This window comes from Salvelinus namaycush, chromosome 42 (genome assembly GCF_016432855.1).
Source record: "Salvelinus namaycush isolate Seneca chromosome 42, SaNama_1.0, whole genome shotgun sequence".
Taxonomy (NCBI): domain Eukaryota; kingdom Metazoa; phylum Chordata; class Actinopteri; order Salmoniformes; family Salmonidae; genus Salvelinus; species Salvelinus namaycush.
The window spans coordinates 686,233-830,411 of record NC_052348.1 but is presented as its reverse complement, the minus strand read 5'-3'; the positions used below and the strand labels follow the sequence as shown (position 1 = coordinate 830,411).

General features: G+C 42.4%; 3 protein-coding genes across 3 annotated transcripts; 1 reads left to right on the top strand and 2 right to left on the bottom strand.

Moving 5' to 3' along the window:
• Positions 1 to 16,022: 16,022 nt before the first annotated feature.
• On the top strand, positions 16,023 to 17,744 carry LOC120035118 (fatty acid-binding protein, intestinal-like). Its single transcript, XM_038981912.1, has 4 exons — positions 16,023 to 16,140; positions 16,524 to 16,696; positions 17,234 to 17,341; positions 17,656 to 17,744. Exons 1-4 carry the CDS (start codon positions 16,074 to 16,076, stop codon positions 17,704 to 17,706), a joined length of 399 nt encoding a protein of 132 aa, XP_038837840.1. The 5' UTR covers positions 16,023 to 16,073; the 3' UTR covers positions 17,707 to 17,744.
• A 7,644-nt stretch (positions 17,745 to 25,388) lies between these two features.
• Positions 25,389 to 86,968, bottom strand: LOC120034706 (inactive ubiquitin carboxyl-terminal hydrolase 53-like). Its single transcript, XM_038981312.1, has 15 exons — positions 86,902 to 86,968; positions 84,726 to 85,013; positions 71,887 to 72,062; positions 71,529 to 71,621; positions 70,955 to 71,089; positions 69,058 to 69,171; positions 68,349 to 68,431; positions 55,739 to 55,844; positions 53,329 to 53,475; positions 51,830 to 51,979; positions 50,642 to 50,810; positions 47,128 to 47,238; positions 43,492 to 44,299; positions 26,561 to 27,438; positions 25,389 to 25,393 (listed from the first exon to the last, which is right to left on the bottom strand). The coding sequence occupies exons 1-15, from the start codon at positions 86,966 to 86,968 to the stop codon at positions 25,389 to 25,391; spliced, it is 3,330 nt and encodes a 1,109-aa protein (XP_038837240.1).
• Positions 86,969 to 88,179: 1,211 nt separating this feature from the next.
• On the bottom strand, positions 88,180 to 104,540 carry LOC120034658 (myozenin-2-like). The gene is made up of 6 exons (XM_038981251.1): positions 104,459 to 104,540; positions 102,977 to 103,131; positions 95,665 to 95,682; positions 90,752 to 90,845; positions 88,783 to 88,966; positions 88,180 to 88,411 (listed from the first exon to the last, which is right to left on the bottom strand). Exons 1-6 carry the CDS (start codon positions 104,538 to 104,540, stop codon positions 88,180 to 88,182), a joined length of 765 nt encoding a protein of 254 aa, XP_038837179.1.
• Positions 104,541 to 144,179: the final 39,639 nt, after the last annotated feature.

Sequence of the window (144,179 nt, the reverse complement as noted above, 5' to 3'; positions counted from 1 at the left end):
GCCACTTAGTCCGGTGCTGCCCCTTAATCCAGTGGGGTTAAGTTGGCGGGTGGTCATTTGGAGGAGGCTACGAAAGCGGGTAGTGACTATGGTGGGGTGGGGACCACGACCAGTGCCAGAGCCGCCACCGTGGACAGACGCCCACCCAGACCCTCCCCTAGACTTTATGCTGGTGCGCCCGGAGTTCGCACCTTAAGGGGGGGGTTATGTCACACCCTGGCCTTAGTTATCTTTGTTTTCATTATTATTTTAGTTAGGTCAGGGTGTGACATGGGGAAGTATGTGTTTTGGTTTGTCTAGGGGTTTGTAGGTTTAATGGGGCAATGTCTTGTCTAGGTGTTTGTATGTCGATGGCTGCCTGGATTGGTTCTCAATTAGAGACAGCTGTGGTTTATTGTCTCTAATTGGGAGCCATATTTAAGGCAGCCATGGGCATCATGTGTTTGTGGGTAATTGTCTATGTTGAACGTTTTGTGGCTTGTCTGTACACTTACGTTATTTAGCTTCACGGTCGTTTGTTGTTTTTGTTAGTTTGTGTATAGTGTTCGTTTTCGTGGTTTTCTCTCTTCCACAATAAAGAGATGTATTTTGCACACGCTGCGCCTTGGTCCAATCTCTCTCAAGAAGACGATCGTGACAATCTTTTCATACCCCTAATTCTTGAGGTCGTTTACCTCCATTCTGTAAAACATATTACAGCCACTTTAGATTCCAGTTCTCATCTGTAATATACAGTACAATGGCATACTTCCTGCTATTTTGCCTACAATACTTCAGAGTAATAGAATTAAGCTAAAATGGAAAGTGAGACCAGGCTAGTCCATACCATTGGTGGGGGTGTTCTTCTTCCTCCCTGATAGTAAAGAAAATACAGTCTTGTTTTTTACAAAATTCAATTATGCAGTACTCCAGCCATCAAAATACAAAAAAAATTAAAATAAAATTGTATGAATTCCTTACCTTTGGCAGCAGGAAAATGTTCTCACCCTACAAGGGAAAACATATTTGCCACATGAACAGATATAGAAGACATAGACAAAGATACTGTGACTTAACACATTGATATCATGATAACAATGCAATAGCCTGATTTCATCTTAGATCATTCAGGTAAATTCATTATTTACCTCTTTCAGGGGCAGACCGCTAGCATTCTGGGAAAGAAAAAAAGCAGTTTGTTTCAATATGAGTTTCAGCAATATTGGCTTTCATGTAAATACATTTCGTTTTCGATAGTAAAAACATCATCTTACCTGTAAAGTCACATTGTCAGCCTGTAAAAGAATCATAACATGAAAACTAATATTATTTCTAATTTCTCAATAATTTCTGAATTAATCAACAAGGAATAACGAATTAACATAATATGTAATTATCCATGTCTGTATTCTCAAAGCGATGTTCTTCATGACATACATTAATTACCAATGACCAAAGAACTGTACCTGAAAGAAGGGGATGAATTCTCTGTTGCCCTAAAACATGAAAAAATGGACATAAGTACATTTTGTCTACATTAAACTTTATGCCGGGTTATGACATAACCAGGATCTTTTAACGACCTACCACCATCTCAGGTTGCAATGGTCTTCCTCCAAAGAAGGTGTCATCAAATGGGGGCCGTCCACCTGCTCCAGATGGAACAGCTGAGGGGCGAAGGGGGTTCCTGTCAGGCTGGGGTGATAAAGAGACACAACACCCTTCATTATCAAAGCTAATTAGTTCTGTAGTCTCCTAGCCCGTGTCCCATAACTCTTAACGAAGAAAGACAGACAGGGATAAGTTGGCTAAAACACTAACAAACTGAACCGCCAGGCCAGTACTTTCCAATATGGTCTGACATAAAAGTAAATATTTTCTTACCCTTGCATCAAGGTTTCTCATGTTGGGTCTCCATCCTCCTGGGGGCCCTGCAGGTCTACCCCATCGGCCCTCTGGCCCGCGAGGGGGGCCCTGGCCAGGGTGCGGTCCAGGTCCACTGGGAGGATACCCAAAGTCAGAACCCTGTAGAGAGAGAGAGAAACATCAAAGTCTAGTTCTACAATCAGGTAAGCATCTAAAGTGGGATCGGTGATTGTATTCATAGCAGGTTGAATGGAGGTTGCCATTACACCGGCAGGGGATGATGATCCTCTGTCTCCTCTCATGGTTCCCTGGTTCCACCATGGACCTTCATCCTCTCCCTTGACCAGCAGCGAGCATCATATTTTAGATTTTCAATTGACGGAGGATCCCTGACAGCTTTTATATTTGTATCCTTTATTTATTCAGGAGATCACATTGAGATTATACATTTATTTTCCGAAATGAGACATGAGTATATCATGGCAATAAAAATATCACAAAAACAACATATGAGAAGTAAAAACATCCTAAAAAGCAATACATTACAACAATAAGAAAAAAAATATTCTATTCGAAAATAGAATTGAAAATAACCAGACAGTACATGCCCTTTTATAACCCCGATCAAGGTGGTCGGGGGGTCCTCCAGACTCGGGTGTCCCCCCGTTCGATCCTCCAAATTGGGGGGTTTCCCCGTTAGGCCCACCCATTAGTTGCCGAGTGTCCCCACTTCCTGGGCCTCCAGAGGGTCTGTTTGGGTACCAAGGGGGCATTTGATCCTGGTTGGGCTGCACAAAATAAATGTTGTCATGTAAAAAGTACTTTAACATGACTATTAGTGGATACAATGAATTCGTAGTTTGGGAATATCACATTTGTTAATCAAATTTAGCCATCATACCCATCCTGGGCTGCCAGTTTGACGCATATTCCATCCTTGCCACATAGGTCCTCCACCGATTGTTCTAGAGTTCTCTCCTCCTCCACCTATTGGCTGGTCCCCAAATGGAGGGCGGGAACCATCCTGCATCCAGGGATCTCTACCTTTGAGCTTGACAAAGTAAAGGAAAATAATAATATGAGCTTCAGATATTACCATTAAGTAAGAAATCAAATATATCAAATCTAGAATGGTCTGTTTTTCTCTATATCTTGATTGACTTTGATTAGGTCTCTTGGATCTCTTGGAAGTCTCTTTGATCTTTTTCTCTTACTCTCGTAGGGTGTCTGTCTGGACTTTGTTGGGGTCCGCCAAAGGTGGGAAATCGAGTGTCTCCCTGTTGCCATTGTCTCCATGGGTCAGCCCGGGGAAAGTAAATCACAATTTAATAATGTACATGATCTGCCGTGCTGAAAATGAATAAACTGAATGCATTGCACCCATATATATTTTGACAGATCATTCTCCATTCTCTATTGACTATTTACTCACATGTGCAGACACAGCGGAGAGAAGTAAAACGACAGCACAGAGGTACTCCATTGCTTCCCATGAGCCTCTAAGACAATAATTCATATTTAAACACTGAAAACACAAAGTTGTTTAACACTGATATTGTTAACACTGAAACAACGTTGTGTAACAGTGACGTTATTTCACAACGAAAGCACAAAGTTGTCCAACGCTGATGTTGCTTACAACTGTAAACACAAAGTTGTTTTACACTGAAAACACTTTACTGAAAACACCAAGTCGTTTTTGCCACCAGATTGCTTGAAAACAACCTGTCTATTCTAAACCCTTCACCTCGCCAGTCTCTTTGTGCTCTAACCTTCTACGGACACTTATATTAGACATGCAGTGTTGCGCAATCTCTATACAGTTTGAGAAAACACGGCTTCTGACTAACGCTTTGATGTGTGCAATAGGGCAATTATCACGCAGGCTTTGCTAATGGTTATTTCATTGACATTGAGTCCCACAATGGCAGTTTGCCAACAGAAAGAGCAGTCTGACAGTAGCTCATATAAGTGTACTTAAATTGTATTATGTACACTGAACCAAAAATATGAACGCAACATGCAACAAGCTGAAAGCAGCCTTTGCCAGGCATGGCATTGTAGAGACTTTAATATCTGACAATGGGCCCTGTTACAAATCAAATTAGTTTGAATCCTTCACAAAAGCATGGGAGCTCACACATGTCACCACAAGCCCACATTACCCTCAAAGTAATGGCCTTGCTGAAAAATCTGTGCAGATTGCTAAATCACTCATGGATAAAGCAAAAGCAGACAAGAGAGACCCCTACCTCAGTCTCCTTGAATACCGCAACACTCCAGTTGACAACTTCAAATCACCAGCCCAGCTGTTGATGAGCCGCAGACTTCGCTCAATCCTTCCCAGCACCAACCAGCAGCTACAACCTGAGGTCGTCAGCTACAAGGAAATGCATGGAAAACGTGCACAGAGACAACAACAACAAAAGCGATACTACGACAGGTCAGCTAGACCACTGCCACCATTGATTGACGGAGAGTCAGTTAGAATCCAAGAGCATGGCCTCTGGAAGCCAGCAGTCGTCATCCAGCCAGCTGACACTGAACGTTCATATCACGTCTGCACCGCAGAAGGAGCGGTGTACCGCCGCAATCGTCGTCACCTACTGAACACAAAAGAACAACACACTGATGAGATGAACTGTTCCCCTGAAAGAGAACGTGATGGACTAAACACACACACAGCACAACATACAGCATACTTACCTGCAACACCACAAGAACTGTTGACTGACACAGAAGCATGCTCAGCATCATATCGCACAAGGTCAGGAAGAGAGGTCAAGCCCAGAGCTGTCCTAGACCTGTGAAATGTCAAAGGGTGTAGGCGGATCGCTGCCCTAAAAGAGTTCCAGACTGTACACTTGTTATTGAAAGTTCACTTGAAATGCTTTGGTATTGTATTTGTTTGAAATGTTAAGATGTATTTCTACTGTGAAAGCTGAGTTGCTGAGAACCCCTTGTTCGAAAAGTAACAGTATGTTGGATCATTGTTTCAGAGTCTATGTTGATTCAGTTGGTGTAGTATGCAATATAAATGGTTACTTACCTTGAGTTCAAACTGCAGAGCATGTTTTCAAAAGAAATGCTTAGAATATGTAAACATTTTTCTTTTGTTTTAAAAGAAGGGGGATGTAATATTCATATGTGTAAACCGACTGAATTATAATTGGATGCATTTTACCGCCATATCATACTGTGCTATGATTGGTTAAGACCACCCAAATGGTCAGGTGATGGTCAGTTTGATCCTGGTTGGCGATACGTGAACATGCCAGTTATAGCTAGCTAATAAAGAGCTACGTTAAGAAATATCCTGTAGTCCTGCATTTTATTATTTTGTACAAAGTGTGCAAAACAAGACAGGGGGGAGGCAATGTACCGCTTGCTGTGCTGTAGCAGAGAGAACAGTCTATGACTAGGGTGGCTGGTCTTTAGGGCCTTCCTCTGACACCGCCTGAAAGCGGCAGCTCTACCCTTTAGCTCAGTGTGGTTGTTGCCTGTAATCCAATGGTTTCTGGTTGGGGTACTGTATGTACGTACGGTCAATGTGGGGACTACGTCATCGATACACTTATTGATGAAGCCAGTGACTGATGTGGTGTACTCCTCAATGCCATCAGAAGAATCCCGGAACATATTCCAGTCTGTCCTAGCAAAACAGTCCTGTAGTTTAGCATCTGCATCATCTGACCACTTCTTTATTGACCGAGTCACTGGTGCTTCCTGCTTTAGTTTTTGCTTGTAAGCAGGAATCGGGACGATAGAATTATGGTCAGATTTGCCCAATGGAGGGCGAGGGAGAGTAAAGGTGGTCTAGAGTTTTTTTTCCTCTGGTTGCACATTTAACGTGCTGGTAGAAATGAGGTAAAACGGATTTAAATTTCGCTGCATTAAAGTCCCCGGGCCACTAGGTGCGCCGCCTCTGGATGATCATTTTCTTGTTTGCTTATGGCCTTATACAGCTCAAATTCAATGGTCAAACATTAAAATCATTCAATGGTTGAAATCAATGAAAGCTTTGACATAATATAGTATAATGTTACTCCACTGCTTATTTTACTGGGTTGCTTATGACGAGCAAGTAAAGTAAGTCACTGGGTTATAATTACTGTACCTGGATACAGTACAATATATATTCATAATAGGACAAGGAAAATATTGCAACAAGGCAAGATTAAAAACATATTTCTGTTTCAGTCTGTACATGGACACTGAAGTGTGGCAAGTGGCCCATGTGAGTATTGCTGTAATCGCTCAATTAAGACACAGATTCACAGTCGGTGTCTTCATCAAGTTAACACTCGTTCTGCACTTGTTCTTGAAGGAGGTGCTTGGTTATACTGAGAGTATGATTGTTCTACTTTCAGGAGATTTACTCTCAAAGTTACCAGCACGTTGACAAAGAAACATAGAGACAAATAAAAGATAGATTTAAAGAAAAATCTAATCAAAGGGTCCAACATGTCTGTTCCACCACAGGTAAGTGGCAGTCTAACTATGCAGCCGATACTATACTTGAGCACTAAATCAATACATTACTGTGTGATGAATAGGAATTGAAGGAATTTCAATTCCAAGGCATGAGGGACACAATGTGGTTAAAGGTATTACCTCACCTGTTGTGTGTGTGTGTGTGTGTGTGTGTTTTTACAGTGTGTGTGTGTGTGTGTGTGTGTGAGTGCGTACATACTTGTGTGTGAAGACTTTTTGACAGAGAATGACCCTGTGTCATCTATTCGTTATTTATTCATTCAGAGCCCATTACAATGGATTAAGCATATTATGCCAGAGTAATAATATTGAGACAGTGATATTGGGAACCCATTTGTGTGACAATCCAGACACAGTATTAACCCTCAACAAAAGGCCAATATTGATTAATGAGTCTGATATGTAGATAATCATTGTTTTCATTGCTAATCGACGTATTTATGTAGAGGTTGCCATGCGACAAACGACATCCGAAATGAGGCAAGAGTGGAACACAACGATTAATAATGAAGACATGCCTGTTCTATTGCTAATGGAATTCCCCTTAAGTACCTGTTTCGAGGAGTCAAGGTAAAGTCAACCGGTCTAGGGCACTGCATCTCAGTGCATGAGGCATCACAGACATGCTGGTTCGAATCCAGGCTGTTTTACAACCAGCTGTGATTGGGAGTCCCATAGGGCAGTGCACAACTGGCCCATGTCGTCCGGGTTTGGCCGGTGTAGGCTGTCATTGTAAATACAGTTAGTGAATTCACCTTATGATAGCTATGTGGGACAACCAGTATGTCATAGTATGTACATTTTTCCTCAGTAAAGTAGCTATGAGCAAAGTCAGAGTTAGCAAGGGGGAAAAAAAGTTAAGTGCCAGTGTTAGTTCACGAAATCCTTTTTTTTAAATGTCAAACTGAAATGATTTATGAAAATATAAAGAATACAGAATATAAAAACTTACATCAAAAGTATATGGTTATATGTTAACAAGACACTATGAAATAAAGACGATGAATTTATGAATATGTTTAAAAAATATATATATTTATAGGTCTGGAAGTCTGCTTTCATGATGAAATTTGCTGTACTTGCCATAATGCTGTGCCTGAAACTATAAGTGCAAAATTAACTCATCAAAATATCCAGTATATTTTTGTAATTTCAAAGTACATAAACATTTTGTTCAGAACCATTTCAGTGGTATGATAAATTTAAGCAATTTCAAATGTGAGTTTCAACCTGAATGATTAATTGATACATTGATATCAATGTTGATGAGTTTGATGCAAGTTGTTAAGGTGTTACCAACCAATCAAATCCTTTTTACAGCACTCTGGCCATCACTATCATGGAAGCTTCTCTGACAGTGATGAGGTAAGGATTTACATTTCTTCAACAAAAATATTTGGAGTATACCCTGTCTGTTGTGGGGGGTTTTGTGAGCAAATGTGTATTCTTTTGTATATGGTTATATAGTAACTCTGTTTTGTGTTTTTGTTAGAGGTTCTATCTTGCCCCGATCCCAACATTTCACTTGTATCGACCGAGGCAAGTGCCACACCGACTCCAGTTCCCTCTCTGGCCCTTCTTCCCTGGGTTACTGCCCCAGCTGATCCCTGCTCCTCTCCCAGCACCAAGTCCCAGCCAGACTACCACTGCCCCTGCCATCACAAGTAACAGAGGAGATAACGGATAAACAGGACGCATCTCACAACAGGACCAATATCAATCCTATGGATCTTCTTTTGGACTATATGTTTTATACTAAACTCACAAGAGTACCTTCAATAACAACATATTATACTTGATTCATGAACAATTCTGGGTAAAATTGCGTAGCTTTTTGTCTCAAGTTTTTGATAATGTTCATGTTTGTTTATTGAATTTAATTCAGTTGTATTAATCTTACTTTATTATTTGTGCATTTCTATATATTTGCTATTTTGTTAACTGTTCTACATTTTCATTGGAATATAATTCTCTGGTTCATCTTATTGTGTTTGTGTGGATTCATGTTGAAGATCTGCTTTTCTTAAAAGGTAGATATTAATATGTACTGATATACTGATAAGTATCTTTTCATACACTTGTCATGACTCTCCTGTGAGGAACCCGAGGAACCCGAACCCGAATTTTTGCCTCATTTCTAAATCAGAATGAGCGGTTATTAGGGAGCTAAATATCCATATTCACAATGAACGTACTATTCAACTGTACGTACAATTGTGTAACCAGACGTCATATCGGGTTAGTCCATTAGGGACTTTTCATTGCATAATGTTAATATTCAATACTATACTGTGTGTGTGTGTTTATGTATTTCTGTGTGATTGTCTCATTAGTTAGTAAATAAATATTTAAGCCAATTTGTGTAAGCTGATTCATCATGGAGACTAGCATTCGTGCAGATTTATAGGATATTTCGACGTTCAGAATGAGACTGAAATAGGAGCAAATGATTGATGGATGACGGGAAATAACCTGTACATACAGCTCGTTAAATAACCTTTTCCAGTGGTGCCCCAGATTACTACTTAATTAATTGTTATATGATTAATTTAATTGCGTAATAATTGAACATGGTATGTCATTATTCGATGAATAGTCGTCATCACATTAATGGTAGCAATGTCACGACACACTGTCTTCATTTTATATTTTCCTATGATAATTTCAATTTGACATTAAGAAAATGATTTTGTGGCAGCCATAAAGAGTGGACTATATGAGTCAAGGTAATCATAAACTTAAAGGCTACTGGGTGGGTCTGGTGTTTTGGCTGATTTCACACAGGATTATACACCTGTGTGTTGGCAACACCCCTGGATTAGACCTACAGGTTAGACACACACCAATATCATTGGATTAACAGAGACTAGGTCTGAGCTCACTGTTGATGCTATAACTTCTTGTCATAACTCAGACATCTCTTTCTGCAATGGCTGATGGCAGAAGCAAGATAGCCTGCACCTTAGTCAGCATTAAACGCTAAGCATCCTTCTTACAGTAAACTCCAGCACACTGGTATTCTAGAATATCAACAACAACAATCTTAAAGGCCCAGTGCAGACAAAACTGAATTTTCCTGTGTTTTATATTTCCACACTATGATGTTGGAATAATACTGTGAAATTGTGAAAATAATGATGATGCCCTGTTAGTGAAAGAGCTGTTCGAAAAGACCACCTGAAATATCTGCCTGTTTTGGTGGGGTAGAGGTTTGGCCTGCCTGGTGACATCAAATACTTAAATTACTTAATAGACCAATAAGAAAGAGAGTTCCAAACCTCTCTGCCAGTAACAGCCAGTTTTCATGTTCCCCTCTCCACTCAGACCACTGCAAGACAGTCCTAGCTAAAGTCTTTCTGGAGAAATTGCTCTTTGATAAGAAGCTATTTTGTTTCTTATTGACAATTTTAATTGAAAACAATCACAGTAAGGTACTTAATTGTTACCCATAAATGATTTGATATTGAGATCATTTAGGCTAAAGGATCTTAAATAGACTTAAAACACTGCTTAACCCTGATGAACATCTTGACAGAAACATTGGTGCTAAGATCTAATGAATTGTTTTTAGAGCACAACTGTATATACTGTATGTTTTTCCTCCATGCACCTGGAACTACATAAAGTGTTGCAGACTACCCTCTTTCTTGCTTATGACTTTCAGTGATTTCTGTAAGTTAAATCAAAGTATGATCAAGTGTGATCAATTTTGTGTGGTTATCCTTAGACATACTCTCCAGACTCCAGCCCAGAGGGAATTGTTGAATATGCTGTCAATTCTGTATAGATAACATTTTATTTGGAAAACCTTGACAAAAATGTCTTTAGTATTGTTGCGTCAAAAAACCGAACACTCAAAACATGAGCACAATGGCAGCTCTTCCTTTAAAGAACTCCAGGCCTCAAGAGGGCAGATAACCCAAAAACACGGGTGGAACTAAAAAATTGAGCCAGGATTTCTGGAGGGACTACTTTTACATGAGCACCTGGCAGATAAGCATGGGTATAAAATGTTTGGGCTTAGCTTTGCTTGGGTCCTCAACATACAAACAGCTCATTGTTCAACCCTAAAGACGCAACTGGTATGTAATGTTTGGAATTATTTATTATGTTGCATCCAGTGCTTAGCACAATTTACATGTTTAACTCTGGTAGGAGTGGTGACTTCTTTTGTTGTGGATATTTTCTGACTGCAGAAGTAATTGCTTGAAGTGCTAGATTAAATTGTTTAAACGTTTACTTTATTCAAAGCCATGCTTTGTTGCTGTGTCATGCATTGTTTATTGTGTAAAATAATGCATGTTTATTCTCTGTTTAAGGTTATCATCCTATTCCTATTCCTATTCCCTATTCCTTATTCCTCTGTCATTCAACTACTCTATTCAACTGTTTCAACATATTCAACAAATGGCATCAAAACCATAATAAAACACTGGAAAGGAATTGAGTTGTCCCTTTGCATCCTTCACGTGTTGAGCAAGCCGTTTTAAAGTTTGGGCAGAGCTGAAATAATTATAACACCTAGACAACTTGACAAGTATTTTACAGAAAGATTTTTTTTAAAGTCAGATCCTGGACTGTCTTAACAAAATGAAACAAAAATATTTAAGCTGACTTCATTCCAGTGTCCAGAAATGTTTATTTGCGTGGTATGCAAATACGGGCATATTTATTGAGATATCGCCTGATTTGCTTCTTATATTTGCGCCTCTTCGATGGTCCAACATCCCTGTCTGTTCGGTGCTTTCCCGGGTAAGGGGGCAGTAGCTCTTCGGCTGCATCAGATTCACAACTGTCAGTGTCCATGCTAGCTGGGCTAACAACAAATGTAAAATTACTGATGCTAGCATTGGATGTGCTTGTGGAAGCAGAACAACTTGTGTCATCGACAGGTGCAGATGTAGTACTGGTGTGTTTCTATGGACGCGGGCCTTACTTTTTTTTAACCATTTATCCATTTTCGAGCAAACGGAATGAGCAGCAGCTATGTATGGCAACATACGGATCGTTAGTGGAATTCCCCCGAGAGAGTAACGGTTAATGTGATTGGATGTTAATTATTTGACTAGGCTACCTGTATTTGACATTGTGTTATTTCGCTGAACACTAGACACTGATTTATTCCAGAAGTATCGAAATGAATGAATTAATTCATGGTACATTTCTTTAGTGGGAAAGAACCTGACATACTGTAGGTAGCATACACGTTTGAAATGGTGCTAGACAGGGAATCATTTTTCTATCTATTAACCTATATTTTCATTTTAAAGAAAGCTACACCAATTTGTAGAAATGAACAGCAGAAACGCAGCAACCCAGTGCCACACAAACATCGATCCATTCATTACAGCCAATGTTCTCCTACACGTCAGATTATTTCCCCATTGGCTCTTTTTGTGGCAGACCACCTAAACTGAGGGCATCGTATTAACAGAAAAGAGCATCTGCTATTCTCCTATAGGACAGTAAAGACATCACAATACGTTATCTGTTAGGGCTTACACTATCCCTGTGCAATATTAACTGACAGCTACAAAGGTCATCATTTTTAGGTCAAGTAGTGGGACGATTATTAAGGTTAAAGTCTTAATAGAACCAAACTTTATCAGAGATGCAGATGATTAAGATAGGCAATGGAGAGGCAACGGTTAAGATCCAAGGCCACCGATGTGAACCAGTCCTACCACATAACTGTCCTTATCATGACATCTTTACTGTCCTATAGGAGAAGAGCAGACGCGCTTCTTATGGTGCACTCAGTTTAGGTGGTCTGCCACAAAGAACTGGTGGGGAAATAATCTGACGTCCATAGACAAAATAGGCAGCGCTATCTATGCAGAGCCAAAGGCGAGAATGACGTCAAGTTCATGGTGAAAGTTTACGTTGATCTTTATTGTTCCATATAAGACATGGGCCAGAGGGCAACTTTTCACATATTGGTCCACCCTGGGGTGGCATAGTCTAATGGTGAGTTTCATTAAGGTCCATGTCTGTGGGTTATGTTTTGGCTACACACGAGCAAAAGACAAGAGCAATGACAAGAGCAAAGTTCATGAAGGTTACGTTTATCTTTATTGTTTCATAGTCATTGGGCCGGGGGGGGGGTGGTTAAAAAAGATTTTCATTGAGGTCAATGTCTGTGGGTTATTTTCAGTATGATAACCACTTATCGGATGTAGCTAAGTTGTGGTTATCTGTACATTAATGTTATGACCCCAATGAGGTAAGTGCTCTATTGTGACACAGTCCCTTGATGATAACTCACACCAAATTTCACATACAACATGGAGACCCATTGAGAAAGTATTTTAGTTATATAGAGTCATCATATATTTAGTCCATGAACTAATAGGGACATTTGATCTGCAGGCAGGATGACACAGCAAACTACATACAATACAAACCAAAAAGACAGTAATATAAACTATACATAATGTAAAATAAATAAATAATATATATACAGCACATTGTGCTATTGAATAAATATACATGATTAGGAAGAAATAGTAAAAATATGAAATTAAATAATTTCATATTGGTTTCTACTTGGTACTCATCCCGGATCCGGGAGCACCCTCATCAGTAAAAAAGCTGACTAGCATAGCCTAGCATAGCGCCACAAGTAAATACTAGCATCTAAATATCATGAAATCACAAGTCCAAGACACCAGATGAAAGATACACATCTTGTGAATCCAGCCATCATTTCTGATTTTTAAAATGTTTTACAGGGAAGACACAATATGTATTTCTATTAGCTAACCACGATAGCAAAAGACACTTTTTTTTCCCACCATTTTTTTACTGCATAGGTAGCTATCACAAATTCGACCAAATAAAGATATAAATAGTCACTAACCAAGAAACAACTTCATCAGATGACAGTCTTATAACAGATTTATTGTATAGCATATGTTTTGTTAGAAAAATGTGCATATTTCAGGTATAAATCATAGTTTTACATTGCAGCCACCATCACAACTCTCACCAAAGCAACTAGAATAACTACAGAGAGCAACGTGAATTACCTAAATACTCATCAAAACATTTATGAAAAATACACAGTGTACAGCAAATGAAAGACAAACATCTTGTGAATCCAGCCAATATTTCAGATTTTTTAAGTGTTTTACAGCGAAAACACAATATAGCATTATATTAGCTTACTACAATAGCCTACCACACAGCCCCATTCATTCAACATAACGTTGGCGATAGCGAATAATCCAGCAAAAGATATTAATTTTTTCACTAACCTTCTCAAACTTCATCAGATGACAGTCCTATAACATCATATTACACAATACATATATGGTTTGTTCGAAAATGTGCATATTTAGCGGTACAATTCGTGGTTGAACAACGTGAATACTAGCCAAACTGCTCCCGACATTTTGTTTGTAATCTTGGGAGAGGCACCTAATCTAATCAATAACTAATCATAAACTTGACAAAAAAATACAGGTTGGACAGCAAATTAAAGATACATTAGTTCTTAATGCAACCGCTGTGTTAGATTTTAAAAATTAACGTTACTACGACATACAGCGTACGTTAAAGCGAGACCGCGCCGAAATTAATGGCGGAATAATAGTTTAACATTTTCGACAGAAATACGAATTAACATCATAAATAGTTCTTACTATTTGATGAGCTTCCATCAGAATCTTGTACAAGTTGTCCTTTGTCCAGAATAATCGTTGCTCGGTTGTAGAATGTCGTCTTCAACTGTGGAATTAGCAGCAAACGTTAGCCATGTGGCACAGACGTGTCCAAATCCCCAGAACGCAGCACAAAGAAATATCCGAAAATCGCAATATACTGATATAAACTGATATAACTCGGTTTAAAATAACTGCATTATGATATTTTTAACACATATATCAAATTAAATCAGAGCCGGAGATATCTAACTTATAAAACGAAAGCTTTTCAGAGCGCAATGCAAGACGTCCATCTTGCGTCAGGCCAGACGATGAAAAGACCAGTCCTTCCGTTCCAAGAAGTCTTGTTCGACCTCAGATCTAGCTAGATACCCCATTCCAACTCTCACTGCTTACTGACATCTAGGGGAAGGCGTATGCAGTGCATGTAGACCCATAGATTCCATGCAAATTAATGAACTGACCCTGGAACAGAGCCCCCGATTTCAGATTTCCTAGCTTCTGACAGGAAGTTTGCTGCAAAATGAGTTCTGTTTTACTCACAGATATAATTCAAACGGTTTTAGAAACTAGAGAGTGTTTTCTATCCAATAGTAATAATAATATGCATATTGTACGAGCAAGAATTGAGTACGAGGCAGTTTAATGTGGAAAGAATTTTTACAAAGTGAAAACAGCGCCCCCCTATTGAGAAAAGGTTTTAAGGTTTATTTGATTGAAAAAACACATTTATAAATGTGTTTAAATGTAGTTAATGAACTGTTATTTATTAGTTTATGGATGAAATACTTATACATTCGATTTTTAAGTGTAACCAAAATATGGCCATGTAACCACAAAATCTGGTCACAATCACCATAATCTGATCAAAATTTTCCATGTCTACACTTGGCATTAAAATGTGTCTTTTATCAGTCCACTGTGACTGTGGCTTAAGCTATGCACAACGGACACAATTGCATTTTATCGATTGCAATTTGAACGCACAGAAATACTGTGATAAGATCCAGAGGCCCAATGTGAGGCCCCTTTTTTTTTAAGGTATCTGTGACCAACAGATGCATATCTGTATTCCCAGTCATGTGAAATCCATAGATTAGGGCCTAATGAGTGTATTTAAATTGACTGATTCCCTCATATGAACTGTCATTCAGTAAAATCTTTGAAATTGTTTCAAGTTGCCTTTATATTTTTGTTCAGTATATAATGACATACATATAACCAAAGATAAAATGATATGACTCGTTTCTGAAAGTTAGTCCCACACATTTTCAATTGCTCACCTCTCACGTTAGACCCCTTTCAGCACGAGAGAGAGAGAGAGAGAGAGAGAGAGAGAGAGAGAGAGAGAGAGAGAGAGAGAGAGAGAGAGAGAGAGAGAGAGAGAGAGAGAGAGAGAGAGAGAGAGAGAGAGAGAGAGAGAGAGAGAGAGAGAGAGAGAGAGAGAGAGAGAGAGAGAGAGAGAGAGAGAGAGAGAGAGAGAGAGAGAGAGAGAGAGAGAGAGAGAGAGAGAATATAGGAGACACACATAATGTTAACTCATATTTGATGTTTGTTTTTCAGCGGCTGTGATCAGACGATTCCACGGTACCACCAAGGGGCAGCTTGGGAAAGTAATAAATTGCTGAGCTCCGCTACTACTTTACTACTTGTAGTAGGAGTCGGACCAGCAGCAGTACTGCTCTACTAAATAAAACAGTGACCCATTGTTTATAACAAAGGAACTATCCTGTACATCCAAAGCACAGCACTTGTAAACAGATTATCTGCGACCACAAATAATTATGTGATAGTAAAGGGCAAAGAATGTCAGAACAATGCCCTTGCATTGTATGATCATTAAAGGGACAACTCCCATTATACCCAGTCACAGCTATTGGCACTACACAGTGGGAGATCATGACTTGTGTAGCCTTGAGGAAATATGAGCTTTACACAGCCATATCAGCATATGAGATAGGGGAGAGCGATAAGAGAGTGAGCTAACACGGGACATGGTTTAAAAGGCCAGGTGGTAGGCTAAGGCAGGTCACTCCTTAGAGTAGAGCCAGTCCAACCCTTCCAGCAACCATGACCTACAATGGCACTTGGAAAGTAGACCGCAGCGAGAACTATGAGAAATTCATGGAGCAGATGGGTAAGAGATTGATCGTTTTTGGAAAATGTGTTTTGGGGAAAGTCTTTTGGGTATAAATGGTGCAAATGGATTTGAAAGCAAAGACAAGTAGGCCTACAAAATGTATACATAAACATGCATACAAAGTGCATTTAAGAAATAATGATGTCAATTAACTTTTTTACCACAGGCAAATTCAGTGTTTGTAATAAAAGCTATTTTTAATGCATTAAATGCCTTTAGATTAGAGGACTATGTATGCACCTTGCACCTAAGGCGCTGTAAAACGAATGCATCATCTCTAGCCAGGCTCTGTACATGCAGATGAAATATCTTGTATAGTTGTTTGCTCATGGTTCAATGAGATTTGGGGTTGGACACATGGATTGTGTGTCTGTTCACAGGTGTCAACATGGTCAAGAGGAAGCTGGCCGCTCACGATAACCTCAAGATCACCCTTGAACAAACTGGAGACAAGTTTGTCGTGAAGGAGGCCAGTACTTTCCGCACGCTGGATATGGAATTCACCCTGGGAGTCACCTTTGAGTATGCCCTTGCAGATGGGACAATGCTATCAGTAAGCAATGCATTTATACAGTATTATATAGTATTATATTATTGCAGCCATACATACAATGGCTGTGGAAGAGCCTATGCATAGTTGTTATGTTGATGCATAGTGTATTCCCAGGATAATAAATTTGTAACAATATAATTGAATGGGTGCATACCACAATTCCAAATATTTTAGTCCTATCTGTTATTGCTAATAACAAAAATGTATTGCATTATTTTTCTGTGCTCAAAACTATTGAGAAGCTATTCAGGACTTGATAATGAGTTGCAAAGTACAAGGCAATTATTCTTACTCAATGAAACAGTACAGTCCCATTGGCTATGTTCCAATGTGTCCACACTGGGATACCGGTTAGAACACATTCACAATCCATTTGTGAGAACCACAGGCCTGATGAAGTATAAAACCTTTCAGCAACTAGATGAATATGATATCATCTTTTGAGATGTGCAGCACGACTGCAATGATTACCTGGAATGTTGCCACTTGATTCTTGGACCAGTATCATGATGAATTATTTGACCTTTCACCCCTCAGGGTTCATGGGGCATGGAAGGAGACATGATGAAAGGTACATTCACCAGAAAGGACAATGGAAAGGTGCTGACAACTACCAGAGCCATTGTTGGAGAGGAACTTGTACAGGTTAGTTACCCTCTCTGGAAAATGTTTTACACACCATTAATGAAAACCTCCATAAAACATATTTACACTTCTGAAGAAGAAAACAGGCAGCAGACCTTGGCCAAAGTACAAATCAAATGCTTGAAAGTACCCGTCTTATTTTACCTTGGAGTTTGCAATGTTGGGACTATTCCATTGGTTCAATTGTACATGGCAAACCAAATCAAGTGCAGCATTTGACAGAAGTATTTGTCATGGATATGGATTTGAACCAGGTCTGGTTGTAAGATATTGTTGTCATAATAATATATATATATATACTCCTCCTCCAACAGAGCTATAGCTATGATGGAGTCGAAGCCAAGAGAATTTTCAAGAGGGGTTAGAGGAAACCGATCAACCAATCCAACCACTAAGACCAAGAGGCGTTACCTTCGAATCCAGAATGATACCATTGTGACACTGAACATTTTACAACCATCCCTAAGCCATTGGACCACTTCAGGTCTTTGTGACGCCAACATAATTATTAGCTGTACAAAATGTACTATTTGTGATAGAAATGTATAAAGCAGGTTTGATTTGCACTTCAAGTTTTGATATTCTAAGAAGTAAACACGTTTTTGAATTATTTATGGACTGATTTTCTCAATTTCTCAATGTGCACATAATGTATACAGATATTTCTGAATATTCACGATTAGATGAGTACAAGCACACTAGTGCAATACGCTATTGCCAATGACTGACTCACTGTTGGCAATCATCAATGGAAATCAAGTGACTTCAAAAACCAGAGGCATACAAAACACATTTAGTGATTGCATAATTTGAAGTTTATTAAACAATGAATAAAAATAAATGCATAGGCATCTCCAAAAATATAAAGTGCGCACAGTCAGCTATACTGTACATGTTTCTTCTTAAATGGAACCTGTTCAACTTTCTCATGGAAAAAATGCAAAGGCACTCCAGATACAACAGCAGAGCAATATATACAAAGTCCATACTCCCAAAAATAGCCAGTGAGAAGCAAGACTTACATAAATGAATAATAAACTGTATATTACATGAATCATTTAATGTAAAGCATTGAAATAACCAACTTAAAAACACTACCAGTGAGAACTGGGAACACATTTTCATGTTGAGCTACAGTAAAAAAAATATGAAAGGGGATTCATACAGTATTTCAACAGCCCAGGAACATTAGTGAACAAATACTATGACATTTTTATTGGAAGGTCCCAGTTTGTTGAGTCTTACCCCAAATTCTTTGAAAGCCAAAATGTCAATACTTATTTTACCATTACAAAAAATGTATTTTACCAGAAGTAATGGCAAAACCGTGAATTTCAAAGCAGCATGCATTTTAATAAATGCCCCAAAATCAAATGACAGAACACAATTGGATTATGAGTAAAATAAATAGCATAATCCATAAAGAAAAATACATTGTTTTGCTAACTGAAAAATGACAGCCAAGATGCTAAGTATTCAATAGCTTTTTTCACGTAAAGATTTTTGCCCATAGACGCTGCACTACATTTTATGCCGATGAGTCAACATGTAGGACCTGAAACATGAAAAATTCTAATATCAGGGATATTGACTTGCATTGAATTTGTGACATACATGCTAAAAAGTTTGGAGACAGTGGCCAATTAAACAAAACCAAATCATGGATTGCTGTCTTACCTTGTCCATAGACTGCATAGACCAACATGTCATTTTGTAATTTGGGTGAACTATCCCTGTAAATTATTTTTCTGAAAGTACCAGGGTCCTCTGGGACATGGGGCAAGATTCAGACTCAAGTTTTGTTTTTGCTTCTGCCCAACCATGCAATTGCTGTATCTGTTCTTTGCACATATTGCAAATGGATCAAGGAACATTGCAATTAAAATAAATCATTATGTTAATGAATCTACATACAGTGGCTTGCGAAAGTATTCACCCCCCTTGGCATTTTTCCTATTTTGTTGCCTTACAACCTGGAATTAAAATATATTTTTTTGGGGGGGGTTTGTATCATTTGATTTACACAACATGCCTACCACTTTGAAAATGCAAAATATTTGTTATTGTGAAACAAACAAGAAATGAGACAAAAAAAACGGAAAACTTGAGTGTGCATAACTTTTCACCGGGATGAAAAAAGAAGAAGCTGAACCTCTGTCCCAGTCTCAAATCTCTGGAGGACTGAGACAGGTTTCCCTCAAGAATTTCCCTGTATTTAGCGCCATCCATCATTCCTTCAATTCTGACCGGTTTCCCAGTCCCTGCCGATGAAAAACATCCCCACAGCATGATGCTGCCACCACCATGCTTCACTGTGGGGATGTTGTTCTTGGGGTGATGAGAGGTGTTGGGTTTGACCCAGACATAGCGTTTTCCTTGATGGCCAAAAAGCTACATTTTAGTCTCATCTGACCAGAGTACCTTCTTCCATATGTTTGGGGAGTCTCCCACATGCCTTTTGGCGAACACCAAACGTGTTTGCTTATTTTTTTCTTTAAGCAATGGCTTTTTTTCTGGCCACTCTTCCGTAAAGCCCAGCTCTGTGGAGTGTACGGCTTAAAGTGGTCCTATGGACAGATACTACAATCTCCCCTGTGGAGCTTTGCAGCTCCCTCTGGGTTATCTGTGGTCTCTTTGTTGCCTCTCTGATAAATGTTCTCCTTGCCTGGTCCGTGAGTTTTTGTGGGCGGCCCTCTTGGCAGTTTTGTTGTGGTGCCATATTCTTTCCAATTTTTAATAATGAATTTAATGGTGCTCCGTGGGATGTTCAACGTTTCGTATATTTTTTTTATAACTCAACCCTGATCTGTACTTCTCCACAATGTTGTCCCTGACCTGTTTGGAGAGCTCCTTGGTCTTTATGGTGCTGCTTGCTTGGTGGTGCCCCTTGCTTAGTGGTGTTGCGAACTCTGGGGCCTTTCAGAACAGGCGTAGAAATATATATATACACACTGAAATCATGTGACAGATCATGTGACACTTAAATAAAGTCCACCTGTAGACAGTCTAACTAATTATGTGACTTCTGAAGGTAATTGGTTGCACCAGATCTTATTTAGGGGCTTCATAGCAAAGGGGGTGAATACATATGCACGCACCACTTTTCCGTTTTTAAATTTTTTGAAACAAGTAATTTATTTCATTTCACTTCACCAACTTGACCTATTTTGTGTATGTCCCATTACATGAAATACAAAAATAAAAATCAATTTAAATTTTAGGTTGTTATGCAACAAAATAGGAAAAACGCCAAGGGGGATGCATGCTTTTGCAAGGCACTGTACGTATCCCCAGTTAGCCGCAATGTGGTTTTGTCCATTGATGACTTAAATACCATAAAACCAAGATGTAGCTCTGTTGCAATTTTTTTATAACAGGCAATGGAGTTGAGATATCTGGAATGTGACATTTTCCTCTCACAAAGAAGCACTTTGCATGAGCAAGCTACCTATAACATTTTCAATATGTAATGGCATGTGATCCAAGGCAATGTCCAAATGCTGCAAAATTGCAACATAAATCATGAGCTGCAGTGTTCAGAAATCACCGTGGATAAAGTACCATCCCACCTATATAAAATAAGCAAAGTGTTACTCTGTGGGAAGAAAATGTCACCCATAAAGTGTTAAACTATGAAGTGTTAAAGGTTCAATGCAGCCACTCAATATCAAATCGTTTCTGTGATTGTTTTCAATTAAAATGGTCAAAAAGAAACAAAAATAGCTTATTAGAAAATAGCAATTTCTCAAGCAAGAATTTTGCTAGGACTGTCTGGAAGTGTTTGTGGGAAGGGGAAAACTACAAAAAACTACAAAATTGTGTTTTTGCTGTTAATGGCAGAGAGGTTTGGAACTCTCTTTCTTATTGGTCTAAAAAATAATTTACCGCATGGTGATATCACCATGGAAGGCCAAAACTCCCTCTCACCAAAACAGGCTGAAATTTGAGTAATTTCAAACAGCTCAACACAGCTCTTACACTACAATTATCACAATTTCACAGTATTATTCTAACCTCACAGTTTGGAAATATATATAGAACACGGGAAAATCTAGACTTTGACTACAGTGGGCCTTTAAAGTTTTATACACTAGCATTGCACAAAATTATCTGAATGGTTCTTTTATCACCAAAACTGAAGCCATTTCCCATTGGGTTATTAACCTAATACGTAGGCGGGTAGCCTAGTGGTTAGAGCGTTGGGCCAGTAACCAAAAGGTTGCTGGATTGAGTCCCCGAGCTGACAAGGTACAAATCTGTCATTCTGCCCCTGAACAAGGCAGTTAACCCACTGTTCTCCAGTAGGCTGTCATTGTAAATAAGAACTTGTTCTTAACTGACTTAAGACTACTTAAATTAAAAAAATGTTTTCCTATTTTGCATTCACAATGTTAAATGTCAAAATGATGTATGTAAAAAAAACATGAAAATAAGTAGAAGTTATGGTTCCTGGTTTTTGACAGGAAAGGACCCGACTTATACAATGAAAACGGTATAAAATGAATTATAATGTGAATGATATTTGTTTGGCTTCATTCATAAACATCTAGAGGACAACTTGCTATCATCTTCATCAAAATTGTAATAAATTGCACCTTAATAAATTGCGATACTATGGGTGTCATTGACAAAAACATATTGACACAATCATGCTCGCATAGTGTCCCACACCTTGGCCCGGTATCAATCTGATCGCGGGTTATAGGCATTGACGAAAACATATTGACACTATCATGCTTGAATACATTAGTATTCCACACCTTGGAACACTATGCTATTTTTCCGATTGAGACAACACTAACAGCACTTACCGTGAATAAGATCTCCGTGAATGTGGGAACATTTCCTTTAAAAGCTACAATAGCTATAACCCGTGATCATATTGAATCCCTACCGTTATCTTCACGAAATAAATAAAAATAATAATGACAACTTAATTAAAGGATATTTTCACTGTTTTCAGACTTACCTCTATTTTTTCCACTTACTCTGAAAGTAGTCTACGGAGCCAGAGAAGCTGTCATCCACAGCTTTGATTTGTTTAAATAGCCACTACTAACAATGGGATTGATAGGGGCTTTGCTCACCATGTTCAACATTGCACGACAAAATCAACTCAAATACCTTCAAATCAGTGGTGCGAAGGTGAACGGCAAGGCACTGGAGTGACAAACCACCCTTGCTGTCTTTTTCTGGCTGGTTCCCTCTCTCCACTGGTATTCTCTCTGACCCTATTACTGGGGCTAAGTCACTGACTTCCCATGCCGTCCCTAGGAGGGGTCTAGCTTTTTTCACTATACTCGACGTCATCTTCCTGTCCGGTTTTGCACCCCTTGGGCTCGTCCGGTGCGGGAGATATTTTTGGGCAATACTCCGCCTTGTCTCAGGGCAGTAAGTCGGTGGTCTGTTTATATCCCTCTGGTGGTGTGGGGGCTTTGGCAAAGTGGGTGGGGTTATATCCTGCCTTGTTGGCCCTGTCCGGGGGTATCGTAGGTATCGTGTCCCCCCATCTCAGTCTCCAGTATCTATGCTGCAATAGTCTTTGTGCCGGGGGGCTAGGGTCAGTCTGTCCTATCTAGTGTAATTCTCCTGTCTTATCTGGTGTCCTGTGTGATCTTAAGTATGCTCCCTCTAATTCTCCAATCTTTCTTTGCTTTCTCCCCTCCCGGAGAACCTGAGCCCTAGGACCATGCCTCACAACTAACTGTCCTGGCGACTCCTGGCTGTCCCCGTCCCCAGTCCACCTGGTTGTGCTGCTGATCCAGTTTCTGCTGTTCTGCCTGGAACCCTGACCTGTTTAGCGAACCGGTTACCTGATGCCGGACCTGCTCTTTCAACCCTCTCGACCTGTCTCGACCTGTGAATGCTCGAGCATGAAAAGCCAACTGACATTTACTCCTGAGGTGCTGACCTGTTGCATCCTCTATAACCACTGTGATTAATATTTAACCCTGCTGGTAATCTATGAACGTTTTAACATCTTGAAGAACGATCTGGCCTTAATGGCCATGTATTCTTATAATCTCCACCCGGCACAGTCAGAAGAGCACTGGCCACCCCTCAAAGCCTGGTTCCTCTCTATGTTTCTTCCTAGGTTCATGCTTTTACATCAGCATTGCTTGCTTTTGGGGTTTTAGGCTGGGTTTCTGTATATACATCTGCTAATGTAAAAAGGGCTTTATAAATATATTTGATTGATTGAAGTTACTGTTGAAGTTAGAGGTGATTTTGCAACAAATTCTGAACATAGTGAGCTTTCCCCTATCATTCCTTTTACTTTTTGGTTAGCAGTGGCTGAAGTTGATCAAGTTAGCAGTGGTTGAAATAAATCTGATGTCTCTCCTGGCCTATAAAGTACTTGCACGGTACTGTACGTGGAAAAATTGAGGCAGGTCCCAAAAAAAGTGAAGATATAATTTAAGTAGACCCAATAACATAAACCAATTGGAATTTGGATGTCGGTTGGATACAAATGTAAAGTATGCCATGCGCATGCCCATACTGTACACATCACTATTGTTACCTCTTTATAAGTCCTCATGCAGGTTGGCTAACATTGTAACAGTTGTCTATTCAGCAGGATAACAAGTATGCAAACACAATGTTAGTGTTTGTATTCTGAGATTGCTGAATTTGGTGCTCATATTCGGAAATAAAATTTGTGTTGGCCACACAATCAGGGATGCACATTACCTTAAACCAAAAGGTACACCTCTTGATCCCAGAGGTCAATGTCACACTGTAGCAAGTGTATATTCAACAGGTTATCATTATATTGGACTGTATTATGCCTTGGGCTGCCCTTTCCAGCTTCCAACTCATCTATCAACATACATAAACATTTTTCTCTCTGACAGTGGACTATCAAACTGTATCTTACTTCAAAATACATATAAGTACTTATGTAACCCACAGTGCATCAGTGATTTGGCATTTGACACTGATTTCAATTGAAGTTCTAGGAGCAACACTTTTCCAGTCAGCAGACTCTTTGGCATCCAGTTCAATAGATTATTTTCCATGGACATCAGACCTATGAGTAAGAAGAGGACAGTAGATTATTATGATATGGATCATACTGTATGTGTACGCCATGAGTACATTTCCAAGAAAGAAATGCCATTTAGCAGACACTTTTATCCAAAGCATACATAAATTGTTTATGGGTTATAATTGCCTTGCTCAGGAGTAGAACGACAGATTTTTAGCTTGGCAGCTCAGTGATTTATCCAGCAACCATTTGTTACTGGCCCAACGCTCTAACCACTAGGCCCACTGTCCTGGTGTTCAAAGCACAATGCTCTACCAACTAAGCTACAGAGGCCCACATTACCAATGTGCTATAGAGCTTGTTACTAAAAATCTTTCTTGTCCTTACACACTTCTTGTACTGCAGACCTGGGTAAAATATATAATGTCAAATATTTTCAAATACATGGGAGTTTCATTTCATTTGGTTGAGTACAATGAAACCAACGCAACAGTAAAAGAAGTACACCACGCAAACTAAATATTTCTGATTAACATATATTTTAAAGTATTCGACCTATGTATTTGACACAAGTCTGGTTTATTGGTTGTGCATTTTTCAGCTCTTGTTTTTGCTTGTTTAAGTTGACATTTTAGTCATTTAGCAGACACTTTTATCCAGAGCAGCTTAGTTAGTGCATTTCTTAAAGGCCCAATGCAGCTGTTAATTTATCAATATCAAATAGTTTCTGGGTAGCAATTAAGTACCTTACTGTAATAGATTTCCATTAAAATGGGAAAAAATTGCTTTTTAGTAAAAAAAAGCTTCTCAACCAAAGATTTGCTAGGTCTGGGAGTGGTCTGAGTGGGGAGGGGAAAACTGAAAACTAGCTGTCACTGGCACAGAGGTTTGGGACTTTCTTTGTTATTGGTCAATTCATCAATTTACCGCATGGTGATGTCACCATGGAAAGCCGAAACTCCCGCCCATGCAAACCTGCTGATAATACGGTAATGTGTAGATTGTATTTTCAACCAGCAACTTTCAGATACAGTGCGGGTAGTCTGTGCGGGTAGGCTAGTCTACATGAGGAGATTATTATGTGTAAGAGCGAGAATATGTGTATTTGTCAAATGGCAGTCAAGCATCGATCATCATGTCACCAGAATAAGACATTCGATATACATTGTAAAGGAGCATCAAGATCAATGTGCACTTTTACCACCATGTGAAGTTCATCATCACTTATTATCTGTAGCCTAATAAACTGCATGGTTTACCGAGTCGTAGTGGGAGGACCACCCACTATATCATCGCGTGACTCCAAGTTTACTTCGATATGATGGTTATTATATCGATACATGTGCATAAAGGTGTTTCCATCACCATTTCTCGCATGATACATTTTACAGACAAAATAATTCCCAGGTCGAACAAACAAACGATCTGTCGGCATTTATAAAATTGTATCGAAACTGTTTCCATCACAGCTGTCGTGTTTTTTAAAATACGGTATGACTTTAGTCGCATAAAAAACGGTGGATGGAAACATGGTTACTGTAAGCAAATATTTCCTCAATAAGTAGCAGAGTCAGTGCTTGTCCTGAGTAGTGGTATTGAACAGCTTAAGGTCTGGTATACAGATGAATATATATTTTTTACTGCATTAAATTAAAATGAGAAATGTCATGCATTATCATCATCTACAGGGAAATGAAATGATTTTGTGTCTGCCAATCTCTCACTGATTTTGTCTCAGGCGAGTGCAGCATGCCGTGCAGTAATGCTTGTACAAAATAAACTGCATCTGTATTCATAGAAGGATCTGGTTGTGGAGCCATCAAAAAAGTGCTGATGAGAGGAACTATCACTTACCAGGTAATACCATCACAAATAGCCACGCTCGTCCAGTCCTTTGGCTGTCACTGGGTTCCATTTTGCAGTGGGCTTATTGCTGTTATGGCCTGTTTTCGAGGAAACAAATAAAACGATATAGATGAACTCAATGCAAAAACACACATGGAATTAAAAAAAAAAAAAATGTACAGAGCAAATTTTGGGCAGATGCCAGAATTTAAAATATTTGGATGCTTTAATATTTATGCTTTATTAGAGTTGTAATTTTACTGTTGAGACCACTTGTACAGTACGAGGAGAACATTTTTGGAACAGTGTATGTTTTGGAACAGTGTACTGTACATGAATGTCCGTAGGTGTTTTTACAAGCCGCTGTGACTGTCCAAGCTTACCTGCATCAGGCCGGGTTTTGGGTGGGTCTAGCATGGAGTGTGTGTTTGCGGGGTGCAGGTGGTGGCTGGGGTGTTCTCGGGGCTCCGTCGATGCTCGGGGCACAATAGCCGAGAGTAGGAGGGGTCGCTGGTGATGGTACTTAAGTCTGTACGTGTCCGTCATGCAATTGTCCACACTGAAGTACGTGGTGAGGGAAACCCCTTGGGTTGCCGCTGACTCGGCTCCAGGTGGCCTGCAGATGGGAAGCCTCTCCTCACTTTCGCCCGACGACGGGTTACTCCTCTCTGGGTCCGAGCCCGACTTGGAGCTGGCACCCGTCGAGGGCCTCTGCAGAGGGCCATTGGATTCCGACCTCCGGTTGGGGCTGGGGGTATGTGAGGCCGGGGTGGGCCAGACGCTGGGCCGGGGGCTGGTCTGGGAGGGCTCCTGGAGTAGCCTGGGATGGAAGCAGTTGCGGCCAACATCCCCCTGGGGAGGGGAAGCTTGCTGGGCGGCTTTGGGGTGAGGCAGTGGTGGTGTGGCGGGCTGATGTTGAGATGAGGGCTCTTCCAGTTCGATATGGGGGGGTTGGTGGAAGGCCAGGTGGTGGGGGGGACATGGTGACTCGGACAGAAGGGGCTTGCTGTTGCTCGAGCGGTAGGCACTGTCCTCTGGTTCCGAGAGATTCCCAGACAGGTTGTCGGGGCTGTTCCACTCCGAGCTGCTGGGTTTACCCAAGCGCCGCAGGGCGGGGCTATCGCCATGGTGACCACCTCTGTTGTTGTTACTCATCTCTGGTGATTCCATCATGTGACTGCTCCTGTTGTCTGAGGAGCTAGCATCCCTCTCTGGACCAGCTCCTTTCTTAGAACTACCGGGGCTGTATCTACATTTTCGTCTGTAGAATAGAACACAATATACTTTTTAAGTGCACAAAATATGGATGTACACATTGACAATTAACAACATTAAACATATCAACATAACATTACCTTGAACTTGGACTACTTTTCAGGAGATGTGGAACTTGATGGTCACAGTTCTTTCCCTGAGATGTCAGTTGATGTTTGCCTAGAAGAAAAATAGACAAAGCTGAAATTAACACACTCACTGCTTAGGACAAAATGAAAATGAAACCCCAAAATTATGCAATCACCAACATTTTATGGAGTTATTTATTTACATTATTTATAAAGTCTGGATAGTTTTCCCCCCACGATAAATCTTGATATTTTGTCCAGAAGGGAAAAGTAATACAACTTGGGGGTGATTCCATTGAATAAATTAAATCAACAGTTAATCAGGTCTGTTTATTCATGATTTATAAATTAGGAATAAGTATTTGACATTTTCATTTAAACCACCATTTTCTAGAGAGACATAGAAACTAACACCTAATCGCAGAGGAGAGAAAAAAACGAACAGAGCAACACACAGGAGAGACATTAGAGCAAGAGAGAGAAAGAAAGAAAGAGAAAGAGGGATGGACAGGCAGGTAGACAGACAGACACAGACAGAGAGAAAGAGAGAAAAAGAGTAAGAGAAATAGGGACGGGCCTATTTGTCTCACAGTGCCAGTGAGTTGGGAGAGTAAAAGCAGTTCTGTTTTTCTGATGCACGATGGCAGCACAGGGTTGATCTCCACCGCCATTGACCCTGCTGCTGGATCGACCAATCGGCAGACGGTCAGCACAGCAGGAGGCAGTATGCATGCTAAATTCATCCACTTTAAAAATAGAAGCGTCATTTTTTTCCCTTCCTGCCACTGACCTAGAGGTCCATGCAAGGATAAAACCTGTGGGAGTCGGTTTGGCTCTAGATTCACACAGGTTGACTGCAGAAGGAAGCATTGCTGTAAGCTAACATATTCAGGTGAAGGGATGAAACATGTTCAACTCTATGCTCTTGCATAAAACTATGAAAGAGTGCTTGCAGCCAACACTCGATCACATGAAAATGTTAAAAAAAGGGGCCAGCACTTGATTCAGTTGCAATCAAAGCTTTGAATAGCTTAGCTTTTATATATTTTTACGGGGAACATATCCTACTGGAGCACATCCTACTGGAGCACACAGCGCTCTACACACAAGCTAACATATTAACAACAATGACTAAGGCGGAAACAAGTCCAGCTGTGGCATCTGAACAAGCATTTGGGGATTACTGTCAGATTAATGAATGTGAAGGGGCTTAATGGGTGAACAGGTTAAATCAACTTTTTGGCATTCTAGAGACCAACAGTCAACCAGCGAACAATCCAAATTGACATTCTGTGTACGTTTATTCACCCATATAGTGTTTACATTTTTCTTTTTTTTTTGACTAAAATGTCTTCTTTAGCCTCTGAACACACATAGGATAAAACTTGACTAAAATGCCATACTCTGGCCCCTCAAATACACATAAGATACAATGGCATAGAATATCATATTTATCATCAAATACACATAGGATAAAATGTGAATAGAAGGTAATCTTTACCCTCAAACTCACATAGGACTTGTGCATCCTGTCAAAAGATATAGCGAGCACAGAATCTACAAATCTAGAATCTAGCTATCAAGGCAGACCGCAACAAACTCCCTCTAGGAAACAAAGTCAAGAGGGTCGAGCTTAGGCAAGGTTTAATAAGATCTACCTCTCAACATGGCAACAACAAATCATTGAGTCAGGATGTTACTGTATTTTTATATTTTGCCTACCCTCATTATCAGTGTGGAAAATAGTCAGAGACCTACAGTACTACACACGTCTGATAGATTTTGACGTGTCACTTACAGTACTGCTATTTACAGTAGCAACGGTAGGCCATTTGTTAGCTCGGCTCAAAATCTATTTCCACACTAGGTTTATTTAGCGATTTCTTCTCGGATATCGTCATGTTTTTTAAATAGCTAGTGCAGATTAGAACGTAAGAGATTTGAAGGGCTTGATTTTGCATGACTCACCAGGGCTCTGCAGTCATGACAAAGGTCCTTTGCGTTTAGGGCCTATTGCCCCCATATTCAGTTGGCCATAATCTAGCACCATTAAGTCAGGGGATCAAAATGAACAGTCCCTTAATCTGTTTTTCTTCTTTTTTAAAGCCTATGTTTCCCTGAAACGTTGGTATGGGGGAGGGGAAGATAATACTGGTATCTCTCTTTTCAAAACACTGAGGATTTTGTCTTTGCTCGGATGTATATACAAAGTCATCTTATAATACAGTTTGACATTTTATCAAGGGTTGAACTATGATAGTGTGATGGAAATTAAGTATAACATTTCCATCACAATAGACAGAAGATACATTATGTATTGTATTGATTTAGAACTATTACTATGATTTTGCAGGTATAACGCTAAACCTTTGTAAGAATAACACAATTTTTCAAGTGTTCTGAGAGATTTGGTGTTATGAACTCTTTAGGGACAGTTTGAAATATGAAGAAAAAAAAATGACACACCCTCCCCCTCAAATCAAAAATAATGATTACCACCACAAATAACAACAACTGTAGCAACCCTGTGTTAATAAACGTGGATATCGACTTCATAAAGTTGAGGGTTTGCCGACCACAAGCTCACTCTCCCTGCCTGTATCATTACACTATGACCAGAGCTGGCTGCAGACAACGATCAGCTAGGGGGAAATCGTATTTTCCACATGTTGATGCTATATTTATAATTATATAAAATATATGTAATTAATTTTCCATCAACAGGTTTCTTGTGCCAATGCACCACACACAACCAATAAGCAACATATAACTGCATACTGATTACCGACTTCGAGCGATTATCATCATGGTTTGAGTCTTCAACACCACAACCAAGAAGAGTATGTCAGTCTCGACAAAACAGAAAATACATCCCTACCTACTCAGTATTGAAGGCTTGGTTTGACAATCTCCAAATGTCATGAAACCTTTGTGTGTTTTGTAACAGATGTCTCTTTATATTAATCGAATGGCTGTTAATCAAGGAACCTACCAGGTACAACCCTAAATCCGTAAACTTGGGCACTCTCATAGATATCATCCTGACCAACCTGCCCTCTAATTACACCTCTGCTGTCTTCAACCAGGATCTCACCGATCACTGCCTCATTGCCTGCGTCCGTAAGGGGCCCGTGGTCAAACGGCCACCCCTCATCACTGTCAAACGCTCCCTAAAACACTTCTACGAGCAGTCCTTTCTAATCGACCTGGCCCGGGTATCTTGGAAGGATATTGACCTCATGGCGTTAGTAGAGGATGCCTGGTTGTTCTTTAAAAGTGTCTTCCTCTCCATTTTAAATAAGCATGCCTCGTTCAAAAAATGTAGAACTAAGAACAGATATAGCCCTTGGTTCACTCCAAACTTGACTGTCCTTGACCAGCACAAAAACATCCTGTGGCGTACTGCATTAGCATTGAATAGCCCCGGCGATATGCAACTTTTCAAGGAAGTCAGGAACCAATATACACAGTCAGTTAGGAAAGTTAAGGCTAGCTTTTTCAAACAGAAATTTGCATCCTGTAGCACTAATTACAAAAAGTTTTGGGACACGGTAGACTCCATGCAGAATAAGAGCACCTCCTCCCAGCTGCCCACTGCACTGAGGCTAGGAAATACTGTGACCACTGATTAATCTACCCCTACCAACAGCAACTTTCCCAAGCCCCCCCCCCCCCCCCCGCTGCCGCCGCTTCTCCTTCACCACAATCCAGATAGCTGATGTTCTGAAAGAGCTGCAAAAGCTGGATCCCTACAAATCAGCTGGGCTAGACAATCTGGACCCTCTCTTAAAATTATCCGCCGAAATTGTTGCAAGCCCTAGCCTGTTCAACCTCTTTCGTATCGTCTGAGATCCCTAAAGATTGGAAAGCTGACGCGGTCATCCCCCTCTTCAAAGGGGGAGACACACCAAAACTGTTACAGACCTATATCCATCCTGCCCTGCCTTTCTAAAGTCTTCGAAAGCCAAGTTAACAAACAGATCACCGACCATTTCGAATCCCACAATACCTTCTCCACTATGCAATCTGGTTTCCGAGCTGGTCATGGGTGCACCTCAGCCACGCTCAAGGTCCTAAATGATATCATTACCGCCATAGATAAGAGGGTTTTCATCAACCTGGCCAAGGCTTTCGACTCTGTCAATCACCGCATTCTTATCAGCAGACTCAATAGCCTTGGTTTCTCAAATGACTGGCTCGCCTGGTTCACCAACTACTTCTCAGATAGCGTTCAGTGTGGCGTATCGGAGAGCCTGTTATCCGGACCTCTGGCAGTCTCTATGGGGGTGCCACAGGGTTCAATTATCGGGCCTACTCTTTTCTCTGTATATATATATCAATGATATCGCTCTTGCTGCTTGTGATTCTCTGATCCACCTCTACACAGACGACACCATTCTGTATACATCTGGCCCTTCCTTGGACACTGTGTTAACAAACTTCCAAACGAGCTTCAATGCCATACAACACTCCTTCCGTGGCCTCCAACTGCTCTTAAATGCTAGTAAAACTAAATGCATGCTCTTCAACCGATTGCTGCCCGCACCTGCCTGTCCACCTAGCATCACTACTCTGGACGGTTCTGACTTAGAATATGTGGACAATTACAAATACCTAGGTGTCTGCTTAGACTGTAAACTCTCCATCCAGACTCACATTAAGCATCTCCAATCCAAAATTAAATTTAGAAACGGCTTCCTATTTTGCAACAAAGCCTCCTTCACTCATGCTGCCAAACATACCCTCGTAAAACTGACTATCCTACCGATCCTTGACTTCGGCGATGGATGTAGTCTATCACAGTGCCATCCGTTTTGTCACCAAAGCCCCATATACTACCCACCACTGCGACCTGTATGCTCTCGTTGGCTGGCCCTCACTACATATTCGTCACCGTAGCATGCGCTCCAGCAGGTATATTTCACTGGTCATCCCCAAAGCCAACACCTCTTTGGCCGACCTTTCCTTTCAGTTCTCTGCTGCCAATGACTGGAACGAATTGCAAAAATCACTAAAGCTGGAGACATATCTCCCTCACTAACTTTAAGCATCAGCTGTCAGAGCAGCTTACCGATCACTGTACCTGTACACAGCCCATCTGTAAATAGCCCACCCAACTACCTCGTTCCCATATAGTTTTTGTTGTTGTTGTTTTTTTGCTCGTTTGCACCCCAGTATCTCTACTTGCACATCATCTGCACATCCATCCCTCCAGTGTTAATGCTAAATTGTAATTATTTTGCCACTATGGCCTATTTATTGTCTTTACCTCCCTAACCTTACTACATTTCCGCACACTGTACATAGATTTTTCTATTGTGTTTTAAACTGTACATTTGTTTATCCCATGTGTAACTCTGTGTTGTTGCTTTTGTCGCACTGCTTTGCTTTATCTTGGCCAGGTTGCAGTTGTAAATGAGAACTTGTTCTCAACTGGCCTACCTGGTTAAATAAAGGTGAAATAAATGTTTTAAATAAAAAAAATAAAAAGCTGTTTGGATGATGGAATTCTATTAGAGTGGGGTGGATGAACGTGAGAAGGTAGCCAACAGGAGAATTTGGAAGTACTGTAGCTTAACTTCTACTTGGTCACAATCCCGGATCCGGGAGCACCCTCATCAGTAAAAAAGCTGACTAACATAGCCTAGCATAGCGCCACAAGTAAATACTAGCATCTAAATATCATGAAATCACAAGTCCAAGACACCAGATGAAAGATACACATCTTGTGAATCCAGCCATCATTTCTGATTTTTAAAATGTTTTACAGGGAAGACACAATATGTATTTCTATTAGCTAACCACCATAGCAAAAGACACAACTTTTTTTTCTCCACCATTTTTTTACTGCATAGGTAGCTATCACAAACTCGACCAAATAAAGATATAAATAGTCACTAACCAAGAAACAACTTCATCAGATGACAGTCTGATAACATATTTATTGTATAGCATATGTTTTGTTCGAAAAATGTGCATACTTCAGGTATAAATCATAGTTTTACATTGCAGCCACCATCACAACTCTCACCAAAGCAACTAGAATAACTACAGAGAGCAACGTGAATTACCTAAATACTCATCAAAACATTTATGAAAAATACACAGTGTACAGCAAATGAAAGACAAAGATCTTGTGAATCCAGCCAATATTTCAGATTTTTTAAGTGTTTTACAGCGAAAACACAATATAGCATTATATTAGCTTACTACAATAGCCAACCACACAACAGCATTGATTCAAGCCAACAATAGCGATAACGAATAAACCAGCAAAAGATATTAATTTTTTCACTAACCTTCTCAAACTTCTTCAGATGACAGTCCTATAACATCATATTACACAATACATATAGAGTTTGTTCGAAAATGTGCATATTTAGCGGCACAAATCATGGTTATACAATGAGAATAGTAGCCAAGCTGCAAACAAAATGTCGGGAGAAATCTTGGGAGAGGCACCTAATCTAATCAATAACTAATCATAAACTTGACTAAAAAATACAGGTTGGACAGCAAATGAAAGATACATTAGTTCTTAATGCAACCGCTGTGTTAGACTTTTAAAATTAACGTTACTACGACATACAACGTGCGTTAAAGCGAGACCGCACCGAAATTAATGGCGGAATAGTAGGTCAACATTTTTCAACAGAACAACGAATTAACATCATAAATAGTTCTTACTTTTTGATGAGCTTCCATCAGAATCTTGGACAAGTTGTCCTTTGTCCAGAATCATCGTTGCTCGGTTGTAGATTGCCGTCTTCAACTTAGGAATTAGCAGCAAACATTAGCTATGTGGCCCAGACGTGCCCAACTCACTATAACGCAGCACAAAGAAATATCCGAAAATCGCAATATACTGATATAAACTGATATAACTCGGTTTAAAATAACTACATTATGATGTCTTTAACACCTATATCGAATAAAATCAGAGCCGGATATATCTAAGGCCTATAACGAGAGATTTCCAGAATGCCATCCTGAGGTCTGTCTCGCGTCATGGCGAACGTTGAAAAGAGTGCACCCCACGTTCCAAGACCATTTATATGGCCTCAGATCTGCCTAGCAACTCCATTCCAATTCTCAATGCTTGCTGACATCTAGGGGAAGGCGTATGCAGTGCATGTCGACCAATAGAATACATGCAAATTATTAAACTGACCCTGGAACAGATTGCCTGATTTCAGATTTCTCACTTCCTGACAGGAAGTTTGCTCCAACTTGAGTTCTGTTTTACTCACAGATATAATTCAAACGGTTTTAGAAACTAGAGAGTGTTTTCTATCCAATAGTAATAATAATATGCATATTGTACGAGCAAGAATTGAGTACGAGGCAGTTTAATTTGGGAACAAATTTTTACAAAGTGAAAACAGCACCCCCTATTGAGAAAAGGTTAATCAGATTAAAACACGGACTAGTTGTGTTTATGCTAGGGTGACCAGACGTTTCCATTTTCCGGGGACAGTCTCCATTTTTGGTGGGCTGTTTCCCGGCTGTAGCTGTCCCCGGAAATGTCCCCGTTTTTAACTGTGTGCTAAAAACAGACCGCAAAGTGAAATTATATTTTACGATGCAAGAAAGACCGGGCAACAGAGCCTACTGGTTGATGTCTCAATCGTGTTGTGCTTGTTTTGTCCAGCAGAGGGGGCTGCTCGCTATAGCAGCTTCATTCACTCTTCTTCTTCTACTAACTACTTGCTCGCGATAGTTTTAGAGAAAACTGCTGTGGAAAACTCAGCCAGAAGCTAGCAAGTGTCAAGTGAATTCACAATATCACCACAAACTTATTTTCAAGGCAGGTGAGTTACAATCGTTTGAAATACTAGCTAGTGATGTTATAATGTCACAATTTATTATATAGATAGTGTCACGCCTGCTCCCCCCCAGGCGCTCGAGGGCGCCAGGCTCCCCAGCATTGGACTCAATCACCTGTTTACTACCTCCCCTATATTTGTCAGTTCCCCATCTCTGTTCCCCGCTGCTGCATTGATTGTCGTTTGTCATTGTGTATCCGTGTGCTGACGCTGTTTCGGTCTTGCTCTTTGTCTGTTCCTAATTAAATGTCAACTTCCCGTACCTGCTTCTCATCTCCGGCATTGGTCGTTACAGATAGATGATCTGCTCTATAAGGTTTTAAACATTGCTAAGTAGCTAAGTTAGCTAGCTAGGTTAACTAGCTACTGTCATGGCAGCTAGGTTAAAAAACGTTCACATGTAAACATGCAGTGGACAGGCTATTTTGAAAATATGATTATATTAAATGAATGCACAATTCATTATGAGGATATTTATTTGTAGATTACAATTTTAATGGTTTGGCATTATAATAAGTAGTGTGAAAATATACTTTGACATTTTCATGGATAACATTAGCATAATGTTTTCTGTTAGAGAGTGGAGAGGAAGGAGAGGAGGAAGACTGGATAGGAGGAAGAGTGAAAGAGAGAGAGGAGGAAAGGTAAAGATATGATTACAGAGCCTGCCAATGTATTATTCCAAACAATGTTTTTCAGATAAAATACAAAAATGAGGCACGCAATGGGAATCTGTTAACCAAAGTAGTTTATCTAATAGTGTACTATTTATTATTAAAGATTGCCACACATAAAAGTTAACACATGTTAAAAGTGAAATGACTCATATTTAGGCATTATTGAAGCTTTAGATTCTAGGTCAAGGAATAGCCGCTCGGATCAGAAAGGAGGCAGAACACTTGTTATACTTTCCTGAACAACAGGGCCTGCTGGGAGCATAGGCCTATGTGGACACACTATATAGGACGACTTCGGAGAATGATGATCGGCAACAGACAGCGCATTAGTATCAGAAGTGAAAATACAGCCCGACTGTCCTGCTACTATGCCTTTCTATAATCTGTCCTGAGTAGACCCACAAGTGATCCTAATGGAATGAAACATTCAAATAACAGGTCTTTTGCGCAATTACTGATATGAACATTTCACTCACGTTTACACCATTGAGTAGAATTTTACTCAACTGTACACTTGAAAACAATAATGCATTTATTAATTGGATTGTGTTGTAAACTAGTCTAGGTTGGATAATTTTATTGTCCCTAAACAAGAGCAATCGGGGATCTTTTTGAGCTGTGTTTCGTTACTGTTCTTTCATGCAGCTAGCCTCTCAGCTGCCTATCAGCTATTCCTCTATCTTGTGGATTTATATTGAACATTTGTGAAGATTTGAATACTTTTTTGTGTGGTGTGATTGATAGTCAACCTACTGCAGATCTTGACAAACGATTCACCTACCACGATTGTCACTATGGATAGACAGTTGACTGGTAGACTACCCAGCTAGCACATAACGTTCTGAGAACCATATGTTTCTTAGAGCTTGGTGAGTGTGAGGTTGTCCTATGGTTATTCTGCATACAACCGTCCCACAACATTCTGGGAATGGTGCAAGATACCCAGCTAGCACATACACTATGTATAGAAAAGTATGTGGACACCCCTTCAAATTAGTGGATTTGGCTATTTCAGCCACACCCGTTGTTGACAGGTGTATAAAATTGAGCACAAAGCCATGCAATCTCTATAGACAAACATTGGCAGTAGAATGGCCTTGCTGAAGAGCTCAGTGACTTTCAACGTGGCATCGTCATAAGATACCACCTTTCCAACAAGTCCGTTCATAAAATATCTTTCCTGCTAGAGCTTCCCCAGTCAACTGTAAGTGCTATTATTGTGAAGTGGAAACGTCTAGGAGCAACAACGGCTCAGCTGCGAAGTGGTAGGTCATACAAGCTCACAGAATGGGACCGCTGAGTGCTGAAGCATGTAGCGCGTAAAAATAGTCTGTCCTCGGTTGTAACACTCAATACCGAGTTCCAAACTGCCTCTGGAAGCAATGTCAGCACAAGAACTGTTCGTCAGAAGCTTCATGAAATGGATTTCCATAGCCGAGCAGCCGCACACAAGCCTAAGATCACCATGTGCAATGCCAAGCGTCGGCTGGAGTGGTGTAAAGCTTGCCGCTATTGGACTATTGGAATCTGTCCCAATGCATAGTGCCAACTGTAAACTTTGGTGGAGGAGAAATAATGGTCTGGTTCAGGCTAGGCCCCTTGGTTCCAGTGAAGGGAAATCTTAACACTACAGTATACAGCATAGAATGTCAATCTAGACGTAGCAACAGTTTAGGGAAGGCCCTTTCCAATTTTGCATTGCCAATGCCCCCGTGCACAAAGCAAGGTCCATACAGAAATGGTTTGTTGAGATCGGTGTGAATGGACTTCACTGGCCTGCACAGAGCCCTGACCTCAACCCCATCAAACACCTTTGGGATTAATTGGAACACCGACTGCAAGCGGTGCTCGACCTCACTAATTCTCTTATGGCTGAATGGAAGCAAGTCCCGTAGCAATGTTCCAACATCTATTGGAAAGCCTTCCCAGAAGAGTGTAGGCTGTTCCAGCAGCAAAAGGGGGACCAACTCCATATTAATGCCTATGATTTTGGAATGAGATGTTCGATGAGCAGGTGATCATGTAGTGTAGTGTAACATTCTGAGAACCATGTTTCTTAGGAGGGAATTTCAGTACTTCAGCATAACGTTTCCTACAGGTTTCCTCATGGTTCTATTTAAAGTAATGTTATCAAATTGTTCCGAGACCGTTAAGAAACTGTCACGTTCCTGACCTGTTTTCTGTTAGTTTTTGTATGTGTTAGTTGGTCAGGACGTGAGTTTGGGTGGGCAGTCTATGTTTTCTGTTTCTATGTTGGTTTAAGGGTGACCTGATATGGCTCTCAATTAGAGGCAGGTGGTTTTCATTTCCTCTGATTGAGAGTCATATTAAGGTAGGTGTTTTCACACTGTTTGTTGTGGGTGGTTGTCTCCTGTGTCTGTGTAAGTGTATGTTACGCCACACGGGACTGTTTTCGGTTTTGTTTGTTCGTTCGTTTTATGTAGTCAGTTTTCCTGTTATTGCGTTCTTCACGTTATATGTAAGTTCGTGTCCAGGTCTGTTGACTGCGTTTGTTATTTTGTAAATTCTCAAGTGTTTCGTGTTCGTCGTGTTTTCTGTTTTGTTTAATAAATATTATGTCGAACTACAACGCTGCAGTTTGGTCAAATCACAAAAATTGCACCTAAATCAACCATTTATCGGATCATCAAGAACTTCAAGTAGAGCGGTTCAATTGTTGTGAAGAAGGCTTCAAGGCGCCCAAGAAAGTCCAGCAAGTGCCAGGACCGTCTCTTAAAGTTGATTCAGCTGCGGGATTGGGGCCTCACCTGTACAGAGCTTGCTCAGGAATGGCAGCAGGCAGTTGTGAGTGCATCTGCACGCACAGTGAGGCGAAGACTTTTGGATGATGGCCTGGTGTCAAGAAGGGCAGCAAAGAAGCCACTTCTCTCCAGGAAAAACATCAGGGACAGACTGATATTCTGCAAAAGGTACAGGGATTGGACTGCTGAGGACTGGGGTAAAGTCATTTTCTCTGATGAATCCCCTTTCCGATTGTTTGGGGCATCCGTAAAAAAGCTTGTCCGGAGAAGACAAGGTGAGCGCTACCATCAGTCCTGTGTCATGCCAACAGTAAAGCATCCTGAGACCATTCATGTGTCGGGTTGCTTCTCAGCCAAGGGAGTGGGCTCACTCACAATTTTGCCTAAGAACCCAGCCATGAATAAAGAATGGTACCAACACATCCTCCGAGAGCAACTTCTCCCAACCATCCAGGAACAGTTTGGTGACGAACAATGCCTTTTCCAGCATGATGGAGCACCTTGCCATAAGGCAAAAGTCATAACTAAGTGGCACGGGGAACAAAACATTGAGATTTTGGGTCCATGGCCAGGAAACTCCACAGACCTTAATCCCATTGAGAACTTGTGGTCAACCCTCAAGAGGCGGGTGGACAAACAAAAACCCACAAATTCTGACAAACTCCAAGCATTGATTATGCAAGAATGGGCTGCCATCAGTGAGGATGTGGCCCATAAGTTAATTGACAGCATGCCAAGGCGGATTGCAGAGGTCTTGAAAAAGAAGGGTCAACACTGCAAATATTGACTCTTTGCATCAACTTCATGTAATTGTCAATAAAAGCCTTTGACACTTATGAAATGCTTGTAATTATACAGTATTCCATAGTAACATCTGACAAAAATATCTAAAGACAGTGAAGTAGCAAACTTTGTGGAAATTAATATTTGTGTCATTCTCAAAATGTATGCATATAGTAGATTTGGATAGAAAACACTCTGACGTTTCTAAAACTGTTTGAATCATGTCTGTGAGTATAACAGAATTTATTTAGCAGGCGAAACCCCGAGGACAAACCATTCAGATTTTTTCTTTTGAGGTCACTCTCTTTTCAATGGATTTTCATTGGGAATACAGATTTCTAAGGGACATTCTTGCAGTTCCTACCACTTCCACTGGATGTCAACAGTGTTTAGAAATTAGTTGAGGGTTTTTCCTTTGTGTAATGAAGAAGTACGGCCATTTTGAATCAGGGTCACTTGTTGTGTACTGTTAGATAGAGGCGCGTGACCAGAAAGCATGCTACAATAATCCTGTATTGAACACAGATCATCCCGTCTTCAATTTGATCGATTATTTACGTTAAAAAATACCTAAAGTTGTATTACAAAAGTAGTTTGAAATGTTTTGGCAAAGTTTACAGGTAACCTTTGAGATATTTTGTAGTCATGTTTCACGAGTTGGAACCGGTGTTTTTCTGGATCAAACGCGCCAAATAAATGGACATTTTGGATATATATCGACGGAATTAATCGAACAAAAGGACCATTTGTGACATATTGGAGTGCCAACAACAGAAGCTCGTCAAAGGTAAGGCATGAATTATATTTTTATTTCTGCGTTTTGTGTCGCGCCTGCAGGGTTGAAATATGCTTATCTCTCTTTGTTTACAAATGGTGCTAACTCAGATAATAGCATCGTTTGCTTTCGCCGAAAAGCCTATTGAATTCTGACATGTTGGCTGGATTCACAACCAGTGTAGCTTTAATTTGGTATGTTTCATGTGTGATTTAATGAAAGTTAGATTTTTATAGTAATTTATTTGAATATGGCATTTTCTCTGGCTTTTGGCCAAGTGAGACAGTAGCGTCCCGCCTAAACTCAGATTTTTGGATATAAATATGAACTTTACCGGACACAACATACATGTATTGTGTAACATGAAGTCCTATGAGTGTCATCTGATGAAGATCATCAAAGGTTAGTGATTAATTTTATCTCTATTTCTGCTTTTTGTTACTCCTCTCTTTGGCTGGAAAAATGGCTGTGTTTTTCTGTGGCTATGTACTGACCTAACATAATCGTTTGGTGTGCTTTCGCCGTAAATCCTTTTTGAAATCAGACATGTTGGCTGGATTCACAACAAGTGTAGCTTTAATTTGGTGTCTTTCATGTGTGATTTCATGAAAGTTGGATTTTTATAGTAATTTATTTGAATTTGGCGCTCTGCATTTTTACTGGCTTTTGGCCAAGTGGGACGTTAGCGTCCCACATATCCCAGAGAAGTTAATGGCTGTGATCAGAGAAAACTGAGGATGGAACAACATTGTAGTTACTCCACAACAATAACCTACATGACAAAGTGAAAAGGAGGAAGCCTATATCAAATAAAATATTCAAAAATATGCATCCTGTTGCAATAATGCACTAAAGTAAAACTGCAAAAAAATGTGTCAAAGAAATGTTCTTCCTGTCCTGAATACAAAGCGTTTTGTATTGGGGAAACTCCAACAGAACACATCACTGAGTACCACTCTTCATATTTTCAAGCATGGTGGTGGCTGAATCATGTTATGGGTATGCTTGTCATGGGAATGGACTAGGGAGATTTTTAGGATAAAAAAAAACGGAATAGAGCTAAGCATAGGCAAATTCCTAGAAGAAAACCTGGTTCAGTCTGCTTTCCAACAGACAGTGGGAGACAAATTCACCTTTCAGTAGTACAACAATTTAAGGCCAAATATACACTGGAGTTGGTTACCAAGACGACATTGAATGTTCCTGAGGGGCCTAGTTACAGTTTTGACTTAAATGTTCCTGAAAAACTATGGCAAGACTTGAAAATTGCTGTGGAAAAAGTGGAATGTGGATGTGGAAAAAGTCAAGAGGTGTGATTTTTTTTTCTGAAGGCACATTCTCAACATCAAGAAAACATTCTATATCCACCATCTTGTTTAAAAAATATATATTTAACCAGGCAAGTCAGTTAATTAAGAACAAATTCTTATTTACAATGATGGCCTAGGAACAGTGGGTTAACTGCCTTGTTCAGGGGCAGAACGACAGATTTGTACCATGTCAGCTCAGGGATTCGCTCTAGCAACCTTTCTGTTACTGGCCCAACGCTCTAACCACTAGGCTACCTGCTGCCCCGTATGTCTTAATTAGGGCTTGTTTCCTTTGAAATGGGGTCTGTTTGAATTTACTAAAATGAACAGCTTGGTATGAGTAAAAAAATAACAATGCATGCTAGCTCCATCCTGGTGGCAAAGTGGACTACTTCCACGGATAGACAACAGAAGGAAATTAATATAATGTGTACCATCTGTGCTTGGAGTTCAAAACAGTTAACCTAATGTAGCAGTGTTATTAAAAGTCTTATTGAAACATTCTCAGAACCTGCCTGCAAGCTAAAAATGTAAGTTCCCAGAACAGGCTAAATATTAACTTCCGTTTTCTGAACATTAATAAAACTTTCAGATTTACCAGTCAGGAAACTTATGTATTCGTTCCAAGAACCAATGGGAAACCAAAAACGTATGTTCCCCCAACCTCCAAGGAACCAAATGTGCTAGCTATAGGTATATTAACGTGTGGTGTAGTACCCGTGTGGAAAAGCGTAGTGGATAAGTGAAGTGCCAAAACACCTAGATAGGGAGGGCACATGCAAACAGATGAGGAAATTGGCAATATGGAAGACATGAAAAGCTGCAAAATGGTGAATGTAAATCAGGGAAAAAATGTACTACCCTCCCCTTTGCCCAATAAAAAAAACACACAACCCTCCCCAAAGCAAAACAAAAGTTAGACAACCCTCCCGTTTTGGAGCAGCCCTCCCAACCTACTACATTTTCAAACTGTCCTTTAGAGAGAACATGACTCAGTTTCAGTTTAAACTACAAACAATGAACCTTCACTACATACTGTACTACAGCTGTAGGATATTAATTGACTAGTATTGTTGCAGCAAAAATAATGTTGCTTGATCGGTGGTTAGGCTATATTAGTGGTTAGGCTATTAGCCGGCCAAAATTAGGCTACATGAAAAGTGAAATACTGTTAATATAACCATGTGTTATTGCATGTTTTCAGTGAATGTATGTAAATCATGAAGCCCATCTGCATTTCCCACTGTGCAGAAAAATTCTCAGCAACAAAAGAGTGATCAAATTAAGATCATACATCTGTACAACTTATATATTAAACACACACGCTCGAAAGCGCAGAACATCCACGTACCTTGATGCAAAGGGGAGTGTACCGCATCAGGTTTTGAATCGCACCTGTTTGGGTGAAGCTGACCCCTGCTGAAAAAAATAAGAAGATTTAAACTCTGAAACAACTCTGCCAAAATGGACTTCAGAGAGTAAGATCGTTGTGTTTCACCCAAGAGACTAAGTTTATGATGGACATTGTGGTACAACTATCCTTGTGTGATATTTAAAGTGTTAAATTCATTGTATTATTATCTGGAAACACATGGGTCCCCTGAAAAGACAAAAAATATATATAAACAAATATAAGGCAAGTTTATTAGGTGTCAACACATGAACTCGATTAAACTTAACAAACAGTGCATTACAGTCACTTAATACAATATTTGAATGTAAACAAAGTCCACCTTTGTGACTGCACACCTGGCATTAATCTATGCTCCTAGACTTTAGCTCAGCAGGCTAAAGCCCGGTCTCTAGATCTGGGTTTAAATCCCAGTCTGCCATCATACCTCTGAGACTGCACCTCTGGTGTCAACCGTTGCTCCTTCCCGGCAAAATTGTCCACCCCGGGTGAGTCAGGGTTGGTGGAGCCGCTGCTCAGCCGGTCGCTGCTCTCGTATCCCGACTCAGTCCTCTGGATGGTCCAGGTGTCGCTGCGCAACAGGGCTTTGGGCCCGCCCTTGGCCCTATTCCCACTGCTTCCACCCCCTCCACCGCCCCGGTCGCCGTGCCCACTTGCCCTGCCCTCCGATTCTAGGGAGCTGTGGCTCCCTGTCTCTTGCCGCTGCTCGTCCTCGTAAATCGTCATCAAGCCCTTCTGCTGCTTGCACTCTTCCCTCATCCTGAGACGGTCCCGTTCCCGCTCTTTATCCCTGTCCCGCTCTTTTTGCCAGTCCCGGTTGTCCTGTTTGCTGGCGTGCGGGATCTCCTGACAGAAGGGTTTAGCGAGCCGGGGGCTACCACCGCCGCCATAGTGCCACTGTTGTTGTCGCTGTTCAAGGTCGTTCAAGACGCTGTCCACATTCAGAACTTCCCGGATGGGCCTCCAGGAGGGCTTGGCTTTGTTACTGCCCGCTCCCGACCTGCTGCCCTTATCCCACGCGTCCTGGCTGCCGTCCTGTTCTTGGCGACCAGGGGAGGTTTCCTGTCTCCAACTGTGTCCGCCAAGGGCACCGGATTGAGAGTGTGGGTCCTGGGAAGCTCTGCTCTGGTGGGAGGATGACAACTTGTCAGCCCGGGCTCCACTGCCGCCTCGCAACCTCTGGTCAGCGTGCTGCCTCAGCCCGTCCTCAGAAGGGGATCTTGCATAGACCATATCTAAACAGGAAGTGACATACAGATGTAGGATCTTAATGTGTGCCAGTTTGCTACAGCAGAACAATAATCCTACAGCAACATGAAATGTGAATTATTATATGGATTATAATTAATGGACATTTTTGTAGGGGTTGATACATTAGCTTTAACTTTAGAAATGATACATTAACTTTAGAAATTCTAAACCTCAAATACACTACACATTTACATTTTCCTAGATTGCTCGAAAGTTCTCCTGCAACAGGGTGATCAAATTAAGATTCTACATATGTAAGAAACAGCATTTTTGTTTTAGTGTGCCAAGCATGCATATTGTACATGTGTAGCATCGTAAAATGTATTTAGGCCTACAATCTACGTATAAACTTAATCTAGGTGGTTTTTAAATATATTTCTCAGGATTGGATAAATGTTGCATGAACAATGAATGGCTCGATTAGGATTAGAACTACACAAAAAAACTGAAAGTGGTGAAGCACTCTGGAACCAATTATTTCCATCTTGCATGGTTCTATTTGCCCTGAGACAACTTTATCTGTGTCGGACAGATGGTATGCTATTTTATTGGAGATTGGCCAGTCCTGTAAAACATTTCCTGACTTCATATTGCTGCCCTTAGTTTGCCCTTTGGTTTGGGGCCACATCTAAAAAACAATGCACCAAAACATTATCCAAGTGACCCTTCAGGCAATCTATTGGAAGTGCACCGCATCACATCAAGGGCTGATTTCAAGGTTTTACTGCTAACCTACAAAGCATTACATGGGCTTGCTCCTACCTATCTTTCCGATTTGGTCCTGCCGTACATACCTACACGTACGCTACGGTCATCTCTTCAGTATGTCCTATGAATGAGTGTAGTCTGGCCCAGGAGTGTGAAGGTGAACAGAAAGGCACTGGAGCAACGAACCGCCCTTGCTGTCTCTGCCTAGCCGGTTCCCCTCTCTCCACTAGGATTCTCTGCCTCTAACCCTATTACAGGGGCCGAGTCACTGGCTTACTGGTGCTCTTCCATGCTGTCCCTAGGAGGGGTGCGTCACTTGAGTGGGTTGAGTCACTGACGTGGTCTTCCTGTCTGGGTTGGCGCCCCCCCTTGGGTTGTGCCGTGGCGGAGATCTTTGTGGGCTATACTCGGCCTTGTCTCAGGATGGTAAGTTGGTGGTTGAAGATATCCCTCTATTGGTGTGGGGGCTGTGCTTTGGCAAAGTGGGTGGGGTTATATCCTGCCTGTTTGGCCCTGTCCGGGGGTATCATCGGATGGGGTCACAGTGTCTCCTGACCCCTCCTGTCTCAGCCTCCAGTATTTATGCTGCAGTAGTTTATGTGTCGGGGGGCTAGGGTCAGTCTGTTATATCTGGAGTATTTCTCCAGTGTCCTGTGTGAATTTAAGTATGCTCTCTCCAATTCTCTCTTTCTCTCTCTCGGGGCACCTGAGCGCTAGGACCATGCCTCAGGATTACCTGGCATGATGACTCCTTGCTGTCCCCAGTCCACTTGGCCGTGCTGCTGCTCCAGTTTCAACTGTTCTGCCTGCGGCTATGGAACCCTGACCTGTTCACCGGACGTGCTACCTGTCCCAGACCTGCTGTTTTCAACTCTCTAGAGACAGCAGGAGCGGTAGAGATACTCTCAATGATCGGCTATGAAAAGCCAACTGACATTTACTCCTGAGGTGCTGACCTGTTGCACCCTCTACAACTACTGTGATTATTATTATTTGACCATGCTGGTCATTTATGAACATTTGAACATCTTGGCCATGTTCTGTTATAATCTCCACCCGGCGCAGCCAGAAGAGGACCGGCCACCCCTCATAGCTTGGTTCCTCTCTAGGTTTCTTCCTAGGTTTTGGCCTTTCTAGGGAGTTTTTCCTAGCCACCGGGCTTCTACACCTGCATTGCTGGCTGTTTGGGGTTTTAGGCTGGGTTTCTGTACAGCACTTTGAGATATCAGCTGATGTAAGAAGGGCTATATAAATACATTTGATTTGATATCACATTATAGTCAATACTATTTGTGTCTATAAACAGTGTGAAAAATCATCCAACCAATCTTGAGGACAAAACCCTTGTATCTTAATAATCTACAATCAGGTTAACACAGTTAAGTATACATTGATTTTGGTTGTAGCACTGGTTGGTTGAATAGTTCACTCATCACACACAAGATTACGTTTGTGGTAGTCAGTGACAAGTAACTGCCTCTGATTGAATGAATAGTCATTTAAATTTTTGTGCAAGTTATTTCTATCTGCCACTGTAAGCTAAAACTGTTTTGACAAAAAGAGTATGGACACAATATACTGGTTCTTACGCATGTCATCAGCGCTCAAAGTACAGTAAAATGTTACCTTATGAGTATAGCAATCACTGTAGTGCACGTTACCTTTGTGTGGATCTGCTTTTCGACGGCCTCTTTCGGCCTCCTTCTTTATCCCCTCTACAACCCTCTGGGAAGTCTCCTTGGAAGGAACCCGGAATTTGTTGGTACTACAAGGTGGGCCTTTCACTATGGATATCAGGATTGGGATAACACATGCTTATTTGATTTGATTTATTTTACAATTTAAAAACACAATTCAACCACACGATGTGGATACAATGCATTTAAAATCATTGAATATAACACAAAAAAGGTTTAACACCACTTATGTTTTGAGGTATTTTTGACATCTTAGTTGTCTTCCTCTGCCAAAATCCAAGTCTGGGTCATGTTCTGCAGAGCACCCCGAAGTACAACGTTTTGAAATGGAAAATGAAAATGAGGTTCATTATGCTTCAAAACATTTTCTACTGTTCTGTGCCTACTGGCCTCAACCCAGATCTTACCTCTTTTGTAGCCTGAGGTGGAGGGTGGAAGTAGCATCTGTTTATAGGGCCCCTGGTTGGAGCGGAATGGGCCTGCATTCTCCCGGACGGCATCCAACTTCATCATCCCTGCTGCAGAAGCAGAACATCAGACAGGCATTCAGTGAGATGAGGTGGGAGCTAATGGTCACGTTCCAGGCTGACTACATTTCAGATGTATGCCAGATCTCAGAACGCTTGGATGGGTGTTTAACATGCTTTTTTTTCACTAGCTTTAAGCACCAGCTGCCAGAGCAGCTCACAGATTACTGCACATAGCCTATCTATAATTTAGCCCAAACAACTACCTCTTCCCCTACTGTATTTTATTTATTTTGCTCCTTTGCACCCCATTATTTCTACTTTGCACATTTTTCCACTGCAAATCTACCATTCCAGTGTTTTACTTGCTATATTGAATTTACCTCACCACCATGGCCTTTTTTTTGCCTTTACCTCCCTTATCTCACCTCATTTGCTCACATTCTATATAGAATTATTTTTCTACTGTATTATTGACTGTATGTTTTGTTTATTCCATGTGTAACTCTGTTGTTGTGTGTCGAATTGCTATGCTTTATCTTGGCCAGGTCGCAGTTGCAAATGAGAACTTGTTCTCAACTAGCCTACCTGGTTAAATAAAGGTGAAATAACATTTAAAAAAATAAAAATGTCAGCTATCCACATCATATGATATAGCAATCTGATGCTTAACTGCACGGTCAATGACGTGGCACACAACCATTTTGTCATGGCCGTTAAAAGAAGAGGACTAAGGAGCAGCGTGGTGAGCGTACATTTTCTCTTTATTTGAAAAAGACGCCGAACAAAACAATAAACAATACAAAACAAACCGTGAAGCTACAGGCTATGTGCCCTAAACAAAGTCAACTTCCCACAATGACAGGTGGAAAAAAGGGCTACCTAAGTATGGTTCTCAATCAGAAACAACGATAGACAGCTGCCTCTGATTGAGAACCACACCCGGCCAAACACAAAGAAATACAAATCATAGAACCTAGAATACCCACCCCAACTCACACCCTGACCAAACCAAAATAGAGACATAAAAAGGATCTCTAAGGTCAGGGCGTGACAGTTGGGGTGGGTATTCTAGGTTCTATGATTTGTATTTCTTTGTGTTTGGCCGGGTGTGGTTCTGTGTTTGGCCGGGTGTGGTTCCCACCAAACCAAAAGGCAAAATGGCAACCTAAATAGGATCCCCAATCAGAGACAACGATAAACAGCTTCCTCTGATTGGGAACCAATTCAGGTCACCATAGACCTACAATTACCTAGACTTACAAAAAACCCTAGATCTACAAAAACCCTAGACAAGACACACAAGCATACCCACCCTCGTCACACCCTGACCTGACCAAAATAATACAGAAAACATAGATAACTAAGGTCAGGGGGTGTGACACATTTGTTGTTGTAATGCAACATCTGCAATGCAGTTGGTCTGGAACGCAACCTATGTGTATGAAGGCCTTTGTTCCAGCCCTACACTAACCCAGCTGATTTACTTTCTCAACAGTTAGCAGAATAAAGTATGTTAAAGTAAGACTAGAATAAAATCCTGCAGTGGTGGCCAACTGCACAGGAGGAGAGCTGGCCACAGCTGCTGTAAGCTAAAACGCAACATTGGACAATGCATTTAAAAAAACATTATAATAAAGTTGCACTTTTTCCACAAGTGTTGTCTGCTCCTTTGGTGTTTTTTCTACGACACATGACCCAGCTCAGTAGTTGGCCTGTCACAAACCTGTGTCTATTCTTGCCAAGGTGTTCTGCCTCACTAAAACAGCAACTGGCATTAGTTTACTCCATTTTTGGTAGCATCTAGCCAGCCCATGTTGCGTACCAATTCTCTAACCTGCTGCTTTGTGTGTACACATTTTCACTTGCCTTCACGGATTTAAAAGGAAAAGACTGGTGCAAAGAATACGGTGGATGGCTCTCTCCCATGGCTCTGGAGCCACATCAGGCCCTCAAAATGCTTTCTTGTAAGGTCCAGACTAATATCTGATTCCTATTGGAATTAGGCCCTCAAAATACTTTTCTTGCTTTTGGAATCAACCCACATGCACAATTAGGTAAATTATTTTTGCTTTACTTGGTCACAGGTGCAGCAATATGACTGAAAATGGCACTCTTTTTTTACTTTACAAAACCTGCCAAATATGGCATGGTAACAGTGTATTTATATTCGATTGGATTTCAACATGAAACAAGTATTTATGTGATCTGTGGCAAGCCCACAATGTACGTTTTTCTGACCAGACATTCTCCAAATTGGGAAAAGGTCATTCTCAGACAAGAGCACTGCTAAGGCAGGTTAACGACGCCTAAAAAAAAACTATCAACAGCATCGATAATACGGCCAATACTGCCCGAAAGCATCCTCACAAATATCCGTCTTTATATAAACCAATAATCTACATCAAACAATAACGAACACAACACTTGAATTACTTACGCTTATCCACGTAAAAATGCAAATCAAATCAAATCCCATTCCAAAAGAGGTGACCGGATACGACGCCCAGGCTAAACGGTCCGTTTCAAGGAGCAGGGCACCATTTCCGAAAGCAAGCGCATGTTAGAATGGGAACAAACGCGGGATGGGAGATCACGGGAGGGAGTGAAAGCTACCAAGCGCACTTGAGCAGGGATAGCAGGGAGAGCAGGGATTAGGCAGGGAGGCGGGCGTAAATCTGCATGCCACAGAGGCGTCGTCCTCGTATCAAGTTCAACTCTGCACACGACAAGGGCGGACAATCCCCATCGCTCCGCCTGGGGAGTGCTTTTAAAAACAATGCCAGGCGCATCACATTGAAAGGATGTTTTTTCTCTCAAAGCGATGACAGTGTTAGTTACTGTAGGCCTCTGTATTACGCATGAAGTGGAAGCAGACTAGTACATATTCTCTTTCCACAGCTACAATATTTGAGGGAAAATGTATTGTGGCTGACGGTGTGGTTGTTGGATGTGTGATCTAGATAGAACCTTGTGTATGGGCAAGGCCATTGAGGAAAGACACTGAGCTAGCCACAGGAAAGTCTTACAATGCCTTATGATCTCATCATAATGCATTCTACCTAAATGCCTTAAGTAAAGTGTTACCAACATTTTTGCACCAGGTGGTAGTGACCAAAAAGTTAAGTGAATGTTTAACGACCCTTCACCTACCACGCCCCACACCTCCCATAAAGGTCTGCTACACTGGAAACTTACATTTTGGCTGAACGTGAGACACTCTCATTAATTTCAATATAACCTAGAACCTACAAAACGTTGCATCAAATTATGCTCTAGTTCTATTTTCAAGAATTTGAAGTGCGGCACACGGCCAAAAACTCTTTATAAAGTGGCTCACTCTCTGCTCACCATGGCAAAAGTATCGAGTCCAGTGTAGCAGCTAAAAACCAACTGTTTTTGTGGCGACTCATTGTGACACACATGTAAACCAACCGTTAAGGTTTCGTCTTACCTGGCACTTCCCCGTTGACGTGAGCTTTGAAGCGGGGACACATAATCGTTTGTCTGGGCGCGTCATCGCTGGAGACTGGGGTCCCCTCTAGGTTAGTGTAGAACAGGAGCAGTGGCTGGAAATGTCCCCGGATGCATTTAGAGGCCACGTCTTTCCACTTGGATCCGATCTAAGAAGAACATAAAAAGAACGTAAAAGTGAAAAGAATGTTTTAATGTGTGACTGACATGTTTGCGACTGAACGCTAAAGAGTAGCAACTAGCATGTTGACGTTTTTATTTTCTTCATATAATGTGAAGTACAGAGTATTTGCTGTGTCTTTCTCCGTGTGTGGTGATTCCAGATGAAACATGGTCCAGTGTCGTGTTTTTGATGGTGAGACATAGACCTTGCTTAACTGTCAGCTTAACAATGGAATTTCTTTGGAGAGTCTTTAGTTGATTGCTGAGCTTTTAAAATGTTTTGTTTTTATTTAACAAGGCATGTCAGTTAAGAACAAATTCTTATTTACAATGCCACCCAGCCAAACCCTCCCTAACCTAGACGACGTTGGGCCAATTGTGCACCGCCCTATGGGACTCCCGATCACGGCCGGTCGTAATACAGCCCGGGATTGAACCCGGGTCTATAGTGACGCCTCTAGCACTGCGATGCAGTGCGCCACTCAGGATCCCAAGGATAGATCAAAGGATAGCCCAGCTGTTAAAAGGAAAGCATTGCTTTTACGGCTACTGTCAAAAGAGTAATAATAACCTACTTTCTTTTATTCATTAAACACAGATTATGTTTACCGGTCGGCAATGTTAAAGGAACATTACACTCCAAAATCAACATTTACCAGATGTTTTTGAACCTAATATGTAGTCTAACATCAAGGTGAATCCCACGCCTTGGATTATGGCAATCTATCTGTATGCCAACACCAAATGAATGGAAAAGATAAGCACCGAATAAGATCTGGAAATGATTTGGTCCTTAATTTGGTCCTTAACGATTCATTTGATGTGGCTGGATCTACTGAATTGATGGCCTGGGACTTATCTCCACATGAGAACACTTTTGAGGTGGTTTTCAAAGTTTTGACATGACTCTTGCAACATCTGCACAAATAGATCATCTATGAGATATTAGGGGCATTTTTCTCAATTCATTTGAAACAGACACCAACACATTAATTTGAACACTCACCTCTTTCACGGTGGCGTCATCAAAGAAGACCCATTTTGAGGACTTGGTGTGATAAGCGAACGCAGAGTAATGTTTGCTGGAGAAACAAATCATTCCCACGAGATGTAACTCACTCCTTTTGGCGTTCTCATCAGTGACCCGGTTGAACAGCTGAAATATGACATACATGAAATAAGACATATGAAAGATGGCATACCGATGATCAATTAGGACAGGAATCTTCAACCAACATTGACACTTGGTTAATACTCAAGCAACCCTAATACAGCTATCCAGTCTGGCTACTTTACAGACGCCTGCCAGATCTCACACGACCTGGATAGGATTTATTCAGACTGGAATGTGAACATAATCATTGGACAATCATGTTGTCTCTTTGTGTGTGAGCCATTTCACATTTGAAATGTGCGTTCAGAATTGTGTTCTTTGATCATACTTCACAATATGTGCCCCTAATAACTATGCATTTAAATGGTAGTTACAAAGGCAGGTACAGTGTAATTACAATTACATATTGCTACATACTACTAACAATTGTTATACCTGATTGTGGCATGAATAAATTCAAGGATTTACGAATAATATCAAGGTCACGTTTTACAATAAGCGTCCTTAATACCTACAGTATGTATTTACATGGTACTTACATAGGCAGGTGCAGTCAGTGTAATTATCGTGTATATGTTATAGCATTGTAACATATAACTTACATCTGTTAAACCTGTTTCAACACTACGCCTAAAGTTCCACTATTCATGTAATTACACAGTAATAACTGTACTAACAACATTGTAGTGCTGTCAGCTTTTCCTGATTTGTTTATCTCTTGTTATCATATTTTGTAATATCTCACATACACGCAAACATTTGATTTAGTGTTTTTTGTTTTCTTTCATGATACGATCTTCATTTTTAAGTTGTTTTCCTCAAAATGGAGGCGTAGCTACTTTATGTTAGCGGTTAAAATGAGAAACAGCAAATCTTACAGATGAAACTGTATATACTGTATCATGTATACTGAAGATTTGCCTCTGGGGGTGCGTTTAAAACCAAAAGGGTCCACTAAATGGGATACAATTCTGTGCAGAAATTACATAATTGGACACCCATGTAAGAGTAAAAAATATTCTAAAATGAAGGACTGTGTGGTTGAATGGGATTGGGCTGCTGTGTGGGTCAGTTGGTAGATCATGGCGCTTGCAATGCCTAGGGTTTGTGGGTTCGATTGGCAATGGGGCCACCCATACAAAAATGTGTGTCGCATGACCAAGTTGCTTTGGATAAAAGTCTGCTAAATGGTATATATATATATATATATATATATATATATATATATATATATAGTTATTATTATTATTATCTTACTCTGTAGTATTATTATTAAAATAAATGGATTAATATTACATAATCATGTATATGAACCATACAGTCAACCCTCAAGCCAAATTTGAGGTAAACAATTAGCGACTAAACTTCCACGGTGCATCTTTAACTCTTACCCCCGAGAGGTTGAGATGTGGACCCAGTGACCTCACCACGTCCTCTGTAAGGTCAGACTGCTCTGCGTCCCACACAAAGCCAATGGTGACGATCTCTGGGCGGTTCAGGAGAACCCGACGGATCTTGATGCTCTGGCCACAGTTGCTCTGCAAAGACGATGAGAAACTATCATCCAGGAGAGATAATTAAAAGCAGAGATCTATATATAAATCTATGTATTTTATTCCAGAAACCGTGTCAACTTTGCCATGAAACATGTTGCATCATATAGGAATCATAAACTATAATATATACAGGACTATGGTAGCACTTTATAATAACTCCACGTAATAAAGCATTTATAATGGATTAGTAAATAGTTTATTCATTTATTAATGATTACTCCCACATTTGTAAATGTTAGTAACCTAGTGATTCATACATTTATGGACAACTTCTAAAGTATTTAATAATGATGTATAAGATGTTTAATATAAGTCCTTATAAACCATTTACTAATCGTTAGTATTTTTGTGCGGCCTCATCTAAAGTGTGGGCTATATATATTTTATAAATGTTTTGAGTGACCAGTGTAATTTATCACAGGATATGCCATTGGTAGATATTCCAGCAGTACCTCTTAAAGGTCTCAAAATAGCCCATAGAATATATCAATGGTTAAACAATAAGCACACAACACAGAGGATCCTTAAGAAAATATATTGAACATTTTATTCGAAAACAGTCAAACTGTTGTAATAGTGTGATGTGTACCTTCATACAAACTCTATGCTGAGAAAAATAATGAAAATGCTAATATATGCACATACAGTGCCTTCGGAAAGTATTCACCGCCCTTGACTTTTCCCACAATTTGTTACGTTACAGCCTCATTCTAAAATTGATTAAATAAATAAAAATCCTCAGCAATTTACACACAATACCTCATAATGACAAAGCGAAAACAAGTTTAGAAATGTTTGTATATTTATAAAAAATAAAAAACAGAAATACCTTATTTACATAAGTATTCAGACCCTTCGCTACGAGATTCAAATTGAGCTCAGGTGCATCCTGTTTCCATTGATCACCCTTGAGATGTTTCTACAACTTGATTTGAGTCTACCTGTGGTAAATTCAATTGATTGGACATGATTTTGAAAGGCATACACCTGTCTGTATAAGGTCCCACAGTTGACAGTGCATGTCCGAACAAGACAACGTGAAGTGCCTGGAAACAGCCCTTAGCCGTGGTACATTGGCCATACATCACCAACCCCCGAGGTGCCTTATTGCAATTATAAACTGGTTACCAACGTAATTAGAGCTGTAATAATAAATGTTTTGTCATACCCGTGGTATACCGTCTGATATACCATGGCTGTCAGCACTCAGGGCTCGAACCACCCAGTTTATAATGATTAATAAACTATTTACTAATCCTTTATAATTATTATTTACACGTTGTTAGTTATTCTTAATGTTGTTAATATGAAAAATGTAATACAACTTTTATTACATAAAATACAAAAATATCGTTAATATCTATCTTTAATAATCCTGCGTGATAAGATTTTTTCATCCAGGAACAGTAGAAAGGGTTAATGGAACAAAGCACTTGCACCAGGGCTGACGCACATTGAAGTGGTAGACCGGTGCTAGCCAATCGAGATGAGAGAGCAACAGTGGATAAGCCTTAACTGCTATTTATATCCCTAACACTAGTCTGGCTGCCTCTCCTTCAGGCCTGTTCCATCATCATGTCACACAGTAGAATACAGAGAGTAGAAATCAGCTCGATGCGGGTTTGAATGAAATACTGTCTGGATCTGCATTCACTTGCGTTGGGATACTGCAGGTACAGTAGCTATAATATATTGTTCTGATGGTCATACGTTAAGGTTCAGTTCAATAAAACAGTATTGTAGTATTTACAGAGTAACATTTATGTGAAGATGTGTCCTATAGTTAATCAATCACAGAATTTTTTGATACTGTTAGAATAGCTGGTGGAATCCATTCATCGCTAGATCCTTTCTGTATTCAGAAGATGACAGTGATTTATAAACAAATAACATCATGAACATTGCTACAGTAACGGACTTCCACAGTTCAGAAAGCACAATCCCCGTCCACTACATGACCTGACCAACAGTAATTGACTAACAGAGTGATTTGATTGGACGAGGCGTTCTGGATAAAATAAATAAATAAATGGGTTTGGACTATTTTGGTCATAGATTACATAAAAAATCCATTGGAGTCATGTACTGCTAGAAGCTGGGATGACGGCACGTTGCAGTCACATTGTTCAGCACCAACTTTCTGGCTGCATAGATAACAGCATGGCCACATGTCTATCAAAACCAAATACATCACATTGGATATTAGACATCAAACTGTGGTTCATAATGAAAATGAGCATCATACCGGACAGTTCCGTAGGTCACCGATGGTGCTTGCCGCCTGCAGCAATTCCCCGAACATGTCCGACCGAAGCCTGTCGTTCTGCCCCAAGACGCGGTCCACCTGTTGGCTAAGACACAGAGGGGGCGGGATATGAGGGGTGTCCTTCTGCACTCTAAATCACATAAGCCTAATCCAAACCTAACAGAACGTGTAAGAGGAACAACGTACGTTGTGATCGCTTAGCAGGCCAGCACGGTCACACTTTACAGTACAGTAAAGTTATTACGCTGTACTGACACACTCTACTTACACACAAGTTATACAGTTATAATAGCATTGTAGCATAAAGTCTTACCTACCACTAGGACATTATGCAGTTGGAGTACTTTGGAAAAAAAAGTTGTGGGACGACCTACTAGAGCAGTAGGTCTATTCTACAACTAGCTGTGCGTACACACCTGGTATAAGGCATTCACATAGGTTATTGCCTTATAGTTACCATAGAATGATGCCTACGCACTGTAATATAAAATGTTGCTAAGGCAAATCAAATCAAATGTTATTTGTCGCATGCCTCGTATAACAACAGGTGTAGACTAAACAGTGAAATGCTTACGTACAGGTTTTTCTCAACAATGCAGAGAGAAAAATATAGAAACATAATAACACAAGGAATACATACACAATGAGTAAAGATAACTTGCTAGACACTGAGTGTACAAGACATTAGGAACACCTGCTCTTTCCATGACAGACTGACCAGGTGAAAGCTATCATCCCTTATTGATGTCACCTGTTAAATCCACTTCAATCAGTGTAGATGAAGGGGAGGAGACAGGTTAAATAGTGATTTTTAAGCCATGAGACAATTGAGACATGGATTGTGTATGTGTGCCATTCAAAGGGTGAATGGGCATTACAAAATATTTAAGTGCCTTTGAACGAGGTATGGTAGTAGTTGCCAGGCACATCTGTTTGAGTGTGTCAAGAACTGCAACGCTGCTGGGTTTTCCACACTCAACAGTTTCCCGTCTGTATCAAGAATGGTCCACCACCCAAAGGATATCCAGGCAACTTGACACAACTGTGGGATGCATTGGAGTCAACATGGGCCAGCATCCCTGTGGACCGCTTTCGACACCTTGTTGTCTATGCCCTGACAAATTGAGGCTGTCGATGTGCAGGGGTATGAGGTAATTGAAGTAGATGCACTATATATACAAAAGTATGTGAACACCCCTTCAAATGACTGCCATGCAATCTCCATAGACAAACATTGGCAGTAGAATGGCCTTACTGAAGAGCATAGTGACTTTCAACATGGTACCGTCATAGGATGTCACCTTTCCAACAAGTCACTTAGTCAAATTTCTGCCCTGCTACATCTGCCCCGGTCAACTGTAGGTGCTGTTATTGTGAAGTGGAAACGTCTAGGAGCAACAGCGGCTCAGCCGCAGTGTTAGGTCATACAAGCTCACAGAACGGGACCGCCGATTGCTGAAGCATGTAGCTACCGAGTTCCAAACATCCTCTGGAAGCAACGTCCACACAAGAACTGTTCGTCGGGAGCTTCATGAAATGGGTTCCCATGGCCGAGCAGCCGCACACAAGCCTAAGTTCACTATGCGCAATGTCAAGCGTCGGCTGGAATGGTGTAAAGCTCGCCGCCATTGGACGCTGGACCATTGGAAACGCGTTATCTGGAGTGATGAATCATGCTTCACCATCTGGCAGTCCAAAGGACAAATCTGGGTTTGGCGGATGCCAGGAGAACGCTACCTGCCCCAATGCATGGTGTCAATTGTAAAGTTTGGTGGAGAAGGAATAATGGTTGTGGCTGTTTTTCATGGTTCGGGCTAGGCCCCTTAGTTCATACAATGACATTCTAGACCAGGCCTGTGCAATTATTTTCCATGGAGGGCCACATTAGAATATATCATTGCGGACCAGAATCATATTACAGAATTACACAGGTATATGACTGTGTTGACAGATATATCTACTGTAAATCACGTCCAGATATGCTACCTATTTAACTTTAACATAATAAACCATAAATAAACCACATCCACGCTCTCCTTTTGGTAGGTATTTACATTATTAAACGTGCAATGAACTACATGGAGGGAAAAGTACACTGTGCATTCAGCACCACGGATTGAACTCTTTTTAACGGACTGCACAATAACACGAGAGAGAGAGAGCTCAACATTAAATTTAAATGACTCAATCAGTGTGAGGAGTCTCTGATGGGCATTGACTAGAGCAGTGAAGTCAGCTATTGTTTCTGACGTCGCAATGCGCAGGATTGCTGAGAGGTGAGAGTCAGTAAGAGATTATCTGTCCCTTGACTTCAAATTAAATCGGTATTAGTTACATGCGCCGAATACAACAAGTGTAGACCTTACAGTGAAATGCTTACTTACAAGCCCCTAACCAACAAAGCAGTTAAAAAAAATACGGATAAGAATAAGAAATAAAAGTAACAAATAATTAAAGAGCAGCGGTAAAATAACAATAGCTAGACTATATACAGGGGGGTACCGGTACAGAGTCAATGTCTGGGGGCACCGGTTAGTTGAGGTAATATGTACATGTAGGCAGAGTTATTAAAGTGACTATGAATACATGATAACAACAGAGAGAGGCAGCGGTGTAAAAGAGAGAGGGGGGGGGGGGGGTGCAATACAAATATTCTGGGTAGCTATTTAATTAGGTGTTCAGGAGTCTTATGGCTTGGGGGTAGAAGCTGTTTAGAAGCCTCTTGGACCTAGACTTGGTGCGCCGGTACCGCTTGCCGTGCAGTAGCAGAGAGAACAGTCTATGACTAGGGTGGCTGGAGACTTTGACAATTTTTAGGGCCTTCCTCTGACACCGCCTGGTATAGAGGTCCTGGATGGCAGGAAGCTTGAACCCCATTGATGTACTGGGCCATTCACACTACCATCTGTAGTGCCTTGCGCTCGGAGGCTGAGCAGTTTCCATACCAGGCAGTGATGCAACCAGTCAGGATGCTCTCGATGGTGCAGCTGTAGAACCTTTTGAGGATCTGAGGACCCATGGCAAGTCTTGTCAGTCTCCTGAGGGGGAATAGGCTTTGTCGTGCCCTCTTCACGACTGTCTTGGTTTGCTTGGACCATGTTAGTTTGTTGGTGAACTTGAAGCTCTTAACCTGGTCCACTGCAGTTCCGTCGATGAGAATGTTGGGCGTGCTCGGTCCTCTTTTTCCTGTAGTCCACAATCATCTCCTTTGTCTTTATCACATTGAGGGAGAGGTTAGTTGTCCTGGCACCACACGGCTAGGTCTCTGACCTCCTCGCTATAGGCTGTCTCATCTTTGTCGGTGATCAGGCCTACCACTGTTGTGTCATCGGCAAACTTAATGATGGTGTTGGAGTCGTACCTGTTGTCATGTTTTGTCATTGATTATCATGTCTTGTCCCTGTGCTTCCCTTCTATTCGTTTCCCTCTGCTGGTCTTATTAGGTTCTTTCCCTCTTTCTATCCCTCTCTCTCCCCCTCCCTCTCTCCCTCTCTCGCTCTCTCTCTCTATCGTTCCGTTCCTGCTCCCAGCTGTTCCTCATTCTCCTAACTACCTCATTTACTCTTTCACACCTGTCCCCTATTTTGCCCTCTGATTAGAGTCCCTATTTCTCCCTCTGTTTTCCGCTTCTGTCCTTGTCGGATCCTTGTTTGATGTTTGATGTTTGCTGTTCTGTGTCCTTGTTCCGCCCTGTCGTGTTTTTGCCTTCTTCAGATGCTGCGTGTGAGCAGGTGTCTATGTCAGCTACGGCCTGTGCCTTCCCGAAGCGACCTGCAGTCTGTGGTCGCGTCTCCAGTCGTTCCTCTCTACTGACGAGAGGATTTCAGTTTTCCTGTTTTGTATTTACCTAAGATACTATCCAGGAGTATCGTTTTTGTTTAAGACTGGAATAAAGACTCTGTTTCTGTTAAGTCGCTTTTGGGTCCTCATTCACCAGCATAACAGAAGGATCCGACCAGTAATGGACCCAGCGACTACGGATTCTCGCAACACTGCCATCGAGATCCAGGGAGCAATGCTCGGCAGACACGAGCAGGAATTGTCTGCTGCTCGTCATGCCGTTGAGACCCTGGCCGCTCAGGTCTCCAACCTCTCAGGACAGTTTCAGAGTCTTCGTCTCGTGCCACCTGCTACTTCCTGGTCTTCCGAGTCTCCGGAACCTAGGGTTAATAACCCACCATGTTACTCTGGGCAACCCACTGAGTGCCGCTCCTTTCTCACCCAGTGTGATATTGTGTTCTCTCTCCAGCCCAACACATACTCAAGAGAGAGAGCTCGGATCGCCTACGTCATATCACTCCTTACTGGTCGGGCTCGGGAGTGGGGCACAGCTATCTGGGAGGCAAGGGCTGAGTGTACTAACGATTATCAGAACTTTAAAGAGGAGATGATACGGGTTTTTGATCGTTCAGTTTTTGGGAAGGAGGCTTCCAGGGCCCTGGCTTCCCTATGTCAAGGTGATCGATCCATAACGGATTACTCTATAGAGTTTCGCACTCTTGCTGCCTCCAGTGACTGGAACGAGCCGGCGTTGCTCGCTCGTTTTCTGGAGGGACTCCACGCTGAGGTTAAAGATGAGATTCTCTCCCGGGAGGTTCCTTCCAGCGTGGACTCTTTGATTGCACTCGCCATCCGCATAGAACGACGGGTAGATCTTCGTCACCGAGCTCGTGGAGGAGAGCTCGCGTTAACGGTGTTCCCCCTCTCCGCATCTCAACCATCTCCTCCCACCGGCTCAGAGACTGAGCCCATGCAGCTGGGAGGTATTCGCATCTCGACTAAGGAGAGGGAACGGAGAATCACCAACCGCCTTTGCCTCTATTGCGGTTCTGCTGGACATTTTGTTATTTCATGTCCAGTAAAAGCCAGAGCTCATCAGTAAGCGGAGGGCTACTGGTGAGCGCTACTACTCAGGTCTCTCCATCAAGATCCTGTACTACCTTGTTGGTCCATCTACGCTGGTCTGGTTCGGCTGCTTCCTGCAGTGCCTTGATAGACTCTGGGGCTGAGGGTTGTTTTATGGACGAAGCATGGGCTCGGAAACATGACATTCCTCTCAGACAGTTAGGGAAGCCCACGCCCATGTTCGCCTTAGATGGTAGTCTTCTCCCCAGTATCAGATGTGAGACACTACCTTTAACCCTCACAGTATCTGGTAACCACAGTGAGACCATTTCCTTTTTGATTTTTCGTTCACCTTTTACACCTGTTGTTTTGGGTCATCCCTGGCTAGTATGTCATAATCCTTCTATTAATTGGTCTAGTAATTCTATCCTATCCTGGAACGTTTCTTGTCATGTGAAGTGTTTAATGTCTGCTATCCCTCCTGTTTCTTCTGTCCCCTCTTCTCAGGAGGAACCTGGTGATTTGACAGGAGTGCCGGAGGAATATCATGATCTGCGCACGGTCTTCAGTCGGTCCAGAGCCAACTCCCTTCCTCCTCACCGGTCGTATGATTGTTGTATTGATCTCCTTCCGGGAACCACTCCCCCTCGGGGTAGACTATACTCTCTGTCGGCTCCCGAACGTAAGGCTCTCGAGGATTATCTGTCTGTTTCTCTCGACGCCGGTACCGTGGTGCCTTCTTCCTCTCCCGCCGGAGCGGGGTTTTTTTTTGTTAAGAAGAAGGACGGTACTCTGCGCCCCTGCGTGGATTATCGAGGGCTGAATGACATAACGGTTAAGAATCGTTATCCGCTTCCCCTTATGTCGTCAGCCTTCGAGATTCTGCAGGGAGCCAGGTTCTTTACTAAGTTGGACCTTCGTAACGCTTACCATCTCGTGCGCATCAGAGAGGGGGACGAGTGGAAAACGGCGTTTAACACTCCGTTAGGGCATTTTGAATACCGGGTTCTGCCGTTCGGTCTCGCTAATGCTCCAGCTGTCTTTCAGGCATTAGTTAATGATGTACTGAGAGACATGCTGAACATCTTTGTTTTCGTTTACCTTGACGATATCCTGATTTTTTCACCGTCACTCGAGATTCATGTTCAGCACGTTCGACGTGTACTCCAGCGCCTTTTAGAGAATTGTCTCTACGTGAAGGCTGAGAAGTGCGCCTTTCATGTCTCCTCTGTCACATTTCTCGGTTCTGTTATTTCCGCTGAAGGCATTCAGATGGATCCCGCTAAGGTCCAGGCTGTCAGCGATTGGCCCGTTCCTAAGTCACGTGTCGAGTTGCAGCGCTTTCTCGGTTTCGCTAATTTCTATCGGCGTTTCATTCGTAATTTCGGTCAAGTGGCTGCTCCTCTCACAGCTCTGACTTCTGTCAAGACGTGCTTTAAGTGGTCCGGTTCCGCCCAGGGAGCTTTTGATCTCCTCAAGAAGCGTTTTACATCCGCTCCTATCCTTGTTACTCCTGACGTCACTAAACAATTTATTGTCGAGGTTGACGCTTCAGAGGTGGGCGTGGGAGCCATTCTGTCCCAGCGCTTCCATTCTGACGATAAGGTCCATCCTTGCGCTTATTTTTCTCATCGCCTGTCGCCATCGGAACGCAACTATGATGTGGGTAACCGCGAACTGCTCGCCATCCGCTTAGCCCTAGGCGAATGGCGACAGTGGTTGGAGGGGGCGACCGTCCCTTTTGTCGTTTGGACTGACCATAAGAACCTTGAGTACATCCGTTCTGCCAAACGACTTAATGCACGTCAAGCTCGTTGGGCGTTGTTTTTCGCTCGTTTCGAGTTCGTGATTTCTTATCGCCCGGGAAATAAGAACACCAAGCCTGATGCCTTATCCCGTCTCTTTGGTTCTTCTGTGGCTTCTACCGACCCCGAGGGGATTCTCCCTGAGGGGCGTGTTGTCGGGTTGACTGTCTGGGGAATTGAGAGACAGGTAAAGCAAGCACTCACTCACACTGCGTCGCCGCGCGCTTGTCCTAGTAACCTTCTGTTCGTTCCTGTCTCTACTCGTCTGGCTGTTCTTCAGTGGGCTCACTCTGCCAAGTTAGCTGGCCACCCCGGCGTTCGGGGTACGCTTGCTTCTATTCGCCAGCGGTTTTGGTGGCCTACTCAGGAGCGTGACACGCGCCGTTTCGTGGCTGCTTGTTCGGACTGCGCGCAGACTAAGTCAGGTAACTCTCCTCCTGCCGGTCGTCTCAGACCGCTTCCCATTCCTTCTCGACCATGGTCTCACATCGCCTTAGACTTTATTACCGGTCTGCCTTCGTCTGCGGGGAAGACTGTGATTCTTACGGTTGTCGATAGGTTCTCTAAGGCGGCACATTTCATTCCCCTCGCTAAGCTTCCTTCCGCTAAGGAGACGGCACAAATCATCATTGAGAATGTGTTCAGAATTCATGGCCTCCCGTTAGACGCCGTTTCAGACAGAGGCCCGCAATTCACGTCACAGTTTTGGAGGGAGTTCTGTCGTTTGATTGGTGCTTCCGTCAGTCTCTCTTCCGGGTTTCATCCCCAGTCTAACGGTCAAGCAGAAAGGGCCAATCAGACGATTGGTCGCATATTACGCAGCCTTTCTTTTCGTAACCCTGCGTCTTGGGCAGAACAGCTCCCCTGGGCAGAATACGCTCACAACTCGCTTCCTTCGTCTGCTACCGGGCTATCTCCGTTTCAGAGTAGTCTTGGGTACCAGCCTCCTCTGTTCTCGTCCCAGCTCGCCGAGTCCAGCGTTCCCTCCGCTCAGGTTTTTGTCCAACGTTGTGAGCGCCGTTACAGGGCGCAGACTGTGAGAGCCGCCAATAAACGTAGGATTAAGAGTCCTAGGTATTGTCGCGGTCAGAGAGTGTGGCTTTCCACTCGTAACCTTCCCCTTACGACAGCTTCTCGCAAGTTGACTCCGCGGTTCATTGGTCCGTTCCGTGTCTCTCAGGTCGTCAATCCTGTCGCTGTGCGACTGCTTCTTCCGCGACATCTTCGTCGCGTCCACCCTGTCTTCCATGTCTCCTGTGTCAAGCCTTTTCTTCGCGCCCCCGTTCGTCTTCCCTCCCCCCCCCCCGTCCTTGTCGAGGGCGCACCTATTTACAAGGTACGGAAGATCATGGACATGCGTTCTCGGGGACGTGGTCACCAGTACTTAGTGGATTGGGAGGGTTACGGTCCTGAGGAGAGGAGTTGGGTTCCATCTCGGGACGTGCTGGACCGTTCGTTGATTGATGATTTCCTCCGTTGCCGCCAGGGTTCCTCCTCGAGTGCGCCAGGAGGCGCTCGGTGAGTGGGGGGGTACTGTCATGTTTTGTCAATGGTTAGCAGGTCTTGTCCCTGTGCTTCCCTTCTATTCGTTTCCCTCTGCTGGTCTTATTAGGTTCTTTCCCTCTTTCTATCCCTCTCTCTCCCCCTCCCTCTCTCCCTCTCTCGCTCTCTCTCTCTATCGTTCCGTTCCTGCTCCCAGCTGTTCCTCATTCTCCTAACTACCTCATTTACTCTTTCACACCTGTCCCCTATTTTGCCCTCTGATTAGAGTCCCTATTTCTCCCTCTGTTTTCCGCTTCTGTCCTTGTCGGATCCTTGTTTGATGTTTGCTGTTCTGTGTCCTTGTTCCGCCCTGTCGTGTTTTTGCCTTCTTCAGATGCTGCGTGTGAGCAGGTGTCTATGTCAGCTACGGCCTGTGCCTTCCCGAAGCGACCTGCAGTCTGTGGTCGCGTCTCCAGTCGTTCCTCTCTACTGACGAGATGATTTCAGTTTTCCTGTTTTGTATTTACCTAAGATACTATCCAGGAGTATCGTTTTTGTTTAAGACTGGAATAAAGACTCTGTTTCTGTTAAGTCGCTTTTGGGTCCTCATTCACCAGCATAACACCTGTTTGTGCAGTCATGAGTGAACAGGGAGTACAGGAGGGGACTGAGCACACACCGCTGAGGGGCCCCAGTGTTGAGGATCAGCGTGGCAGATGTGTTGTTACCTACCATTACCACCTGGTTTCGGCCCGTCAGGAAGTCCAGGATCCAGTTGCAGAGGGAGGTGTTTAGTTCCAGGATCCTTAGCTTATTGATGAGCTTTGAGGGCACTATGGTGTTGAACGCTGAGCTGTAGTCAATGAATAGCACTCTTACATAGGTGTTCCTTTTGTCCAGGTGGGAAAGGGCAGTGTGGAGTGCAATTGATATTGCATCATCTGTGAATCTATAGGGGGCGGTATGCAAATTGGAGTGAGTCTAGGGTTTCTGGGATGATGGTGTTGATGTGAGCCATGACCAGCCTTTCAAAGCACTTCATGGCTACACATGTGAGTGCTACGGGTCGCTAGTCATTTAGGCAGGTTACCTTAGTGTTCTTGGGCACAGGGACTATGGTGGTCTGCTTCAGACATGTTCGTATTACAGACTCAGAAAGGGAGAGGTTGAAAATGTCAGTGAAGACACTTGCCAGTTGGTCAGCGCATGCTCGCAGTACACGTTCTGGTAATGTCAGTGAAGACACTTGCCAGTTGGTCAGTGCATGCTCGCAGTACACGTCCTGGTAATCTGTTTGTTGACCTGTTTATAGGGCTTACTCACATCGACTGCGGAGAGTGTCATCACACAGTCTTCCGGAACAGCTGGTGCGCTCATGCACATTTCAGTGTTATTTGCCTCGAAGCGAGCATAGAAGTAGTTTATCTCGTCTGGTACGCCCGTGTCACTGGGCAGCTCTCGGCTGTGCTTCACTTTGTAGTCAGTTAGGGTTTGCAAGCCCTGCCACATCCGGTGAGCGTCAGAGCCGGTGTAGTACAATTCGATCTTGGTCCTGTATTGATGCTTTGCCTGTTTGATGGTTCGTTGGAGGGCATAGCGGGATTTCTTATAAGCTTCCGTGTTAGAGTCCCACTCCTTGAAAGCGGAAGCCTTTAGCTCAGTGCGGATGTTGCCTGTAAACCATGATTCCATTAACATATTCCTGTCTGTGCTAGCAAAACAGTTCTGTAGCTTAGCATCTGCTTCATCTGACCACTTTTTTATTGATCTAGTCACTGGTGCTTCCTGCTTTAATTTTTAGCTCGTAAGCAGGAATCGGGAGGAGAGAATTATGGTCAGATTTGCCAAATGGAAGGCGAGGGAGAGCTTTGTATGCGTCTCTGTGTATGGAGTAAAGGTGGTCTAGAGTTTTTTTCCCTCTGGTTGCACATTTAACATGCTGATATAAATTTGGTAAAACGGATTTAAGTTTCCCTGCATTAAAGTCCCCGGCTACTAGGAGCGCTGCCTCTGGGTGAGCGTTTTCTTATTTGCCTATGGCAGAATACAGCTCATTCAATGGTGGCTTAGTGCCAGCCTCTGACTGTGGTGGTTTGTATACAGCTACGAAAAATACAGGTAGATAGTGTGGTCTACAGCTGATCATGAAATACTCTACCTCAGGCGAGCAATAGCTCGAGACTTCCTTAGATATCGTGCACCGGCTGTTATTTACAAAAATACAATAGTCCACCGCCCCTTGTCTTACCAGACGCCACTGTTCTATCCTGCCGATGCCGCGTATAACCAGCCAGCTGTATGTTGATAGTGTCGTCGTTCAGCCACGACTCCGTCAAGCATAAGGTATTACAGTTTTGACGTGTTATATTTCATCACCAAAAATATCTGTACACATACATAGGTTGACACAAACAGTACATTAATCTTCTGAGCATGACTCCTAATCTTTGGAAAGTTTTGTTTTCATCGAGAGATGCATATAACCTCATCAGTGACATTGTTTTGAATAGTTCTCTAATCACTGCATCAGACTGAAGATTGATAAGCTCAAGTTGCAAATCAGTGGGAGCGTTATCCACATTGAAGGTGAAAGGAGAGGAAACCAACAGCATGTCATTTTCCAACACTTTGAAATCCTCAAAATGACAAAAAAACTCACCGTTCATAGCATGCAGCAGCGATGTATTCTTCTACCGCTGGTCATCTGATAGGGAACAGACTAGTAGTGTCGGAAGGTGGGTGAAATTGTTGGCTTGTCCCTTGAAGGCTTTGACAAGGCTATACATCTGATGTGAAAAAAGGCCCTTCCCTTGTAGTTTGGAATTCAGTTCATTTATGATGGCCACGATGTCCATGGTGATGGCAAAATCAGCCAACCATTTTCATCTTGCAGTTGAGGGAACTCCACATATTTTCCTTTAATTTGCAAAAACTTCAAGTCCCACACCTTCACCAAACTAAGGCATCTCAGGTTTGTGTGGTAGGGGAGATCTGCATGACCCGACTATCTCTTCCAACAGTGAGACAAACTGCCTGTGGGTTAACGATTTTGCTCTTACGAAGTTTACCACTTTAGTGACTGTATCCACAACATGGCTTATTTTCAGAACACATTTGCAGAGCACCTCCTGATGAATAATGCAATGCAGGAAAATCATTTTCCGATCTCGGTTCAGCTTAGCTACTTGATCTTGTATCTTTTTCAAAAGGCCAACGTTTTTCCTGTCAAGTTTGGGCACCCATCAGTGGTTACACTGCATAACTTCAAACCTCAGTCCCAGCTTTGCCACACTTATTAACCTCCTCCAAAAAATATTTCCCTGTGGTTGTGGTCTTCATTGACTGCACTGAAGCAAGCTCCTCTGTAATTTAAAAGTCTGGGGTTATACCTCATAAGAATATCAACTGCTCTCATCCAGGGCCAAGGAGAAATAGGTGAAATTCTTTACCATGTCTTTCAACTGTTGTTCCATATTCTCTGTGATGTCCTCAACACGCCATATCGTCTTGACAGGGAAACATGTTCAAACAGCTCTTTCTTGTCGGGGCAAAGTATTGCTGCAGAGTCAATTAAACATTATTTAATGAATTCACCCTCAGCTAAATGGCTTGCTATGTTTAGCAATTTTGTGAGACGGTACACAGCTAGCTCTCGCAATTCCGTCGTTTGCTGAATGCAGTTTTGTGAAAAGTCCTTGCTGCTTTTGCAACTGAGAAAGTAACTCTTTCGATGCACTTGCCCTCTGCTCAGAAGACATATTCCTATATTTCTCTGCATGCTTCGTCTGGAAGTGTCAGGACAAATTGTAGTCTTTCAAGACAGCGATGCTCTCTTTGCACACTAAGCACACAGCTTTCCCTGATACCTCAATAAAGAAATATTTTGATGTCCACTCTTACTGGAACACCCGACATTCATTGTCTACTTTCCTTTTTTTAAATGTTTTGCCAATTTATAGGTAGCTACTATTTGTAACTGTGACGTGTGTGTCAGCCTGTCAGTCACTGTCTGTCCTTGTGCAGTTGTTATTTATACGTGCCTTCAAAATAAATGTCCCACAAGTGGTGGGAGTTAATTCATTGCACAAAGGCGAGTATTCATTGGGCTTTTAATTTGAACAACAAATTCGTTTTTCAAAACTTTACTATCGCAAATTCTTTATGTGATCTGAGCATGATTCCGCGGGCCGTATTGAATCAGGTCGCGGGCGCGGGCCCGGGCCGGCCTTTGCCCTGTTCTAGACGATTCTGTGCTTCCAACTTTGTGGCAAAGGGAAGGCCCTTTCCTGTTTCAGCATGACAATACTCCAGTAGATGCAGGCAAGAACGTAGGAAAAATGTATTCAATAGGATTGGTTGCTGGGAAAGTTTAACCGAAAACGATTTTTGAAAATCCCCCTTTGGCTCAGAGCAAAGATTTAGTTCTGTTTGTCAAGTTTCTTAGAGGAAGTACTTACCATAGGGCTGTGGTGGAGACATAATGCACTAACTCTGTGAAAGGAAGGGGGTCCGACGAGGCGCCACAACTACGACATACAAACTGCAGGGGGAGAAAAACAAAGTTTCATGTCAAATTAAAATAACAGAATAACTAACAGAAAGTTGAAATTGGAAATCCGATGATATGTGTATAGGCCTTATCAGATTGGCTTTCGGGTCAAATATATACCGTATATTTGGCAAAATCTAATTTATGCTGTATGTATGCTTTTATTTATGCATGTACAGTATATGTCTTTCTTAGGTGAATTCCCCTACGGGGACAATAAAGATCTATTGAATTGACTTGGTTTTACAATCTTTATTGTAAAAGTATGTCACTATTGGGTAACACTTTACTTAGGGCATACAGTTATAGTGTATTATTACTTGTTACAAGTATGTATAAGTCCTTATAAATGTTTTAGAAATTAACTTATAAAATGCTACGTCTTTTTATATGGAAATTTGTGAAATGGCTGAAAATGGCTGAAAATAGCTGTTTCATTATAAGATGATAACACATTATAAACACTTCATAGATACTGATGGTAAGGCTTATAATGCATTATGAACGTATCATGATGTATTATACCTGTATCCCTTAAATAGAGTGTTACCCACTAGTCTATATGTCTCTCCTTTTCCCTCTTTCCAATCAACAGTGGATTAAATAAATCACATGACCTGTTCATAAAGTGTCATGGCAAACTTCTGGTGGGTAATGCAGGACTTGGATGTGCAGGCCTCAGTCGCTGTGTCAGAAACGATGTGCAGGTGAATCCTCTCCAGAATGTTCTCCTTGTGCACCGAGAATTAAACAAAATGAGGTCAGACATCTGAAGTCACAGTTTTCCATTACATCCTTAGCATCTGTAGCCCAAACTATCCTGATACACATATCTGTGAGTAGAAACATAACAGTGTACACTGAGTGTACAAAATGTTAAGAACACATTTCTAATATGGAGTTGCACTTGTAGTCCATGCCTCAATTCGTCGGAGCATGGACTATAAGGTGTCGAAAGCATTCCACAGGTATGATGGTCCACGTTGACTTCCAATGCTTCCACAGTTTCGTCAAGTTGGCTGGATGTCCTTTGGGTGGTGGACCATTCTTGATACACACAGCAAACTGTTGAGCGTGAAAAACCCAGCAGTGTTGCAGTTATTGACACACTCAAACCGATGTGCCTGGCACCTACTACCATACCCCGTTCAAAGGCACTTTAATCTTTTGTCTTGGTCATTCACCCTCTGAATGGCACACATCCGTCTATAATAAAGCACAGCTCTGCCATCTTAACAACACTATCAACAAGGCAGGTCCTACAGGCCCTAGTTTGTCACACCTGGACTACTGTTCAGTCGTGTGGTCAGGTGCCACAAAGAGGGACTTTGGCTCAGAACAGGGCAGCACGGCTGGCCCTTAAATGTACACGGGGAGCTAACATTAATGATATGCATGTCAATCTCTCGTGGCTCAAAGTGGGGGAGAGATTGACTTCATCACTACTTGTTTTTGTAAGAGGTGTTGACAAGCTGAATGGACCGAGTTGTTTAAACTACTAGCACAAAGCTCGGACACCCATGCATATCCCACGAGAGGTCTCTTCACAATTCCAGAACAGACTGGGAGGTGCACAGTACTACATAAAGCCATCACTACATGGAACTCTATTCCACATCAGGTAACTGATGCAAGCAGTAGAATCAGATTTAAAAAACAGATAAAAAAACATTTTATGGAACAGCGGGTAGTGTGAAGAGACACACACACGTACAGACAAACGCATATGCACACAGGCACGAGCACACACACTCCACACACACGTACATTGTAATATTGTTGTATGCGTTATATGTACCCCTTTGCAGCAGCTAATGGGGATCCCTAACAAATACAAATACATACACAATCCATGTCTCAATTGTCTCAAGGTTTAAAAATCCTTCTTTAACCTGTCTCCTCCCCTTTATCTACACCGATTGAAGTGGTGACATCAATAAGGGATCATAGCTGTCACCTGGATTCACCTGGTCCGTCTATGTCATGGAAAGACAAAATCAACTGCTCAAAATTAAAAACATTTTTACAGCACAGGAGAAATGTAGTCTCGTCTTTCCCTGGCATCTTCCTGACTTCCCTTTTGGTTGAATAGGGTTATTATGGTCTTCAGCTACTGTAAGATGGTACCATTGGACGCCTCTAGGAGAATCCCCAAATACCTCAGTTGGAGGTATATCCTTGTGTGTGCTAAGCAGAAAATACCCTCTGACCTCCTAGCTTCTGTTCCTTTAGCTCAGTGTTTCCCAAACCTCTCCTTAAAGTACTCCCAGCCGTTTCCACTTATTTGATTTATTCCAGAACTAGCACAGCTGACTTAACTGGTTAAGTGACTAGATGAATCAGGTATATTTGTTCTGGGTTAGGGTTGCAAAATGACTTTTGGGAAAGTTACTGTAATTTTGCAAATTTAAGGGGTACCAACGGAGAGTTTTGGGAAACTGCTTCAGTTCAATAAAAAAGGCTGACATGACATTTCGATCGGTAAAAAAGAAAGCGCTACGGTTCTAGACTTACGAAGCACTCTGCAGCGTCGTCCATGTGGCCAAGTTGGAAGCGCTGCTCGTCCTTAAAGGTTTCGGCGAGGGCGTGGCGCAGGCTATCCGAAGGCAACGCTCGCTCTCGGTTCTGCTGGAACTGGCTGAAAATACTCTGCAGGGGGAAAAAGCGTTGTAGAGAATTGAGGGGAGAGGGGTACTGTACATTGCCTTAATTATCAAGTCTCTAAGAGCCGGTTTCCTGGACCCAGATTCAGCTCAGTCCGGGACTAAAAAGAATGTTCAATGCAGTCCAGGATTAGACTTAATTCTAGGTCTGGAACTCTGCCCACTGGGCACAGACGTCAATTCAACGTATATTCCACGTTGGTTCAACATTATTTCATTGACATGACGTGGAAACAATATTGATTCAACCAGTGTGTTTAAAAGATCTTCAGATATCAATGGCTATTTTTGTTTAAATAGAAACAAAATAACTATTCTACATTTTTTTATGAGTGGTATGGTGAACTTGGACATCTTGTGAATCTCTTGAATAAGTAATTAAACTAGGTGTAAGATGTATTGTGATGATGATATTATATACAAACCTTTAAAGCGCAGAAAATGCAGGCATCCCCTAGACAAAAATGACCAGGAAGCTGTCTCAAACTCCTCCTGAAAATGTCCAACTGCCATAATACCTGTTCAGGTGAAATGACAGCATTGCACTGATCATATTCAAATCATATGTATGTGTATTAATCCAACAACATCTGTAACATAAAATGTTATGACTGTTTTAGTCCTACATGAAGTTCTACATGAAAAGTAGACCTAAATCCTACATAGAAAAAAGCATGGACACATCTTAATTTAGTAGTAATCTTGCCCCTTAGCCTTCCGTAGGAAATAAGCTATGTTTACACTATTGCATAAACCTGCAAATTGACAAGTTTTAGCACTCACCTGTACGGCACTGTTGAGGAAGCAGCTATTCTGGCCTGGTTCGTTCAGCAGGCCTTTGGTTAGAGCCAGAGACAACATGCTCCCAGGCTGATAGGACTTCCCCAGACCCCCACCACCACCAACAGCTCCAGGCTTTTTGAAGAGCTTGACCCATGCCAGAGAGTTAGCGCCTGCCCCTGGGGAGAGAGCAGTCACCAGCTGTTGTTATGCTCTAATGGGAATTGGATATACAAATGTGGCTCCTGTACCAGGAGTTTAAGACTGCTGTTATGAGATATATCCATAGAGTACACTAATCATACAATACATTTATTTGATTTATTTAACCCTTATTTTACCAGGTAAGTTGACTGAAAACACATTCTCATTTACAGCAATGACCTGGGGAATAGTTACAGGAGAGAGGAGGGGGGATGAATGAGCCAATTGTAAGCTGGGGATGATTAGGTGACCGTGATGGTATGAGGGCCAGATTGTGAATTTACTGTACATCCTGAGGGGTAAGTCCTTATGTGTCCATGCACATCTTAGAGAGTGAATAGCACTTGGCCACTGGTTATGATCAGACATTGGGTTAGGTAGGATTTAGTGACTTGTGTGATGGGAGCTGTTGTTTACCTTCTCCGGAGAGTGGGGGAGGCTTGCCACAGCTGGACATACTGGGAAGAGGGAGCTAGCAGGCCATGGGACCAATCCATTACATCCCTGCCTCGCACTTCCAAAAAGATCCATTGAAGTCATTTCCAGGCTCATCCATAAGGAAGCTTTTGAATAGCACTATTGGACATTGAATGACAATGGGACCAAGTCTAAAGAGAGGAAGAGAGATGGGACAAATCATTGGCTTTAAAAAAAAAAATTGGGCAATGACGGCACAAACAGCACAAAGCGTCATTCTGTTACCAAACTTTGCATCTGCACTGTCCTTCAAGTAAATGTGCTTTTGTAAAAAAAAAAAAAAAAACCTGCGGGAATTGTTAAAAGTATTAATTGTGCATATAGTTGTATGGTTTAACTTTGCAATCATTGGTTTTTGTTTGACATTCATTTGAAAGTGAGTTGCCCTACTGCTTTCAAAGGTTGATAAAATTCCATACCAGTGAGTTACCACTTAAGTTAACATGTATCAAACTTAATATTTTCCCTGTGTGCATTTTCAAATCGATTTTATGAACATATTAGGGACAGATACAAATGAACAGTTGAAACAGTTTTTCAATAAAACGCATCATAGTTCAAGCCAATTGTCAACACTATTTGTGATACAGTTTCCTGAGTTCCCATGGCCATCCCTGACTGGTGCTTGGTCCCCCTCTGGCCCCCCATAAAAATACATCTTCAAATTGCCCCTGCTATCATGTTGCATTACTGCCATTGTTTTATTCCATGCCTTTATACATTGTTTATGACTTTCTCAAAGTCTTATGATTTTATTTTACATACACCTAAATAGAATCTAGATGATGATAGTTATATAAGTGACCATAGAGACTAGGCCTACGGTTGCAATAGCTTCTCTGTGTTGTGAGCTGGGTGGACAACGTTACAACTGTATAGATTACTTGGGCACAGATTCAACAGCCAGTTCACAGGCATTTGCTGCTTTTCAAGTCACGGGTTGTCACAGCACTGAAAAATACAGTACCCTGGCATTTCATCACATTATTTAATCCCATTAGGACTGTGTGAAAGTCTGGATACTCCCCATGCCAAAACAGCACATATAGCTAGCTAACTAGGCCAATGAGGCTCCCTGCAGGGTTGTGGTCAATTTGAATGGAAGTCAGTCGATTCTGGAAGTAAACTGACATTCCAATCCAATAATTGAAAAAAGGGCATCTATTTACAATGACTTCTCAATTAACTGAAAAGTAGAAGATACACTACATGACCAGAAGTATGTGGACACCTGCTCGTCGAACATCATGGGCATCAATATGGAGTTGGTACCCCCTTTGCTACTATAACAGCCTCCACTCTTCTGGAAAGGCTTTAAACTAGATGTTGGAACATTGCTGCGGGGGACTTGCTTCCATTCAGCCACAAGAGAATTAGTGAGGTCGGGCACTGATGTTGGGCGATAAGGTCTGGCTCGCAGTCAACGTTCCAATTCATCCCAAAGGTGTTCGGTGTGGTTGAGGTCAGGGCTCTGTGCAGGCCAGTCAAGATCTTCCACACCAATCTCAACAAACCATTTCTGTATGGACCTCGCTTTGTGCACAGGGGCATTGTCATGCTAAAATGGGAAAGGGCCTTCCCCAAACTGTTGCCACAAAGTTGGAAGCACAGGATCGTCTAGAACGCCATTGTATGCTGTAGCCTTAAGATTTCCCTTCACTGGAACTAAGGGGCCCGAACCATGAAAAACAGCCCCAGACCATTATTCCTCCACCAAACTTTACAGTTAGCACTATGCATTCAGGCAGGTAGCGTTCTCCTGGCAGCCGCCAAACCCAGATTAATCCGTCAGACTGACAGATGGTGAAGCGTGATTCATCACTCCAGAGAATGCATTACCACTGCTCCAGAGTCCAATGGCTATACACCACTCATGCGCATGGTGATCTTAGGTTTGTGTGCGGCTGCTCGGCCATGGAAACCCATTTCATGAAGCTCCCAACGAACAGTCCTTATATGCTGACGTTGCTTCCAGAGGCAGTTTGGAACTCGGGAGTGAGTGTTGCAAACGAGGACAGATTATTTTTACACGCATTAGCACTCGGAGGGCCCATTCTGTGAGCTTGTGTGGGTACCACATCGCTGCTGAGCCGGTGTTGCTCCTAGATGTTTCCTCTTCACAATAACAGCACTTACAGTTGACCGGGGCAGATCTAGCAGGGCAGAAATTTGACGAACTGACTTGTTGGAAAGGTGGCATCCTGTGACAGTGCCACATTGAAAGTCACTGAGCTCTTCAGTAAGGCCATTCTACTGCCAATGTTTGTCTATGGAGATTGCATTGCTGTCTGCTATACAGGTTATTGTTCTTGTTGCTGAGCTGTGATGCTGCCGAGTCATGATGCTTTCCAGGAATCCACAGAATTAATTCCATTTGAAGTAGGATTAGGCCTCGACCCAAGTAATATACCTAATATCCTACAGGTAGGTAACCCAGAAGCACATTATAAAACATTAGGTTGCTCTTATAGGAGTGTAATAACACTGTAATTACACTTTATTCTATATTGAACTCCATCTCTATCCCTACGTGATTGTAAAGCATTACTAAAACAATATGTTATTACAATGTTGTTATTGTAGTAAGTACAGTAATACACAGGTATAAGTGCAAATTAATGCAAAGTCTTACCGGTAAACTTTTCTCATCCTCTTCTCTAACAGTTGCCTATGGACTATCACTTTAGTGTGTCTAATCCATAAAGACACTGCTACTGTATATAACACATAATAGTTTATATTCTATAATATTTTATGGTTATTCTCCTTCTGTCTGACAATATACAGTTGAAGTCGGAAGTTTACATACACCTTAGCCAAATACATTTAAACTCAGTTTTTCACAATTCCTGACATTTAATCCTAGTAAAAAGTCCCTGTCTTAGGTCAATTAAGATTACCACTTCATTTAAAAAATGTGAAATGTCAGACAAATAGCAGAGAGAATGACTTATTTCAGCTTTTATTTCTTTCATCACATTCCCAGTGGGTCAGAAGTTTACATACACTCAATTAGTATTTGGTAGCATTGCCTTTAAATTGTTTAACTTGCGTCAAATGTTTTGGCTAGCCTTACACAATCTTCCCACAATAAGTTGGGTGAATTTTGGCCCATTCCTCCTGACAGAGCTGGTGTAACTGAGTCAGGTTTGTAGGCCTCATTGCTCACACACGCTTTTTCAGTTCTGCCCACACATTTTCTATAGGATTGAGGTCAAGGCTTTGTGATGGCCACTCCAATACCTTGACTTTGTTGTCCTTAAGCCATTTTGCCACAACTTTGGAAGTATGCTTGGGGTCATTGTCCATTTGGAAGACCCATTTGCGACCAAGCTTTAACTTTCTGACTGATGTCTTGAGATGTTGCTTCAATATATCCACATAATTTTCCTTCCTCGTGACGCCATCTATTTTGTGAAGTGTACCAGTCTCTCCTGCAGCAAAGCACCCCCACAACATGATGCTGCCACCCCCGTGCTTCACGGTGTGGATGGTGTTCTTTGGCTTGCAAACCTCCCCCTTTTTCCTCCAGACATAACGATGGTCATTATGGCCAAACAGATCTATTTTTGTTTCATCAGACCAGAGGACATTTCTCCAAAAAGTACGATTTTGTCTCCATGTGCAGTTGCAAACCGTAGTCTGGATTTCTTTCTTCCTTGCTGAGCGGCCTTTCAAGTTATGTCATTATAGGACTCATTTTACTGTGTATGTAGATACTTTTGTACCTGTTTCCTCCAGCATCTTCACAAGGTCCTTTGCTGTTGTTCTGGGATTGATTTGCACTTTTCGCATCAAAGTACGTTCATCTCTAGGAGACAGAACGCGTCTCCTTCCTGAGCGGTATGACGGCTGTGTGGTCCCATGGTGTTTATACTTGCGTACTATTGTTTGTACATTTGAACGTGGTACCTTTAGGGATTTGGAAATTGCTCCCAAGGATGAACCAGACTTGTGGAGGTCTACAATTTTTTTCTGCAGTCTTGGATGATTTCTTTTGATTTTCCCATGATGTCAAGCAAAGAGGCACTGAGTTTGAAGGTAGGCCTTAAAATACATCCACAGGTACACCTCCAATTGACTCAAATTATGTCAACTAGCCTATCAGAAGCTTCTAAAGCCATGCCATAATTTTCTGGAATTTTCCAAGCTGTTTAAAGGCACAGTCAACTTGGTATAGGTAAACTTCTGACCCACTGGAATTGTGATACAGTGAATTATTAGTGAAATAATCTGTCTGTAAACAATTGTTTGAAAAATTACTTGTGTCATGCACAAAGTAGATGTCCTAACCGACTTGCCAAAACTATAGTTTGTTAACAAGACATTTGTGGAGTGGTTGAAACGAGTTTTAACGAGTTTTAATGACTCCAACCTAAGTGTATGTAAACTTCCGACTTCAACTGTAGTCAGATCTCAGATGTGCCATGGAAACAATGAGCAGGAAGAAGTATACCTCCCATTAATAGTGTGGCTGTGTCCCAAATGGCACCCTATTCCCTTTGAAGTGCTCTACTTTTGACCAGGACCCATAGGGCACTATATGGGGAATAGGGTGCCATTTGGGATGCAACCAATACCTCCTAATAATAGTAATGTGTTAAACAAGAAGCCCTGTATTAAGACATGCAAATCCCAACCCAAAGTGCTCTACAAACCTACTTCTAGCATATATGCTGCTTGGTTTTAAAAAGCTATAGACTTGTCCAGAAACAACCTGTTAGGCGCTAATGCAGATCTGAAAGGTTTGGATAGGAATAAGCAACATGACAGAACATCCCACCTATCGATACATTCATTTATGTTATGCATGAAATGAGATGTGTTTTCGGTGAACTATCCTTTCACATTATGTTTGCCATCACTCATTTTAGCATAATATCTGACTGCACCTGTAGTTGACCCATGTTTGTCATTACTTCTACTATTTGCAAATGAGATGTTTTTGCTTGTAACAATCACATATTTACAAAATTTATAAAATGTTTACTGTATACACTAGATACACTGCCTTCAATTCGAATTGAGCCCAAACCTGGTATCTAGACAAGTGTATCCAGCCCATGTTGTGACCAAAAAGTGGAATACATATAAACCTGAATAATCACAAGCAAATAGAATAGACATGAACAAATATGATTACATTTGCTTATCTGCACATGTGGTGTATTCTTCAAATAGAAAAAGGATCCGTATCATAGCCCTATAATTATAACCTAAAACTTCATATGATTTCATTTAGCCTATAATTCTCCATCCTTGCATGCATTGTATTATTCTAAATATCGAGGGGTTTACACGAACATGAGGGGTCTTTTCTACCATGCATAGGGCTACTTCAGATGCCATTGCATATCGTGCAATTTACACCTGTTAGTACGCATGCGTGTTATGGGGGAACGGCTTTATTTACCGCAACTCGCATCACTGCATCAAATTAAAACATACCCGTTAGATACAAATGTCATAACACACATGCCATACTCACTGTATCTCGTCGATAATATTTGGCCGATATAAAATATCTCCCAAAACAGCTTAGTTGTCAACATTAGATTCCCACATGTTTTGTCCCCTACAAACCGTTTAAGCAAAAATGACTGCAATAGACTACCCGGACACGCTCGTGGATAATGTCAGGCAGTACTGGTGGATGGAATCTGTGGGCAAATGCAGTATTAAAGTCTGCATAGCTACAATAAATTGCAACGCCAGTGCAGTGACACAATGCCAACCGGCATTTTAACCGTCATACCCGAATACGTTTTGTCTATTGTCTTATTGTAGCCTGATAATGTCCTTGCTGTTTTTACGTTTTCGGTTCAATAGCGGAAATAATTTCTGGAAATAAATCCAGTAGTGGTCTATGCCTGAATGTCATCCGCAGATTATTGGTGCTTTGAGAGTTGCGAGGTCAAAATCCGCCCCTAGTGTACAGTAGCCTACTGCAATTCACAACGAGATATCTCGGCCGCATGGGTGCACTTGATGGCAAATCGCTTGTCTCGCAGAGCAGACACAAGCATTCGGCGTTTGGTTTGTCCCATTTGAGGTGAGACTAGGACTCACATGACTCTCAAAAAAACTGTTTCACTATAACGCTGACTGCAGCATGTAATGTGGCAATAGTTGAGGCTTTCTATATTAAGCTTTGATGTTTGCAATTATCAAATACAATTATCTAAAGACCATTTTCCTCGAGATAAAAACATTCAGGGGGGAAATATAGATTGGTCATTCTGCGAGGAAAGGAAAGTCCATGTCTATAGCTAGGTATCCATCCAATTGGAGACAGATTTGCATGCGAATATTCTAAAATACGCATAAAGAAAATATGCACACTTGTTGATAAAAGTTCAATGTGCTTCCATCACATTTTCAACTCTACGGATAGTTTTGTCACAAAAACTGTTGCATTAAATAGCAAATGCGCCTACTCTGGGTTTGGCACTTGCGCTCTAGCCAACAGTTTACAAATAGAGTGCAGGTAGGCTATGCGGGTTGGCCAGTCTACATGATCAGATTATTATGGATAAAAGCGAGAATATTTTATTTGTCAAATGGAGGTCAAGCATCGATCATAATGTCACCAGAATAAGACCCTCCGTATTTATTGGATAGCAGGATCACGCTCATCACGTGCACTTTCATCACCCTGTGAAGTTCATCACATCTTAATTCATCTGTAGCCTAATGAACCGCAATTTTTCCCAAGTGGTAGTGGGAGGACCACACACCATATCATCATGACTCCAAATGTACTTTTATATATGATGGTTATTATACCAATTTTTACCCATGGCGTTTCCACCGCCATTTCCAGCGTAATTAATTTTACCTACACAAAAAGATCCCATGTCTAACGAGCAAAAACGTCCTGTTTCTGTCAAAGCTGTCATTATTTTTTTTAAATAAGATATGACTTTATTTGCATAAAAACTGTGGATGTAAATGTGCTTAGTAGCTAGGTTTTCATCCAATTGGCAACAGATTTTCATGCTAATATTCTAAAATCCACTTAAAGAAAATATGCACATTTTCCCACCAGTGGTGTATCTCCACCAAACTGACTTGTTGAGGATTAAAATCAGTGCGCGATGACGTGGTGCACACAAAATGTATTATTTAGCTTTAGTTTTACCGATTGTCACAAAAACAAAAACATTTTTTTTAGAGGTCACCACAGCCTCGACGGACAGCCACGGACTAGACATGCCCCTCAATGACGGGGATTGAATCCCCAATATGGAAGTTTCTGAACTGTACTTCCCCTCTTTGTCTCTCCCGCTCTAACTTCTCAACTAAAGCAACAACAAAAAAATAACACTGCAAAAAAATTATTATCCAGTCAATAGAGTAGACCAACCTCCAGCACTCATAAACAATACAATTAAATTGAATAAAATGGCATATGCAGGCCCATGGCCTCTATTTCAGTCCGCTATCCACAACTCAGAAAGCACCTTTGCATTTGTTGTGACTAGGAGGCCTATGCTAATTTCCCACAAAAATGCATGCACGGTGGCAGGGGACCACTGATCGGGAACATGTCTTCATTCCCATTAGATCTTGAAACGTGGCAGATGTAAAGGCAGAACCATTGTCTGACTCTGACACAATTATATTTGACAGGCTCTCAAGTTGAAATCAATGTTTGAAACGTTTAAAACGATTTCTAGCCCAAATTTTGTAACTCTCTTTATGTGCATTTTCCCCTCACTTTTAAGCCTCTTGTTCAGCCTTGGGAGGCAAGGGAGAGGAGCTCTTGTCCAACTTTTGATCGTTTCAAGTAATGATTTGTGTTCGAAAGTATTTCTTATTAAATGAGATCTACGACAGCTGTAGTGATATCATACCATCATGAAATACAATCGATGTTCAATATTTTTCTGGGCATATCTAAACAAATGAATGTGTAACGCCAGGAGAATGATGGGTGTAGAGTCAGGCGCAGAGAGAGCAGAAGTTTACGGGAACAAAACGCTTTAATGTCCACAGTGAAAACAGGAACAGGTACAAAAGGGGTGACGCCAAAACACTGGCGCAAACACAACCCACAGACCAACTGTTTAAAATAAACTGGACAGCGAAAAACCCACAATCAAAATAATCCACTCCTGACGTAACATGAACACACAATAAGCCCGCACAAACACTAGCGGGCGAAACTAACCTAAATAGTACACCTCCCAAAAGCCCAACAAGAAACAGGTGAAAACAATTAGACAGACATAAACGAAAAGGAAAAAGGGATCGGTGGCAGCTAGTAGACCGGCGACGACGACCGTCGAGCTCCACCCGAACGGGAAGGGGAGTCACCTTCGGTAGTATTCGTGACAGTACCCCCCTCCTGATGCGCGGCCCCCGCAGCGCGCCAACACCGGCCTCGGGGACGACCCCGGGGGCGAGGTGCAGGGCGATCCGGATGGAGGCGATGGAATTCCCTTAGTAGACTTGGATCCAATATATCCCCCACCGGGACCCAGCACCTTTCCTCCGGCCCGTACCCCTCCCAGTCCACGAGGTACTGCAGGCCCCTCACCCGGCGTCTGGAGTCCAGTATGGACCTTATCGCGTACGCCGGGGACCCCTCGATGTCCAGAGGGGGCGGAGGGACCTCCGGAACCTCACCTTCCTGCATGGGACCAGCTACCACCGGCCTGAGGAGAGACACATGAAACGAGGGGTTAATACGATAATACGAAGGAAGTAACAATCGATAACACACCTCGTTTATTCTCCTCAGGACTTTAAATGGCCCTACACACTGCGGACCCAGCTTCCGGCAGGGCAGGCGGAGGGGCAGGTTTCGGGTCGAGAGCCAGACCCTGTCCCCCGGTGCAAACACGGGGGCCTCACTGCGGTGACGGTCAGCGCTCTTCTTCTGCCGTCCAATCGCCTGACGCAAAGACTCCTGGACGGCTCTCCAGGTCTCCTTAGAGCGCTGCACCCACTCCTCCACCGCAGGAGCCTCGGTCTGGCTCTGATGCCATGGTGCCAGAACCGGTTGGTACCCCAACACACACTCAAATGGTGACATGTTGGTAGAGGAGTGGCTTAGTGAGTTCTGGGCAATCTCTGCCCAGGGGATGTATCTTGACCACTCCCCTGGCCGGTCCTGGCAATACGACCGCAGAAACCTACCCACCTCCTGGTTCACTCTCTCCACCTGCCCATTACTCTCCGGGTGATACCCCGAGGTCAGGCTGACCGAGACCCCCAGATGCTCCATAAACGCCTTCCATATTCTGGACGTGAACTGGGGACCCCGATCAGAAACGATATCCTCGGGCACCCCGTAGTGCCGGAAGACATGGGTAAATAGTGCCTCCGCAGTCTGCAGGGCCGTAGGGAGACCGGGCAACGGGATAAGACGGCAGGACTTAGAGAACCGATCCACAACGACCAGGATCGTGGTGTTCCCCTGAGACAAGGGAAGATCAGTAAGAAAATCCACCGATAGATGGGACCACGGCCGTTGTGGAATGGGGAGGGGTTGTAATTTCCCTCGTGGCAAATGTCTAGGAGCCTTACTCTGGGCGCACACCGAACAGGAGGAGACATAGAATCGCACGTCTCTCACCAAGGTAGGCCACCAGTACTTCCCTCTAAGACTTCGCACTGTCCTTGAAATACCCGGGTGACCTGACGAGGGTAGACTATGAGCCCATCGAATCAATTGATCACGAACAGCGAGCGGCACATACCTACGACCCTCCGGGCACTGTGGAGGCGCAGGTTCCGCCCTTAGTGCCCGCTCGATGTCCGTGTCCACCTCCCATACTACCGGCGCTACCAGCTTAGCCGCCGGAATGATGGGAGTAGGATCGATGGACCGGTCATCAGTGTCGTATAGTCGGGACAGCGCGTCGGCCTTAGTATTAAGGGAACCTGGTCCATACGAAATCGTAAAACGAAATCGGGTAAAGTGCATGGCCCACCTTGCCTGACGAGGATTCAGTCTCCTAGCTGATCGGATATACTCCAGATTCTGGTGGTCGGTCCAGATGAGAAAAGGGTGCTTAGCCCCCTCAAGCCAGTGTCTCCACACCTTCAGAGCCTTGACCATGGCCAACAACTCCCTATCCCCCACATCATAATTCCGCTCCGCTGGCCCGAGCTTCTTAGAAAAAAAGGCACAGGGGCGGAGCTTCGGTGGCGTACCCGAGCGCTGGGAGAGCACAGCCCCAACCCCAGCCTCGGATGCGTCCACCTCAACTATGAACGCCAAAGAGGGGTCAGGATGCGCCAACACAGGCGCGTCGGTGAACAGCGCCTTCAAACGACAAAAAGCTCTCTCCGCCTCTGCAGACCACTGCAAGCGCACCGGGCCCCCCTTCAGCAGTGAGGTAATAGGGGCCGCCACCTGACCAAAACCCCGGATAAACCTCCGGTAGTAATTGGCAAACCCTAAGAACCGCTGCACCTCCTTTACCGTGGTCGGAGTCGGCCAATTACACATGGCTTTTACGCGGTCATCCTCCATTACCATCCCCGAGGTGGAAATGCGATAACCCAGGAAGGAAACGGCTCGTTTGGAAAACTCACATTTCTCTGCCTTCACGTACAGGTCATGCTCCAGCAGTCGCCCAAGAACCTTGCGCACCAGAGACACATGCTCGGCGCGTGTAGTGGAGTAGATCAAGATGTCGTCAATATACACCACTACACCCTGTCCGTGCAGGTCTCTGAGAATCTCATCAACGAAGGATTGAAAGATGGCTGGAGCATTCTTCAACCCGTACGGCATGACGAGGTACTCATAATGGCCAGATGTTGTACTAAACGCGGTTTTCCACTCATCTCCCTCCCGAATACGCACCAGATTATATGCGCTCCTGAGGTCCAATTTTGTGAAGAATCGTGCCCCGTGAAATGATTCCACCGCCGTAGCGATGAGAGGTAGTGGGTAACTAAAACCCACAGTGATGGAATTTAGACCTCGATAATCAATACACGGACGCAAACCACCCTCCCTTTTCTTCACAAAAAAGAAACTCGAGGAGGCGGGTGACATGGAGGGCCGAATGTACCCCTGTCCCAGAGCCTCCGTGATGTATGTCTCCATAGCCAACGTCTCCTCCTGGAACAATGGATACACGTGACTCCTGGGGAGTGCAGCGTTTACCTGGAGGTTTATCACGCAATCCCCCTGTCGATGGGGAGGTAATAGGGTCGCCTTCCTCTTACTAAAGGCGATAGCCAAATCGGCATACTCAGCAGGAATGCGCACGGTGGAAACCTGGTCTGGACTCTCCACCGTTGTCGCACCGATGGAAACTCCTAAACACCTGCCTGAACACTCATCAGACAACCCCTGGAGAGCTCCCTGTCTCCACGAAATCGTAGGATTGTGAATAGCCAGCCAGGGAATCCCTAACACCACCGGAAACGCAGGTGAATCAATAAGGAACAGACTAATCCGCTCCTTATGATTTCCCTGCGTCATCATATCCAGAGGTATCGTGGCCTCCCTGACCAGCCCTGACCCTAATGGTCGACTATCTAAGGAGTGCACGGGGAAAGGGGGGTCTACCTTGACGAGCGGAATCCTCAACCTCTGGGCGAGTCCGCGATTAATAAAATTCCCCGCTGCGCCTGAATCGACTAGCGCCTTATGCTGGAGAGATGGGAAAAACCTTAGAAAATAGATTAACAAAAACATGTGACCAACAGGAAGCTCTGGGAGAGTGTGGTGCTGACTCACCTGAGGTGACCGAGGAGTGTTCTGCCTGCCCTCTCGACTCCCAGATGGACTCCTCCAGCACCGACCGGAAGTGTGCCCTCTCCGGCCACAATGGGTACAGGAGGAGCCTCCTCCTCCGGTCTCCCTAGACGCAGCCCCTCCTAGCTCCATAGGAATGGGAGCGGGGGGGGGGGGGGGGGGGGGGGGGCAGGAGGTGGAACTGACAGGACCCTCTCAGAACGTCCGCGAGCAGCCAGCAGATGGTCTAGCCGGATTGACATGTCGATCAGCTCATCCAAGCTGAGCGTAGCGTCCCGACAAGCCAGCTCTCTGCGGACGTCCTCCCTTAGGCTACACCTGTAGTGGTCTATCAGGGCCCTGTCGTTCCACCCTGCTCTAGCAGCCAAAGTACGGAAATCCAGCACAAAATCCTGCGCGCTCCTCGTCCCCTGCCGGAGATGGAACAACCTCTCACCCGCCGCTCGGCCATCCGGGGGATGATCAAACACAGCCCGGAAACGGCGGGTGAACTCCAGGTAGTGACCCCTCGCTGAGTCTGGTCCATTCCATACGGCGTTGGCCCACTCCAGGGCCCTACCTGACAGGCAGGAAACGAGGACACTCACGCTCTCCTCGTCCGAGGGAGCAGGCCGAATGGTGGCCAGGTAGAGATCAAGTTGGAGTAGAAATCCCTGGCACCCGGCTGCTGCTCCATCGTACTCCCTCGGAGGCGTGATGCGCAGGACGCTGGCACCGGCTCCCGCTGGAGGAGATGGTAAAGTTGCTGGTGGGAGGGTAGGTGGGGTAGTAGGGAGACCACTCCTCTCCCAACGGTCCATCCTCTCCATCATCTGATCCATTGCCGAACCAATGCGATGTAGGATGGACGTATGATGCAGGACTCTCTCCTCCATCGTGGGGAGAGGGGTGGTCGCTGCTCCTGCTGACTCCATCAGTAGGTGCGGGCTTCTGTAACGCCAGGAGAATGATGGGTGTAGAGTCAGGCGCAGAGAGAGCAGAAGTTTACGGGAACAAAACGCTTTTAATGTCCACAGTGAAAACAGAAACAGGTACAAAAGGGGTGACGCCAAAACACAGGCGCAAACACAACCCACAGACCAACTGTTTAAAATAAACTGGACAGCGAAAAACCCACAATCAAAATAATCCACTCCTGACGTAACATGAACACACAATAAGCCCGCACAAACACTAGCGGGAGAAACTAACCTAAATAGTACACCTCCCAAAAGCCCAACAAGAAACAGGTGAAAACAATTAGACAGACATAAACGAAAAGGAAAAAGGGATCGGTGGCAGCTAGTAGACCGGCGACGACGACCGCCGAGCGCCACTCGAACGGGAAGGGGAGTCACCTTCGGTAGTATTCGTGACAGAATGGAAACCAATGGGATGCTAATATTAGCAATATGCTGACATGACCTACTGAAACAGCTGATTCCATGGACTCCTTTTGAGAAAAAAAAAACATGAAGGAATTGCTACAATAACCACGTTTTCATCCACAGTTTTTCATCCACAGTAAAGTCATATCGCATAAGAACAAATTGGGAAGCTACACAGTTTATTAGGCTACAGATGAAATAAATGATGATGAACTTCATAGGGTGGTGAAAGTGCACAGTGATGAGCTTGATGCTGCTTTCCAATAAATATTGAGGGTCTTATTCCGGCGACATGATGATCGATGCTTGACTGCCATTTGACAAATCAAAATATTCTCGCTCTTATCCATAATAATCTGATCATGTAGACTAGCCAACCTGCACAGCATACCCACACCGTACATGCGAGCTGTTCACTAGGGCACAGGTGCCAAGACCAGAGGAGGCACATTTGCTGTTTAATGCAACAGTTTGTGATAAAACGATTGGTGGAGTTGAAAATGCAATGGAAACACATTGAACTTTAGATTTTTATTTGGTACATGAACACTTTAGCGAAAAAGTGCATTCTGTGTGCACTACACACTGATTTTTATCTGCAACAAGTCCGTTTGATGGAAACATACCACTGGTGGGAAAATTAGCATATTTTCTGTGTATTTTAGAATATTCACATGAAAATCTGTCACCAATTGGACTGAAATCTAGCTACTGTCAGGAAACTATTCTTGTTATAATGTCATAAAACTACCCCTTTAAAACAGCATACCTGTTTAAATGTTAATTTGTGATTTTTATACACATAGGCCTGCAGTAGACCAGTGCTATATTCAGACTGCTCCGACTACAGAGAATTGTTTCACACTCCTGTCTGCCGGGCTGGTTCTTTAGCAGCCAAACGGTTCAATCCCTATTTTCTGCTATAATTAGTTTGCCAGCCATTGTGGCTAATGAGCAGGTCACAAAATGACCTTCTGCAGTTAATGCTAACAACATTGCTATGGATAAAGCTATTTTCTAATTCAACCCAATTATTTAGCAGAATGACTTAAAATAATGATATTGGTTCTGGGTATTTTCCTCTCCATTTAAATTGTGATTTTGGTATTGAAAAAAAAGTGAAATGATTTCTGGAAATTCTTTTGAGGTCGTAGCTGCAAAGCTATTTTTACCTTCTTGAAATGTAGTCTGTCAACGGACCCTAGCAGATCATTTACAGTGTGTGTGTATGTGTGTGTGTCACACCCTGATCTGTTTCAGCTGTCTTTGTGATTGGCTCCACCCCCATCCAGGTGTCACCCATCTTCCCCATTATCGCCTGTGTATTTATACCTGTGTTCTCTGTTTGTCTGTTGCCAGTTCATCTTGTTTGTCTAGTCAACCAGCGTTTTTGTGTCTCAGCTCCTGCTTTTCCCAGTCTCTCTTTTTCTTGCTCTCCTGGTTTTGACCATTGCCTGTCCTGACTCTGAGCCCACCTGCTTGACCACTCTGCCTGAGCCTGCCTGCCGACCTGTACCTTTGCCCCGTTATTAAACCATTGTTAATTCAACATTGTCTGCATCTAAGTCTTACCTTCATACCTGATAGTGTATGTGTGTATAAATGGATCAGACATCATCAACTGTTGTTGGTGTATGGTTGTTGGTCTGAGGTTGGTCATACAGTTCCTGGGTAGTACCCTGAACTAAGCATTGTTGCATCTTTTAAAAAAATATTTGAATTCAGGGAATTGGTACGAAGTCAGTGAAACTATTTTCCGATTCAATTTGGTATGTGTTGGTTCTTTAATGTTAGCATACTGTAACTCAGTAATGTTTTTTTCTTCCGATAAGTACAGGACATATGACGTTACTTAAGCAATACTTTCATAATGAATGATGTATTGTTACTCATTAACAAATAGCATGTACACTGTAGCCCACTTACTTTTCTTTTAATTTGCAGAATTGTGTGTTTCAAGTCAAAGTACTGTACATAACAAGTTAATTTGTTCCACATATCCAAACCACACATTGATTTACATAAGCCAATTAATTATACAATGTCATGAAAAGAGATATACATTTTTATTTGCACATCGATAGGCCCATTCTAAAAGATTAATAGGCAACATGTCTACATAATTAAAGACAAAGATACTTTTGTATCTGATATCCAATATAAGCCAAAATATGTATTGAAGTTTCAAGGTATTACTCATATTTTTTCTCTTAGACATTTCAATAACATTTCTGCCATGTGTGCTATTTATTGACATGTTATTCTCTGAATACACAATGCAAAACGAACCATCAGTATCATTACTCTGGCAAATGGCACAGAATTGAAACAGGACAGCAGGGAACCCCTATTTGAAACCATCAGTTCATCGTCGGTCGCACATATTCAATAATCATGATTTAGGCTTCAGCTCCGACCCCTATATCGCAGATCAGGCAGTAAGGTTAGAGGTGCCAGCAGTGGATCTTGTCGGACCGGTGCGCTCTTGTCTTTCCAGGTATTTATGGGTCATCTATAGGTCATCTAGAGGTCATCGGACTCAGGGATGGGCATAGGTTCCAGAGGCACGGTGGGCAGGATCAGTGGGATGCCGTCGGTTATCCATCCCTGGGCGACCCTGTTGAAGGTGGGCCGTTTCACCCCTGGGTCCTGGAGCTCAGAGTAGTTGGGGAGGTTCAGGTCGATCTCAGGGAGCTTGAACGTGATCCCACTGCTCTGGGGGGCTTTGTCGAAACCACCAAACGGTGTGGCCACCCTGGAAATCAGATGTGGAGATACAAGTGTGAATGCAAAATCAAAATGAAGATCTCTAAAAATGTGACGGTTGCATAGAATATAGAAAGCTGGCTTTTTATGGAGCGTTACAGTAGTGCATCCATGTAACAGTGAATCTGAACTGTGTTATAAGAATGGAAATGTTTGCAATATCAATGTCATTATAAGTACTGAGTATCCTATCTACTGAGAGTACTATCCCAACCTTGAAATTTGCATACTTAACTCAAAGTCTGCCATTGAGAGAAGTGCACGGCTGATGCAGTATGTTCAAGTAGCTCGGAAATCTTTGGCTTAATCTTTGAGTTGTTGAATAGCAGTTGTCTGAAAACTCTCCTCGGAACACCTCACCTGTTAAAGCTCTTGTAGTCAGGAGCCTCTGGTCTCGGCTCAGTGACAGGCATCCTGATATTGAGGGTCTCGGCCAGGTTGGGGTCGTTAATGATAGCCTGCTCCCAAGGGGAGTGGTAGGACTTGGGTATAGCTGTAGAGTTGAATGTCTCTGCAGGGACATCCTTCAAGGGGCCTCCATATCCTGAGACACATGCCAAGAAGATAGGATCATAAGACCAACAGTGCAGCGTATAGACACTCACTTATCCTATCAACACATTAGTATATCTGTGCGGTTGGACTTAAGTGCGATAAATGATTACTGGCAATTTCTTGCTTGTCGTCCTTGCACAAGAAATGTGAAAAAGTACTAGGGCATTGAGACTGTATTTTGTCCAGACCAGGGTTCCCCAACTGGCGGCTCGCCAAGTTTTTTTGTGTTGAATTTTCATTGCTGGACATAAAAGACTGTACAAACACCAGGAAATCAGCTCCAAGTGATTGTAATTTAAGAAATCTGTTCTCAAGTATTCCCAAGCATTACAGAGAGACACGGGATCATTTACAAATGTAAGCAAAGTTTGAATGATTCTATTTTAGTCAAACATTATATCTGTTTGGGCTTCGTGCAGTCAATTTGCAGTCCACAAATTATTTGTAATTATGTTCCGGCCCCCCGACCATCCGCTCCAGAAAAAAATCGGCTCACGGCTGAATCTAGTTGGTGATCCCTGATGTAGACAGAGCAAGGTAACAAACACAACACTTTAGTCACTCCGTTGTTACCACCTGTTCCTCCATGCTAATTTCATCAAGACATAACAAAAAAAAAATTGTACATTTTTGTTTAGAATTACCTGTTTTTATTGCTTGGAAAACAAAATAGGTGTCAAAATGACTGTGGCGGTGCTGTTTTATCAATAGCCACTATAATTTAATAACAGTATAAACTAGAGCAGTGAAAAAAAGTGATGTAGACGCAACACTGGCAGATTGAGACAATTTTGTCCATCATTAGCTCATGTCCTAAAATAGTGCACACCGTAAGTGTGCGTTCATCCTTTGTGTGAAAAGCGGGTTGGTCCAGTTGACATGGGTTGACACCATGCTTGGTCATATCAGATTCTATAAGAGTGTTCTGTTTGTATCTCCTGCTGACAATTTAATGCAGGGAAAGGAAATGCTTCTCATGTATCCTGTGTAAACTCGTCGTTGGAATGAGGTGAGGACCAAAGCGCAGCGTGGTAAGTGTTCATCATTATATTTATTAAACAGAGAACACTAAACAAAATAACAAAGGAGAACGAAACGCAACAGTTCTGTCAGGTGACATAAACACAGAACAGAAAATAATATAATCACCCACCACACAGAATGACAAACAGGCTACCTAAATATGGCTCCCAATCAGAGACAACGACTGACACCTGCCTCTGATTGAGAACCATACTAGGCCAAACACATAGAAAAGGACAATAGAACAAAACATAGAAAAAACAACATAGAATGCCCACCCCAACTCACGCCCTCACCAAACTAAAATAAAGACATAACAAAGGAACTAAGGTCAGAACGTGACATCCTGCTTAAAGGCCAGAGGTCTGCTGAGTCACTATGGGGAACTAGACTGGTCCTTAGAGGTAACATGAACATCTAAATAGGGCCTTAAAAATGCATTCACAACCCATTCATAAGCAGTACATAAGCAGTTCATAAATGTTCATGTCAACAATTGCAAGACATAGCATACATATCAATTTCTAGTTGTTGAAAAACGACATTTACTTATGAATGCGGTATGTATGGAGTTATGACTGTGTTATGAAGTCCTTATGTAGGATCCCTTCAAGTGAAGCGTTACTCATGCTGAACACTACGTAATAATGAAATAAAGATATTTTAATAAGCCCTTATTATTCCCTTAAACTATATTATTCCGCCTTATAAGCATTCATAGATGTTGAATATTGATGTGGTAGCTACATACCTGGTGCAATGCATTCTGGATTTGAAGGGTTTCCTGGGGCGGGTGTGTAAGGAAGTGTTTTTGATCCCTCTTTGTTTTCGGCACTGTCTACATTCTCAGCTAGAAGATCCCTCTGGAAGAAAATGGAAAGCATTTTGTTATTAGCTAAGGTTTACCCTTTTGCTCAGTTCTGAACCTATCTCATTTCTTCATTTGGGGATTAGCTGCAACGAATTGTTCACTTTGAGTAAATGAGACTCACTAGGTAAATGGGTAGATCGATCAGAGGTTTTACGACCATGTTAACTTAGCACACCGAGCTAAAGCTTGGGCATAACATCAAAGCAGGATCAGCTACCACCAAAATGCCCATCAAAAGACTTGAAATAGCAACTAATTCATGTTTGTTTGCAATGTTGAGAATTTATGTGCAATGTTGAGAACATGGCACTTTATGTGCAATGTTGCTCAATTTGAACAGTTGCCAAAAGTAAAAACAGTCATTTGCAACCAGATCCCCCCCATAGTTGATACACAATCACAATAGAAGTAGTTACTAAATATTTACATGTAACAAATCATTTTTGTCATTTAGCAGTGCTACAGTAGAGTGGCATCTAACCAATGTACACATGAACATATAATGCATATAATTCAGAAAGTATTCCTACCCTTGACTTATTCCACATTTTGTTGTGTTACAGCCTGAATTCAAAGTTGATTAAATCGATTTTTTTCCTCACACATCTACTACACACACTATCCTATAATGACAAAGTTAAAATATGGTTGGAGAAGTTTTTGGCACATTTATTGTAAATGAAATTCAGAAATATCTCACTTACATAAGTATTCACACTTCTGTCAATACATATACCTTTGGCAGCGATTACAGCTGTGAGTCTTTCTGGGTAAATCTCTAAGAGCTTTGCACACCTGGATTGTACAATATAGTTGTTGATCATTGCTAGACAGCCATTTTTAAGTCTTGCCATAGATCTTCAAGCTAATTAAAGTCAAAACTGTAACTAGGCCAATCAGGAATATTGAATGTCGTCTTGGTAAGCAACTCCAGTGTATATTTTGCCTTATGTTTTAGGTTATTGTCCTGCTGAAAGGAATTTGTCTCCCATTGTCTGCTGGAAAGCAGACTGAACCAGGTTTTCCTCTAGGATTTTTCCTGTGCTTAGCTCTATTCCGTTTCTTTTTATCTTAAAAAACTCCCTAGTCCATGTCGATGACAAGCCTGCACATAACATGATGCAGACACCACCATGCTTGAAAATATGAAGAGTGGTACTCAGTGAGGTTTTGTGTTAGATTTTCCCCAAAACATAATACTTTGTATTCAGGACATAAGTTAAACTGCAACAAAAATTGGCTAAGAAATGAACTTTAAGCGCCTTATTGCTGTCACGATCGTCGTAGTGAGGAGACCAAGGCGCAGCGTGAGAGAAATACATTCTTCTTTTTAATAACGAAGAACACTTAACAAACAATACAAAATAACAAAACGAACGTGACCGCTATAATACTGAGTGCAAACATGCAACATCACATAGACAATTACCCACAATAGCCTAATGCCTATGGCTGCCGTAAAATATGGCTCCCAATCAGAGACAACAATAAACAGCTGTCTCTGATTGAGAACCAAACCAGGCAACCATAGACTTTCCTAAACATCTATACTGAACACAACCCCATACACTCTACAAAACCCCCTATACAATACAACCACCCAAGACGAGACAAATACACACAAACATCCCCCATGTCACACCCTGACCTAACTAAAATAATACAGAAAACAAAGATAACTACGGCCAGGGCGTGACAGTACCCCCCCCCCCCAAAGGTGCGGAACGTGGCCCCCACTCCACCATAGTTAATACCCGCTTTGGTGGCTCTGGCAGATCCTGGCTGACTGGCGGCTCTGGCAGATCCTGGCTGGCTGGCGGCTCTGGCTGGTCATGGCTGGCGGGCGGCTCTGGCTGCTCCTGGCTGGCGGGCGGCTCTGGCTGCTCCTGGCAGGCGGGCGGCTCTGGCTGCTCCTGGCTGGCGGGCGGCTCTGGCTGCTCCTGGCTGGCGGGCGGCTCTGGCTGCTCCTGGCTGGCGGGCGGCTCTGGCTGCTCCTGGCTGGCGGGCGGCTCTGGCTGCTCCTGTCTGGCGGGCGGCTCTGGCTGCTCCTGTCTGGCGGACGGCTCTGGCTGCTCCTGTCTGGCGGACGGCTCTGGCTGCTCCTGTCTGGAAGGCGGCTCTGGCTGCTCCTGTCTGGCGGGCGGCTCTGGCTGCTCCTGTCTGGCGGGCGGCTCTGGCTGCTCCTGTCTGGCGGGCGGCTCTGACGGCTCGGGACAGACGGGCGGCTCTGACGGCTCGGGACAGACGGGCGGCTCTGACGGCTCGGGACAGACGGGCGGCTCTGACGGCTCGGGACAGACGGGCGGCTCTGACGGCTCGGGACAGACGGGCAGCTCTGACGGCTCGGGACAGACGGGCAACTCTGACGGCTCGGGACAGACGGGCAGCTCTGACGGCTCGAGACAGACGGGCAGCTCTGACGGCTCTGGGCAGACGGGCAGCTCTGGGCAGATTGGCTCTGGCGCCTCTGGACTGAGGGGCTGAAGCTCTGGCAGCGCCGGACAGGCGGGAGACTCCGGCAGCGCTGGAGAGGAGGAAGGCTCTGGCAGCGCTGGACAGGTGGGAGACTCTGTAGCGATGAGACGGAGAGACAGCCTGGTGCGGGGGGCTGCCACCGGAGGGCTGGTGCGTGGAGGTGGCACTGGGTAGACCGGACCGTGAAAGCGCACTGGAGATCTTGAGAGCAGGGCTGGCACCATCCGCCCTGGCTGGATCTTCACCCTAGCCCGGCAGATGTGGGGAGCTGGGATGTTGCGCACCGGGCTAAGCACACGCACCGGGAACACCGTGCGCTCCACCGCATAACACGGTGCCTGCCCGGTACAACGCCCCCTCTCTCCACTGGAAGCACGGCTGGGAGAGCTGTAGCGCCGAGCTGGCAGAGGAAGTGCAGGGCTAGGAAGGCGCACAGGAGGCCTGGTGCGTGAGGCTGGCACAGTCTTAACCAGACGGCTAGCACGCACCTCAGGACGAGTATGGAGAGCTGTCCCCGGTGACATCATTTCCACGACACGTTCAGTCGGGCGGATGTCGTGCCTCATGCACCAAACCAGCACCTCCCTCATAACTCTTTCCTCCAATTCCCCATTAACTCCTTCACTGTTTCTGCGTCGCTCACCTCCAATTCCGCCCTGACCGGCTCCTTACGGTAAGCAGGAGGAGTTGGCTCAGGTCTGACTCCTGACTCTGCCACACTCCCCGTGTGCCCCTTCCCAAGAAATTTTTGGGGCTGCCTCTCGGGCCTCCAGCCGCTCTGCCGTGCTAGCGCCTCATAATAGCGCCTCTCCGCCTTCGCTGCCTCCAGCTCTTCTTTGGGGCGGCGATATTCCCCTGGCTCTGCCCAGGGTCCTTTGCCGTCTAATTCGTCCTCCCATGTCCATTCCTCCAAATAGTGCAGCTTCTCCTGCTGCTGCTGCTGCTGCAGCAAGCTGCTGCTGCCTCTCCTGCTGCTTCTCCTGCCGTTTACCACGCTGCTTGGTCCTGGTATGGTGGGTAATTCTGTCACGATCGTCGTAGTGAGGAGACCAAGGCGCAGCGTGAGAGAAATACATTCTTCTTTTTAATAACGAAGAACACTTAACAAACAATACAAAATAACAAAACGAACGTGACCGCTATAATACTGAGTGCAAACATGCAACATCACATAGACAATTACCCACAATAGCCTAATGCCTATGGCTGCCTTAAATATGGCTCCCAATCAGAGACAACAATAAACAGCTGTCTCTGATTGAGAACCAAACCAGGCAACCATAGACTTTCCTAAACATCTATACTGAACACAACCCCATACACTCTACAAAACCCCCTATACAATACAACCACCCAAGACGAGACAAATACACACAAACATCCCCCATGCCACACCCTGACCTAACTAAAATAATACAGAAAACAAAGATAACTACGGCCAGGGCGTGACAATTGCAAGCAGAATGCATGTTTTGGAATATTTTTATTCTGTGTAGGCTTTCTTCTTTTCATTCTGTCATTTAGGTTAGCATTGTGGAGTAAATATAATGTTGTTTATCCATCCATTCTCCTATCACAGCCATTCAACTCTGTAACTGTTTTAAAGTCACCATTGGCTCATGGTGAAATCCCTGAGAAGTTTCCTTCCTCTCCGCGACTGAGGTAGGAAGGACACCTGTATCTTTGTAGTGACTGGGTGTATTGATACACCATCCAAAGTGTAATTAATAGTCGCGGAGAGGAAGGAAACTACCATTCTCAAAGGATAGTCATTTTCTGCTTTTTAGATTTTTTTACCCATCTGCCAATGGTGCGAAGCATTGGAAAACTTCCCTGGTCTTTGTGGTTGAATCTGTGTTTGAAATTCACTGCTCGACTGAGAGACCTTACAGATAATTGTATGTGTAGGGTACAGAGATGAGGTAGTCATTCAAAAGTCACTAGTATTACACAGAGTGAGTCCAGGCAACTTGTTATCTTCTTCTCAATAGGGGGTGCTATTTGCACTTTGTAATAATTTCGTTCCCAAATTAAACTGCCTCGTACTCAATTCTTGCTCGTACAATATGCATATTATTATTACTATTGGATAGAAAACACTCTCTAGTTTCTAAAACCGTTTGAATTATATCTGTGAGTGAAACAGAACAGGAGTTGGAGCACTTTTCCTATGAGGGTGTGAGAATGCTGAAATCTGCAAGCTGTTTCCAGGTCAGTTTATTAATTTGCCTGTCTTCTATTGGTTGAGATGCACTGCATACGTCTTCCCCTGGGTGTCAGCGAATAGTGAGAGTTGAAATGGGGTTGCTAGGCAGAACTGAGAGGTTATAAATGGCCTGGGAAAAAAGTGTCCGGCCTTTGTTCACTTCGCTCTGACGCAGGAAGGACATCTGGCTGTGGCTCTAGAACGCTCCGGTTATAGGCCTTAGATATATCCGGTCATGTTTTTATTCGTTATAGGTGTTAAAGACATCATAAGGTAGTTAATTTAAACCGACTTATAGCAGTTTATATCAGTTTATTGCGATTTTCTGGAATTTCTTTGTCACGCGCTATCACGAGTTGGACACCTCTCCGGCACATAGCTAGCGTTAGCTGCTAATTCTACAGGAGAAGAGGACATCTTTCAACCAAAAGACGATTGTTCTGGAGAAAGGACACCTTGCCCAAGATTCTGATGGAAGCTCGTCAAATAGTAAGAAGTCTTTATGCTGTTAATTCGTATTTATGTTGAAAAATGTTAAACAATAATTCCGCCATGAATTTCGGTGCGGTCTCGCTTTAGCGCACGCTGTATGTAGTAGTAACGTTAATTTTAAAAATCTAACACAGCGGTTGCATTAAGAACTAATGTATCTTTCATTTGCTGTCCAACCTGTATTTTTTTGTCAAGTTTATGAATAGTTTTCGATTAGATTAGGTGCCTCTCCAAGATGGCGCCGGACAGATTGCTTGAAGTTTGCCTACTAATCACATTGTATAACCACGATTTGTGCCGCTACATATGCACATTTTCGAACAAACCCTATATGCATTGTGTAATATGATGTTACAGGACTGTCATCTGAAGAAGTTTGAAGGTTAGTCAAAAATTATATATCTTTTGCTTGTTTGTTACGATCGCTAACCTTTGCTGCTGGTAAATGGCTTGTGTTTCTGGCTATTGTGGTAAGCTAATATAATGCTATATTGTGTTTTCGCTGTAAAACACTTAAAAAATCTGAAATATTGGCTGGATTCACAAGATCTTGGTCTTTCATTTGCTGTACGCTGTGTATTTTTCAGAAATGTTTTATGATGAGTATTTAGGTAATTCACGTTGCTCTCTGTAGTTATTCTAGTCGCTTTGGTGAGAGTTGTGATGGTGGCTGCAATGGTAAACTATGATTTATACCTGAAATATGCACATTTTTCTAACAAAACATATGCTATACAATAAATATGTTATCAGACTGTCATCTGATGAAGTTGTTTCTTGGTTAGTGGCTATTTATATCTTTATTTGGTCGAATTTGTGATAGCTACCTATGCAGGAAAAAAATGGTGGAGTAAAAAAAGTGGTGTCTTTTGCTAACGTGGTTAGCTAATAGATTTACATATTGTGTCTTCCCTGTAAAACATTTTAAGAATCAGAAATGATGGCTGGATTCACAAGATGTGTATCTTTCATCTGGTGTCTTACACTTGTGATTTAATGATATTTAGATGCTAGTATTTACTTGTGACGCTATGCTAGGCTATGCTAGTCAGCTTTTTTACTGATGGGGGTGCTCCCGGATCCGGGATTGGGAGGAATTAGAGGTTAAGTGACTTGTTAAGCAAAACATTACTCCTAAACTTATTTAGGCTTGCCATAATGAAGGGAATGAATAATTATTGACTCAAGACATTTCACCTTTTCATTTTTTATTAATTTGTAAAAATTTCTAAAAACATAATTCCACTCTGACATTATGGGATATTGTGTGTAGTGTCGTGACGTGACTATCATTAGTGTGATGATGGCTATTTTATCAAATCAATTAACTATGTTTAATTATTACGTGATTAAATGTATCATGTAATAATTAACTCATTAGCAATCTTGGGGCACCACGGAAAAAGTTTGTTTAATGAGTTACAGTTTCCCGAATTAACTCAAGAATATATCAGAATATATCGTTATCCTACCAGTCATCCATTAGTTATTATTATTACCCCATATCAGTCTCGTTCTGAACAACGTTGACTTCAAATCTGCACGAACCCTAGTCTAAAATGATGATTCAGCAATACACGCATTTTTACTAATATTTACTAACTAACTAAATAATCACACAGAATTACATAAACACAAACCCAGGATAGAGTATATGTTGATTACTAACATAATGCAATGAAAAGTCCCTAGTGGACTAACCTCATATGACGGCTTGTTACACAATGGCGAGGGGGTGGGGACAGATATAGAGCGGGAAAGACATTGTACATACAGTTGGATAACTATGCTCATGGGAATGTGAATACTTTGCACATGAACGATTGCTCATTCAAAAATAATTGCAATGTATATATATTTACGCTTGTATTTCTTTGTCATCTCTCTCTGTTTAAATCGCCCGGTCCATCTATGGGGAGTCAGTTCGACAGAAGTCTCTGGTTGTGTAAGTCTCTGGTTGTCCATCAGAGGTCACAATGTCCTCAGTTGTAGTAGTGGTAGGCATTCTTTGATCTTTAGAATGGATACATCAGACGTACCGCACGGTGTTGAGAGGGAAATGTTCTTCTTTTCTCGTCTTCGGTCGAGTTTCCTAGACTGCATTACATGCAGAGCTGCAGGCGGTGCATGTCTTAGTCTTCTTCTTCCCTGTTGAGTTTCAGAGGGTCTTACCATTTCGTATCATTCCGCTCACGCTGTGGTCACGTTGGACTATATTTAAACTGCAACCATTTCAACGTGTAGCCACCCCTCCATGCTGTCTGGTGTCAATGGTTGATTATTCAGGGTACAGCTAGAACCACTTCATACACCGACATGCAACCCGGCATGTTTTGGTCTTGTAGTTTTAAATAATTTTACACGTCAGTAGCAACCCGGCAATGTACTGGTCTAATATGTTAATTCTTTAGGAGTCCTTTATAAGCACTCTGGCAAAAGGGGCATTCCATCCTTTTAGCATAATGTCTGTGCTCACGTGGGCGTGGTTACCGACTGGGTAAAACTTCATATGAAAAACAATTATCTCATTTAGAAGGCTAAAATCACATTTCATCTTCTCACAAATAGTTTCATATTTAATCATATACGTTTTACAACATTTAGATTTAACTCTGACATTTACATTGTGAAAACACTTAAAGTTACAATGATTCCATTATGACATGTTTAATGACATCACAAAATAATAAGTGATGACATGATTGTTCTTCATGTCCCTCCCGACCATTTCCCACATTCTTTGTGTTAGAAATATTGTTTCATTATCCACTTTTGGATGTTGGAGTTTTGGCGGGAAGAATCTCTTTGTAACAAAAGGGTTCTTTCCCCTCAATACTGCATGGCAAGGGAGAGAAAGTTCCTGCAAGGCATTTACGACCGTCAAATAACTGGCCAACTCCCCCAGGAGAGGGGGGTCTTGAAACCTTTGATTAGCCGGCACCTTTGATCTCCATCCAGGAGGGCAAGTTATGACAGTAGGCCAGTGACAAAAACATCCAAATTTAATCAATTTCAAATTCAGGCTATAACACAACAAAATTTGGAAAAAGTCAATGGGTGTGAATACTTTCTGAAGTAACACACACACACACACACACACACACACACACACACACACACACACACACACACACACACACACACACACACACACACACACACACACACACACACACACACACACACACACACACACACTATCTGCAAGCACTGACAAGCGACATACAATTTATTGAGCAAAGTGCTCCAGGAGCCTCTGGCCAGAGTAGGTGCAGAGAAATGTTTCTCCATATCTCCCATGTGTTCTAACACTTTTGTCTGGGTGCACACATCATTATTGCAACCATGAGTCACTCAGAAACATATTTAAAATCCGGTAATATGGATTTTGCACTTTTGGATCCAAGTAAACAATGAAACATAGTTACCTAACCAGGTGGCCTAACCAGGTTACCTAACCAGGTTACCTAACCAGGTGGCGAATCGCATCTCTGCATGTCTGGCAGACATATCAGTGTGGATGACGGATCACCACCTCAAGCTGAACCTCGGCAAGACGGAGCTGCTCTTCCTCCCGGGGAAGGACTGCCCGTTCCATGATCTCGCCATCACGGTTGACAACTCCATTGTGTCCTCCTCCCAGAGTGCCAAGAACCTTGGCGTGATCCTGGACAACACCCTGTCGTTCTCAACTCACATCAAGGCGGTGACCCGTTCCTGTAGGTTCATGCTCTACAACATTCGCAGAGTACGACCCTGCCTCACACAGGAAGCGGCGCAGGTCCTAATCCAGGCACTTGTCATCTCCCGTCTGGATTACTGCAACTCGCTGTTGGCTGGGCTCCCTGCCTGTGCTATTAAACCCCTACAACTCATCCAGAACGCCGCAGCCCGTCTGGTGTTCAACCTTCCCAAGTTCTCTCACGTCACCCCGCTCCTCCGCTCTCTCCACTGGCTTCCAGTTGAAGCTCGCATCCGCTACAAGACCATGGTGCTTGCCTACGGAGCTGTGAGGGGAACGGCACCTCCGTACCTTCAGGCTCTGATCAGGCCCTACACCCAAACAAGGGCACTGCGTTCATCTACCTCTGGCCTGCTCGCCTCCCTACCGCTGAGGAAGTACAGCTCCCGCTCAGCCCAGTCAAAACTGTTCGCTGCTCTGGCACCCCAATGGTGGAACAAACTCCCTCACGACGCCAGGTCAGCGGAGTCAATCACCACCTTCCGGAGACACCTGAAACCCCACCTCTTTAAGGAATACCTAGGATAGGATAAAGTAATCCTTCTACCCCCCCCTCCCCCTTAAAAGAGTTAGATGCACTATTGTAAAGTGGTTGTTCCACTGGATATCATAAGGTGAATGCACCAATTTGTAAGTCGCTCTGGATAAGAGCGTCTGCTAAATGACTTAAATGTAATGTAAATGTACTGTACTGTAAATGAAAATAATCACAAATACTTTTGAAATCCCAAAGTCCAGAGATCCAATAATGTGATCCCACGATTCAACCCTTGGACCCTCAACCCATAATATCCTAGATATAATAATAACTGTGTGTCTGATATAATCAGACTCGGCATTACGGGCTGGCAAAACCGGGCATGTGTAAATAGGATTAAGATCATAAAGTCAATCTCATAACGGCAGTCTCGTCCAAAACTGAGTTTTGTGAGACTGGTCAGGACTGCATTACAATGTAAATTAAGTTTGGGTTTGTTTCAATCCTGCGCACATGCCCACAGCTGGCAGCACAATTAAAAATCAATTCGGAGGGCAATCTGATTGTAATGCCTGTGGTAAATGTGGGTTGACTTTGGATATCCCTATGGATATTAGGGACTATCGGTAAATTACACAATTTAAATCAAATCAAATCAAATGTATTTATATAGCCCTTCTTACATCAGCTGATATCTCAAAGTGCTGTACAGAAACCCAGCCTAAAACCCCAATCAGCAAGCAATGTAGGTGTAGAAGCATGTGTCACGTTCTGACCTTAGTTCCTTTTTTATGTATTTATTTTAGTTTGGTCAGGGCGTGAGTTGGGGTGGGCATTCTATGTTGTTTTTCTATGTTTTGTTCTGTTGTTAGATTTCTATGTGTTGGGCCTAGTATGGTTCTCAATCATAGGCAGGTGTCAGTCGTTGTCTCTGATTGGGAGCCGTATTTAGGTAGCCTGTTTTTCATTGTGTGTTGTGGGTGATTGTTTCCTGTTGTAGTGTTTGTTTCACATTTCAGAACTGTTTCGGTTTTCGGTATTGCTCACTTTGTTATTTTGTATTTTTCAGTGTTCAGTTTTAATAAATTAAAATGGACACTTACCACGCTGCGTATTGGTCCGATCCTGTAACGTTCTTCGTCGGGCGAAAGAGAGGAGGACCAAAATGCAGCGTGATGATTATCCATTTTAATAGAATACTTTAACAACGAACAAAAACAATAAACCAGCAAAATGAACGAAGACGAAAAAGTCCCGTAACATGAACACAAACACAGGAACAGGAACAGGAACAATCACCCACAACCCACAATAACAAACAGGCTACCTAAATATGGCTCCCAATCAGAGACAACGACTAACACCTGCCTCTGATTGAGAACCATATCAGGCCAAACACATAGAAACAGACAACCTAGACATACAACATAGAATGCCCACTCATATCACACCCTGACCAAACAAAACATAGAAACATACAACGCAAACTATGGTCTGGGCGTGACAGATCCTTGCTACTCCTCAGACGAAGAGGACGAGAACCGTTACAGCATGGGACAATATATATATTACAATTCTAATAGCTCCAAATTTAAATGACTTAAAAACCTCAGACCAATAATAAATTGTATAAATTAATATACAAATATTGAAAGCATTTAATGAGAAAAATGAAAGGTGTGAAACATGAACATATTTTCTCATTTACATTTATTGCCGGTCTCTAACTATCACTCCAGATAGGCTATCCAAAGTCAAACTAATTTTGCCACGGTTGCACGCCAGCCGGCTGTAGATAATTGGCTAAATAATTTGGCTTACTCTTCCCACCTGCGAACACACACGAGACACCGATATCAAACCACACCCCGAAACCAACTCAAGTTTTAATTCTGTCATGGTCGTTAACATTTCTTAATGAACCAAATCTAAAACGAGGCAAAATCAGGAAGTGCCGTCACCCTTTAATAAGATGTTGTCTTTTCGACTCTATATAGACATTAAAAAAAATAATGGGCTGCGTGTAACTGTATGATGAGGTTCTGAAGTTGCCTTTTTGTTATAAAAAAAAATATATGCGCCATTGCGTTCCATTTCCCTGCCTCGTGGTAAATAGCCTGTACTCTGTTTCTTGGTCTTCATTCACTATTTGACAAATGTTAATATTCTCACCCATCAAACTATTTTCAATTTCATCTTGTGTTTACATCTACAATTATATATGTGACATTATTTTTTATAGGCTACGGTTTAGGTGTAACCTACGCCTGCATTTCGAATACACTTGTATGTCGTAGTGGGACCAATATCTACCTTGTGTTATAAGGGCTATAAAGTAATATGAGTTGTGAACATCTTTAATTGCAGGTGCCCTCCATGGATTTCGTCCTAGTGCCGGTCCTGAAGTTGAGTGTAAAACTCTAGTCTAAAACTCTACAAACAAGACCCTGCCTGTCAGAGATTTTTCTGCTCCAGCCTCACAGCGGCGGAACAAGCGTCCTGCAACACTATCCATCTGACCCGTCTATCAAAGATGTGGCATAACCCAGATGTATGATATTGGTAGTGAATGTGAGTTGTGAGTTGGGTTGTATTTTAATGTTGAATAAGTCTCCGTATTTGCATCCACTTATTGTTGGTCTTTGGGATAAGAGCGTTTAGATTACTAAATTACACAAATGTACATGTAAAAGTCCTTACACTCAGCTGCACGTTTGCCTCATTTTGGATACTTTCAAACGTGTATTTCTCTGATCTTCGCTGGCGCATTTTGAAAAGACGAGAGCCTCTGTTGGATTGCAGTGACAGCTCCTCCAGCATGATGTCTTTGGGAGTGCTAACCTTTATCCCCAGGTCCATGGTGTCCCCTGGAAAAAGAATTAAAACAAGTTCCAGTAGATGCCCATGACTGACTTTCCATTAAAGGTAGACTCAGCAATGTGACATCATCTAACACAGTAGGGCAACTTCCTGTTTACAGACATAAATAACAACAGAATTTAAATCTGTCCAAAACCGCCACTATTGGTTCTTTGCAATTTGTGCCATTCTTTGAGATATGCCCATATTAGGATGAGCTAATAGTGCAGTTTTGGCAGTCAGATTTTGTTATTGGGCATTGTAAACCGGATATCTTCCAGCTGTATAATGATGTCATATATGGTGATCTCATGAGTCTACTGCTCTAAAAGTAAAGCAACTGTGACCTTCAAGATTCCCCCAAGACTGTATTATTATGTCTTAGTTGCACAAAATATATCGTCTCCCTAAATATATACAGTATATATATTTTTTCTGACACTCTCCCTAAGACATAATGTACATAGCAAGCATTTTTTATCATTTATGATTACAGCGAGACCTTTATCAGAGGAAAAGTTCATTAGCATTATTATTCTGATATTATCTGAAGGGATAATATCAATGACATGTCGTTACTTCAAAATGCTTTCTGCTGAGCAGTTAGCATGCCTAAATCAAATGAACGTAGCGTCATACCAAGCTGTATAGTAAGCATCACAATATGATAAAAGGTTGCACGTGTATAATAATAATTGGTTGCCTCAATATACAGTATACTGCAATAGTTCATTCTACATTGTATGGTTATTAAACAAAATTGTGCGTTGAGTTGATTTAGGCATGCTCTTTGGACAATGCAACCACAGCCTTGTGAATTTCCATTAATTGGCACTCAACAGTGCTAACGCTACTTGCTATTTGCGAGTTCTAGAAAGTCTAGGTGAATTTTGTGAATTTTCAACTCCGATTGAGACAAGTGCAGTCTTACAATTTTGTATGTATTATTTCTTATTGAATTCAATTTGTATTATGTCATTGTTCCTATTACTTATTGAAGGCTGAACATGATGCTGCTTCAATGAGCTATACCCAGACAGAATGTACTTCAGCTGTCGCAAACCTTCACAGTCCCCTAAATCGCTACGCGCAGTTGTCCAACTCTGCCCTCCACAACTCCCCACCTCACCCGCCCCAAAATAACAGTTTCAAAAGGAGAACGACAGAAGGATTTGTTGCCATAGGTAGTAAAACATCCCCGTTAGCATTTTATGGCAACCGCTAGAGAAACGGCCCTGACATGTTCAACCCGGATATGAACGACTGCCCTCCACCAGAAGAAGTTTGATTCTCTTTGCTGTTGAGGCTGTCGTTGAGCCCTGGCCCAGATCATACCATTGGCACAGTGGACGTCTCGATAAATAGCCGCTGCATGCATCTTCCTCTCTCCAGCTGGCATTGTACAGAATTGCGACATTGTGGCTTTGGGAAAGGCGGCACACGATTTGCCCCTGGGCACTGGAAACACATAAAGGACACAGGATGTACTCTGTTCTACCCCAGCGGAATTTTTTTTCAAATTGTGGTGTTGATATGAACTGAATATTAGAGAGCCAACATACTGCACTGCTATAAATAAGATGACTGTCAGTGAGGGTTTGAAGTAAAGTTGTAATGCTCACATGGCACATGCAATACTGGTTGACCTATCGGATTACTACTGCATGCTGTTAAGACCGCATTATGATATGCCGTTAATGTCCTGTGAGAAAACAGTCATCAAATATTATGATGGCCTTTATGTCAGGTTTATGATAGCATTAGCTAGGCATTATGGCATTTAATTCAAGGACAGGGTTTCTGTCAACCCCAAACCAAAACATTACATCTAACTCATATAACTCAGATTGGCAGGTGTAATTCATTGTTTGCGCTTGAAGAGCAAAGTCAACACTTACTTTAAAATAACCTTGTAACGAATGCTAGATGATGCGCATTAAGGTGTCACATGGCATTCAGTGTTGTGAATCATCAGTGTTGGGTAAGGGGTGAACATTGCGTCCCAGGGAACCCTGACACTGGAAACCCTTAATGTGATCTTGACAAAATAAATATTTTTCATTCGGCACGATGGTATATGGAGCAAAAATAAACTATTTCCGTGACATATATAACAGCCTAGTTACCCTAAATCTAATTCCAGCAGTCCTAAAAAATCACAACTTAACTGTAAAACGTTTTTTTTTTTTTGTATTGAATTTGAAAATACTGTGCACATTTTTTTTCCCTGGCAAACAAATGAAACGAAACAACAATGCCCTCTGTATTCACATCACAACTTTCACTACAGCTCTCGACGTTTCCCCAACATGTTCATATCCTCTCCTATGCAAAGTTAATATGACTGAATGCGTCAGACAATAGCACAATCAGAGTTACTCGTTGTGAATGGTCAAAGCACAAGACATTGACACTAGTATTTCGCCATACCTCGGAATCACAACTGCACACCTTGATGGGACTAATCCATACCTGTGTGTGTGTGTGTCCTGTCTGTCTTGTCTTTCAAACAAACTGGATCCTTGACTGGAAGGCAAGGAGGCTCAGGGATCGACCTAGGTAGTTTCGATCCAACCTGAACTTCACACCCCCAGCCACTGAAGCCAATCTGTTGGGGGGTGTCTCTGTGTCTGTTGTCAATGGAATGTAGCTTACATCAATAGGCTAAATTTAGCAGGCCAAACACTCAAAACCACTCACAAAGCAATGGGGACGGGGAGGCTATGAGAGAGAGATTGGGGCACCCGACCTGTGCCACCGGGCCCACACCGAGGGAGGGCTCTCCCCTCATGAGCAGTTGTGTTTCCTGAAGCCTAGGAATGTCTAGGGAAGACATGACTCTGAAAGTGGTGTTGGAGGGCCGGTTGGAGGCCCTCTTTCCTCTGGTGTAAAACAAATATATACAGTACCAGGCAAAAGGGGTTTTCTTTATTTTTTCTATTTTATACAGTGTAGAATAATAGTGAAGACATCAAAACTATGAAATAACACGTGAAATCATGTAGTAACCATAAAAGTGTTAAACAAATCAGATTTTTTGAAGTAGCCATCCTTTGCCTTGATGATAGCTTTGCACACTCTTGGCATTCTCTCAACCAGCTTCATGAGGAATGCTTTTCAAACAGTCTTGAAGGAGTTCCCACATATGCTGAGCACTTGTTGGCTGCTTTTCCTTCACTCTGCGGTCCAACACATCCCAAACCATCTCAATTGGGTTGAGGTCGGGTGATTGTGGAGGCCAGGTCATCTGATGCAGCACTTCATCACTCTTCTTCTTGGTCAAATAGCCCTTACACAGCCTGGAGGTGTGTTTGGTCATTGTCCTCTTGAAAAACAAATTATTGTCACAACCAGATGGGATAGTGTATCTCCGCGGAATGCTGTGGTAGCCATGCTGGTTAAGTTTATTCTAAATAAATCACTGACAGTGTCACCAGCAAAACACCCCCACACCAAGCACCCCCACACCATGCTTCACAGTGGGAACCATACATGCAGAGATCATCTGTTCACCGACTCTGCGTCTCACAAAGACACGGCGGTTGGAACCAAAAATCTCAAATTTGGACTCATCAGAGCAAAGGACAGATTTCCACCGGTCTAATGTCCACTGCTTGTGTTTCTTGGCCCAAGCAAGTCTCTTCTTCTTATTGGCGTCTTTTAGTAGTGTTTTTTTTTCAGCAATTTGACTATGAAGGCCTGATTCACACAGTTTTCTCTGAACAGTTGATGTTGAGATGTGTCTGTTACTTGAACACCGTGAAGCATTTATTTGGGCTGCAATCTGAGGCTGGTAACTCGAATGAACGTATCCTCTGCAGCAGAGGTCTTCCCTTCCTGTGGCAGTCCTCTTGAGAGCCAGTTTCATTATAGCGCTTGATGGTTTTCGCGACTGAAATTTTCCGGATTGACTGAAGTCGTGGTAATTTCCTGTATTACTCAATAAAGAGAGAGAGAGAGAGAGCCAACCACACACAAGTCAGAGTTATATTATAAAGTACATTTTTAATATATATACAAGCTTCACCAAAGCCCTTTTTTGACTCTCAGATCAATTCAGTGTCTATAAATGAATTCTCTGAGAGTGCTTACAAAACAATTCTTAGTTTCATTTATAGCCAAGATACACCCCTCTCAACTTACAAAGAATCCTTTACCCGAAAGAGGAGTATCCTATCGCTAGACAGCATCAGCTATAAATCATTGTTCAGTTTGATCTCCCAAGACAAGGTTTCAATCTCATGCTTGGTACTTCACTGTCTACCAACCATTACCTCATCCAATGGCATATATCAATTGTCATTTCTAGATACTCCCAAACCTGGACAAACTCAAAATCAGACAGTGAGCCTCTTAGGTCAAATACTAGGTCAATATAAGGGCAACCTCAGAGGGGAAATACAATGGTTCCAATCACTGCCAAACTCCTTCCCCCTATGAGAAAAGTAGGGAGTGACTGGCGTACAGACATTGTATGAGATAACTAACTGGTTCCCCAATTAATAACTCCATCCCTTTACATGGTTTAGGAATAGTTACAGACACACTCTCATAAGAACACAATGTTCCACTCTGTCCTCCTCCCCTTCTGATATTCTACCTAGCACCACATGGTTTAACAGATACATTGACTTATGAAGACAAGCCTGACCTCTCCCCTCTCTGGCCCCATTCTAATGACAAGTATCTCACAAGCATATGATGAAAATAACATCTTATCTATGTTGCCAAGCTAAATCTGATTCAGCCACGACACTGACTTTCATGTTTTAAAGTAATGATGGACTGTCTTTTGTCTTTGCTTATTTGAGCTGTCCTTGCCATAATATGGACTTAGTCTTTTAACAAATAGGGCTATCTTCTGTATACCACCCCTACCTTGTCACAACACAACTGATTGGCTCAAACACATTAAGAAGGAAAGAAATTCAACAGATTAACTGTTAACGAGGCACACCTGTTAATTGAGAGAATGCCAAGAGAGTGCAAAGCTGTCATCAAGGCAAAGAGTGGCTACTTTGAAGAATCTCAAATATAAATATAATTTTGATTTGTTTAACACTTTTTTGGTTACTACATGATTCCATATGTGTTATTTAATGGTGCTTATGTCTTCAATGAATAGGTGAGTCCAAACTTTTGACTGGTACTATATATTATTATGTTTTTTTAACCTTTGTTGCATGCTATTTTGGCATTAATAAGTGTCACATATGAGTTTGCAAAACAATTAAAAAAGTTAATAAAGCCGTATACAAACATGGTCTCTTTTTTGCTTTCTTAAGTAAGGCAGCTCCAAAATACAGGTGTTTCTGTAAATATAACTGCGAATGTTACAAAGCAATCATTAGCCTGCTATTCAGTGAAATGGGTGTGAGGTCCAAGTCTGGGTTTAAGGGTATCTTTTCCAATCTTACAAGGATAAACATTCAACACCATGTGCCAGAAAAGGCTGAATACATTGACCATGCTGTCAATCCAGTATAACTTCTGCCGCATTCAAGACAATTGGAAACTCAGACTTGGAAAATACGTTTTGAACGGTCATCCAATTCGGAATTCCAAGTTGGGAATTCGGGCCTCTTTCTAGAGCTCCGACCTGAAGATCACTGACATCATTATTCAACCTGTTTTTTTCCCGAGTTCCCAGTTGTCTTGAAAGCAACATAAATCCAGAGAATGCCAAAATTTGCCCACAAGAACCGCTGCGCCACATCCCTGTTCAAGAGAGCACCCCAAAAATGACTTGTATGCTGCTGCATAAATTATGTAATATGCCAGGGAGATACTATGTATACTGTAGCTAAGAAAGTAATACTAAGTGTATGTTGTGTAGTAAGCTGTTAGTATCCCATGTGCCTCACCCTAATAATTTAGTCCCTTTCCCCTCATAACTTAGCCTACTGTTCTGACTTGATGGTGGACAGGTAGCCTATAGCCTGTTTTAGAGAAATGTAATCATTGAATATTGTAAGAGTTTTCATTGTCTGCTTATATAACCCCTTTATTTATCCTACGGTTCTGACTTGGTGTACAGGGAGAATACTGTAAGAACTGCCAATGTTCTGAATTCTGTCGCTGTACATTTCAAAAGTGCTGAACAAATAGTTATATTGACTACATCCATCCTAGCTCACTCATGAATGACTTCATCAAATTTACGGATTGACTCTTATGCGCTCATCATCCCCTTATGCCAGAGGCGGTTCTAGCTTATATGGTTCCCTGGGCGAACCCCCCCCCCCCCAAAAAAGCGCCATTCTACAGTAACTGTAATTTTTATTCAGATATTCGGGACAACAGAAATAAATAATCATAACATTTACTATATAAATATAAAAATATATACAAAAATAAGACTCATAAATATCAAAAAGAAGTAACGAAGACAAATAGAAACAAATACATTACCCATCCCCCAACACTGTCAACCAAGAGTCAAGACTAAACCAATTCACCTTGGGGATGTGCACACTGGTTTTATATTATTCTTAATGATTTCTCACAAACCAGAAAAAAATGCAACAGTATTATGAAAGAATTGTGGTTTATTTGGTAGCATTTCGTAGTGTGGCTGATTTTACTAATTGCATTAGTACTGTACATAGTTACTACTATACAAAGATAGATTCCCCTGCTCCCCCTACCTCGGGCTTCCAGTGGGGAGACCTGAGGTCAACCTATCCCCCGCCCCCCTCCCCATCTCGTACTTCTGAGTGGGAGACCTTCCCAGGCAGTTGCCTGCCTAGCTCACAAACTAGAATCAGGGCGCCCACTCCGACAAGGTTAATTGACCCACAGTCCCACACGGTGACATGATATCATTGACGTGACGTGCAAATGAGCGATAGAAAACTGATCGCACAAACGTCACCATCCCAAATTCTTTTGTGTGGGCACCCCGTGCCGCCCCCGGCAGGACGCCGCCCTGGGCGGCTGCCCATGTTGCCTATACCTAAATCCGCCAATGCCTTATGCCATAGTTTTTACATCTCAATTGTCAGTAGAAACCACATTTTTTTAAGCCTGTCAGCCATATCAGCTATGTTTTTAAAAAAAGCAGTAAATGAGGTTGAATGAACTGTTTCGCTGCCAGACAAGGCTCCGCTGATAGCCAGGTGTAGCGGTTGTAACGATTCACTCCAAGGTGTTGAAAAGAAAGCTCTGCTGTTGGGACAGCTCTATGTAGGTCCTAAAGGTTTGTGTGTGTAATGCGGTACGTACTGGCGGCAGAGAAGTCAGGTGCGCCTCACCCTCCGGGTGAGGCGCAGGGCGATCCGGACGAAGACGGTGGAACTCCTGCAGCATTGAAGGGTCCAACACGTCCTCGACCGGAACCCAGCACCTCTCCTCCGTACCGTACCCCTCCCACTCCATGAGATACTGAAGGCCCCTCGCCTGATACCTCGAATCCAGTATGGAGCGAACGGAGTATGCCGGGGCCCCCCCGATGTCCAGAAGGGGCGGAGGAACCTCCCGCACCTCAGACTCCTGGAGCGGGCCAGCCACCACCGGCCTGAGGAGAAACACATGGAACGAGGGGTTAATACGGTAATTGGGGGGAAGCTGTAACCTATAACAAACATCGTTCACTCTCCTCAGGCCTTTAAATGGCCCCACAAACCGCGGACCCAGCTTCCGGCAGGGCAGGCAGAGGGGCAGGTTTCGGGTCGAGAGCCAGACCCAGCACCGAGGTCTCACTGCGGTGGCGATCTGCGTTCTCCTTTTGGCGCATCACGGCCTGCTGAAGGTGAACACGGACAGCCTCCCATGTCTCCTCCGCGCGCCTGAACCAGTCGTCCCCCTGCAGGCACCTGATGCCAAGGCGCCAGAACCGGCTAGTAACCTAGTATGCACTGGAAGGGAGAGAGGTTAGTGGAGGAGTGGCGAAGCGAGTTCTGTGCCATCTCGGCCCAGGGCACGAACGCCGCCCACTTTCCCGGCCGGTCCTGGCAATAGTACCGCAGAAACCTGCCCACATCCTGGTTCACTCTCTACACCTGCCCATTACTCTCGGGGTGAAACCCTGAAGTAAGGCTGATCGAGACCCCTAGACATTCCATGAACGCCTTCCAGACCCTAGACGTGAACTGGGGACCCCGATCAGACACTATATCCTCAGGCACCCCGTAGTGCCGGAAGATGTGTGTAAACAAGGCCTAGAGAGCCGTAGGGAGACCGGGCAGAGGGAGGAGACGACAGGACTTAGAGAAACGATCCACAACGACCAGGATCGCGGTGTTACCCTGTGATGGTGGAAGATCCGTCAGAAAATCCACCGACAGGTGCGACCAAGGCCGCTGTGGAATGGGTAAGGGGTGTAGCTTACCTCTGGGCAGGTGCCTAGGAGCCTTACACTTGGCGCACACCGAGCAGGAGGAAACATAAACCTTCACGTCCTTAGCCAAGGTAGCCCACCAGTAACTCCCGCTCAAACAGCGCACTGTCTGACCGATCCCAGGATGACCAGAGGAGGGTGACGTGTGGGCTCAATAGATCAACTGGTCACGAACAGCAGACGGGACGTACAAACACCCAGCGGGACACTGGACGGGAGCGGGCTCTGCACGTAAGGCCTGCTCTATGTCCGTGTCCAGCTCTGTTACGAGAATTATGTTCTCAATGTTCATAAACCCAATTCAATGAACTACTCAGTCTGAAACCCAGGATTTGTAAGAAACTGGTTGAAATGAATCAGACGGAGGCCCAGCTACGATAGTCAGAAAGTTTATTTACGAGAGCGCTGGTTAGTTGTACAAATCATTCATTTTATACTAGCTCCTTACGCACATACTCTTGCACACAAACAGAACTCATACGCACATACATTTGCACACAAACAGTAGGTATCTTACGCACACACTGTCCCACTACCCAGCCGACAGAGATTAGGGACCGTGAGAATCACTTGCTGTCCTTTCCCCAATCTCTCAGTGGCCCCTAGCCAAGGTCGGCACCGAATCTTGCTCAGACCGTCTGTGTTTAAGACACTTTAGAGACATATTGTACAGTTTATATTGTTTTACCCTAATTCTGACTAAAACTACACACCTCCTTAATTATAATTTTACTGACTAAACCTAAACAAACCCATCAGATAATAAATGTATGATTCTAATCAATTTCATACCATTATAAGGTTATGTATGATTCTAATCCATTTCATACTGTTATAAGGTTTCAGAGTGGGAATTATTTCATCATTATCTTTCAACATTTAAATTACTTTAACAAGCTCCCACACTACCGGCGCCACCAGGCAGGAGGCGGGGAGTATGGGAGTGGGATCCATGGGCCGCTCTTCTGTGTCATACAGCCGGGACAATGCGTCTGCCTTCGCGTTCTGGGAGCCTGGTCTGTAGGAAAGGGTAAACACAAAACGGGTGAAAAACATGGCCCACCTTGCCTGGCAAGGGTTTAGTCTCCTCGCTGCCCGGATGTACTCCAGATTTTAGTGGTCAGTCCAGATGAGAAAAGGGTGTCTAGCCCCCTCAAGCCAATGTCTCCACGCCTTCAAGGCCTTGACGACAGCCAACAGCTCCCGGTCCCCCACGTCATAGTTTCGCTCCGCCGGGCTGAGCTTCTTCGAGAAGAAGGCACAGGGGTGGAGCTTCGGTGGCGTACCCGAGCGCTGAGAGAGCACAGCTCCTATCCCAGCCTCGGACGCCTCCACCTCCACTATGAACGCCAAAGAGGGATCCGGATGGGCCAGCACGGGAGCCGAGGTGAACAGAGCCCTCAGGTGACTAAAAGCCCTGTCCGCCTCAGCCGACCACTGCAAACGCACTGGGCCCCCTTTCAGCAGTGAGGTAATGGGAGCCGCTACCTGACCAAAGCCTCGGATAAACCTCCGGTAGTAGTTGGCAAACCCTAAGAACCGCTGCACCTCCTTTACTGTGGTGGGAGTCGGCCAATTACGCACGGCTGAAATGCGGTCACTCTCCATCTCCACCCCTAAGGTGGAAATGCGATACCATAGGAAGGAGACGTACTGCTGGAAAAACAAGCATTTCTCAACCTTGACGTACAGGTCATGCTCCAACAGGCAACCAAGCACCCCGCGCACCAGGGACACATGCTCGGCTGGTGTAGTGGAGTATATCAGAATGTCATCAATATACACCACTAAACCCTGCCCGTGCAGGTCCCTGAAAATCTCTTCTACAAAGGCTTGGAAGACTGATGGAGCATTCATCAACGCGTACGGCATGACGAGGTACTCATAGTGCCCTGAGGTGGTACTGAAAGCCGTTGTCCACTCGTCTCCCTCTCGGATACGCACCAGTTTGTAAGCGCTCCTGAGATCTAGTTTGGTGAGGAAGCGTGCCCCGTGCATTGACTCAAATCGTTGTAGCTATGAGTGGTAGCGGGTAACTATACTTCACAGTAATCTGGTTCAAACCCCGATAGTCAATACACGGGAGCAGACCTCCATCCTTCTTCTTCACAAAAAATAAACTCGAGGAGACGGGTGAAGTGGAGGACCGAATGTACCCCTGAGCAGGGATTCGGAGACATACTGTATGTTTCCATAGCCTCCGTCTCCGCCTGTGAGAGGGGACACATGACTCCTGGGAAGTGCAGCGTCTACCAGGAGATTTATCGCACAATCGCCCCGTCGATGGGGTGGTAATTGAGTCGCCTTCTTTTTAGAGAAGGCGAGAGCCAAATCAGCATGTTCAGGGGGAATGCACACGGTGGAGACCTGGTCTGGACTTTCCACCGTAGTAGCACCAATGGAAACCCCTAAACAAACACCTCCCCGAGCACTCCCGCGACCACCCCGTGAGAGCCCTCTGTAGCCAAGAAACAGTGGGGTCATGACAAACTAACCAGGGTAGGCCTAGCACCACGGGAAACGCAGGGGAGTCAATAAGGAGGAGACTAATTCTCTCCTTGTGCCCCCCCTGCGTCACCATGCCCAGAGGAGCGGTGGCCTCCCTGATCAAACCTGACCCTAATGGTCAACTATCTAAGGCGTGAACGGGGAAGGGCACAGCCACGGGAACAATGAGGATCCCTAAACAATGAGTGAACAATATATCTATAAAATTCCCATCCGCGCCTGTATCTACGAGCGCCTTATGCTGGGAATACGGGGAAGACTCAGAAAAAGTGACATAGGCAAACATATGAGCAACAGAGGGCTCTGGGTGAGAATGGTGCCGGCTCACCTGGGGTGATGCCAGAGCGCCCTGCCTGCTGCCTTGATCCCCAGAGGAACCAACCCGGCACCGACAGGCAGTGTGACCTCTGCGGCCACAGGTGATGCACAAGCTGGAACCCCCTCCGGTCTCCCTGCGCACCGCCCCTCCCAGCTCCATGGGTATCGGAGAGGGGGTGCGGGGGGATGGAACCACCAGATCCCGATCTGAACATCCACGGGTAGCCAGCAGGTTGTCCAGCCGGTTGGACAGAGCCACCAGCTGGTCGAACGTGAGGGTGGTGTCTCTGCAGGCCAACACCCGACGGACGTCCTCGCGCAGACTGCAGCGGTAATGGTCGATCAGGGCCCTTTCATTCCATCCCGCGCCGGCAGCCAGGGTCCTAAACTCCAGGGCGAACTCCTGGGCGCTCCTCGTCTGCTGCCTCAGATGGAAGAGGCGCTCACCCGCCGCTCTACCCTTGGGCGGGTGGTCGAAGACTGCCCAGAAACGGCAGGTGAACTCCTAAAACTGGTCCAACGTCGCATCTCCCTCTCTCCACACGGCGTTGGCCCACTCCAGGGCTTTCCCGGTGAGGCACGAAACGAGGGCGGACACCCTCTCACGGCCCGACGGAGCCGGGTGGACGGGGGCCAGGTATAGGTCCAGTTGTAAAAGGAGTAAACGCAAAGTGTGTGTGCAGCGAGAACCCAGGGAGAACGAGAACGCGTAATTACTAGAACCGCTGACAGACACCCACAGATTCTCTGTGAATGCCCGCATTCAGCTGTGCTCCACTGTGCTAGGCTGTGCTGCAGAGTTCTGCTGTAATGCACTGCGCCCCTGTAACAGTAGTGCTGTAGTGATTTATCATGTTTACTCCGCTGTTTCCTACTCTAGTTCATTCTGATTCAGAGACTGTTGTGGAAAAGGCCAAACCACTTGCCAGATTCTCCCTGTGCCATTAAAACTCAATTTCGGTACCTGCTTCAAGGAATGCCGCACAGAATCTTGTAATGGGAGGAATTTAAGAGGCACAAGGGTGCAATTTTCCCACTCTGTTTAATTAATTCGGCGCTGGCAGTTCGCAGCCTTCCCATCGTATTCCTGGGGCAGGGAGATACAAATCCCACTGGGACCAGGAGGGAGAGGGGCCCTCAGGGGAGACCCTAGTTGTGCAGGTGGAAGCGCTGGAAGAACTCCCTCTCTCCCAGCGGTCCATTGTGGTCCATGGCGGTGCCAAGATGTTGGAGCATTGCTGCGTGCTCCCGGACGCGTTCCTCCACCCCTATACCCCGGGTACCTGCTCCTGCTGGCTCCATAGTTTTGGTCCATAATTCTGTAATGCGGTGCGTACTGGCGGCAGAGAAGTCAGGCGCAAGGAGAACGAAAACTGATTTACAACAGTGTCGTTTAATAACCATAACACACCGTCAACAGAACAATACATGAAAGTGGTTAAACAAAACCCGTTAAATACTAGTATACCGTGCACAAGCACTACAAGAAAACAATTACGGACAAGGACATGGGGGGGAACAGAGGATTAAATACACAACATGTAATTGATGGAATTGGAACCAGGTGTGATGGAAGACAAGACAAAACCAATGGAAAATGAAAAGTGGATCGGCGAACGCTGCCCGAACAAGGAGAGGGACCAACTTCGGCGGAAGTCGTGACAGTGTGGACCATTTGTCACCATTAGAGTGCAATTCATGTATTGTTTAGTGTTGTGTTGTGTAGTGGCTTTGCTGGCATGCATCTAAAAAAAATTGTGGAATGTCCCCCACCAAGATTTACATGCTAAAATCGCCACTGTAGAGATATAATTTATTTTTAACATTGTATTGTAACAACCAAGCAAACAACTTAGCAGGAGTAATGTTATAGAAATAACTGTATGTTCATGGGGCTTCTAAGATAAGTGCTGTCAAGATACTAAATCATTTATCTTCACAGTGCTGCCAAGAAACAAACTTACTGCTTGAATTTTCGAACTACTTCTGAAGTGACTGGTTCTTCTCATGTTATTCAATCCCAATCCTAAAACTTGTTGTCAGCTATCGGGGGGATTTGTGTCAATACATTTTAATATTAAAACATTCAGTGTAAAAAGGAAACTACAAAAGTACACTGAACAAAAATATAAATGCAACATGTAAAGTGCTGGTTCCATGTTTCATGAGCTGAAATAAAAGAACCCAGAAATGTTCCGTACGTACAAAAATCATATTGATCTCAAATTTTGTGCACTAAATTGTTTACATCGCTGTTAGTGAGCATTTTATCCTTTGTCAAAATAATCCATCCACTTCACAGGTGTGGCATATCAAAAAGCTGATTAAATAACATGGTCATTACGCAGGTGCACCTTGTGCTGGGGACAATAAAAGGCCACTCTAAACTGTGCAATTTTGTCACACAACACAATGCCACAGACGTCTCAAGTTTTGGGGGAGCGTGCAATTGGCATGCTGACTGCATGAATGTCCACCAGAGCTGTTGCCAGAGAATTATATGTTCATTTCTCTACCATAAGCTGCCTCCAACGTTGGTCTTTCTTTCTGTAATAAAGAGTTTTCTGCCCTTTTGTGGTGAAAAACTCATTCTGATTGGCTCCCTCCCAGGCCCAGTCACGTGAAATCCATAGATTAGGGCCTAATTTATTTATTTAAATAGACACATTTCCTTATATGAACTGTGACTGAAAAATCTTTGAAATTGATGCATGTTGCATTTATATATTTTTATCACTATAGATTTAAATGGTTGGGGTGTCATATGGCTCTCTTCACACCTAAAAAATGTATGATAGTGAGACTCAGTTTTTAGTTTTTTCTCATATTTAAAATTGTAACTTTCTCTTTTCGACATCATTTACACAGTGTAAAGTCGTTTTCACATACAATTTTATTTTAGTATGAATCATCTACCACTGTTCATCTCCCACCAATAGCTCAGTCTCTGCTGTGATTATGTAACCATCTCTTTGCTTACTTGTCCCTGGATGAACCTGTGGAGATGCTTTGTGACAGATGTCGAAGCAATAACCTGACATGTTAGCAAAACAAACACTTTAGCTGCAGTGGAGTGTAACTTTATAAAAGTACTCTCTCTACTAACTCTCCACATTCCACTCCATTTCTATACCTGTATCTAATATATTATTATATGTGTGATTGGTATTCAGCAATTGTTTGTTTCTCAACGAATTCAGCATACCAAACATTTTAAATGGATTAAAAAAAATGTCCAAAGTGTAAGAAACATTTCACAAATCCTGCATTTCTTACATACGTGTTAATTAAATAAGACGTCAGAGGCACGGTGTACTCGACAATGTGAACGTTTTATTGGAAGAGTGCAATATGGATCTTCGGTGCTGCAACAAATGAACAACACAATCAAGTGATGAAAGTTGCAATATCTTCAACACATTCACGGTCCATATGAAAGTGTGACACATTTCATAGGCCTTTCACAGAAGTGCCAAACCAATCACGGAAACGTCAACCTCTATTCAATGACGTGGTCTTGAATATAGTGTGTGCCTATGTTTTGCAAACTGACTGAGTTATATGAATGAAAACACTGTTCATTTTCTATATTTCAGCAATAAAATCAGACATTTGATTTATTATTTGAAGAAAATGTCCTTAATTTTCATAGTAACAGAAGGGATTGTCTGAACGTGAACATGAATATTGATTGTTTTCATCAGCATGTGCACTTGGTACTTGCTATCTAACCTGCTACACGTGCTATTGTGCATAATACACAAACCATCAAGGAACCCTAGCAATACATTTGAAATCCGATTTACTGTATTTCTATTTTAGATGTTACCGCTTACATCACATACTGTTACAGTACTCAATCAATTTTTCAATTTAGTTTTCATACTATGTGGAAAATAAAACATGTAAGTTATAGGTTCAACACATCTAACTTTCCTTTCCCTGCCATCTGTCATTTTCTCACTCATCACCTTGCACACCTCTTACTTTTAGAGGTAAATCAATGTAAAACACATGCAAATAAATAATAGGCCTATCATGTATCCATTTATACAAATTCATAAAACTTGTTTTGAATTTGAACTTTTCTGGTACAGAACATCCAATGGAACATACATTAGAACATACTATAAATGTGTGTGAATGCACTTGCTGATCAGAATTATAGTAGAGAATGAGATAATAATTATTTGCCCCGGGACAGTACTTTTTTTTCCAGAAATGAAAACCTTAAAAGCTAGGATCCATAGTGGTGAAACTGCCACGCCCGTTTGCAATATTACAACAACAAAATAGCTAAAAAACCACTACAGTAACACTGTTTTTGCGTTCATGACACTATACCCCTCTTTAAAAAAAGAAACACTATATTGATTCAATTGTTAATTATATAATGCTGGCCCTATTGTTTACATCTGTACATCCAATTACATTTTCTACGTTTGTTCTTACAAGTGCGGTGTTTTTTTGTTTTTGTTTTCTAGCTGAGGAGCGAGATGTGCGAGATTACCTTCTCATAGTTGTGCGTGGCAAGGTAGCGTAGAAGGACTGACACGGGTGGCCTGGGTCTCGACCCATATGTCCAACGGTGGCACTCACCCATGACCACAGAGGCTGGGCCTGTCTGAAGGGAGGCCCGTAAACAGGGGCAGAGGTCAAGCTCATAGACCTAGTATGCATGGCTGGGGGTGGAGCATGATAGTAACCACCACTGACACTGGGGGCGTCCAATGACACCTTGCACTTCCGTTCGTCCGGAGGTTCCGGAAGAGATCGTCGGTTGGCGGCGGAGTTGACGTTAGTGGAGATGGACTGAGGGAAGTTCTGGAATCGGAGGGCATCGTCCACCAGACTCAGGGGGCTCCGGGAGGCAGCCTCCCAAGGGCTGGGGTGCTTGAGGGTGACTTTTTCCTGCCAGGAGGTCTGCCTCCCGAGAAATGGATGGAACACAGGGGTGGTCACAGGGGACACAGATGACTGTGAGGGCATGTAGGACATGGAGCACATCCGTCTGGGTAGGGACAGAGAGTAGCTTCTGCCAAGACCCTGGAAGAAAAGGACATTGTACTTGATTGATGTGAATCTGCTAATATAAAGCATACTGTACACACCGGGGCTCAGGGTCGAAATATAAAATACCAAAAGTAATGTAATGCACATGTATTCATGAGCAAAAAAAAATGTGTTCATGACACTGTACCCCTCTGTTTCCAACCAACAGTAGTTCTATACAACTTGCTTTGGCCTGGATTACTTGAGCAGAAAGGAGAGAAGATTCCTCATCCTGTGCAGTAAGGTGATTCATTTTGCGGTCCAATAAAACACACACACACACACACACACACACACACACACACACACACACACACACACACACACACACACACACACACACACACACACACACACACACACACACACACAGTGTCAGAGGGAATTGCCTCCCGTGAAAGAGCAGGATATCCACTTTCAATCTCTTCATATGGACATGAGCCAAGTCTACTCAACTGGGTGTTCATCACCATCCATTACCTTTCCCCATGATTATTGCTATTTTTTTTCACAACATAAAAGTCATATCACTCTCTCATACAGTAGCATTGTGGCCTGGAGATGAATGCCTATAAATAATCACAGTAGTGAACGGGCCCTCAAACCTGATGATGCATTATCACTGCACATTTTGTTCAGTGTTCATGTTCCAAACATAGCTGGGTGACGTAATGGGGTAGTTTCTCCCTAAAATACACGAGTCCCCATGACTAATTAAGACCAATGGCTGGGAAGAGAGTTTTGTTTTCAGCACTTACCTTTGGCAGGGGTTGATCCTATCAGGTCTCTGCTTAGCAGAGCTAACTTTTCGAAAGGGATAGCATGTTTTACAGATGGGGAGTCTGAGCTATATTTGGAAACGGGTGAGCCCTTTGCTCATAGCAGGTCTCCATGCAAACTTTGGGTTTCAGCAAATACCTGTTTAGTGGACGTAACACATTGCCTTAACAAGTCATTGAAAACATAAACCTACAAAAGTGTCTTAAACAGGTGGAAAGGACTCAAATATAGTTAAATTTGCTGTAAAGTAGAAAATGTGAACTGACCTGCATTATACACAATGAGGAAATCATTGTTTTATCATGACTGTTTTTAACCAGATATTGCTTAAGGTACCATGAATTGGCAACATTAGCAAATAGATAAGCAACATTAAAATAGAAGAGGTATTACAAATGAATAAAGAGAACAATATGAGTGTGTGTGGTACAATAATTAAAGCGTGATGCATTCATAAAGGAAAATGTTGCAAGAGTCCATGCAGTAGTGCTGAAATATGAAAACATACACAGGGAAAGGGAGATATTTAATAGCAAGATTGTGCCGAGTACGAGACGTGCAATATACAATGGAACACATAAAAGAGGAAAGATAGACGTAACAAAGGACAGAAAAGGTCTGATTGGAAATTAAAAAAGGATTATTTGTAACATATATATCAATTAACCTGAACATAAAACATGTTTGATTAAGTGTTAAAATGAACATGTTGATAAAAACCACTAAGTGACTGGCCATAATTGACAATAAAATACAAAATTCCACATTGTCAACAACACAAAGATGTAGTGGGGGCTTTAAAAACACAATTAGGAAAAGCTTTGAGCTGTATCACACTATTAAATATAGTTTGGAATGAGCCTGAAGGAATTGTAAGAGGTCTGCATCCAAATATAGGGCCTATTATTATTATATCTCTTCTAATCATAGTCATCATAAAAGTATGAACAAACCCCCCTGTTTTTATGTTAGGCACTATCATTGCTATCATTTTGCATACATTGCAAACATAATTTTGACTAGCATCCAACCTACCCACACTGTTAAACATTTCCTATGGGTATGAACATTACTGTTGCAATAATGGTAATGTTGCATGTGGTTATGACACCACTGGTGAATACAGGCTACCCTAAACATAAATGAATTTACACCAAAAAAAAGGCGAGGCAAGGCACCATAGACAAACTAGAAAGGTTTCCTCTTTTCAGCTGCACACACAACTGATCACACTTTCCTGAGAATACTCAACACGACGTATCCCTAGTGGAACCAAAAAAAGGAGGGGACTTTTTTGTTGAATTCTTCCTCTTATGCCTAATGAGTATATAACTTTCCCATGCCAGTATCTGTATCTTCACTAATGATCTAGCGCTGCAGACAACAATATAGCAGCTACCTTGACTTGCTAAACTGTGTATCAATAGCTAGCAAAATTAGCTAACTAGCTTCATTGGCAAACACAACATTGGTATTAGCAGTAGCTAACATTAGCTTAATTCACAGCTTCATTAACAACACCTACAATAGTTTCTCATTCTGAAACACTCATGTACAGCTAGTCTCTAATTTCATTGTTTTACAAGCTATGAAGCAAACAGATAGCATTATGAAGTTGAAGTGGGGCGTTAACTCAAGCAAAAGAGGTAGATCGAGGCAGGGTGGCAGAGTGGCCAATTAATGATAACAACCATACGCAGTGATACCAACTGAAATATTCTATCTGTATAAAATCACTGGTATAACACAGGTTGTTGGTCTGGAAAATGACTTCCATAAGACAAAGACAGAGGCATTTGTTTTCTCATGTTAATTTACTATAAATCTAAATGTTCTGCAATTTGTAAAAAAAAAAAATGTGTAAAGCTAGAGAGAGGAACATTATGAAAATGCATTCATTGGTTTCTCTTGTTGACCTGCCATGCATAATGTATATTCTTTAAATATTCAATTCATTGTTTAGTTTTATTGTTCTAAGTTGTCATGTAAAATGTTTTGTGATAGGTTTGCATACTACTGTATGTATAGTAGAAAGTAAGAAGATATAGGGTGACATTTTGACACCGCAACAATGCAGAGATATTACCAAAAATAATTATATTATTTGAAATACTTGGCAGGACACATCTAATTTAAGTTAAACCATTTTAAATATATGGTGCTTTAGAAATGGTAAGAAATAGTGTATAATCTCTGCATCTTCTGCAACATCAAAATGGGGCAGTGGGTCGGGACTAATGTTGCAGAACGACATGCCTCCACTGCTTGGTTGTTACCGCTTGCTTTTTGGCAGAAAATGTTGGCCGAGGAGCCATTTGAATGGTACCTCTAGAGAGGACATCAGCATCAAAGGGTATAGAAGACATAGATTCTGAGTTGACACTGAGACATAGCTGATGGGGAGTGCTTGTGGGTATAGGGCAGTGGGTGCTTGGAGCTTGGGGAGCTTTTTTGGGGATATCATGCAGAGCAGGTGAAGCATTACGCTTCCAGTCCAGTTGCTTGCTAAATTGGAGTGGTTCACTTGACTGTGTAGATTGACAGCCGAAAGGGTATAGGACACTCACCAATCTAGTAGACTTAGCAGGAGCTATGGGCTTGCTTTGTTGGTTTGCTGGGGGAAGATCATGGGCAGGGTAAAGAGAAATGGCAAAGGCAGGTCTAGGGCTGACAACAGGGGCAGGTTTAGGGCTCAATGGCGGGTTTGAGTCAGGGGTTGGGATGGGGGCCATTTTGAGGCTAGGGCTAAGGCCTTCAGCCTCAGTGCCTATGTTATATCTAAAGAGTGATGAGTCCAGCTGGTAAGGCTGATGTTTCAAGACATCTAGGGCATCCAGATGCTGGTGGGGTGGTGGTTTTGTTTTTGCCTTGGTCTTGGGCTTGATTTCTGGACTTTTTGAAGGGGGCTGCTTAGCTCCTGCAGGGGGGTAGAAAGGAGCATGACGGGAATTGTATGACAAAGGAGGTGGGGCTCGGATGTTGGATGAGTATCTCCAAGCATCTGGAAGGGAGGCGGTGGGGGAAGGAGACTTTGCTTTGTTGGCCTGAACTGTTTCGGCATCCACCACATATTTCTCCATACGGGTCTTCCTCTTGGCAAAGAGTTCGGCACCTCTTCCCCTCAGAGTTGGACCATTTATGGCTGGACTAACATGGCCCTCAGAGATGTGACCCATTGGAGATGTAGATGGTGCCTTGGCTGCGTGGCTGTAAGAGATCCCTTGTTGGGGTGGGCAAGATGCCACCGAAGGATTTGGGGACTTATTCTTTGAGACTGTGGGTTGGCGAGGTGCCGTGTGAGTTGGGTTCGGGGCCTGAATACTCACTGGGGACCACGATGGCTGTGGACTCCAGCTATTCATGGTTGGCTGAAGTTGAGAGGGTGATGTTGAGTTGGCTGGTGCCCCGGTGTTCATGGGTGGCTGTGGTCGTGCCCGAGTTTGGGGTGGTTCACGGGGGTTCGCCATTTGCTGAGGCAAAAGCCAGTCTTGTTGTTTGAAGTATTGCTGAGGAGGAGCCCCCACTGGACTTGGGAAAGATGCTGGGATTGGACTCCTTGCCGGGTGAAGTAGCACATTTGAAGAACTCTCCTTCAGCCATGGTGGACAGGCTGGGTTGATGCTAGGCTTTGGGGCAACAGGTGGGGGATTTTTGTGCTTGACTGTTCGGGGTTGCATAAAGTTGCATGCCTCAGCACCAAGACTAAAGTAGTCTTCCTCTTCTCCTGACTCAATGTATGATCTTCTTTCCCCTCTGTTTTGAATATAGGCATTGGATGGTTGATCAGAGGATGCTCTATTAGCACCTCTTCTTTTTGAGTCTGGTAGGATGCCAGTCTTGATTGCTGGCACAGATATGCGTTCATCGCGTGACGCTATGAACTCCCCAGTTGGGGACCAGACCTGTGGAACTGTGTGTATAGGGACCGATACCTTGAATTTGAGTTCATGATGCTTCACTGGACTAGTGACACCACTAAGAGGAGAAAATGTGATAGGCACTCTGTTTTGGGATCCCAAGAAGGGCTTCGCTGTTCTGTTGGGCACAAGAGGCTTTGGTACGGCACTAGATAGGTGGTTGGGCATTCTGTTCATCATGTGAGCACATTGTTGCACCTCCTCTTGGTTTTCTTTGCACAGCAGTTGTTGATTGCCATGAGCATGATTGGATTGCATGTAAGTTTCATCCATTTTGTAAGACTTGTGCAGTTCTGTGTCTTCAAGCTCTACAATACCTTCGCCTGGTAAGCCTTTGCACCTCGTTTCCTCGTGCTCTAAGGCAATCTCATCCATCCTCTGGCGGCGCTGCACAAACATTGCCATGCCCTTGCCTCTTGTCTCTGGCAGTCGCTCCATCTCTTCCAGGTGCTGAAATATGTTGGCTATTCCAAGGTTCTCCTAGTTCAAATTGACGTCTCGTACTTGTACATTCATTGAGTAGTCTTCTTCAAGTTCTGAATAATCATTAGTGGTCAAAGTAAACCTGACCGTTTTGCCGTCTTCACTTTCTATGTCTCCGTCGCTTTTGTCGTCAAACTGGTGCTGACCTGTCCCGTAGCTGACAAGTGTATACTTCTTAACCCTTTGCCGCCGCTTCTTGAACATCAACACCCCTCTGTTTCTGGGATTTGGTGCATCGGTCAACAGCAAAGCAATGCTTTTACGTTTGGACTTGGCTTCCTTCACCTGCCTGTCTGACTGGCTCTTGCTTTGTCTGGGCCCTGGAAGGGAGATTTGAGGAGAGGACAGAGATAAAAAAGAGAGAGATTTGATCAATGCAGTGTAATTACATAAATTATAATTTTTTTGCTACCTCAGAATGATGCATATGTAATGTGAGGAGGTATCACATAAAGGACATTACAAGAGCACTGTCTACCCATTTCAAATAATCTGTGTCCTGAGAATGTCATCAACCGATTACTTTTAGGGTGTAGCTTTCTCAATTTCCAGTTACAGTGCATTCGGAATGTATTCAGACCCCTTCACTTTTTTCCACATTTTGTTACCTTACAGCTTTATTCACACAACACCCCATAATGACAATCTCCCTTGATTGTTCAGTTTGGCTATGCGGCCAGCTCTAGGAAGAGTCTTTGTGGTTCCAAACTTCTTCCATTTAAGAATGATGGAGGTCACTGTTTTCTTGGGGACCTTCAATGCTGCAGATATTTTTTGGTACCCTTCCCCCGATCTGTTCCTCGTCACAATCCTGTCTCGGAGCTCTACGGACAATTCTTTCGACCTCATGTCTTGGTTTTTGCTCTGACATGCACTGTCAACTTTGCGACCTTATATAGACAGGTGCGTGCCTTTCCAAATCATGTCCAATCAATTGAATTTACCACTGTTGGACTCAAATCAAGTTGTAGAAACATCTCAAGGATGACCAATGGAAACAGCAAAGGGTCTGAATACTTATGTAAATAAGGTATTTCTGTTTTTTATTTTTAATACATTTGCAAAAATGTCTAAAAACCTGTCTTCGCTTTGTCATTATGGGGGATTGTGTGTAGATTGATGAGGAAAAACATTAATTGAATCAATTTTATAATAAGGCTGTAACGTAACAAAGTGAAGGAGTCTGAATACTTTCTGAATACATTGTACATGGGGTTAGCTGCAGAATATAATGGATATTGAATAGAAATATCTATTCAATGTCAAATGGTTGATCATTTGACATTGTTCAACTTAGTTGCTTCTGACTTGTTGATCTCAGCACCTATGGTAATTCTTGCCTTTTTTTGTCTAGAATTGAATTAGTATGGTTCTCATATCATCCTTTGTCCTTCTGCAAAACAGTTAGTGTTTCTGAATATCATGCTAATATTATGACAGCCTACATGATTCATGAGGAAAGGAATTTATCATGTACAGTACCTTAGTTTACTACATCATAAATAGAAGGCTTGGAGACAGACAACTTTGGAAGTCCCTTTCCAAACAACGAGCTCCATCATTTCATTTTGTATTACAAATCATTCAAACATTATTGGCCAATATTTTAGAATAACCTTTTTCTTCATAATATTTAGACTTTAACTCCAAAATAAAGGAACAAATAGAGAGCCAGAGATTTTAAGTTTAATTCCAGACCTATTTATTATCTTGTCACGATGGCTCCTGACAAATGGCTCGTATTGTATTATAGCAAACACTTCCATTTACTTGAAGCTTCCACCCTAAGGTCTACAGAACACTGTCATCTATTGACATGATGGATGTCATGTCAACTGACTACACAGTTTAAGAAAAACCCATTATAGCTACCTAGCCAATTACCTGTGGCTTATATAAAGACCCTGTGCAGTCTAATAATACTTTTAAATAGTTATATTATAAGTAGAAAACTAATACAAATAATAGAAATATGATACTTTTTAAGTTCAATTTTAGTCAGTTGACATTTTGAATTTATTTTATTTTATCCGAAGAGCTATAAAGTTTTTATAGTGCCCACTAGAGGATGTTAATACATGTATTTTTGCCGACAAATATATCCAATTTACATATTAGGATTTGCAACATTAGACAACAGACACAACCTGTTAATATTACAACTTTCAACTTTACTTTAAAATAATACGTTACTTACTATACTCCTTCCTACATTGTCGCTAAATTAATACTTTAAATGTTAAAAGGGATGTTCAGTATTATACTATACAGTAACTAAAAATCTATGGAAGTAATGGGAGCATGCATGCAGTGCCTGTTAAAATGTTTACGGCCAAATCAACTTTAATCAACTTAGTTATTTGGTTAAAAGTTACTTAAAGGTGATCCAGTTTATTTAACATGCACCACATGCCCCCATCACTCCCATTGTTTTCAGCTAGCGGTGGCTAAAGTTAGCTGAAGTTTAAAGAAAACCGAACCATGCATTAATGTTTTTTCCTGGGCTATAGACTACTTTCAGGAGGAGGAACCATCTAACATTACATTTTAAAATACTTAACTTCTCCTTTAACTCTTCAAATAAGTTACGGTTAAATGTCTTGAAGCACCAATTTATGTTCGGTCAATCTGATTTATCCATGTTTTTCTGTTATTGTCCATCTGCCAGTGTTGTAGACTGAATGAACTCAAATTATTTATTGCATTTGATATAGTTGAGACTTTACTTGGAGGATTACACTAAAAAAGAATAACAATGTATAAACACATAATGACACTTTGTGTTAATTTAAAATAACATGTATCAAAACATCTGACCCCATTTAAAAAGTCAAATATAATAATAAATATAGAGTTTGCATGGTCTTTGCGACAAACGGTTTGCTTTGTGCATATAACATACATTGACAGCAAATCCAATGAGGGTAAACATTCACCAAAGTCGGACAGCTACTTTTAATGTGCTTTAATTTCAGTATCGCCTGGACCTGCAGACTCTGCAACTGTGTACTTTTATTTTTAGGTCCACATTGCAAGATGCAATAAAAGCACCAGTCTCATTTTAGAGCTAACTTAGGGGGGTCTCTGAGGCAAGAAAAGTGAGGAGCTAACTTTCCATTACACAGTCAACGCTAATGGTTTGAAAAGGGATCGGGTGTCAAGCCAGGATGACACATGGTGGTGTCCGTCAAATTAACTTCTGCCAGTCTCATCAGAGGCATGGATGGTCGTATTTTATTATGATCCACTCAGACTATTAAATGCACAGGAGAGTCCGCCTGTATGCCCACTTCCAATCAGCACACATCTCAGCAGTCATGCCCTTTAGTCCAAATTCAAACATTGCATCATTATCTATTTAGCTTTATAAACGTCACTGTACTTTGTAGCAGCAATAACAGTAGTTCCTTTACAATACAAATAACATGATTTAAGTGACAACAAGCCAATTATATTTTGACATGCCTTTTCATTTCAAATTATTGTATTAAAATAACATTTCTAACATTGTTTTATTTCATAATAAGCCGAATGCAACACAGAGAAAATTACCACATCGTTTTGAGTTGCACAGATTTACATTGGTACTCGATCTACAGTAAATGAATGAGGGGGTGGAGGGAGGAGGATGGTGGCTACTTACGTGCGCGCCTCACCCTGTGTCTGCTGGGACTGGGGAGATCTCTCTCAGACGCGGAGTCCCACTCCTCTGCCTGCTCAGCACCCTGCGCTGAAATTCCAAAGGATAGATAAGCAGGAGGTGTTTCGCTGTGCCCTCCTTCCTCCGGAGACTCAACACTCCCATTCCCCCTGGCCCCGGTCCCAGAGCCCAGCCTCCTGCCGCCCCCCCTGGGTTGCCCATGGGTAACAGTTAGGGTCATCTCACTCTGGCCAACGGAGAAAGAGGAGGTGGACCGTTGCCTTGATATTTGACACAAGTTGGGGTCCGGGGCGGGGGCTTGTGGGGTCTTTGGGGGAGTCGGTGAAGGGGTGCTTGAGTAGGATTCGGCATCGGAGACCCCGGATTCCCCAGGGTAGACGCTACATGGCCCCTGTGATAAAGTGTCTATCTCTTTGCTTCTGCTGGGGCGCAGTCCCCTGACCGGGCTACATTCTTCCGGGCTGTAGTCGGAGGGTGGTCTCTGATGTTCCACCATGGCTGGGTGTGAGAGGGGGGACTCAGCCTGTCTAATGTGGGTGTGCTGGAGATCTATGGGGAGCTCTGTATCACTCTTCCTTTCTTCATAGTAGGATCCATCCCGGGACTCTGAGATGTAAAGGTCGTCAGAGGAGTGGCAGTATTCAGAGACTGACCAAGCGTACATGACAACGATCTCCTGGTCCTCTGTTTCTGACTCCATGTCTTGTATGTAACAGACACAGAGAGCGTCCTGGATGTGACAAACGCAACATTTAGAACAAGACAGGAGACGAGAGAGCATGATAAATAAGAAGAAAGGGACCTTCCACTAAGAAATTGATCATGTACACATGATTAAGTATTCAGAATCAATGTCAACAAAATCACCTTGCAGCTGTAAACACAAAGCAGCAAAGCAATGTGATACAATTTGAACACGCACACAGACACATGCACACACGCGCATGCATCCACATACATAAGCATGCATGCACGTACATACACACACGCACATAACACACACACACACACATCATCATCATTGTCAATTCTGATGAGAGAGCAGTGCCTGTATTTCTTCAACTATCTCAAGCAGTCAAGTTAATATTTGATGTTTCAATTCAAATTTGGCGATAATCAGGTAGCTAATGTTACCAAAATAACAACAACTACAGTTAGAACTTGTGCAGCCGGTTTAGCCACATATTTCACAAGGAATTGAGTTTGCAATCCAGCTACTGTGTGATCAATGCATTCCTTATCCCCAATAGGAAGTCGCAGTGGCTTGCGTCAGCAATTTCTTCTGCACTGCCACCACTCTAAATGGAATGGTATGCAATATCACACGGGAAACAGCATTCACATCCAAGGCTGTTTTCCAAGCTATGATTTATACAAAGAGAGTTTTTCCCCTCCTCTATACAAACATATCACTCGGCTCTGCGGATCTGGAGTGCTGGCATTTCCATTTAAGAACTCAACCCTAGATGTGTTTGATTAAACGTTGCCAAAGAGAACTCTCAAAGTCAACTAGAAACAAAGCCACTGCTACTTAATTACAGTTAAGGGTAGCACTTTATCTGACAGTACTGTTGCTAAGGAAGCTCTTTCTTTTTTATGTTTTATTAAGGGAACTCTTTCTTTCATAGTGTGGCACAGTAAAATGGCACAGTAAATGTGTAATATGTAAGAAATGCATGTGCAAATAACGCTTCTAATTTTCCCATAACCTGAAAACACAAAACACTTCCCTAAACAGCTATACCACAAACTACCTCAAAACAACCCCTACATGTTAGAAACTACCCAAAACAGTTACTGCAAGCAACTTCAATACCAGAAACGACCCCAAAATACTAGAAACTAAAGGTAACAGACACCCCAGACTACCTCAAACATCCCAAAAACTGTTTTCAGAACTCAAAAGTAGTCTAATGTCAAAATGAATCCATATCCAGCTATACAGTTGAAGTCGGAAGTTAACATACACTTAGGTTGGAGTCATTAAAACTCGTTTATTAACCACTCCAAGAATTTCTTGTTAACAAACTATAGTTTTGGCAAGTCGGTTAGGACATCTACTTTGTGTATGACACGTCATTTTTCCAACAATTGTTTACAGACAGATTATTTCACTTATAATTCACTGTATCACAATTCCAGTGGGTCAGAAGTTTACATACACTAAGTTGACTGTGCCTTTAAACAGCTTGGGAAATTCCAGAAAATGATGTCATGGCTTTAGAAGCTTCTGATAGGCTAATTGACATCATTTGAGTCAATTGGAGGTGTACCCGTGGATGTATTTCAAGGCCTACCTTCAAACTCAGTGCCTCTTTGCTTGACATCATGGGAATATCAAAAGAAATCAGCAAAGACCTCAGAAAAAAAATTGTAGACCTCCACAAGTCTGGTTCACCTGACGGTACCACGTCCATCTGTACAAACAATAGTACGCAAGTATAAACACCATGGGACCACACAGCCATCATACCACTCAGAAGGAGACGCGTTCTGTCTCCTAGAGATGAACGTAAAAGTGCAAATCAATTCCAGAACAACAGCAAAGGACCTTGTGAAGATGCTGGAGGAAACAGGTACAAAAGTATCTATATCCACAGTAAAACGAGTCCTATGTCGACATAACCTGAAAGGCCGCTCAGCAAGGAAGAAGCCACTGATCCAAATTTGCCATCAAAAGCCAGACTGTGATTTGCAACTGCACATGGGGACATAGATCATACTTTTTGGAGAAATGTCCTCTGGTCTGATGAAACAAAAATAGAACTGTTTAGCCATAATGACCATGCTGCAGCAGGGACTGGTGCACTTCACAAAATAGATGGCATCACGAGGATAGAAAATGATGTAGATATATTGAAGCAACATCTCAAGACATCGGTCAGGAAGTTAAACCTTGGTCGCAAATGGGTCTTCCAAATGGACAATGACCCCAATCATACAAATGGCAAAATGGCTTAAGGACAACAAAGTCAAGGTATTGGAGTGGCCCTCACAAAGCCCTGACCTCAATCCCATAGAAAAGTTGTGGGCGGAACTAAAAAAGCATGTGCGAGCAAGGAGGCCTACAAACCTGACTCAGTTACACCAGCTCTGTCAGGAGGAATGGGCCAAAATTCACCCAACTTATTGTGGAAAGCTGGTGGAAGGCTACCTGAAACGTTTGACCCAAGTTAAACAATTTAAAGGCAATGCTACCAAATACTAATTGAGTGTACTTCTGACCCACTGGGAATGTGATGAAAGAAATAAAAGCTGAAATAAATAATTCTCTCTACTATTATTCTGACATTTCACATTCTTAAAATAAAGTGGTGATCCTAACTGACCTAAGACAGGGAATCTTTTACTAGGATTAAATGTCAGGAATTGTGAAAAACTGAGTTTAAATGTATTTGGCTAAGGTGTATGTAAACTTCCGACTTCCGACCAAAATCTGAAATTAATGGTAAATATAAGTACCATATAATTTGCAGATGTGCTTATATTTTTCATTAATTTGCGTTTAAGACATAATTTGGATATACATGACATATGGCAGGAGACGTGGACTCTTCTTGACAAAATACTTCTGTGGAGGTCTGAAAACATCTGCAAAACTTATATTATGGGATGTTTATTTTTTTACTTAACTCATTGAGCCCGCCTTGTGGAATGGTCCGCAAACGCGATAGTGGTGCAACAATAGCTACACATTTTGCCATGGGAAGGAAGAGACCTTTAAGCCTAAAGTTGATGGCATCAACCTGGAATGATCCTTTATTACAGAGAAACCATTGCGCCAACCGTTTAAGATATGCTGTACTATATAGCATTAACTGGGACTAACATAGACTCCATTTAAGGGTCTCCAAAGCTAGTCAGTCACCTCTTAAATGATCTCGGTTACCAAGAAGTAAAATATCCACAAAATTGTCACTTCCTACATGTGAATCTGTCCACGAGAGATGAGTCACCCCTCAGCGCTGGTACTTTGAGATAAAGCATATTTTTGTATTTCCTAAGAAGTGCTTACTCTTCACAGCCATGCTTTGATATTTCAGTCCTCAATCCACGGCTGTGCAGCCATCTCTTGGCCGCTGAGATGTCTGTGACACGAGCTGGTAACATATTGCTAATATGGTCCATGACAATGTTTCTCAGGAGTGGGTCAAGAGACCTGTCTTTCTTTTCCACGGAGTTGAGAGTGTTCATCCCTCAACTTGGGATGAACAGGGGCGCATTCAGCAAGACACAGCATTTTGGAACATTCAGAGAGAAATATGCCATGTAGCACAAACAAGCCTCTCTAACATGTAGAATAAGGAATCACTTTGGCTCTATTAATTGTGTGTGTATCTTTACCATTCGACAACGTCTGGCTACTGAACAGGACCATGGAACTAATTAGGTGCACGTGGCTACAGTCCAAGACCACAACAGGGAAAGAAAGAAGGCATCTCAATGGAATAAGAAGCACTTTTCATACACACAGCTTCTGTGCTATGAAGATGACACAATACGGCATGGCCAGTAACACATTAACTTACTCTCAACCATAAGGCTTACTGTACACACAGTAACTGTGTCATTACAACAACAATGTCAAAACAGATTTGATAAACTTTCATTTCAGCTGTTGACCTTTTTTTATCAGTAATTTGTCCTTATATGGGTTAATATTTTATTTTATTTTTGTCTTTGTATTGTTATTGTATCATTGTTGTTTTGAATAGTTATTTTGGGGGGGATTGTAACAGTTAATAGGGATCCTAAAACACAAATAAACTGATATTAAACTGTAACACCTAATTTTATACCTTGAAAATACCTACAGGTTTTTTTATGACAACTTGTATCTATTATGTGTGATACGAATTTACTGACTGTTTGACATTTTTTATAACATTGTACATTTGCTCCCTCTAGCTGTCATGATCGAAAGTCACATAATTCATGCTTTCCTTAGTGTACTGTACTCAATGACACATATGAAAGATATCTCTACTTATAGTCATAGTTTTATTTGATACTTTTTTTTACTTAAAACATCGAGGTGAAAGGAGAGGTGAATTCAATTCACCGTTTTCACAGTTTAATTTAGAGCAATATGACTGTAAAAGTACAGGTACAATTTAATCCATATACGCTATATGCCATTTGTTAAGAACCTTTGGTTGGTGATTACCCTGTAGCAGAGTCGCAATGTTTGTCGGAGTGCTATTGAGAGGAATGGAGTTCTATCAATGCTTAGATACATTTGGAACACATTTATTTGTATGCTGAGTGTATAAGAAAAAGGGGAATTTGACTGCAAAACATAACTTTTCAGATCTCAAAAGTAGTCTAAAGTATATATATATAATATGAAGGAGTTCCCACAAATGCTGAGCACTTGTTGGCTGCTTTTGCTTTACTCTGTGGTCCAACTCATCCCAAACCATCTCAATTGGGTTGAGGTCAGGTGATCGTAGAGGCCAGGTCATCTGATGCAGCACTCCATCACTCTCCTTCGTGGTCACATAGCCCTTACACAGCCTGGAGGTGTGTTGGGTCATTGTCCTCTTGAAAAACAAATGACAGGTCCACTAATCCCAAACCAGATGGGATGGTGTATTGCTGCAGAATGCTGTGGTAGCCATGCTGGTTAAGTGTGCCTTAAAATCTAAATAAATCACCAATAGTGTCACCAGAAAAGCACCCCCACATCATCACACCTCCCCCTCCATGTTTCACGGTGGGAACCACACATGAGGAGATCATCCGTTCACCTACTCTGTGAGGAGATCATCCGTTCACCTACTCTGTGTCTCACAAAGACAAGGCCAAAGACAAAATCTCAAATTTGGACTCAAACCAAAGGACAGATTTCCACCAGTCTAATGTCCATTGCTCATGTGTCTTGGCCCAAGCAAGTCTCTTCTTCTTATTGGTGTCCTTAAGTAGTGGTTTCTTTGCAGCAATTCGACCATGAAGGCCTGATTCATGCAGTCTCCTCTGAACAGCTGATGTTGAGATGTGTCTGTTACTTGAACTCTGTGAAACACTTATTTGGGTTGCAGTCTGAGGTTCAGTTAACTCTAAATAACTTTTCCTTTGCAGCAGAGGTAACTCTGGGTCTTTCTTTCCTGTGCCGGTCCTCATGAGAGCCATTCTCATCATAGCACTTGATGGGTTTTGCAACTGCACTGGAAGAAACGTTCAAAGTTCTTGACATTTTTCGAATTGACTGACCTTTAAGGTAATGACTGTTCTTTCTCTTTGCTTATTTGAGCTGTTCTTGCCTTAATATGGACTCTCCAATATAATCCAGGTAGAATCAGGCATTTCCCGGGGCAGCTGTCTAAGCCCCTTAATTTTTTTCAATCTTTACTAATTACATGCCATGATTAACGCCAGTGTGTCTATGTTTGCAGATGACTCAACGCTATACACGTCAGCTACTACAGCAAAGAGCTGCAGTCAGTTTCAGAATGGGTGGCAAGAAATAAGTTAGTCCTAAATATTTCAAAAACTAAAAGCATTGTATTTGAGACAAATCATTCACTAAACCCTAAACCTCATCTAAATATTATTATGAATAATGTGCAAATTGAGCAAGTTGAGGTGACTAAACTGCTTGGAGTAACTCTGGATTGTACACTGCAATGGTCAAAACATGTTGATGCAACAGTAGCTAAAATAGGGAGAAGTCTGTCCAATATAAAGCGCTGCTCTGCCATCTTAAAAACACTATCAACAAAGCAGGTCATACAGGCCCTAGTTTCGTCGCACCTGGACTACTGTCCACTCTTGGTCAGGTGCCACAAAGAGGGACTTCGGAAAATTGGCTTAATGTTGCTGGACCCCAGGAAGAGTAGCTGCTAGCTTTGGCAGCAGCTAATGAGGATCCTTAATAAATACAAATACAACATCTCAAGAGAATACATTTACATTTTACATTTAAGTCATTTAGCAGACGCTGTTATCCAGAGCGACTTACAAGTACATACATTCATACTTTTTTTGTACTGGCCCCCCGTGGGAAACGAACCCAGAACCCTGGCGTTGCAAGCGCCATGCTCTACCAACTGAGCCACACGGGGCACGGGGCCCAAAATACCACTTTTGAGGTCTGAAAACATCTGTCAACCATTGATTTTGGACTGGAATGTCCCTTTAAGCACATTCTACAGTAATTCATGCGATAGCACTTAACTGTCTTGATCCACAGTCAAGGTTGGTGCACTCCTTCCTTACATAGGTAAGAAGACTTACATTTTGACCTAGTAAGGCAATGCCCTCAGTATCATGACTCGTCCTGCCAGGGCAAGGAGAAATAAGCATCCGTGACCACTGGAGACCCCGTGACGAACCCATAATCTGGGGGGTTGTGCTTGGAGTCAGGGGATTAGCTATTTCCAAGGTCTCATCAGCCAATTAGACCACTTCATGTCCCCCACTAATGAGAGCCATAAAATATTTTTGGCAAGTTCTCAACAAATCTCAAATGCCATAGTTGTTAAGACACTTTGTGGATATTTAACAATTGTACAATTATGAGTCTACAGGTAAAATTAAGGGGTGAGAATGGATTTGTTATGTTTGTATTATCTTAAAATAGCATTTATTACAGCAGCAAGGAATAGTATATTACGCAAAACTTCAAAAAAAATCACGTCTCAGCGTCTCAGCAACACGTCTTCATTACAAAATATAATATTTGATTTAAAACCCAGTGTGAGGTCCAAATTAATGTGAAATGCAAAACATACACATACATACAAGTAACATGCTGAAAACTATTACGAATCAGTTCATAGTGTAAAGTTAATTGTAGACGTATTTCCTTGTTTTAGTCTCTAACAATGTTAGAGGTATTGTACTTGAGGTATATACCAAATACTCTACAGGCTGCACACACTTTACTTGCACAGGCCATGCATATGACTAATCTTTAGATTTACATTTACAATGGTAAAATTACTTTATAATACTTCAGCTCAGTACTGCTCAAAGTACTGAGCTGAACAGTTTTGAATTCCATAGCAACCTTGAATGAAAACCCAAATAAATTAATAGAATATCACACTGCTACTACAAAAATAAAAACGACACTACTAGCACTATTACTTCTCCCCCATTTAACACTGCTCAAAGTATTGACACTCTTAAACTAGTAGTCATTAGTATTTATTTAATATTACCTACCTTAGGTACCTGGAAATATCAATGATGACTTCCTGCAGGGGAAAGACCTTAAAACAGCAACCAGTGCACTGTTATGCTGATTTAATCCAAGTGATCAAACAGTTGAAGTTACTCTGGGATGTGTACAGGGACCCTGCATGGTTCTTATCTGCAGTACTAATTGGGTGATGGTCAGTTCTGAGGCTGTCCCAGAATTCAATCCAGTCTTCCTCTTAGAATATAGAAAGTTGTGCCGCGTCACACTATAGGCCACACCCACTTAGCTTTGGTAAGTTTTGATAGCGGTGAGCTGAATAATTATAGCTGGCAAATCAGCATGAATATATACGAAAATGGTTGGGCACTGCCAAAAGCAAAAACCAGGCCTTTGACAGCAATGCAAACTGTGCTGTTGGCACTGAAAGATGGATTAACGTTTGAGACATTTATTTTACTTAGCAAGTCAGTTACGAATAAATTCTTATTTTCAATGACAGCCTAGGAACAATTGGTTAATTGTTCAGGTGTAAAACAACAGCTTTTTACCTTGTCAGCTCGAGGATTCGATCTTGCAATCTTTCGGTTACTAGTCCAATACTCTAACCACTAGGCTACCTGCCACCCCATACAGTGTGTTTGTAAAGTTTTCAGACCTTTTGACATTTTCCAAATTTTGTTACCTTACAGCCTTATTCTAAAATGGATAAAATGTTTATTTTTCCTCATTAATCTACACACAATTCCCCATAATGACAAATAAAATTAAAAATTAAAAAACGGAAATATCACAATTACATAAGTATTCAGACCCTTTACTCAGTACTCTGTTGAAGCACCTTTGGCAGTGATTAGAGCCTCAAGTCTTCTTGGGTATGACGCTACACGCTTGGCACACCTGTATTTGGCGAGTTTCTCCCATTCTTCTCTGCAGATCCTCTCAAGCTCTGTCAGGTTTGATAGGGAGCATCGCTTCACAGCTATTTTCAGGTGTCTCCAGAGATTCCGGAAAAAAATCAGCTGTATGATAACACCTAAGTCACCTACCTCACGAGGACTGGCAAAATAGCTTCATGTAGCTTTGGATTAGTTTCCCAGTTTGCTGGAGGGGTTGGAATTTCAGATGAGATTTTATTTTAACGTTACACTTATTGTAGTACTGTGTTGAGAAGGGAAGTGCAGTGACAATGAAGATTTGATGACCAGCAGTATAAAAAATTTAAATAAATAAAAAAACACTATTTCTTTCCAGAAATATAACTACGTGGTAGCTCGTGGTAGCAAGGTGGCTAATTGTGACATTTTCTATGGAAATGCTAACAGCTGCTAAATATTTGACCAATGCTTTAAACCATAGGGCAAAGCAAATATGGACCCAGTGATTTTTTGATGATCATGATTACAACAGTAAGTGAAATTATGCAACATAATTGACAGGAATTCACAATTAGAGGGTTGTGGGTTTTTATGTTTTATTATTTCACCTACCATTGTACACTATATATGCAAAAGTATGTGGACACCACTTCAAATTAGTGGATTCGGCTATTTCAGCTACACCCGTTGCTGACAGGTGTATAAAATCGAACACACAGCCATGAAATCTCCATAGTGAAACATTTGCTGTAGAATGGCCTTACTGAAGAGCTCAGTGACTTTCAACGTGGCACAGTCATAGGATGCCACCTTTCCAACAAGTCAGTTCGTCAAATTTCTGCACTGCTAGTGCTGCCCCAGTCAAGGAGCAACAACGGCTCAAGTGAAGTGGTAGACCACACAAGCTCACAGAACGGGACCACCAACATCTTATGTCAAGTGTTTTTGAAGTGTTGTGGTTGCAGGTTCATCTGACACATCGAAAGCTTTTTCTTTCTGTGTGTTGCTATAGGCCACCAAGTGCTAACAGTCAGCTTCTAAATAATATTTGTGAAATGCTTGATAGTGTATGTGATGTAAACAGAGAGGTCTACTTTCTTGGCGATCTAAATATTGACTGGTTTTCATCATGTTGTCCGTTCAAGAGTAATCTTTGAATTGTAACCAGTGCCTGTAATCTGGTTCAGGTTATTGATCAACCTACCAGGGTGTTTACAAACACTACAGCAACAAGATCATTCACATGTACTGATCACATTTTTACTAATACTACAGAACTTTGTTCTAAAGCTGAATCCGTACCCCCTGGATGCAGTGATCACAATATAATGGCTATATTCAGGAAAGCTACAATTCCAAAAGCTGGGCCTAAAATAGTGTATAAGAGATCATACAAAATATTTTGCTGTGACTCTTATGTGGATGATTTAAAAAAATATTTGTTGGTCTGATGTGATTAAGAAGGATCCAGACACTGCACTTGAATTCATGAAATTGATTCTTTCAATTATTGATAAACATACACCTGTTAAGAAACTGACTGTTAGAACTGTTAAGGCTCCATGGATTGATAAGGAAATGATAAACTGTACGGTTGAAGAGATGGGGCAAAAAAAGTGGCTAATAAGTCTGGCTGCACATCTGACTGGCTGACACTGCAAATTGAGAAGTGATGTGACTAAACTCAACAAAAAGAAGAAGAAACTATTATGAAGCCAAGATCAATGATAGAAAGAATGATGGAAAATGCTTAATTAAATGATGGGCAGAAAGACAGATTCAGATTATTTTAATGATTACTTCACTGGCAAAGTGGGCAAACTTAGTTTGTTTGCGTTTATCTGGCCACTGTCTGCAAATGCTAAGATATTTGCATTTTTGTCCAAAAACCAATACAAGTCAATATCCCCGATATTAGCATATTTAGACCAAATCATCTTAAAGTAGCCTTTTTAAGCTAAACAATCGATTTTTGCTGTCTTATCGTGTTGCCTTGCCTTGCATTTTCTGTGAACTATCACTTTAAGTAAGGTAGCGATAACTTTTATGTGCTAATTGACAGATTTCAAACCCCGCCCGAGAATTTGGCTGCATTTAATTGACTAGCATTTAATTGACTGGCTGAGCCAATCGCAGTGTCGTTAACCTGTCTAGGGCTGCTAGCGGAACCCCTCGCCAACAGCCAATGAAATTGCAGGGCGCCAAATTCAATCAACAGAAATCTCATAATTACATTTTCTCAAACATACAAGTATAAGGCACCATTTTAAAGATAAAATTCTCGTTAATCCAACCACAGTGTCTGATTTCAAAAAAGCTTTTCGGCGAAAGCAGAACATATCATTATGTTAAGTCAGCAACTAGTCACAGAAAGCATACAGCGATTTTGCAAGCAAAGAGAGGAGTCACAAAAAGCAGAAATATTGATCAAATTAATCACTAACCTTTGATATTCTTCATCAGATGAGACTCCCGGGACAACATGTTACACAATACATGTATGTTTTGTTCGATCAAGTTCATATTTATTTCCAAAAACCTCAGTTTACATTTGGCTTTGCCTCCAAAACATCCCGTGAATTTGCACAGAGCCACATTTCATCACAGATGAATCACAAATCAAGTGTTATTCACAGATTTAAAGATATACTTCTCCTTAATGCAAACGCTGTGTCAGATTTCAAAAAAACTTTACGGAAAAAGCAAACCATGCAATAATCTGAGTACGGCGCTCAGAGACATACACAACCCAAGAAGATATCCGCTATGTTGGAGTCAACATCAGTCAGAAATAGCATTATAAATATTCACTTACCTTTGATGATCTTCGTCAGAATGCACTCCCAGGAATCCCAGTTCCACAATAAATGTTTGATTTGTTCCATAAAGTCCATAATTTATGTCCAAATTCCTCCTTTTGTTAGGACGTTTAGTAAACAAATCGATACTCACGAGGCGCGGGCAAGTTCAGCGGAAATGTTGGACGAAAATTCAAAAAAGTTATATTACTGGTCGTAGAAACATATCAAACAATGTATAGAGTCAATCTTTAGGATGTTTTTATCATGAATGTTCAATAATGTCCCAACCGGAGAATTCCTTTGTCTCTAGGAAAGCCATGGAACAAGAGCTACTTCTCACATGAATGAGCGTCAAGAGTTTGTGGCACTCTACCAGACCACTGACTCAAAGAGCCCTTATGAGCCCCTCCTTTACAGTAGAAGCCTCAAACAAGTTTCTAAAGACGGTTGACATCTAGTGGAAGCCTTAGGAAGTGCAAGATGACCCCATAGACACTGTGTATTTGATAGACCAAGCTTTGAAAAACTACAAACCTCAGATTTCCCACTTCCTGGTTGGATTCTTCTCAGGTTTTCGCCTGCCATATGAGTTCTGTTATACTCACAGACATCATTCAAACGGTTTTAGAAACTTCAGAGTGTTTTCTTTCCAAATCTACTAATACTATGCATATATTAGCAATTGGGACTGAGTAGCAGGCCATTTACTCTGCGCACGCTTTTCATCCAAACGTGAAAATGCTGCCCCCTATCCATAAGAAGTTTAACCAAGCTCAAGTTCAACGTCCAGGCCAAACTATCTTTTCAAATGCATGCAGTCCAGATGTTTTCATTTCTATAGACCATCGGAAGGAGCAGAATCTAAAGTTTCTAACACCTACATTTGCCAAACAACATTTGCCAAACAAATCTTGTTTGGGAAAAATATCCTTTCTATTCTATTCTGTTATATTTATATTATATTCTCACTATAAAATATATGTAGACCTACTGTATGTTGACTGTGATAAGGGCAGGGTAATACAAGTGTGTCTTGTCTGCTAAATGAACAAATTAAGTAGTTGATTTATTGGCAAGGCACATAGCCATAGGCCATAGCCTACTAAGCATATTTACATGCATTAAACTCAAAGTATGCTTTTCTGTTCTTTTGAAATACATTATTTTAGTATGATAATCTTTTTTTAAGACCTGCTTGAATGAAGTAATGGATTTATTTGTGATGGTCTATATTAAAATTGATTTATTAGACTGTAAAAAAAAGTATGACATTCCAAAGGTGCACATTGGCGGCTACTAGTAAGTGCTGAGGCCTGGCGATGCTGATGTTAAGATAACTTCGTTTTTCCATTGGTTGAATGGGAGATGGGGCTTCCCGGGAAACTTTTGGCCTGGATAGTAACATTATCTTAGGAGGACGTGGCTTGACAATGGGACAATTGAAATGGGGTACACATCTTGTCTCTTGTTCCAACGTAATGTGAAGTATCATATCATAAAACATTGTAATTTTTCTGCTGATAAAAAAGAACATCAAGTGCAGTATCTCAACAAGCATTTTTAATTAAAGAATGAGAAAAGCACAAAGAGAAAAGACTGAATCATCATATTTTTTGTGACTGCACAATGACAGTACAGGCTCATGTATACATGGAGGTTCACAGAGATCCCACATATTCGCACAATTTAATTTTGTCCCTATTCAGGTAGCTGTACCATAGACCACTCTGCTCCTACCCTGCCCCTTTTCCATCACTGTTGTTTCCACCTTTTTGTTACTATAACTATGGGAGGGAATGTCTTCCTGGCTCGACACAGGAGCAAGCTGGCGACTGTTGCCGTGGCGCCTACATAACATGGAGGGCGGGGTCTGAGGGCCCAGCCACCATAGGGGTGTCGTTTGGCGCTATGAGAGCGGGATCGACAACAACGACGTCAGCGTCAATAGTATCAATGATGGCAGGGATGTCGACGGCAGCGGGTATAACAACATTGACAGGCACCTCCACGGCCGGGTCGACAGGAGCTGCAGCGGCTGGGTCTACAGGCGAGGCGGTGTCCACAACTGCTGGTTCTTCAGCTGCAAGGTCCACTGCTGGCTCAGCCTCGGCTTCAGCGGCAGCCGCGTCCTCTCCAACCTCGTCAGAGCTCAGAGGGACGGCTGGAGCAGCAGGGGCAGCCTGGCCAGGGTAGGGATAGTATCCGCCATAGCTGCCATAGCCGCCATAGCGGTTCTGAAAGAGGGATAGTGAGCATGAGAAGGGATTGAACACACACCCACATCACAATGAACACATTTGTAAACATATATTACAGTAATTGTTATCTATTTTCTTGGAGAGAAACCCACTGATGCTATTTTTAATGACTTGCATTCGTTGTTGAAGGTGTGGAACCTTAGCAGATGAATTCAAACTGATTTAAAGGATTTATGCTCACCGCTGGGGCCTCTTCATCCGAGTTCATTGGTGGTGGTGGTGGTGGTGGTGGTGGTGGTGGGTAGAAGTTGGGGTCTTGAGGTGGGGCAGTAGGGGCTGCAGCAGGGGCATTCAACTGTTCACAAAACAAATGGTTCAGTCCATAAGAGTTTTCTGCCAACATTATGGTGTCACTATCAGCTCTAAAACGGGGTATTGAGTCTTGAGTCTCACAAGGAGTGATAAGTGGTAGAAAAGCTAGGGATTTTTACGAGAAGAACCTTTCTACAGCATGCATCTACTGTTTTTTTTAAATAGTTTTGAAAAATTGCATTTACCATTGAGAGCTGAGCTGGTGCAGCCTTGGGAGGAAAGAAAATTATTAAATTGATTAGACGATCACTGATATGGTTGATATCCAGAGTTAATTATTCCATGATGTTTCTGTATTTATGGATTGTTGAGTGAGGGTGTTTGAGGAGTTCGTAAATGGAAATGGCCTAAATATGAAGGAGAGCGAAACACTGCAGCATATTGTAGATACTGAACACCTTCCTAATATTGAGTTGCACCCACTTTTGCTCTCAAAACAGCCTCAATATATATTCAACATATTCAAACATATTAGGGTATGGTTGTGGTGCAGTGCCCAATTAGCAGTTTAGGGGGTTAAGTTCCTTGCTAAATGGCACGTGAGTTAATGATGACGCCATATCCTTCCCTTCCCTTCCCCTCATCAGCAATAGGATTCAAACTGGTAACCCTCCGGTTGCTGGTTTGCCTCTCTAAACTCGAGGCTACCGTCACCCTCGTTTTATTCCATTGAAAGTTTTTATATGTCTAACATGTTGTGCAAGTTCAATCCGAACCAAAATGGCTGCCCTCTAACCTGTTGTCCGTGGGAGCCATACTTTCTGTAGAGCTCCATCCACCTCAGGGCCTCGTTGGCATGTGCTGCAACCTGCTGGGAAATATCAGACGTGGAGCCAAACATGTAATTAAGGTAGTATTAAGGTCATTCAAACCCCTTTCCCTTGTCCATATCATGCCTTGGATGACATGACGTGACATGATGATTGCACGAGGTTGTTAAGAGACGTCGAAACTGAAATCCACCTACCTCATCGCTTCCACTATCAGGAGTCTACAAGGCACAACACAGCAGTTTGAGAATGATCATCCAGTCAACACACAGACTTATGTCAACATCAAGAGAACACAATTGAGACTTCGGCTTGTACAATTGAAGCTCAAGCAAATATCAACTTGTACAGTTCAAGCAGGTGCACAAACAGATGTATTGTAATGCAATGGATTAACAATACTTTTTGAACAAAAGGAAAATACAAAAACATCTGTCTATTGTAATGCATTGGATTGATTCAGGAGATAAGCTATTCAATTATAATGTAAACAACATGGTCTGGGTTTTGAGACTTACTGGAGCAGCCAGGGAGTAGCCCAGCAGACACATCAATAGCACCACAGATATCATCTTGATCCTTGAAAGGGAAAGAGGATATAGGGTCAGGTCTGAAATGATTGGTAGCCTTGATAAAAAATTAAATAAATACTAATATTGTATGCTCCCAAAAAAATTGAAATTATAATTTTTCATACTAATACAATTGCTCAGAGAAAGAGAGATTTTGTTTAACAAGTCATATTTTCTCTCAAAAAAGTAGCCCCATAATTAAGTAATAATGCCAGAGAAGCTGGTGTTTGGAGGATATATAGGCACGGATGTTGTTAGGTCAAAC

Excerpts from the sequence above, each read along its gene's own strand:
- LOC120035118 (XM_038981912.1), top strand. The coding sequence starts at position 16,074 with ATGACCTACAATGGCACTTGGAAAGTAGACCGCAGCGAGAACTATGAG. Across the intron at positions 16,141-16,523 it reads GAAATTCATGGAGCAGATGG|GTGTCAACATGGTCAAGAGG; the intron begins GTAAGAGATTGA and ends GTCTGTTCACAG. Across the intron at positions 17,342-17,655 it reads TTGGAGAGGAACTTGTACAG|AGCTATAGCTATGATGGAGT; the intron begins GTTAGTTACCCT and ends CTCCTCCAACAG.
- LOC120034706 (XM_038981312.1), bottom strand. The coding sequence starts at position 86,968 with ATGGGGAAGATGGGTGACACCTGGATGGGGGTGGAGCCAATCACAAAG. Across the intron at positions 55,845-68,348 it reads GTCTCCACCACAGCCCTATG|CCAACAGGTGGACCGCGTCT; the intron begins GTAAGTACTTCC and ends TCTGTGTCTTAG. Across the intron at positions 53,476-55,738 it reads GTGACCTACGGAACTGTCCG|AGCAACTGTGGCCAGAGCAT; the intron begins GTATGATGCTCA and ends TCGTCTTTGCAG.
- LOC120034658 (XM_038981251.1), bottom strand. The coding sequence starts at position 104,540 with ATGTCGCAATTCTGTACAATGCCAGCTGGAGAGAGGAAGATGCATGCA. Across the intron at positions 103,132-104,458 it reads AGACGTCCACTGTGCCAATG|GGGACACCATGGACCTGGGG; the intron begins GTATGATCTGGG and ends TTCTTTTTCCAG. Across the intron at positions 88,967-90,751 it reads TCCAGAATGCATTGCACCAG|GATATGGAGGCCCCTTGAAG; the intron begins GTATGTAGCTAC and ends CATGTGTCTCAG.